At 42.4% G+C, this 122647-nt stretch overlaps 2 protein-coding genes across 7 annotated transcripts; one reads left to right on the top strand and one right to left on the bottom strand.

Annotated features, from left to right (window-relative positions):
* Positions 1–41097: 41097 nt before the first annotated feature.
* SCAF4 (SR-related CTD associated factor 4) lies at positions 41098–114283 on the top strand. Of its 5 annotated transcripts, none has more exons than XM_066259544.1 (20): positions 41098–41473; positions 64050–64133; positions 65632–65676; positions 67185–67346; positions 70816–70951; positions 71265–71404; positions 71991–72143; positions 77613–77767; positions 78322–78430; positions 82313–82477; positions 82983–83068; positions 83870–84060; positions 84797–84897; positions 85712–85825; positions 86529–86685; positions 87997–88154; positions 90710–90875; positions 90961–91047; positions 91196–91387; positions 111004–114283. In XM_066259544.1, exons 1-20 carry the CDS (start codon positions 41444–41446, stop codon positions 111906–111908), a joined length of 3336 nt encoding a protein of 1111 aa, XP_066115641.1. In that variant the 5' UTR covers positions 41098–41443; the 3' UTR covers positions 111909–114283. The 5 variants fall into 5 exon arrangements, with proteins under 5 accessions (XP_066115641.1, XP_066115644.1, XP_066115643.1 ...); XM_066259547.1 differs by having other exon boundaries at positions 91262–91387; XM_066259546.1 differs by having other exon boundaries at positions 82983–83056.
* Positions 114284–114424: 141 nt separating this feature from the next.
* On the bottom strand, positions 114425–121438 carry SOD1 (superoxide dismutase 1). 2 transcript variants are annotated; one of them, XM_066259550.1, is made up of 5 exons: positions 121281–121438; positions 118154–118247; positions 116419–116488; positions 115646–115763; positions 114425–114626 (listed from the first exon to the last, which is right to left on the bottom strand). In XM_066259550.1, exons 1-5 carry the CDS (start codon positions 121350–121352, stop codon positions 114519–114521), a joined length of 462 nt encoding a protein of 153 aa, XP_066115647.1. In that variant the 5' UTR covers positions 121353–121438; the 3' UTR covers positions 114425–114518. The 2 variants fall into 2 exon arrangements, with proteins under 2 accessions (XP_066115647.1, XP_066115648.1); XM_066259551.1 differs by lacking the exon at positions 121281–121438 and adding an exon at positions 119642–119792.
* Positions 121439–122647: the final 1209 nt, after the last annotated feature.

Below are 122647 nucleotides of genomic sequence, written 5' to 3' on the forward strand. Positions count from 1 at the left end.
AACAAATATATTATACGTTGTGGTTAACCAGTGTCCATCCTGATGGTGAGAAGAGATGGTAGGAGGAGAGACAGGAAGTGGCCAAGTGTTTTCCCTTGGTTGACAGGACTCTGAACCAATCCACAAAAAGCCCTTTCCCACCACCTCCCCACCTCTGCCCTGTGAAGGGAGATGAACCTGTTATCACCATCCTGCTGGTTCCCTGCATTCTTCCCAGGGACGTTTCTTGTTGAGACTGAGGGTAAGCAAACACCAGAGGACAAAGTAAAACTTAGAAATACTGTACTTGGAAATGAGGAGCCAAAGACCAAGATAGCAGAAAGAAAATCTGAGGAACCAGCAACAGGTCCAAATCTCAGAGTTCCACTGAGTCTGGCATCTCTTCACCCACCCATCCATCTCTTCATTTATTCACTCAGTCAGTCAGTCTACAAATGGGTCAGGCACTAAATAAACTACGTGCTGTGGACACTATGGAGAACTTAACAGTGCCCTTAGTCCTTGAGGTGCACACAGATCAGTGGAGGTGACAGACATCAAACTGCTCCATTTATGACATAAGGTCAAGCAGTGGTAAGTGTTACAAAAATAATAATAAGTTTGAAAAATGAAAAAGAAATTTGGAAAAAGAGACAGAAGGAAAGCCTGAAGTGGGACTGTCTCCTCCAGATTAAGTAGTCAGGAAAGGCCTCTGAGAAGCTGACACAGCTACAGAGGGTTGGATAAAGAGAGAGGGTGGTCTGGGCAGATAGCACAGCAAGTGCAAAAGCCCCGAGGCAGGACCCTGTAAAGGAATTCTAAGAATTCAGTGTTGCTGGCCCACGGGGAGCAAGGAAAGGAGCAGCAATGTGTTATAAAGTACCCATACCTCAATTCCGCAGGTTTATGTAGAGACACCAAGTCTAGATGAATTTTAAGGAATTTTATTAAAGGAGGAGATTTATTAGATATGCCGGCCACATATGACTAACACGGGCATTCGCAGACCCAAATCGTGTGTCGGGCACAGCCCTTGTGGCAAGTTATATACCTTTGCTCTCACACACACAGGTTGGCGGGAAAAGGAGGAGGGGGATGGGACACAATTCATTAGCAAGCTTACAACATTTGTCTATAGGATTCATAAAAAATATTTCTAGGCCCTGGCGGGTTGGCTCAGCGGTAGAGCGTCGGCCTGGCGTGTGGGGGACCCGGGTTCAATTCCCGGCCAGGGCACATAGGAGAAGCGCCCATTTGCTTCTCCACCCCCACCCCCTCCTTCCTCTCTGTCTCTCTCTTCCCCTCCTGCAGCCAAGGCTCCATTGGAGCAAAGATGGCCCGGGCGCTGGGGATGGCTCCTTGGCCTCTGCCCCAGGCGCTAGAGTGGCTCTGGTCGCGGTAGAGCGAAGCCCCAGAGGGGCAGAGCATCGCCCCCTGGTGGGCGTGCCGGGTGGATCCCGGTCGGGCGCATGTGGGAGTCTGTCTGATTGTCTCTCCCCGTTTCCAGCTTCAGAAAAATACAAAAAAAAAAAAAATTTCTACACATCAAAACCTACAAGATAACACAATAGCAAAAATGTTATTTGACATATTAAAAGATATCCCCAAATTTTCTAGTGTTCATTTGCCATTCCTTTGTTTAGAGATATATATATATATACATTAATTATATGTCTTCAGGAGGGGAGGGGTAGTTTCCATGGCGCTAGGGGATAAATGCCTGCAAATGGCTCATCAAATAAGAAAAGGGTTTTTCAATCTCTCCCTTCCTGCACCTGGCTAGTTATTTGCCTGCTTCCTTACAGCTGTGGGAGAAGGACGGGAATCTAAATCTCCTTCCCCTCTTCATTTATAATACAATGGTATCGGCCATCCTGACTAGGTACAAATCACACAAGCATTAAAACCATATCTATAAAATCTCTCTGCACGCCTAGCCCAAATTAATAAAATGCTCTTTAAGCTTTCTAGTAGAAGGAGCCTCCTACACAGTATGTTTCTGCAAGCCAGGAAATTTTCACATTTTTTTCTCTAAAATATTAATATTAATTTTGTAGTTTTTTGGTACCTTACTACACATGGAACTTCTGTAGGCTCAGGTAAGGACTTTCAGATTCTTCTTCTTTTTTTTTTTTTTTTTTAAAGAAGTATGGCATGAGAAAATGTATTATTTTATTTATTTATTTTATTTTTTGGTGGCAGACAGAGAGTCAGAGAGAGGGACAGATAGGGACAGACAGACAGACAGGAAGGGAGAAAGATGAGAAGCATCAATTCTTCATTGTGGCACCTTAGTTCCTCATTGATTGCTTTCTCGTATGTGCCTTGACCAGAGGGCTACAGCAGACCGAGTGATCCCTTGCTCAAGCAGCGACCTTGGGCTCAAGCTGGTGAGCCTTGCTCAAACCAGATGAGCCCACATTCAAGCTGGCAACCTCGGGGTTTCAAACCTGGGTCCTCCAGGTCCCAGTCCAACGCTCTATCCATTGCGCCATCGCCTGGTCAGGCAGGACTTTCAGATTCTTTTGTGTTTCAGTGACATGGCAACCCTAGCTCTGGCCGGGTAGCTCAGTTGTTTGGAGCATCACCCCCAATAGGTCAAGGTTGAAGGTTTGATCTCTGGTCCGGGCACATTCAAGAATCAACCAAATGAGTGCATAAATAAGACGAACAACAGATTGATATTTCTCTTTTTCCTTCCTTTCTCTCTCTTTAAAATGATTATATATTTCTTTATTTTAATTTAAAAAGAGAGAGAGAGATGGCAACCTTAGGGAGTTGTAAGCAGGCAAATGACATGATCTGATTTTTCTTTTAGACTCTAGTGCCAGCCTGACCATGCCCAAAACTAGCTGTAATGTTGTGATTTATACGTTATTTGGTCCTCATCCATAGTTCCTGGCTCACAGCTGCCCAAACCATGGGAATTTCCTAACTGTCTAGAGCAGTGGTTCTCAAACTTTCTTTTTTTTAACTTTTTTTTACAGAGACAGAGAGAGAGTCAGAGAGAGGGATAGACAGGGACAGATAGACAGGAATGGAGAGATGAGAAGCATCAATCATAGTTTTTCGTTGCGCATTGCGACACCTTAGTTGTCCATTGATTGTTTTCTCATATGTGCCTTGACCGCAGGCGGTCCTTCAGCAGACCAAGTAACCACTTGCTCAAGCCAGCGACCTTAGGTCAAAGCTGGTGAGCTTTTGCTCAAACCAGGTGAGCCCACGCTCAAGCTGGCGACCTCGGGGTCTCAAACCTGGGTCCTTCCACATCCCAGTCCGACACTATCCACTGCGCCACTGCCTGGTCAGGCTGTTCTCAAACTTTTTGAAGTCAGGGTGCATTTAAAATCCTACAAATAATTGTAGGTGCACTATATACAAATTTCTGAGAAATATGTTATGATAACTAAGTCAAATATTAAAGAAAAAATATAAAGTCCAAGTGTGCTTTTATGGTAATTAAGCAAAATAAATACAACAAAATTAAATTTATTCTGACATTAAAAAACATTTTTATGTTACATTTTTTGAGTTATGCTTTTAGAATTCATAAAAAAGAGGGGTTAAAAAATTAAAAAAACAACAAAAAAGTTATCTTTTTTTATACAGTATATAGATACATTCTTAGTAAGATTTAGTAAATTCGGCAGGTCCTGGCACTAATATGTTAAGTTTTTTCATTCTTGTGTTTATAAGAAACATAAGCCTGATGTGTCCTAGCAATTTCTTCAATGTTTGGGCATCTATTTGAAGGCAAACTCTCATTTCCTCGTCAATATATTGAAGAATTCCTCTTTTTTTACTCTTAATTGTGTTGAGTGCAGAAAACCCCCTCCATACACATCATCTTAACTTTACATCTTAACTTTACATCTTTGAAGAAACTTGCCTCCAGTCTTTCTGGGAACATGGGGTGTAGTGTAAACAATCCAGCACCACAGCTTAACAGCCTTTTGCAACCTAATCAGGCAAGTGAGGTGGGGGGTTGGGCAGACTATCAGTTTACAGCCAATTCCCCACACCTCTGTCCCCCAAAAATCTAAACTCCTAAAATTCTGTTGGTTTTTTGGTCCCCAACAGGCACATATTTCTCTGGAATACCATAGGGTGCCCTGGAAATCTTCTAGAGTGCACCAGTGCGCCCTGGCGCACACTTTGAGAACCACTGGTCTAGAGTGAAGGGGTTGTCTTTTGTTATGTTAATGAGGTGAGATCTGGACCCCACCTAAGGTTGGGTATTGGTTGCCGGGGAAACCAACCTTGTAATTGAAGGTTTGGGACTTTCAGTCCCACCCCCACTCTCTCCACCTCTGAAAAGGGGAGGGGTGATGGAGACTGAATTCAATCCCCAGTGGCCAGTGACTTAGTCAATCATGACTAGGTACTGAAGCCTCCATAAAAACCCAGGAGGGCCATTCACTGGCTCTTTTGGGGGAGGCCATCATGCCCCCAAGTAGGGAACAGAGTCTTCTTTGCTCAGGTCCCTGCCCTTTGTATCTCTTCATCCAGCTGCTAATTCATACCCTTTCTTTTCCTTTGTAAGGAATCTAGTGAGTGTTGGTCAAATAAGTTTGTAAATATGATATATAGGTTTTTTCGCTTATAGTTTGCATTAGGTGTGGGGGACAGGCTGTAAGCAGGCAGGGTCATTACCCTAAGGCAGGGGTCGGGAACCTATGGCTCTTTTGATGGCTGCATTTGGCTCACAGACAAATCTTTAATAAAAATAATAATAATGTTAAAAATATAAAACATTCTCATGTATTACAATCCATCCATTTCATATTGCTCATGTACATGGTTGCAGGTAGCTGGAGCCGATCACAGCTGTCCTCCGGGACAACACCAAATTTTTATTGGATAATGAGTAAAGTACATGGGTCGTTGTATGGCTCTCACGGAATTATATTTTAAAATATGTGGCATTCATGGCTCTCTCAGCCCAAAAGTTTCCCAACTCCTGCCCTAAGGCTTAGTGTGTTTTTGTTGTTTTTTTTTGTATTTTTCTGAAGTTGGAAACGGGGAGGCAGTCAGACAGACTTCCGCCTGCGCCCGACCGGGATCCACCCAACATGCCCACCATGGGGGATGCTCTGCCCATCTGGGGCCTTGCTCTGTTGCAACCAGAGCCATTCTAGCGCCTGAGACAGAGGCCATAGAGCCACCCCCAGCGCTCGGGCCAACTTTGCTCCAGTGGAGCCCTGGCTGTGAGAGGGGAAGAGAGAGACAGAGAGGAAGGAGAGGGGGAGGGATGGAGAAGCAGATGGGCGCTTCTCCTGTGTGCCCTGGCTGGGAATCGAACCCGGGACTCCTGCACGCCAGGCCAACGCTCTACCACTGAGCCAACCAGTCAAGGTCCTAAGGCTTAGTTTTAAGACTAAGCCTTTCCCACCCTAAGTGACTTTGTATCAGAAACTTCCTTGTTTGTATATTGGATTTCTGCACTATAAAATGGGGCAGACCGGGAGCTTGCTCTCTCTCAGTTCCTGAGATTAGCATTAGAGAGGAGAGCAGAGATGGGCCACGTGAAGGAGAGGAAAAGCAGCCAAGATGGTGGAGTGCTGAAGGAGAAGCCAATCTGTGCAGAGAGAAGGAGATGGGGAACTGAAGTGAATAAGGCTGGTGAGGTACAAACCTTCAATCCTAGGAAAACTCAGATAAGTCAGTAGCTTTGTGAACACTGAATGAGTGGGTTTTTGAGCCCAGTGTGTGTATTTCAGGCCCACCAGATGCAAGTTAGGATTAAAGCTAATGGTCCACCTGTTCTTGGCTCCATTGTTTCATTAACGTCTGTCCGAATCAAATGTGAACCTGCATGGGCCAGGTGGCTGTGATGGTGGCCGTGACTACTGGCCTTATAGTGAGTAAACAGATTTTCTTGAGTTCTGTGAGCCGTTCCAGCAAATTAATCAAACCCAAGGAATAGGTCATTTGAACCTCTCATCTGTAGCCAGTGGGTCAAAATCACAGATGCAGCTGGCATGGGAAGTAGGATGCAGTCTTGTGGGACTGAGCCCTTTACCTGTGGATTCTTATTTTGTCTCCAGGTACATACACAGTGTCAGCATTAAGGTGAATTCTTGGACACCTTGCTGGTGTCTGAGAATGGGCTGTTGGTGTGAGGAAGCCTCTGCTGGATGGAACTGGGGCCCAGCACCCCTCTTCCACTCACCCATGTGTCGGTCCTCTTCCTAGGCACAAATCTTCCCCCTTTTCCAGCCGGGTGTTCCGTTTTTATCATGAGTGCTTCTCTCATTGAATTTGTTGGGATGATGTTGGTTGCATCATGTGTTGACTCACACTCTGCCCCCAAAGCCCACCCACTCCAAGATGCACTTCTAACTGCCCTGTAGTCTCCTGTCTATCAGTTCTTAACAGTTTCGGGGGCAGGGCCACAGCAGGGGTCCGTTTGCATCTTGTTCACCCACAGGGGTAGAAGAAAAGGGGGGGGGGAGTGTTGTAAAAACTACTTGGAGGTGGGAAAGCTGACACAGAAAGAGAAGGGGCCATTATCCAAAACACAACTAAATACAGACTCCACCGCAGGCCCCGTACTGAGGTGTGACGTTCAGCAGGTGTTTGGTTTTGCTGAAGACTCTGCAATTGTTTTTTGTTTTTCTTCCATTATTTTTAAGCTGTACAGGGAGGGGATCCCTAGGGAAAGCGTACCTGCTCACTGTTCTGCAGAGGGGAGTTCCATCCTAGACCATCCACCAGGACCTCTGTGCACAGCCCCATGCTGTCTCAGCAGAGACCCATGAGAGGCTGGACAATAATAAACCCAGCTCACACAACACTCCCCTCACCCCATGCAAATGAAGAAACTGATCTGAGGAACAGAAACTTGGTTAAGGTTTGCCCACCTACAGGCAACACTACAAAGAAAGTGGAATGCTTAAAATAGAAGAAAACGGTCTCTTGGGTGACTGAGAGAAATATTTTTACTCTGAGAAAGTGAGAGGCTGCCTGTGAAAAGGCAAAAGTTCTATGCCCAAACATAGACTTTGCAGGACCTAATGTAATCCTTCCTAGTATACCTTGCCAGTGTACAAGAACTGGTCACTTGCAGAGTTCTCAGCAGTTCGCCAACACTGCAGCCATACCCGTCCCCTCATTTGGTCTCCACAACAATTATGGGAGGGCCCGAAAATCAGGTTAAGCATTACCCCCGTTCTACAAAGGATGAGACTGAGGCTAGAGAAATTAAATAATTTCATAAAATCACACAGCTGATTTGATTTGCAACTTCCAGCTGCTGAATTCTTTTTCCTTTTTATTTATTTATTTTTTTAGATTTTAACTGATTTTAAAGAGAGAAAGGTCAGCCCTAGTCGGTTGGCTCAATGGTAGAGTGGTGGCCCAGCGTGTGAATACCCTGGATTCAATTCCTCAGTCAGGGCACACAGGAGAGGTGACCATCTGCTTCTCCACCCTTCCCCTTCTGCTTTCTGTCTCTCTCTCTTCTTCTCCCGCAGCCATGCCTCTGTTGGAGCAAGTTGGGCCTGGGTGCTGAGGATGACTCCATGGCCTTGCCACAGGTGCTAAAATAGCTCGGTTGCCAAGCAATGGAGCAATGGCTCCAGATGGGCAGACCATTGCCCCTAGCCGGCGTCCCCAAACTAAGGCCCGCGGGCCTCATGTGGCCCCTGAGGCCATTTATCCAGCCCCCCACCGCACTTCCAGAAGAGGCACCTCTTTCATTGGAAGTCAGTGAGAGGAGCACTGTATGTGGCAGCCCTCCAATGGTCTGAGGGAACAGTGAACTGTCTCCCTGTGTAAAAAGTTTGGGGACCCCTGCCCTAGAGGGATTGCTAGGTGTATCCTGGTTGGGGCACATGCAGGAGTCTGTCTCTCTGCCTCCCTGCTTCTCACTTAAGAAAAAAAAATGTTATTATATATTTTTTAATTTTTCATTTATTTTATTTATTTATTTATTTATTTATTTTTAGAGGGGCGGAGAGAGAGAGAGAGAGAGAGAGAAAGGGGAGGAGCAGGAATCATCAATTCCCATATATGCCTTGACCGGGCAAGCCCAAGGTTTCGAACCGGCAACCTCAGTGTTCCAGGTCGACACTTTATCCCACTGCGCCACCACAGGTCAGGCAAAAAAAATTTTTTTTATTAAAGACAGAGAGGGAGAGACATTGATTTGTTGTTTCACTCATTTATTCATTCATTGCTAAAAGCAATAAATTAAAAAAAAAAAAGGAATCAGTTAGTGAGGTCACCAGAAAGTAAATGTGAGAGACAAGACAGCTGGCACTTCAGTCATCACTAAATAAATATTGATGAAGTGTCTACCATAGCTGAGCTTTAGGGAGACTGTGGAGAACCAGACAGGGACAGACAGCCCTGGGCCTCAGGGAGCTTAGAGTAGTGGAGAAGACAGACATCGACCAAGTCATTTACATCACCAACATGACTCAAGGTATTGTCTGCTCAAGGTACTGTCACAGAATACCATAGACTGGGAGGCTTATAAACAACAGAAATGTATTTCTCACCCTTCTAGAGGCTGGAGGGTCCAAGATCAAGGTGCTGGCAGATGCAGTGTCTGGTGAGAACCCAAATCCTTGTTCACAGATGGCTGTCTTCTCACTGGGTCTTCACATGACAGAAGCGGTGAGGTCTCTTTTTTAAGGACTCTAATCCCATGACCTAACTACCCCCAAAGGCCTCCTTTCTAATACTATCACCTTGAGAGTTAGAATTTACTTTTTTTTTTTTTTTTTTTTTTTTACTACAGAGACAGAGAGAGAGTCAGAGAGAGGGATAGACAGGGACAGACAGACAGACAGGAAAGGAGAGATGAGAAGCATCAATCATTAATTTTTCATTGCGCGTAGCAACACCTTAGTTGTTCATTGGTTGCTTTCTCATAAATGCCTTGACCGCGGGCCTTCAGCAGACCAAGTAACCCCTTGCTTAAGCCAGGGACCTTGGGCTCAAGCCAGTGAGCTTTTGCTCAAACCAGATGAGCCCATGCTCAAGCTGGTGACCTCGGGGTCTCAAACCTGGGTCCTTCCGCATCCCAGTCCGACGCTCTATCCACTGTGCCACCACCTAGTCAGGTGAGAGAGCTAGAATTTTAACAGATGTATTTGGCCTGACCTGTGGTGGCGCAGTGGATAAAAAGCATCAGCCTGGAACACTGAGGTCGCTGGTTCAAAATCCTGGGCTTTGCCTGGTCAACATATGGGAGTTGATGCTTCCTGCTTACCCCCTTCTCTCTCTCTCTCTTTCTCCTCTCTTTCTCTAAAAGTGAAAAAATAAAATCTAAAAAAATAATTATAAAAACTATGTATTTTAGGGGGACACAACCATTCAGACCATAGCATTGACTGGTCCCCTAGCTCTTGAAAATTCAAATCAATAAACAGACACTCCCTTCTGCTTCCTCTGTACACCTGCAAAGTCATCTCCAAGTAAGTGAGTATCAAATGTAAGCAGAAAAAATAATTTAAGCCCTTAGTGATTCCAGTCACTGCTGCTCACATTCCATTGCTAATCACATGACAGTATCTGTATGTGGGAAAGTTTGACTGGACAGTCACTTTTCACACCGGGGGTGTGGTACGAATAATTATAACCCTTAATGATAACAGCACAGAAAAGTCAAATATAAAGATGTGGAAAAATAGAAAAAAGCAAGCCAGGTACATGTTAACTTTTTTTTTTTTTTTAGTGGGAGAGACAGAGACAGAGGGAGAGACAGGGAGAGGGACAGACAGGAACAGACAGACAGGAAGAGAGAGAGATGAGAAGCATCAATTCTTCACTGTGGCACCTTAGTTGTTCATTGATTGCTTTCTCATATGTGCCTTGACTAGGGGGCTTCAGCCGAGCCAGTGACCCCTTGCTCAAGCCCGTGACTTTGAGCTTCAAGCCAGCAACCTCTGAGCTCAAGCCAGGACCATGGGGCCATGTCTATGATCCCACACTCAAGCCAGTGACCCTGCACTCAAGCTGGTGAGCCTGTGCTAAAACCTGTGGGTCCACACTCAAACCTGTGACCTCTGGGTTTCGAACCTGGGTCCTCTGCATCCCAGGTTGATACTCTATGCACTGTGCCACCACCTGCTCAGGCTCAATAATCATTTTGCACAAAATAAAATTCTAAAGGAACAGTAACTGCTCTCTCACTGTCTCTCTGTCTCTCTTTTGTCTCTCTCTGTCTCTCTGTCTGAGTCTCTCTCTGGAGCATGATCCCACACCTTTCCCCTTCTTCCCTCAAGGGATGTACCTTTGTACTCTTTCTCCCTCTCCTAGTTCCAAGGGCCCTTCTGCCTCTGTGACCTGTTTCCTGAGCCCATGTAGCCCAGCTGGCTCACTTCTGCTAATTCTTTCTAAATAAACTTTCACTTATATTTGGGGGGAAAATGAACAGCACTAGAAGGAATATATCATAATTATAAAATTACCACCTATCTAATATGTCCCCCCCCCCCCAACAGAGACTCTGACACTACATACTTGTGAGCCAGAACAGAATAAAATTAAAAAACAATGACAGGAATATAACCAACCAAAATCTATCTTCTTGGATATTTTGTAGCACATTGCTAAGAAATGTCCTAGGTTTGAAAGGAAATAAAACTGGAAATTCCAAGGTATTTGGAACCATAAAAGCGCTACATACATAGCTAAGCCCACAGGCTACGGGCTATACTGAGGCAGCCTTAACTGCACATGGTAGGAATCCAGAAAGGTTGGAAATAATGAATCAACCAAGCTTTCTTTCTTTATTTTTATTTTTTATTATTATTTTTTAAGTGAGAAGCGGGGAGGCAGAGTGACAAGCTGCTGTATACACCCCAACCGGGATCCACCCAGCAAGCCCTCTATGGGGCAATGCTCTGTCCATCTGTGGCCGTTGTTCCATTGCTATTTTAGCACCTGAGGCAGAGGCCATGGAGCCATCCTTAGCACCCATGGCCAACTTGCTCCAATGGGGCCATGGCTGCGGGAGGAGGAGAGAACAAGGGAGAAAGAAGAGGGGGAGGGGTGGGAAAGTAAATGGTTGCTTCTCCTGTGTGCCCTGACTGGGAATTGAACCTGGAACATACACCAGGCCAACACTCTACCACTGAGCCAACTGGCCAGGCCTACTAAGCTTTCAACTCAAGAAGCTGAGTGGGGGGCAGAGACAAAGTTGAGGGGGAGACAAGGTTGGAGGGGAGATTAGGGAGGAGAAAATCAATCCAAAGAAAGTTGAATGAAAGAATTAAAGAAAATAAAGGTAGAAAACAAAGACAATGGAACTGATGAATTAAACTGAATCTTTGAAAGAACTAACGGGAAGACAAACCTGTGGTGTACTGGTCAAAAGAAAGAAAAAAAGACAGAATTATAAGTCAAAAATTGTGAGAATGTTTACCTTTATGGCAAGCATTTTTTAAAATTTATTTACTGATTTTATTTATTTTATTTATTTTTTTTTTAGAGAGAGAGAGAGAGAGACGAAACATCAATCTGTTCCTATATGTAGTCTGCCCAGGGATCAAACCAGCAACCTCTGCACACCAGGAGGATGCACTAACCAACTAAGCCATCTGGCCAGGACTATGGTAAGCATTTTAAAAATTACTAGAGGAAGGCCCTGGCCGGTTGGCTCAGCGGTAGAGCGTCGGCCTAGCGTGCGGAAGACCCGGGTTCGATTCCCGGCCAGGGCACACAGGAGAAGCACCCATTTGCTTCTCCACCCCTCCGCCGCGCTTTCCCTCTCTGTCTCTCTCTTCCCCTCCCGCAGCCAAGGCTCCATTGGAGCAAAGATGGCCCGGGCGCTGGGGATGGCTCTGTGGCCTCTGCCCCAGGCGCTAGAGTGGCTCTGGTCGCAACATGGCGACCCCCAGGATGGGCAGAGCATCTCCCCCTGGTGGGCAGAGCGTCGCCCCTGGTGGGCGTGCCGGGTGGATCCCGGTTGGGCACATGCGGGAGTCTGTCTGACTGTCTCTCTCTGTTTCCAGCTTCAGAAAAATGAAAAAAAAAAAAAAAAAAAAAAATTACTAGAGGAAGTGACTAATTTCCTAAGAAAATATTCATTTTAAACATCCATTCAAAGAAAAGTAAGAAAATTGAATAGACTCTTAGACATAAAAGAAATTGAAGAGATACTCAAAGATCTACCCCTAAAACAGGCACCAAGTTCAGAGGGCTTTTCAGGTAGATTCTACCAAAGCTTTGGAGAAGAGATCATTCTCTATAGACTGTCTCAGAGCCTAGGAAAAATGCAGGAAGCCTCCCCAACCCATTTTATAGGCACCTGTAGTGCTGCAATGAATAAAGCCTCAACCTGGAATGCTGAGGTCGCTGGTTCAAGGTCTTGGGCTTGCCCGGTCAAGATACATACAAGAGCTCTGGCTGGTTGGCTTAGTGTTAGAGCGTTGGCCCAGCATGTGGAAGTCCCAGGTTCGATTCCCAGCCAGGGCACACAGGAGAAGTGTCCATCTGCTTCTCCACCCTTCCTCCTCTTCTTTCTCTCAATTTCTCTCTTCCCCTCCTGCAGCCAAGGCTCCATTGGAACAAAGTTGCTGAGGACGGCTCCATGTCCTCCACCTCAAGTGCTAGAATGGCCCCAGTTGCAATGAAGCAATGCTCTGGATGGGCAGAGCATTACACCCTGGTGGGCATGCTGGGTGGATCCCTGTCAGGCGCATGTGGGAATCTGTCTCTCTGCCTCCCTGCTTCTCACTTCAGAAAAACAAACAAAAGGACACAGATAAGAAGCAACTACAAGTTGCTTCCTGCTTCTTCCCCCCTTTCTCTCTCTCTCTCTCCCTCCCTCTTCTCTCTCTAGAAATCAATAAATAAAATCTTTTAAAAATATCCTTATCTATCTCATATATGTATAGTTATCATTTAAAAACAAAGACATAATATTCCATATCCAGTACATATTTAAAGGAATAACACAAAATGGTCATTCTAGAAATGTAAAAATGCTTCATTATTAAGAATCTATTAAAGAGATGAAGACAAACCATATGATTGTATTAACATATTTTAGAAGCATTTGCTAAAAATTCAACACTTGCTCATGACAGCAAACAGGAAAAGAATGATCAAGAGTATTAGTAACCTAAGGAAGCACCATTTTCTGGGTCAAATACCATAAATCCTTCCCATAAAAGTCATTGCTAAGATGAGATTCCAATTCAACATTATATGTCAGGGATAGATAATACATTCAGACCAGGGAAAATGAACACTATTCATACTATTCATCAAGTCTTTTTGGGGGGGAGGGGTCATTGATGGAAACAATCTTATACATCTTCTTGCATGTTGCATGTTTCAGTTTACACATGCCACAAACACTATCTCCTGTGTCCCTCACAATGACCAGGTAAGATAAAGACAAGCATTGTCACCCCAACTCTGAGGATGAGGAACTCAAAGGTCATAGAATTTTTAGATTTCCCTAAAGACCCCTTGCTGGTAAGCAATAATGGAGGCATAAACCCCAGGTTTTTTATTCATAACCAAGTTTTCTTTCTATGCCAGAGCCTTGCTTAAAACACAGTCCACCACATTGCTACCAGCAACTGACACTGTGGCCAGGCCACTGTCCCTTGCAACAAGTTAAGTCAGAGCCCCAGGAGCTCACTGGGGTGATAGATGGCATGGACACAGTGACTAAGACAGAAGCAAGAAAGAGCACAGAAGACAATGTTCTTGGGGCCACGGCATAGATTCAACAATCAGGCTGCACCTGCGATGGCCCAGGTATGCTCTGAAGCACCCATGTCAACTCATTTAATTCTCATAAAAACTCTTATGAGGTGGGCATTATTAATACTACCCCAGTGCCCAAAGAACAAAGCTGAGTAACACACCCCAATTCATTGATTGAGTGAGGGATGGCACCAGGATTTGAACCCAGGCAGTCTGGCTCCACAGTCTTTGTTCATGATCATTACACTATGGTGCCTTCAAACCAATACCCTAATTCTGGGTGAAGGAGCAGAAACCATCCTGCCACGTGTGTGCTTTAGATAGCAAAACAATATGACTGAAAGAAAAAAGCATCCTTTTTAATATATATATTACATGAAGCTAAGAGAAAGGAAACATTCACACACACACACACACACACACACGATCTGTTTAGGAACATCCGTTTTTATCAAGTGTCTGTTTTGCTGCTTCCTAAAATTAGACCTTACCCACAGAAAGAAAGGAAGCAGTGCTCTTCTTGGCTTCATTTTTTCTGTTTGCAGACATGTATACAACAAGTCTGACTCAATAGAACCATAGAATATAATCAGAAAAAAGTAATGAGTGTCCAGACAGCCAGGAGCCTAATTAAGCACTACAGTTGACCCTGAATAACACAAGTTTGAACTGCATGAGTCCACTTACAGATTTTTTTTTCAATAAATACTCTATATTTTCTCTCCCTTACAATTTATCTAAGGACATTTTTTTTCTCTAACTTACTTTGCTATAAAAATATGGTAGATAATATATGTAACATATGCCTGACCAGGTGGTGGCGCAGTGGATAGAGCGTCGGACTGGGATGCGGAAGGACCCAGGTTCGAGACCCCGAGGTCGCCAGCTTGAGCACCAGCTCATCTGGCTTGAGCAAAAGAGCTCACCAGCTTGGACCCAAGGTCGCTGGCTCCAGCAGGGGGTTACTCGGTCTGCTGAAGGCCCATGGTCAAGGCACATATGAGAAAGCAATCAATGAACAACTAAGAAGTCGCAACGCGCAACGAGAAACTGATGATTGATGCTTCTCATCTCTCTCCGTTCCTGTCTGTCTGTCCCTGTCTATCCCTCTCTCTGACTCACTCTCTGTCTCTGTAAAATAAATAAATAAATAAATAAATAAATAAATAAATAAATAAAACTTATAAAAAAAAATACATGTAACATACAAAATACTTGTTAATCGACTGTGTCATCAGAAGGCTCCTGGTCAATGGAAGGCTCTTAGTAGTTAAGTGTTTGGGGAGTCAAAAGTTACATGTGGATTTTCGATTGCACAAGGGTTAGCACCCCTAACCTCCACACTGCTCAAGGGTCAACTGTATATGAGTCATTTTAAACAGTTACTAACATAATTATAATTCACTATGCCAAACTTCTTAGCAATCTGCTCCTTATACTCATGTCTTGCATCAGAGGTCCTTGATCTCTTTCCCATACTCCCAACCTGCTTCTAGACCTTATTCCATCTCCCAGAGAAAGCCCATTAGCACTTTGGTTTAATCTGGTTTTTCCCTAAGCACAGACATTCATGAGTATGTTCACATGGACCTGATGGAGATTACCCAAACAATTACTTTACTGTGCATATGTTCCTTCATCCTGGAATACCTTTCTCAAATAGGCAACATCCTATGCTTCTTTTAAGACCTAGTTCGCCTCTTCCAGGAAGCCTGCCCCCCATACCATCAGGAGTGTTCCAGTAAAACTCGTAGAACTGACCCAGAACAGAAGCTCCTCAGCACTTTTCACACTGCTTTTTTTTTTTTTTAACTTATCAGACTTTCACCTGAAATTGGAAACTCCATGAGGACAGGGACTCTCTACCCTATTCATAGCTGTACTTCAGATTAAGAAATAAATTAGTATTTCAAGTTTAAGAATTTGTCATGAAAATTGAAGATCGATGTTTTCAAAGGCATTAAAAATATATTATCGCCTGACCTGTGGTGGTGCAGTGGATAAAGTGTTGACTTGGGATGCTGAGGTTGCCGGTTCGAAATCCTGGGCTTGTCTGGTCAAGGCACATATAGGAGCTGATGCTTCCTGGTTCTCCTACCTTCTCTCTCTCCCTCTCTCTCCTTTCTCTCTCTGAAAAATGAATAAAAATATATATATAAAGAAAAAAATATATATATTATCGTCATTTCTTTTTAGATTTTATTTATTGATTCTAGAGAGAGGAGAGAGAGAATGGGTGGAAGAAGTGAGTAGTATCAACCCACAGTTGCCTCTCATATGTGCCTTGACTGGGCAAGCCCGGGATTTCAAACCAGTGACCTCAACACTTCAGGTTGAGGCTTTATCCACTGCATCACCATGGTTCAGGCTATTATAGCTTTTTTATAAATAGGCTTTGAAGTTTTATTTCCATAAATATTAAACTTGAGATAGAGGCACTTTAGAAATAATTTATAATGTTTCTAATAGAGACATAATAAATAATGTTTACAAGGATATATATATAAAACAACAGATCTTTACCATTAGCAATATATTTGAACACTTTCTTAGGAATTTGGTATAACAACAAGCCCAGAAACTACAGTATTTCAGTAAATCAGAATGCAGACAGAGATTGACCCACTACTATCCTTTAGGTAATGATATTTCATTTTTCCATATATTTATTTATCTATCTATTTATTGACTTTGAGAAAGAGAGAGAGAGAAACATTGATTTGTTGTTCCACTTATTTCTGCACTCATTGGTTGATTCTTGTGTGTGCCCTGACTCAGGATGGAACCTGCAACCTTGGTGTATCAGGACAACGCTGGAACCAAACGAACTCTCTGGCCAGGGCCGTACGTGATGATATTTCATTGCCAAAGTTATGATTAGAGAAAAGTAACCAAGAAAAGATGGTTAAAAAGGAAAAGTCTTTGAATTTATGTTTTGAATAGGGGGTGGGGGAAAAAAGGGAGTTATGAATGATTATGATAAATGGATGGAGGAAAGATTAGGAATTAAATCTTGCCCAGGCTGGGATGGCAGTAATATCACTTTGCAAAAGAAGTCAATGAAAATGTCACAGGTAATAAGTACAAAATCTGTCAATGTGAATAGTAACATACATTAAAGATTTAGAAGCTGTGATGTTGCATTACAGAATTACAAGAACTGTGTTGAGGGGAGACAGATCCATAGAGTGGCAGACATTGTAACAGAACGCTAGGATAGTTTTAAGAAGCTTAAAAGACAGATTGCCAAAAACTATCCATCTGTGACAAGCAGTTTTACTGAAAAAACTAGATGTGTGGTAACCTTCACACAACTCCTAATAGACCATGACAAAACATCAAACGTTGAAACATTAAAACTATGTAATGTTAGGGTCACACGCTATTTATTGAAACTGAGTCTGTTTACACAGGTCACAAGTGTCCTGTACCCTGAACCATTTTCCCAGGGAGGGAATCAGAATAGACTTGCCCTGATCCATCCCAATCCGTCTCCTTGCATCTTGTATCAGCACAGATTTAGAAAATGAATATCCAAGATTAAGGGAGTGACTCGCAATCAGGAAAAAGTGGGATGTTGACTGGTATAACCCAGGATCAAACTTGGAAACCACTCCGATCCAGGAAGTATCTGTGGGGTTGGGGGTGGGGACGGCACAAGACCCAGGCCCCCACTCAGACTTTGATTTAATCTGAGGGGAAATGAATCATTCCTTTGATCTTAAGGGAGCGTCTCTGATCATGAGACATGTCTGAGGAGGGAAATGAGAGGAGCTGAATCCACAGCGTTTCGGCAGGCATGGGCTAGGCAGTGACAATCCGCACCTGATGTAATATACTGATAATAACGGACTAATAATAATAATGACAATAACCCCTTATCTGTGATGTAGGAAAGGTGGGTGAACAGTTTGGAAGAAATCGTTTATCTTTTTAATCCAATAAAAACAAGAAGAAAATATTTATCTTTTTAATATAAAAAGTGTGAGATTTTCTCCCTCTTTAAGACCCTAAAGCTCCAAATATGTCTCTAAAGTCATGTAACTATTCAATAGAACATGAATCAGCCACGTTTTGTGTAAAAGGGCAGATAAACAATTTCAGGCCCTGGCTGGGTAGGTCAGTTGGTTAGAGCATTGTCCTAATACACCAAGGTTGTGGGTTCAATCCCTGGTCAGGGTACATGCAAGAGTCAACCAATGAATGCAAAAATAAATGGAACAAATCAATGTTTCTCTCTTTCTCTCTCTCCCTTCCTCTTTCTCTCTAAAATCAAAATTTAAAAGTATTAAATAAATAATTTCAAGCATTGTCTGCGCTGACACCACAACTCGGCTATGGTAGCATGAGAGCAGCCATAAGAGGTATGCAAATGAGTGGGCGTGGCTATGTTCCACTAAAACTTTATTTATGGAAACAGGCAGTGGGCCAGAATTGGCCCATAGTTTGCCAACACCTGATCTAAAACACTGTATGGAAAAGTAACAAATAATGCAATTTCATGTAAAACATTTTTTCATGAATAGTGAGCAAAAAAAGAAAAACTTGAAATTGAGAATTAACTATGGTGGTGGTAGTAACAGGGGAAGAAAAGATGAATATACTTATTTATTATTTAACAAACAATTATATAGTGCTTACTAAGTTCCAGGCTCTAATCCAAACACTTTGTGAATACTAGCTCATTCAATTCCCAAAACAACCCATCATAAAAAACTATTATTATCCCATCTTACAGATAAGGAAAGTTAAGACATAAAGAGACTAAGTCACAAGGCCACAAAGCTAGTAGTCAGGGAGGACAAGGATGTCAAATTAGGAGAGACTCTGATAGAAATATTATTAGGAGACAGGATTAAAATTCTCCTTCCATCACTAACTAGCCAGACAAACTTCTCTAAGTACCAATTTTCTCCTTGGAAAGCTGCAGTTGTAATGTTGCCCTCCCTCCCACTGCACAGAGTTCCTGAGTCTCAAATGTAATTACGTGAATAAAAGTAACAATGTGCTTTGTTACTTCTATTCGCTTTGACAAAAGATTAGTTATATTCAATACTGAGTTATTGAACAAAAGTATATGTATATAGAATACCAATTATGAAGTACTGGGATGCAAAGATACACACCAATAGATATATCATTTTCAAATACAAAAGTCAGCAATCAAAAAGGCAAAGGATATGATGAGGCATAAGGTAGTTTATTATTTCACACGTATAAGTATTTTCTAAAGGCTTACTAGTGCTTCATTTATTCATATTACCTGGACTTGATCTGTCAATACATTTAAAATATTTGGTAACTAAAGTGCATCTCTTTCTTCATAACAACTACATGTTTCAATCTGTTTAGTTCCATCAATATTTATTTCCTTTCATCACACTAGCCACATTTGCCACATTGCCATCTTTGTTCAGACTCCAGCCACCCCCATCTCCCAGACAGCAGAGATTATCATAGAGGACACCAATTCTGAAAGATGCCATTAGAAGTTGTACATCAAGAAGGTTCCAGATTGAATTAATTAGGATATTTTCAGTCACCAACAGAAAACCCAACTCAAACACCCTCCACCATTAAGAAAATGTGTTGGCTTTCATAACCCCAGGAGGGAGAACAGGCTTCTGGGTGGTTTCATCCAGCAGTTCAAAGATTCCCTTGGCTCTGCTCACAGTCATGTGGTTGGTATCATGATAGTTGCAGGCAGCCCCTGTGGAAGATATTACTGTCTTTCTTTCTGTAGCTCTCTGGAACATGAATAACTTTCCCCTAGAATGCCCCAGAACATGTTACTTTGCATCTCATTAGACCAGAATGTTTCAGGTGCCTATTCCTAAACCAGCCTTTGAGGTCAGAGGGATGCCCTATGCTAAGTGGCTTAGGTCTGAGTCTCTGAAGGGATCACTAGCAAGGGATGGAAGGGGGATGGGGAGGATTACATTATTAAACTTGGCTAGGATAAAGCATAGGCTATCTTGGGAGGTGGGACTCATCTGCTAAACCTCATAGTTGTTAGACTAAAGAGGGGTGCAATGGATCAGGGAAAGGGTCTGTTATTGTTTTGCTAAAAAACATCTGAATCTTCTTTTATATTTGGGATAAAATTTTGGATTTATTTCCCCCAAATATCAATCTTGGTAGAAAGTAGACTGTACTTCCTATGATTGAAAATGAAAAAAATGTGCATGACTCCCCAGCTAGGGTGTAGGCAAGTGACCTAGACCTCACCAAATGCAAACCCTCACCCCAAAACCCTTACATCTTTTTTCTTTTTAAATTTATTTCTTTTAGAAAGAAACAGAAACATTGACTTGTTCCTGTACATGTCCTGACCAGGGATTGAACCCTTAACTTTCACGTTTTGGGATAACATTCTAACCCAGTGGTTCTCAAAGTGTGTGCCAGGGTGCACTGGTGCACCCTAGAAGATTTCCAGATGCGCCTATGGTATTCCAGAGAAATATGTGCCTGTTGGGGACCAAAAAACCAACAAGATATTTGGAGTTTAGATTTTTCGGGGACAGAGGTGTGGGGATTTGGCTGTAAACTGACAGTCTGCCCAACCCCCCACCTCACTTGCCTGATTAGGTTGCAAAAGGCTGTTAAGCTGTGGTGCTGGATTGTTTACACTACCCCCATGTTCCCAGAAAGACTGGAGGCAAGTTTCTTCTATCCTTTGTTTGGTATAAAGTTAAGATTATATGTATGGTAGGGGTTTTCTGCACTTGGTAAAATTCTTGGGTAGCCTTAGAAACATAATCAAAGATCTCATTGATTTGCTAATGGCCCACTTTGCCCTATAAATAAAGCAATATGTGGTTTTTGGGCTAGCTTTGTTCTTGCCAGCAGCAATTACAGGGCTCTCTCGATCCCGTATTTTCTTAATTCCACACCATTCCCACTTGGGACCTGGAATTACTAGCTGAACTGGTTTGTGGCATGTGCCCAGATATAAAAATAAATATAGTTACTCTATTATACCATTTCATTATGGAAATACCGCTCTTTTTGTTACTATATCGTTATTCTATTTATTATTAACACATCATTATATTATTTTTAGATAAATACACCCAAATAAAATGGATAGATATCTCAAAAAGAAGCATGATACTGCCTGACCAGGTGGTGGTGCAGTGGATAGAGCGTTGAACTGGGTTGCAGAGGACCCTGGTTCGAGACCCTGAGGTCGCCAGCTTGAGCGCAGGCTCATCTGGTTTGAGCAAAAACCCACCAGCTTGAACCCAAGGTTGCTGGCTCCAGCAAGGGGTTACTCAGTCTGCTGAAGGCCCATGGTCAAGGCATATATGAAAAAGCAATCAATGAACAACTAAGGTGTTGCAACGCACAATGAAAAACTAATAATTGATGCTTCTCATCTCTCTCCATTCCTGTCTATCCTTGTCTATCCCTCTCTCTGACTCACTCTCTGTCTCTGTAAAAAAATAAATAAATAAATAAATAAAAATTTTAAAAAAGCATGATAGTGAATTCGATCTGGAAGTGAGCAAAAGTTAAGTGTAAATAAAATAGGACTTGAAGGCTGACGGGCAGAATTTATAGCATTTTCCATCACTTAACACTGAACAATACCATTGGATTAGAAATCCATTCATGGGAGCTTTAAGTGATTTTGATTTAACATTAACAGAAGAAGAACTGGCAGCTATATCCACTGATCGTGGATTGATGATTAAACATAAGGAATTGTCTCTTGAAGCCTTTTAGGTTTCTACAAAAGAAGAATATGTGGCAATGTCTAAAAAAGCTTTGAACATTTTACTACAATTTTCAACATCCTATTTATGTGAATTAGGATTTTCTATCCTCAACACAATTAAGAGTAAAAAGAGAGGAATTCTTCAATATATTGACGAGAAAATGAGAGTTTGTCTTTCAAATATATGCCCAAACATTGAAGAAATCGCTAAGACATATCAGGCTCATGTTTCTCATAAACACAAGAATGAATAAACTCAACACATTCGTGCTGGGACCTGCTGAATTTACTAAATCTTACTAAGAATGTATCTATATACCGTATATAAAAAGATAATGTTTTTGTCATTTTTTAATTTTTTAACACCTCTTTTTTACAAATTCTAAAAAGCATAACTCAAAAAATGTAACATAAAAATGTTTTTTAATGTCAGAATAAATTTAATTTTGTTGTATTTATTTCGTTTAGTTACCATAAAAGCACGCTTGGACTTTATTTTTTTTTTCTTTAATATTTTACTTAATTATTATAACATATTTCTCAGAAGTTTGTATATAGTGTGCCTACAATTATTTGTAGGATTTTAAATGCACCCCAACTTCAAAAAGTTTGAGAACCACTGCCTTAACCAATTGAGCTATCTGGCCAGGGCTACGCCACTTTCTTTTTTTCTTTTTTTTAAGATTTATTTTTTTGGTTTTACAGGGGTGTGGGGGGCTCGTGAGAAGTATCACCTCATAGCTGCTTCATGTTAGTTGTTCATTGCTTGCTTGTTGTATGTGCCTTGACCAGGGAAGCCCAGGGTTTCAAACCAGCAACCTTGGCATTCCAGGTTGAAGGTTTATCCACTGCGCCACCACAGGCCAGGCTACACCATTTTTTTTTAAATAAAAAAGTTTATTTAGAAAGTCACAGAGGTAGAGAAGCCGCAAAAGAAATAGATTCAGGGCAAAAATTACAGAGGCTAAAGAAGGGCCCTTGGAGCTTAGGAGAAAAGAGAAAGGTAAAGATAACACACCTGGGGGGAAGAATAAGAGGAGAGAAAAGGCATGGGGTGCTCCCGGGAGGGAGAGCACAACACTTAGACCATTTAAATAAAATAAAAAACTAGAAAACTGGAAAATATATAGAAAAAGATTTTCAGACATTGGACAAAAGGCAAATTACTGACAGAGGAACAAACACAGAATCATGAGGATTTCTCATGAGAAACTACACAAGCCAAGAAACAACAACACATTTAGTGCTGGGGAAGCCTGTGAATTTAGTATTCTATACCCACTGAAAATATCTGTCAAGAATAAAGCTGAAATATAGACTTCTTCAGATAAACAAAAACAGGGGTTTTACTGACAGCAGACTTGCACTATAAGAATATTAAAGGGGCACTGGCCAGTTAGCTCAGTGGATAGTGTTGGCCCGGCATGAGGACATCCTAGATTCAACCCCAGTCAGAGCACACAGGAGAAATGACCATCTGCTTCTCTTCCTCTCCCCCTTTTCTCCTTATTCTCCTTTCGTAGACAGTGGCTCAACTGTTTTAAGTGTCAACCCAAGCACTAAGGAGAGCTTGGCTGGTCCAAGTATTGGCCTCCAGGGTTGCCAGGTGGATCCCAGTCAGGGTGCATGCAGGATTCTGTCATCTACTCCCCTCCTCTCACTTAAAAAAAAAAAAAGAATATTAAAGAAACATCCTCAAAGAAAAGGAAATTGACACCACATGGAAAATTGGATCTATACAAAGGAATCAAGAGCTCTGGAAATGTGAACTATGTGGGAAAATATAAAAAGCATCATCTTGGTGTTTTGGGGTTTTTAAAATTCATTTTAGAGAGAAGAGAGAGACAGACAGAGAGGGAAGTGGGGGAGGAGCAGGAAGCATCAACTCCCATCATGTGGCCTTGACCGGGCAAGCCCAGGGTTTCAAACCTGCGACCTCAGCATTTCAGGTTGACACTTTATCCACTGTGCTACTGCAGGCCAGACCATCTTGTTTTATAAAATGTCTTTTTAGGCCCTGGGCGGTTGGCTCAGTGGTAGAGCGTCGGCCTGGTGTGTGGGGGACCCGGGTTCGATTCCTGGCCAGGGCACACAGGAGAAGCGCCCATTTGCTTCTCCACCCCCACCCCCTCCTTCCTCTCTGTCTCTCTCTTCCCCTCCCGCAGCCGAGGCTCCATTGGAGCAAAGATGGCCCGGGCGCTGGGGATGGCTCCTTGGCCTCTGCCCCAGGCGCTAGAGTGGCTCTGGTCGCGGCAGAGCGACGCCCCGGAGGGGCAGAGCATCGCCCCCTGGTGGGCAGAGCGTCGCCCCTGGTGGACGTGCCGGGTGGATCCCAGTCGGGCGCATGCGGGAGTCTGTCTGACTGTCTCTCCCAGTTTCCAGCTTCAGAAAAATACAAATAAATAAATAAAATGTCTTTTTTTAAAAAAAAACACGATTATATAAAGCCAAAACAGTCCTAGCCAGGTAGCTCAGTTCGTTAGAACATTGTCTGGATATGTAAAAGTTGCAGATTCAATCCCTGGTCAGGACACATACAAGAATCAATCAATATTATGTATAAATAAATGGAACAACAAATCAATGTTTTGTGTTCTCTCTCTCTCTCTAAGTCAATAAATAAAAATTTAAAAATAAAATAAAGCAAAAATGATACTAATGAAGTATGGACTTATAAAACATGTAGAAATGAAATACAGGACAACAATAAGCACAAGAATTGGAGAGGACACAGAGAGGTTAAAAGTGAAAGGATGGAAAACTAGATCATGCAAAAACTAAACATAAGAATATCAGACTAGCCTGAGCAGGCGATGGCACAGTGGATAGAGCATCGAACTGGGACGTGGAGGACCCAGGTTCGAGACCCCGAGGTCACCAGCCTGAGTGCAGGCTCATTGGGTTTGAGCAAGGCTCACTAGCTTGAGCCCAAGGTTCCTGGCTCGAGCAAGGGGTTACTCAGTCTGCTGTAGCTCCCCAGTCAAGGCACATATGAGAAATCAATCAATGGACAACTAAGGAACTGCAATGAAGAATTGATGTTTCTCATCTCTCTCTCTTCCTGTCTGTCTGTCCCTATCTGTCCCTCTCTCTGACTCTCTCTGTCTCTGCCATAAAAAAAATATATATCAGACTAAACCAATTTCAGGACAAGGGATAGTAACAGAGGTGAAAAGAAAATTTTCCTCATGGTAATGGTATCAATTCATCAAAGAGAAATAATAATCCTAATTTTTTTAAATAATCCTAATTTTTATGCAACCAATAACAATTCAGAATACAAGAAGCAACTATAGGCCCTTGCCAGGTAGTTCAGTTGGTTAGAGCATCGCCCCTAGTACACTAAGGTTGCAGGTTCCATCTCTGGTCAGGGCACATACAAGAATCAACCAATGGTCTGGCCAATAGTGACACAGTGGCTAGAACTTCAACCCAGAATGCTAAGGTCACAGGTTTGAAACCCAAGGTCTCTGGCTTGAGTGTGGGTCATGGGATCAAAATGATCCTGAGGTCTCTGACTTGAGCCCAAGGTCACCAGCTTGAGCAAGCTGGCTCAGCTTAAGCCCAAGGTCACTGGTCACCCTGGTCAAGGCACATAGGAAAAGCAATCAATGCATAACTAAGTGGAACAATGAGTTGATGCTTCTCTCTCCCTCCCTATCTCTCTCTTCCTGTCTCTCTCTCTCTCTCTTAAAAAAAATCAGCCAATGAATGCATAAATAAATGGAACAACAAATTGATGTTTCTGTTTCTCTCCCTCCCTCCCTCCCTGACTTGAATAAATAGATAAATGATCAAAATATATGAAGTAACTACTGAAGGAACTGAAAGGAGAAACAGATGAGTCCACAATCACAGCAGAAGAAGTCTAATCTCTCTGAGTAATTGACAGAATAAATAGAAAATGAGGAAAGCACGGGAAGGCTTCATACGATCAACCGACCTGACATAGCTGATGTTTACAGAACTTTCCATCGAACAACAGCAAAATAAACAAACATTATCTTCCAGTGCATATGGAGCAATCATTCAGAAAGACGACAGGCTGAGCCATAAAACAAGTCTCAATAAACTTAAAATAACTGAAACCGTACAAAATATAATATCTGACCATGGTGAAATTAAGTTGTGAAATTAAGTTGTGAATAAGGTCGGTGGATAATGGGGGATGGTCACAAGAGGAACCCAGACCCGTGAACTTTGGCTAGAACCGCCCACAACCAAGTGCGCCAAAAGAGGCTTCACAGGAACCCTTTGGAAAAAAGCAACTGTCTGCCAGCCAGTGAGATTTCACCATGTCATATTAGCTCGACTTCCCTAGAAGGACCCTTTAAATATCTCCCACGCGGTTTAATCCTTGCGACTTCTCTGGCCTCCATCTCCTCCATCTTTCTTTTTTTTTTTTTTTTTTTTTTTTTAATAATTTTATTTTTTTAATGGGGTGACATCAATAAATCAGGATACATATATTCAAAGATAACAAGTCCAGGTTATCTTGTCATTCAATTATGTTGCATACCCACCACCCAAAGTCAGATTGTCCTCTGTCACCTTCTATCTTGTTTTCTTTTTTTTTTTTTTTTTTTCATTTTTTTTTTTTTTTTCTGAAGCTGGAAACAGGGAGAGACAGTCAGACAGACTCCCGCATACGCCCGACCGGGATCCACCCGGCACGCCCACCAGGGGCGACGCTCTGCCCACCAGGGGACGATGCTCTGCCCATCCTGGGCGTCGCCATATTGCGACCAGAGCCACTCTAGCGCCTGAGGCAGAGGCCACAGAGCCATCCCCAGCGCCCGGGCCATCTTTTGCTCCAATGGAGCCTCGGCTGCGGGAGGGGAGGAGAGAGACAGAGAGGAAAGCGCGGCGGAGGGGTGGAGAAGCAAATGGGCGCTTCTCCTGTGTGCCCTGGCCAGAATCGAACCCGGGTCCTCCGCACGCTAGGCTGACGCTCTACCGCTGAGCCAACCGGCCAGGGCCGCTATCTTGTTTTCTTTGTGCCCCTCCCCACCCCCTATCCCTCTACCATTCCCCCCTCCCCCCCCCCCCGTAACCACCACACTCTTATCAATGTCTCTTAGTTTCACTATTATGTCCCACCTACGTATGGAATAATACAGTTCCTGGTTTTTTCTGATTTACTTATTTCGCTTCGTATCATGTTATCAAGATCCCACCATTTTGCTGTAAATGTTCCGAAGTCATCATTTCTTATGGCTGAGTAGTATTCCATAGTGTATATGTGCCACATCTTCTTTATCCAGTCATCTATTGATGGGCTTTTTGGTTGTTTCCATGTCCTGGCCACTGTGAACAATGCTACAATAAACATGGGGCTGCATGTGTCTTTACGTATCAATGTTTCTGAGTTTTTGGGATATATACCCAGTAGAGGGATTGCTGGGTCATAAGGTAGTTCTATTTTCAGTTTTTTGAGGAACCACCATACTTTCTTCCATAATGGTTGTACTACTTTACTTTACATTCCCACCAACAGTGTATGAGGGTTCCTTTTTCTCCACAACCTCTCCAACATTTGCTATTACCTGTCTTGCTAATAACAGCTAATCGAACAGGTGTGAGGTGGTATCTCATTGCCGTTTTGATTTGCATTTCTCTAATAGCTAAAGAAGATGAGCATCTTTTCATATATCTGTTGGCCATTTGTATTTCTTCCTGGGAGAAGTGTCTATTCATATCCTCTTCCCATTTTTTTATTGGATTGTTTGTTTGTTGTTGAGTTTTATGAGTTCTTTGTATATTTTGGATATTAGGCCCTTATCTGAGCTGTTGTTTGAAAATATCATTTCCCATTTAGTTGGCTTTCTGTTTATTTTGTTATCAGTTTCTCTTGCTGAGCAAAAACTTCTTAGTCTGATGTAGTCCCATTCATTAATTTTTGCCTTCACTTCTCTTGCCTGTGGAGTCAAATTCATAAAATGCTCTTTAAAACCCAGGTCCATGAGTTGAGTACCTATGTCTTCTTCTATGTACTTAATTGTTTCAGGTCTTATGTTTAGATCTTTGATCCATTTTGAGTTAATTTTTGTACAGGGGGAGAGACTGTAGTCCAGTTTCATTCTTTTGCATGTGGCTTTCCAGTTTTCCCAGCACCATTTATTGAAGAGGCTTTCTTTTCTCCATTGTGTGTTGTTGGCCCCTTTATCAAAAATTATTTGACTATATATATGTGGTTTTATTTCTGGGCTTTCTATTCTGTTCCATTGGTCTGAGTGTCTATTTTTCTGCCAATACCATGCTGTTTTGATTGTCGTGGCCCTATAATATAGTTTGAAGTCAGGCATTGTAATGCCCCCAGCTTCATTCTTTTTCTTTAGGATTGCTTTGGCTATTTGGGGTTTTTTATAGTTCCATATAAATCTGATGATTTTTTGCTCTATTTCTTTAAAAAAGTCATTGGAAGTTTGATGGGAATTGCATTAAATTTGTATATTGCTTTGGGTAATATAGCCATCTTGATTATATTTATTCTTCCTAGCCAAGAACAAGGTATATTCTTCCATTTCATTATATCTTTTTTGATTTCCCTTAACAATGGTTTATAGTTTTCATTATATAAGTCCTTTACATTCTTTGTTATGTTTATTCCTAAGTATTTTATTTTTTTTGGTTGCAATCGTGAAGGGGATTATTCTTTTGAGTTCCTTCTCAGTTGTTTCATTGTTGGCATATGGAAAGGCTATTGACTTCTGTATGTTAATTTTGTATCCTGCAACCTTACTATATTGGCTTATTGTTTCTAGTAGTCTTTTTGTGGATTCTTTGGGGTTTTCGATGTATAGGATATCATCTGCAAAAAGTGATACCTTTACTTCTTCTTTTCCGATATGGATGCCTTTTATTTCTTTGTCTTGTCTGATTGCTCTGGCGAGAACCTCTAGTACCACATTAAATAAGAGTGGAGAGAATGGAAAACCCTGTCTTGTTCCTGATTTAAGGGGGAAAGCCTTCAGTTTAGTGCCATTTAATATGATGTTAGCTGATGGTTTATCATATATGGCCTTTATCATGTTGAGATATTTTCCTTCTATACCCATTTTGTTGAGAGTCTTAAACATAAAATTGTGTTGTATTTTATCGAAAGCCTTTTCTGCGTCTATTGATAAGATCATGTGGTTTTTGTTCTTTGTTTTGTTGATATGGTGTATTACGTTAACCGTTTTACGTATGTTGAACCATCCTTGAGATTCTGGGATGAATCCCACTTGATCATGATGTATTATTTTTTTAATATGTTGTTGTATTCGATTTGCTAGTATTTTGTTTAGTATTTTAGCATCTGTATTCATTAGAGATATTGGTCTGTAGTTTTCTTTTTTTGTGCCATCCTTGCCTGGTTTTGGTATGAGGGTAATGTTGGCCTCATAAAATGTGTTTGGAAGTATTGCTTCTTCTTCAATTTTTTGGAAGACTTTGAGTAGAATAGGAACCAAGTCTTCTTTGAATGTTTATAAAATTCGCTGGTATAGCCGTCAGGGCCTGGACTTTTATTTTTGGGGAGGTTTTTAATGGTTTTTTCTATTTCTTCTCTACTGATAGGTCTGTTTAGGCTTTCTGCTTCTTCTTGACTCAGTCTAGGAAGGTTGTATTTTTCTAGGAATTTATCCATTTCTTCTAGGTTGTTGAATTTAGTGGCATAAAGTTTTTCATAGTATTCTACAATAATTCTTTGTATATCTATGGTGTCCGTGGTGATTTCTCCTCTTTCATTTTGGATTTTGTTTATATGAGTTCTTTCTCTTTTTTCCTTGGTAAGTCTTGCCAAGGGTTTGTCAATTTTGTTGATCTTTTCAAAGAACCAGCTCCTTGTTCTATTAATTTTTTCTATAGTTTTTCTGTTCTCTAATTCATTTATTTCTGCTCTGATTTTTATTATTTCCTTTCTTCGGCTGGTTTTGGGTTGTCTTTGTTCTTCTTTTTCTAGTTCCTTAAGGTGGGAAGTTAAGTGGTTCACTTGGGCTCTCTCTTGTTTGTTCATATATGCCTGAAGTGATATGAACTTCCCTCTTATCACTGCTTTTGCTGCATCCCATAGATTCTGATATGTCGTATTGTCATTTTCATTAGTCTGTATATATCTTTTGATCTCTGCACTTATTTCTTCTTTGACCCATTCATTTTTTAAAAGTATGTTGTTTAGTTTCCACATTTTTGTGGGATTTTTTTCCTCTTTTTTGCAGTTGAATTCTAGTTTCAAGGCTTTATGATCAGAAAATATGCTTGGTACAACTTCAATTTTTCTGAATTTGCTGATGTTGTTTTTGTGGCCCAACATATGGTCAATTCTTGAGAATGATCCATGTACACTGGAGAAAAATGTATACTCAGTCACTTTGGGATGAAATGTCCTGTAGATGTCTATCATATCCAGGTGCTCTAGTGTTTTGTTTAAGGCCACTATGTCTTTGTTGATTCTCTGTTTGGATGACCGATCTAGAGCCGTCAGCGGTGTATTGAGGTCTCCAAGTATGACTGTGTTTTTGTCAGTTTTTGTTTTAAGATCAATAAGTAGCTGTCTTATATATTTTGGTGCTCCTTGGTTTGGTGCATATATATTAAGAATTGTTATGTCTTCTTGATTCAGTGTCCCCTTAGCCATTATGATATGGCCATTTTTGTCTCTGAGTACTTTTCCTGTCTTGTAGTCAGCATTATCCGATATGAGTATTGCTACACCTGATTTTTTTTGGATGTTATTTGCTTGGAGTATTGTTTTCCAGTCTTTCACTTTGAATTTGTTTTTATCCTTGTTACTTAGATGAGTTTCCTGTAGGCAGCATACAGTTGGATTTTCTTTTTTAATCCATTCTGCTACTCTGTGCCTTTTTATTGGTGAGTTTAATCCGTTTACATTTAGTGTAATTATTGATACTTGTGAGTTCCCTATTGCCATTTTATATCTTGCTTTCTGTTAGTTTTGTGTCTTGTTTGATCCTTCTCTTTCATTTTTCTATCTTTTGTTTTTATTTGGTTGTATTCCATACATCTTTCCTCTGTTGCTATCTTTTTTATCTCATGTGCTTCTGTGGTGGTTTTTTCAATGGTGGTTACCTTTGAGTAATGAAAAGGGTCCCTACCCTGTTCATTGTAGCGCACTATTTTGTGAGTACTTTTGCACTCCATCGTCCTTTGCTACTGTTAATCTCCATCTTCTCCCCCTGTTTCTTTTTGTTGTTGTCACAGTTTAAATTTGGTTTTATTGTGTTCTTCTTGGAGCTTTTACTGTGGCTCTGTTTTTTTTTGTTCTTTGTATCTGATTGGAGAACCCCCTTTAGTAATTCCTGGAGTGGGGGTTTTCTGATGATAAATTCCCTCATCTTTTCTGTATCTGTGAATGTTTTTATTTCTCCTTCATATTTGAAAGATAGCTTTGATGGGTATAGTATTCGTGGCTGAAAGTTCCTCTCTTTCAGGACTTTAAATATTGGGGTCCACTCTCTTCTAGCTTGTAGAGTTTCTGCTGAGAAATCTGATGATAATCTAATGGGCCTTCCTTTATATGTTGTATTCTTCTTTTCCCTGGCTGCCTTGAGAATTTTTTCTTTGCTGTTGGTTTGTGTCAATTTCATTATGATATGCCTTGGAGTAGGTTTGTTGGGGTTAAGAAAACTCGGAGTTCTGTTTGCTTCTTGAACTTGAGGCTTTAGTTCTTTCCACAGGCTTGGGAAGTTCTCATCTATTATTTGTTTGAGTATGTTCTCCATTCCATTTTCTCTCTCTTCTCCCTCTGATATACCTATTATTCTTATGTTATTCTTTTTGATGGAGTCAGATAATTCTTGTAGGGCTATCTCATTTTTTTTAATTTTTGAGTCTCTTTCTTCTTCTCTCTGTTGTGCCTCAAGTTGCTTGTCTTCTATTTCACTAATCCTCTCTTCTATCTGACCTGTTCTATTAGCTAAGCTTGTTACTTCGTTTTTCAGCTCGTGAATTGAGTTTTTCATCTCTGTTTGATTTGTTTTTATAGTTTCAATTTCCTTGGACATATATTCTTTGTGTTCATTGAGTTGTTTTCTAAGCTCCCTAAATTGCCTTTCTGTGTTTTCTTGTATATCTCGGAGGATTTTTAGGATTTCTATCTTGAATTCTCTGTCATTTAGCTCCAAGGTTTCCAATATATTAAATTTTTTCTCCATAGATTTTTCCTCATCTAGCTGTGTTACCTCTCTTTCTTTTGTATCCATGATATTCGATTTTCTCTTCCTTAATGGCATCTGAGGGTGGTTTTGTTGATAGTATTAATGAGATTTAAGAAAGAATAAAAAGTTAAAAAAAATAAAAAAATAATAAAAATAAAAAATCGAAAAGAGTTTTTTAAAAAAAATTAATAATGAAATAAAGAAAAATAAAATAAAATAAAAATTTTTAAAAAGGAAATTATTCCCCCCCTCCTTTTTTCCTCTCCTCTCCTCTCCCCTCTTTCTTGAGAAAATCTTGTGGTGAACTCTGAATTATAACAAACAATGCCTGTGATCCTCCATCTTTCTTTCTTCGGGGCCAGGGGATGCGCTGTACTCAATAAAGCCTTTTGTTATTCCACACTTGGTGGCTCTGGCCCCTTCCTTCCTTCTCGGCTGGGAAAAATACCTTACATGAATCAACAGAAAGATATCTGAGAAATTTCCAAGCAGTTGAAATTTAGTAATGCATTTCTATGTAACTTACGAGGAACGGTAGAGATCACAGGAAAGTGATGAAATATCTTAAACTAAATGGAAATGGAAACACAACATATCAACATTTCAAGGGGGAAACAACGTTTGAAATGTTTATATTACAAAAGGAAAAAATCTCAGATCAATGCAATGATAAACTTCCACTTCTAAAAAAACTAGAAATTAAATAGCAAATTAAATATAAAGCAAGCAGAAGAAAGGAAATAATAAAGATAAGAGTGAAAATCAATGAGCCAGAAAGTACACAAACAATAGAGTTCATCAATGAAACCAAAAGCTGTTTCTTTGGAAAGATCAGCAGAGTAGATGAACCTCTAACCATACTGCCGTACAAGAAAATTGTAAAAAGGAATACCAATTACCAACATCAGGAGCAAAATAGGAGATATCACTAACAGGCATTAAAAGAATAATAAGAGAATATTATGAAAAACTTTGTCAATAACTCATTAACCTTTACATAGACAAACTTCTCAAAAATAAAGATGACCAAAGCAGGCTCAGTGAGAAGATGTGATGACTGCGAAAGCAAGAAGTTGGAGTGGTGGGCAAAAGGACAGGCACTCAGAAATGCAGGTGGGCTCCTGAAGCTAGAAATGCCATGGGGCTGACTCCCCCGGAAGACTCCGAGAGTGATGCTGCCCTGCCAACCCCTTGGTTTTGGACATCTGACTGCCAGACCTATGAGAGAATAAATTTGTGTTGTTGAAAAAAAAAAAAACTGACTCAGGAAATAAAATACCAGAAGAGCCTACTATATATTTTTTTGTTTTTTGTTGTTGGTTTTTTGTGTGACAGAGACAGAGAGAGAGTCAGAGAGAGGGACAGATAGGGACAGACAGACAAGAAGGGAGAGAGACGATAAGCATCAATTTTTCGTTGCGGCACCTTAATTGTTCATTGATTGCTTTCCCATATGTGCCTTGAGTGGGGGGGGGCTACAGCAGACCAAGTGATCCCTCGCTCAAGTCAGCAACCTTGGGCTCAAGCTGGTAAGCCTTGCTCAAACCAGGTGAGCCCATGTTCAAGCTGGCAACCTTGGGGTTTTAAACCTGGATCCTCTGTGTCCCAGTCCAACATTCCATCCACTGCGCCACCACCTGGTCAGGCCCTCTATACATTTTTTTAAATTGAATTATTAAAACCTTCCTATAAAGCAAACTTTAGGCCCATGTGGCTCCCCTGGTGAATTCTAACATCTAAAAAAGACATATCAATGCTACATAAACACCTTCAGAAAATGGAGAAGGAAATGTTTCTCAACCCAGTCGATGAGGACAGACGACTCGACTAGGTCATCAAAACCATTTCAAGAAAAGGAAGCAACAACCAATATCACTCGTGAGCAGAGGAGGAAATTGTCTTAACAAAATCTTTTTGCAAATTAATCCAGCAGTCTGTAAAAAGGGTAATAGTCTGTGACCAGCTGGATTTGTTTAGGAAGGCTGGGTTGGTTTAACATTCGAAAAGCAATCAATGTAATTTACCATATTAACAGAACAAAAAGGGAGAATCAGATGAGCAGCTCAATAGACATGGAAACAGAGCTGACCAAGTTCAACACCTGTCCATGATTTACAGAAATAAAAACAAACTCTCAAGAAATGAATGGAAGGAGACTTTTTGATCTTTTATGGGGCATCTATGAAAAACCTGTAGCTAACAACCTGAGCAATGGCGGAGGAATGTCTGCCCCTGTGATAACACACAAGATAAAGGTATCCACTCTCACTACTTTCATTTAACATTGTACTGGAGTACTTGTCCATGCAGATAAGAAAGGCATACACAGTGACTAGCAAAAAGTAAAACTGTCTTTCTTCAAATAAGACATGATCAGCCCTGGCCAGAGAGGTCGGTTGGTTAAGAGCATCATCCCAAAGCACAGAGGTTGCTGGTTCAATCCCATTAGGGCACAAACAAGTACAAATCAACATTCCTCTTTCTCTCTCTCTCCCTTCATCTCTCTTTAAAAATCAATAAAATAAACATAAAAAATAAGACATAATCATGTACCAATGTATGTGAAAAAATGCTCAATGTCAGGGCAGATGTTGGCATCTGAAGGAGTTCCATGAGGAAGTAAGTGTTTTTGCTTACCATGATCTCCTAAATACCTAGCACAGTGTCAGTCCTTAGTAGACACCCATATTTATTTTGTGATCGAACGGATGTTAGATTGGGTTGGTTCAGTCTTGGAAAGTGGCACGTCACTTCAGTCAAGACTTGATTTTTATACTTCCAGTTTTGGGAAAAGAATCTTGGATTCCCTAAGATGGGGAAAGGCTGAGAGAAACTGTTTTCCTTTATTAGCAACCTGCAATAATTAATTTTACAGCCAGCTTGAATGGGCCATAGAATGCACAGAGTAAACATTCCTCCTGGGTGTGTCTGTGAGGGTGTTTCTGGATGAGCTCAGTATTTGAATTGGCAGATTCAGTAGATGGCCATCTCCAGTGCCGTGGGCTTCACCTAGTCCACTGAGGGCTTGAATAGGACAGGTGGAAAAGCAGGAGATTAGCTCCCTTTTTCCTGCCTCACTGGTTATGGGACATTGCATCTCATCTTCTGCTGTTCTATGATGGGCTTTCCACCATCAGCTTCCCTGGTCCTCAGGCCTTCTGCTTGGGACTGGCCACCAGAATTCCTGATTCTCCAACTTGCAGGTGGCAGGTCTTAGGTATATACAGGGGGTCCTTGAGTTATGACAGTCTCGATATACATCATTTCAAGTTTACAACATTCACTCCCATTAAAACTTAAAAAAAAATTGAGACATGTGTTTCGGCTTACGCAGTTAACGTTGTACATACGGACTACATGGGTGAACTAGTTTGGTTGTGCATGGCAGAGAATATGCAATAACATGGAATAAGAGTGAGGGAGTTGGCATCCCCCAGTACGTTTACCTGGCGCCATTTTGGACTGTTAAAAGCACAAGTGTTCCCTTTATGTTAGGCTAGGGTGTGTTTTGACTTAACAAAATTTGGGTTATGTCACTGCCACGGAAACGGAACTGTGTCATAACCTGAGGACCCCTTTATAAATTTCCATACATATAACTATGTACAAGGATAATATATATATTATATATATATAAATATATATATACATATGAATAATATGTATAAAATGAGAATATATGTATGTATATATTCTAATGGTTCTGTTTCTCTGGAGAGCCCTAAAACAGTTTTCACACACGTGCTCATATACATACTGTTTTCATAGCTAAGATATCTATCCAAAGCATCTGAAGTTTGTCCCCCATTTATCTGTATGATTTCTTTCTTTCTTTTTTCAGGAGCTTACTCTTTCTGATTACAAAAGTAACACATACCTTATTTGGGGAGTCTAGAAAATGCTGAAAAATTAAGAAGAAAATGAAAACTCCCTAAAATCCCATCACTGCCATTACCACGTTGCTCCATCCAGTTCCTGTTTCCCTCAGAGGCTGTGCCACTATTTCGACCCCAGCAGCATAAAGGGCAGAAAGATAGAGGCTGCACAAGAAGGAACCAGGGGGGTCCTACAGGGACAGAGGGAGACATCCACGTGGAATTTTCCACAGGGCAGTTGAAAATGCACTTGTACCCCAGGAGAGATTTCAGAGGCCTAAGTGGGCAGGCAGAGGATCACACAGGTGTCAGGTGACCTCTCAGAGAAGGTGGAGCCTAGATAGGAAAGGAAAGCAGACCAAGAAGAAAAGAGGAGTTTTGTACAATATAATGAGTTTATACTTGCCCCAGGAAGTATACAGGATAAAGCAAAAGAAGGCACCTATCTTTGCCCTGGCCAGATAGGTCTGTTAGTGTGTCATCCCTATATGCCTAGCCCATAGCTAAGATAATGCTGAATCCCGGGTGAAGGCACATAGAAGAATCAACCAATGAATGCATAAATAAGTGGAACATCAGATTGAGGTTTCTCTCTCTCCCCCTTCCTCTCTCTCTAAAATCAATAAATAAAATTTTTTTTAAAAAAAACAACTATCGCCCTGGCCGGTTGGCTCAGCGGTAGAGCGTCGGCCTAGCGTGCGGAGGACCCGGGTTCGATTCCCGGCCAGGGCACACAGGAGAAGCGCCCATTTGCTTCTCCACCCCTCCGCCGCGCTTTCCTCTCTGTCTCTCTCTTCCCCTCCCGCAGCCAAGGCTCCATTGGAGCAGAGATGGCCCGGGCGCTGGGGATGGCTCTGTGGCCTCTGCCTCAGGCGCTAGAGTGGCTCTGGTCGCAATATGGCGACGCCCAGGATGGGCAGAGCATCGCCCCTGGTGGGCGTGCCGGGTGGATCCCGGTCGGGCGCATGCGGGAGTCTGTCTGACTGTCTCTCCCCGTTTCCAGCTTCAGAAAAATGAAAAAATGAAAAGAAAAAAAAAACAAAAAAACAAAAAACAACTATCTTCTCTTTACTTCTCTATAATGTTTTTTTGGGCTCTTCAGGACTGAAATGTCGTCTCTCTGTAATTCTCTACATCTGTTGATTGTAGCCAGCATTCCTTTCAAGAGAATGAGTTGACGTGTGAAAAGAACAGAATTAACAAGAATATTACTTCCTGAATGCTAAATTTTCTTCCATCTGAAAATTGATTTCATCTACTCTTTTTAAAAACCTGAGTTTGTTTGGAATGGCTTTTCAAAACTATTTTCACACCCATATTATGAACGCACGAGTCGGTTTAAATCTATGCTCTTTGAGAGAAGGCAAGTTTGCAACTGGTGAGAATGCCTTGCCGATTTTTATCAGTCATATGCATTTATGACCCTCTAGCCATCTTTTTTAATAGGGTGCATTCCTACAGCTCCCAGGTCTGCTCACAAAGCACAGCCCTCATGAGTTTTTGTCATTTGTCCCAAATTTCCTTTTGGGGGATGTGACTTGTCTGCCTGCAGAGACAAAGACTTAGTCTAGTAGTAACTATGCAGGTGACCACCAGATGTCCCAAAGCAGATAGAGGTGCTGCCATTTCCTGAATGGAAAAATGGTAGAAAACATTGCCAAGGTACCCAAAGTCCAGCTCCTAGCACATATTCTCCAATTTGTTTTTTTATTTTATTTATTTATTTTTACAGGGACAGAGAGAGAGAGTCAGAGAGAGGGATAGATAGGGACAGACAGACAGGAATGGAGAGAGATGAGAAGCATCAATCATCAGTTTTTCGTTGTGACACCTCAGTTGTTCATTGATTGCTTTCTCTTATGTGCCTTGACCGCGGGCCTTCAGCAGACCGAGAAACCCCTTGCTCGAGCCAGCGACCTTAGGTCCAAGCTGGTGAGCCTTGCTCAAGCCAGGTGAGCCCACGGTCAAGCTGGCGACCTCAGAGTCTCGAACCTGGGTCCTTGGCATCCCAGTACGGCACTCTATCCACTGCGCCGCCTGGTCAGGCTCCCCAATTTGTTTTTAAAACCTCCAAAGCACTATCAATATAAAAACCAAACAACCCTATCCAGAAAAGGACCTCCAAAATGATTTACTGCAAAGGGTCTTAGAAGTTAAATCTTGTTCCTTGTATGTTCAAATCTCAATAGGATGGTACACAATGTTTTCCTTCTGGCCACCACTCACTGAATGGCTGATACAGAGCCCAACAGCTATAATGCATTGAGTCCCAAATGCAAACTGTCTGAAGGTGAACTCACCACCTTCCCCACAAGCCTCCCTCCCTCCCTCCCTCGGCTCAAGATTTCAACCTTCCTAGCCAAATCCATTTCCCTGGCTGAAGGGAGGGACGGAAGAAGACTGCTTATGACTTAAAGGAGAAGAATCCCCTTAGGCGTTGAACACCCATTTTTAAATTTTACTACTGCTCACAGAAATAAGTAGGTCAGGGGGCAGAGCATGTTAGAGTCAGGCAGAATTTATTTCAGATAACTGCAACACAAGATAAGGTGTACTAGGGTAGGGCTGAGGAAGCACATAGCAGATGTTGAGTCTGGCTGGGAGCAGAGAGGGCAGCTTTGCAGCACTGTGCCTGACACAGAGCAAGTGCTGGACAAGTGACAAATTATTGAAAGGAGGTGATATCTGAACATCAAAATGGGCTTGCCTATACGGAAGAGCAGAAAGGGACTGTCCATGAAAGTAAAGCTGGATCTCTGCCAGTTCCCAGACACGTCTAGGAATGACAAGACTTGGATGGTGTCCTGGCAAGAGGCTGGAAACATGGTGCAGAATCTCGGACTGCATTTGGTAGACAATAAATAATCCAGAAAGCCAAGGCCCACTAACTATTGCATTTTCAAATGCAATGTGGGTGGTCCAATAGATGACAACTTTTTTTAATGAAAGTTGTTTTTAATTTTTATTGATTTTTTTTTTAAGATAAAGGGGAGAGTTAATGGGGGGACAAGCGGGAAGTATCAACTTGTAGTAGTTGCTTCCTATAAGTGCCTTGACCGTGCAAGCCTAGGTTTTCAAACTTGCAACCTCAGCATTCCAGGTCGACACTTTATCCACTGTGCCACCACAGGTCAGGCAGATGACAACTCTTAACAGAAGCAAAATGGGTTTTAGGAACATGAGCCTTGGCTGGGTAGTTCAGTTGGTTAGAGGCTAGTTCGGATACACTAAAGTTGCAGGTTTGATCCCCGGTCAGGGCATATACAAGAATGAATATATAAATAAGTAAAACAACAAACTGATGTATCTCTGTGTCTCTCTCTTCCTCTTTAAAATCAATAATTAAAAAAAATTAAAACAATGATGGCTGAGAGATAAAAAGGTAGTGATATGAAATAGATGATGAGTGGGTCTGGAAAGAGTATCTGGGATCTACTTTGCTTCTTCAACAAGTAGGTTTGGGGCCCTCGGTTGGTAATATTGACACACCAAGGTTGCAGGTTCAATCCCTTCTCAGGGCGCATACAAGGAGCAACCAATGAATGCATAAATAAGTGGAACAACATATCGGTTTCTTTCTCTCCTTTCCTCTCTCTAAAATCAATCAGTAACAAAAATTTAATGAAAGAGTGTTTGTGTCTTCTTAAAAGAAACAAACACGCCCTTTATCCTGTTTACTGTGCCTTTACACGTTGCCTTCACAGCCAAGTTTCTGTAACATACCTCCTGCTGCCTCTCCCTTTTTTTTCTTTTTAAAGATTTTACACAGAGAGGCGGTGGGGGAGTAACAGGAAGTATCAACTCATAGTTGCTTCATTTTAGTTGTTCATTGACTGCTTTGACCAGGCAAGGCCAGGGTTTCCAACCTGTGACCTCAGCGTTCCAGGTCCACACGCCACCACAGGTCAGGCTTGCCTTTCTCTCTTGAGAGCACATCAGTTTGGCTTCTGCCCTCATCACTCCAGACAGCTGAGGTCCTAGATGCTATCAGGTACCTTCCTTCCAGTCCTTACCTTGCTAACTTCTACCTTGAGGCTGGGAGGCGCTGACTGCTTCTCGTTTTTCTGCCTCCTTACTTCAACTTTTTACCCTTCACATAGTTCAGTTCTCGGTCTATTTCCGCTCCCAAACCAGCTGTGCATTAATCACTCCCAGATCTCTACCTCCTGTCAGCCTTTTCTCCGCCTCCACCTGTGTTTATCCAACTGCCTCCTAGACATCTCTTATTTGCCCCAGGGGCAGCTCAAACTCCATAGGTCCCAGAAGGAAGTAATTTAATTCACTTTAGTTAACCGAATGGGGCCTCACTTCCTCAAATGTAACTCAGGGGTATTACTATTAGCCACTTCACACAGAAGCCTGTTATGGAGATTAAATAACACAGAATAGCATGTCAGACAGACCTGGCACTTGTGAATAATCTACAAGTGTTAACTATTATCCTGCCTTCACTCAAACCCATTCCTTCCTCCCCATATATTCCCTACACTGACTTATAAACCCAGCCACTCACATGGTTCAAGCCAGAACCTTGACTATCTCTCTTGACACCTCCCTCTCCCATAACCACACAGCCTCTCAATTCCACTTCTTAAATATGACTGTCTCTCCTTCTTGACTCAGTGTCCCCTGGGAGTAGGGCTACTCTTTCCCGCTACTCCAGGCCTTTCTTCTGAAAGAGCACATTGCATAGCACCACCCCGTTATCATCTTTGTGGCTCCCCACTACTTTGGAGACAAACTCCAAACTGCTTGGAATGGCACACTCCTCAGGACCTGGTTTCAACCACTCCTCCTGGGTCCACCTCACTGCCCCAGTTCCAACTCTGGGTCCTCCTTGGGGGTAAGTTGATGCCACAGTACAACAAACTCAGGCTGGAATGTCTCTTCCAAATGCTGCTGCTTCTTCCAGATGCAGCTCAGGTGCCACTTCCTCCGAGAAACCTTACTGGACTTCCAGTCGGGTATCTTTCTTCTTTGTTGCCCAGGATCTCTGCCCTAACACCTATCATACTTTAGTTATTATCTGCTCATTTGCCTGTCCGCCCCACTAACCTGAGTGGTCTGAAGGCAGAAAAATGTTTTCTTCCCATATGCCCAGAACCCAGCCCGGTGCCTGTAAGACAATAGGTACTCAGGGAAAGTGAATCAGGGCACAGTCTTTCCCCCAAAACAGAAACGAGGTGGCCTGGGGAGTCGATGTCAGGATTTGGCGAGTCCACCACTCCCGCGGGGCCAAGGCTGTCGCCGGGACTCCTTTAGGCACGCGTATCCTCCTCGGCGACTCTTCTCGCACAGACCCGCCCGCGCCATTGCAGCAGACACGGGGCCGCACGACAGAGGCCGCAAGGGAGCTCCCAAATGTCCGCCCGGCGGCCTGGGGTTGTCTCGAGCCCTTTGTTCTGGGCTGCGCGCCCGCACAACCGGCCGGCAAAGGGCCTCCTCCGGCCCCACGGCTCTCAGCACCGCCCCGGGGGCGCCGCGGCCAGCAGCCGCTCGCCTCCCGCGCGGCGAACTCGCTCCCACCAGCCCTGCCCCAAAGCAGTCCTCCCCTGCCCGCGGCCGCCGCGGGCGGGAAAGTGCCCTGCGTCCTAGCGTCACGCGCAGCAGCCGGCGCGCGGGGGGCGGGACCGGCGCGGGGGAGGAGCCAGCGCGGCGCCGGAAGCGCCGGGAGACCCGAGCCGTCCCAGGGTGCCTCGCGCGGCGTGGACTCGGGCCGCTGCCGCCATCCCGCTGGCGAGAGGCTGAGGGAGGCCGCCCGCTTGCCGGCCGGGCCCGTGTGGGCCTGAGCGTGAGGGCGCGAGGCCGTGTCAGCGAGACGCAGAGCGCAGCCGCCGCCGCGAACGGACATGTTGGGGCCCAGCGCCGCCGCCGCTGCCCGCTCCTCAGCCTCCGCACGGCGCTGAGAGGGGCCCGCCGCCCGCCCGCCGCCCCGCTTCCTGCCCGGCCCCCGGCCCCGCCGCCGCCCGCTCCGCCTCCGCCCAGCGCGAGGTCTATGTGACCGGCGGGCTCGGAGCAGCCGCCGCAGCGCGAACATGGACGCCGTCAACGCCTTCAACCAGGAGGTGAGGGGGCGCGGGCCGGGCGCCGGCTCTCCCGCCGCGGCGGATTCGGAGCTGCGCTCGGGCGGGGACGCTTCCTGCTCCGGCAGTGGGCCGCGCGCACGGCCCGCGGCCCCGACCTGCCCCTAGCCCGGCGCGACCTCGCTCGGCCCCGGCGCGCGGCGCTCGCTGCCCGCGGCGGCCCGGTCGCTTGCGCGTGGGGGCGGGGCGGGGCACGCCGGTGCCGGCTCCCGGGCTCGGGAGCTGGACTCTGATCCCGGGCGGGAGGAGCTGCGGCGGCGCTCAGCCTTCCCCGGGGCGCACGCACGTGGGGGACGGGCGCTCCTTTTGCCCGCACTCTCGGGGGCTTGCGGCGACACCTGAGAACCGTGCGGCCACACGAGCCCGGAGACAGCCGCCCGCGGCGGCCGAACCTTGGCTCTTTTTCGTTCTCCGGTGGCATTCACGTGCGGAAACCTCCCAAAGCGGCCACCTTGGCGCTGCGCTCGTGGCTCGGGTCTCCCGGCAGGGCCGCTCAGCCCAGTGCCGCGCAGGAGCGCAGACTGGCCGTGCGTCTCCTCGGATCGGCGTCCTTTCGCTGCCGAGAGCAGACCCGGTGTAGCGGTTATTTAAGGGTGCCCCGCGGCTCAGTTAAATACTCGCCGCTTTCCGCGGAACGCTGCAGGGTCCCCAGGTTTACACGCACGTTATGCTAACTTTCCGCGGGGAGGTCGTCCATTGGCCTGCAGGGGCGTCCCAGCAATGGTTGGTCTTCAGCTCACAGGTGCACGGGATGCAACTGGTGTGGGACGTGTCTTGCAAAGTTCAGTGGTGATGGTTTTCAAAATGACGAAATAGTTCCCCCTTTAAGACTTTATTATTATTATTATTTTTAACAAGAGTTGACATCTAGTATTACCCCAGTTGTGGGTATGTAGCACAGTGACTAGACCTGTGTCTGACTTAGGGGGAGTCCCGTGCAGCGTTGTTGGCCCGAACGGTTTTCTGATACCGTGGCTGGCGGTCCGGTCCGTAGCGGGTGCTCGTCGATGGCTCGGACTCTCACCCTGGCGGGAATTTGTCCTTCCCGCCGCGCACTGTGGCAGGTGCGGGCGAGTGTTTGCTGTTGAGTGATCAGAATTTATACCCTTGGCACAGCAGTTCCTTAAAGTTTGTGGCTACATACATTTCTTTCCCGAGATGATAACTTACTGAATATTTTTAATCGAAATTTTTTAGTGTATTTCGATCAGAAACATTTAATTGTGATTTAGGCATTATGGTAGTTGTTATAAAGCACATTATTAAGTAAAGGATTTCACGTTAATTCTGGAGAAGTTGTGATGAGTAGTTTTTACTTTGAAAAATCAAAATTAGGAATGGTGGTAACTACTTGAAAAGGGGGAATGATATTGTAACCTTTATAATTGTACAAAATGATCATTTGATTTATTGCTCATTTTCCTCAATAACTTTCATTCCTCCCTAATCTTACTTTATGAACTTCAAACTACTCTGAAGTTCCATTCCAACTCTGCTCTGAAGGGAACAATTCCACCTCTTGCATGCTTCTCACTTCTCCCCCTAACGAAGTGATCCTGGTTAGTTCTCTGTAACCTCAGCTCTCCCAAATCTCACCTTCACTTGGCAAACCTTAGCCAGCGAAGGTAGCTGCAGGGCTGCCCTGACCACAGCGGCACCAAGGGGCATCCGAGGAGTGCAGTCTGATAGAAGACCTGTGGTAGCGCTTCCATTGGGGCCTTTGGAAAGCACTGACTACTTGGGAAGGAAGAAGCTGTAGGAAATAGCGATTAAAGGGTTGTGTGCTGAGAAATAAGCCATGTACGTTTGACTAGAGCCTCCTGGACAGTAGGATATTAGGTAGTGTCTAATGTGTGTGAATTCCATTTGTAGGCTATGGATAAACTGGAGACTATAAGTTGAGGAGTGATATAATCGAGGTGCTTGATTTGTAGTGTGTATTGTGGAAGGCAGGGAGATTTGGGGATTGAGGTAAGAGAAGCAAGTAGTCTCAATTTAGCATGTCCGTAGGGGCAATAGAGAGAAAGGGAAAGACATTGGCCAGAGGAACCTATGCACCTTGGCATATGACAGGCTTATTAAGCACCTTTTGCCCCCACATTCATAGCAGGGAGATTGGTGATGCTGTAAACATAGTCAAGCAGTCATCAAAAGCATGTTAAGTGGAGGGGGATTTGTTTGGTTTTTGAGCAGTTTGAGTTTGAGTGAAAGCCATGTGGAAATTTTCGGCATCCAGTTGGATGGGTAGGACTCAAACTTGAAAGCAACCAAAATACAGTGTGTCCATAAAGTCATGGTGCACTTTTGACCAGTCACAGGAAAGCAACAAAAGATGATAGAAATGTGAAATCTGCACCAAATAAAAGGAAGATCCTCCCAGTTTCTGTAGAATGATGTGGCAGCATGTGTGCATGCGCAGATGATGACATAACACCATGTATACAGCGGAGCAGGCCACGGCCATGCCAGTTGAGATGTGGATGGTACAGAGGAAAGTTCAGCGTGTTCTTTGGCTTGCTAAATTCGAATCCGTGACCAAAGTGCAACGTGAATATTGGTGTGTTTATAACGAAGCACCACCACATAGGAATAACATTACTTGGTGGGATAAGCAGTTGAAGGAAACCGGCAGTTTGGTGGAGAAACCCTGTTCTGGTAGGCCATCAGTCAGTGACGAGTCTGTAGAGGCTATACGGGATAGCCACCTAAGGAGCCCTAAAAAATCTGTGCGTGAGCCCACATCGAACTACACTGAATAGGTATGAAACTGGGAGAGTTTTCCTTTTATTTGGTGCAGATTTCACATTTCTGTCGTCTTTTGTTGCTTTACTATGACTGGTCAAAAGTGCACCATGACTTTACAGACACACTGTATATAGAGGGACACATCTAGGAGTCACTCTCACATGTGATTGGGGTGGGGTAGGGTTAGAAAAGGAATTATTATTTAATAAATGTCCATGGCATGTCAGGCACTTTATGTGTACATATCTAATTTAACATTTCTACTGCAGTACCTAGACATCCATTTACAGATGAGGAAACAGGTTTTTAAAGAGATAGTGGCCTGACCTGTGGTGGCTCAGTGGATAAAGCGTCGACCTGGAAATGCTGAGGTCGCCGGTTCGAAACCCTGTGCTTGCCTGGTCAAGGCACATATGGGGTTTGATGCTTCCAGCTCCTCCCCCACTTCTTTCTCTCTCTCTCTCTCTCTCTCTCTCTCTCTCTCTCTCTCTCTCTTCCCCCTCCTCTCTAAAATGAATAAATTAAAAAAATTAAAAAAAAAGAGGTAGTGATTTGCCCAACTGCTTACTGCTAATTAATACTAATGGCAAAATGGGATTTGAATGCAGATCTTCCTCCTTAATTGTTGCCTGAAGATATTTTGTGTAGTATCATAATGGTCAAAGGTTAAGACTTAAAAAGCTGTCTAGAAGTTTTGAGGGTGATGGGATTTTTTCAACCAATGAATGCATCTCTCTATCCAATTTTAAAAAGGGAAAAGTTGCTTCAAGAGAAGGAAGAGCAATTAAGCATTGCTAGGCACTGGTGTGTGGTATAAATCAGGTTTGTGTTTAGTGACTGGTGTTCCAGCCCTAGTCTGTATTACATGGGTGCAGAAGCTTGAGCATGTCAGAGGAGGGGAAGTATAGAAAAGCATAGTTTAAAGCAGGCGTCCCCAAACTAAGGCCCGCGGGCCGCATGCGACCCCCTGAGGCCATTTATTCAGCCCCCCCCCCTGCACTTCTTGAAGGGGCACCTCTTTCATTGGTGGTCAGTGAGAGGAGCATTGTATGTGGTGGCCCTCCAACAGTCTGAGGGACAGTGAACTGGCCCCCTGTGTAAAAAGTTTGGGGACCCCTGGACTTTAAAGCAACAAAAGGGGGTGGGTAACTTAGAGCAAAGTTATGCCTAAGGAAGGAGATGGGAAGCACAGGTAAAACAGGTCAGTTTCTCTGATACAGAAAGGAAGAAGAAAAAGACATTATAGACACCCATTTAATAGCACTTTTTGGCAGACACTGTGTTGAGTATTGTAAAAGATGAAATGATGAGTGGGAAAAAAAATCAGTGATGAATTGTGGCCAATTCCTAGTTGCTATATTTATACACTCCTTATATGAAGAGTGACGTTTGGTAACTTTGTTGAATAAAGTTGAGCCTGACCAGGTGGTAGCGGTAGCACAGTGGATAGATCTCTGGACTGGGACACAGAGGACTCAGGGTCAAAACCCTGAGGTTGCGAGCTTGAGCACAGGCTCACCAGTGGGATCGCTGGCTTGAGCAAGGGGTCACTTGCTCTGTTTAACACCCCCCCCCCCCCCCGTCAAGGCACATATGATAAAGCAATCAGTGAACAACTAAGGTGCCACAATGAAGAATTGATGCTTCTCATCTCCCTTCCTATGTGTCCCTATCTGTCCCTCTCTGACACACACTCTCTCTCTCTCTCTCTCAAAAAAAAAAAGCTAAACCCATTACATGGTAACATAAATTAGATTTAAATTTTTAATTAAAAATATAGTTTGCTTCCTTCACTTATGTTTTAACTTTTTTTAATTGATATTTTAGAGAGAAGGGGGGGCAGAGAGAGAAACATTGATTTGTTACTCCACTTACTTATGCATTCATTGGTTGATTGCTGTGTGTACCCTGACGGGATTGAACCTGTCACCTTGGTGTATCAGGACGATGTTCTAAACCAACTCAGCTATCCAGTCAGGGCCGATAACATTTTTAATGAAAAATGTTTTCAAAACAAAAAAATTAGAGTGGGTGACATTGTTTTACATTTTGCAAACCTCATTTAATCTTTGGTTTAATAAAAGCTGGATTCTTATCTGCATCTTCACTTTCTTGCATTACACACCTCACATAGCTTCTGGAAAACTGCTGTGCACTTGTGCAAAAATGAATGAAAAGGGCAAGGTCTTAGTATTAATGTGAAAAGAGTTTTTACTTCACAAATCAATGAAAGGAACTCAGACCTCAGTTTTTCAAACCTGCAGCACTGAGGAGGTTTGTGCATCATGCTGCTGCTTTGAAGTGCAGGAGGAAAACAGGCACTTTCATTCCATCCATTATATCTTTGAAGTCAGAGAGAGGAAGCTTTATGAATACTTAATGTATGAATTGATGTTGGTGCATTTACCTACACAGGCCGTCTTTCTTGAGCCGCTGTGTTGTCCTAAAGGAAGACTTGAGTCCCAGTTTATTCCCACTGGAAATTTTTCTGTGTGGCCTATTGTACCAACTGATTTACTGGGCGTAATTGTTTTTATACAATTTAGATTATGTGATGAGGACACCTTATTAAGTTTTCTTTTAACCTGTACTGTTACTCTTTGGTTGTTTTGAATGTCTTTTCTCTGAGGTCTATTTAAAGAAACGTGAAGATGTGGAACAGGTTTACTGTGCACAGGAAGAGAGGGAGAAGATCAGGGCAAGTGTAGGGACACGGAGTGTTCCTCTTGCCTCACTTGGTCATGTTATGCTGTCATCACAAGGAATTCGGGTTACTAACAGTTGTGTTTTAGTCCTCTGCTCTGACTACAGTAGAGGTCTGGCTTTGTGTAGAGTGGAATAGAGCTGGCGCTTTACAGATTTCAGGAGCAGGATTTATCTCTCATCTATCATTTCATAAAGTACTTTGTTTCAGAAAAAATTACCTGGGCATGTGATAAGGAACTGATTCAGAGAAAAAATGGGATGCTAGGAAAAGTTGGCTTATAAAATGTTGTGAAACAGTTCAGGAGATAAAACTACCTGATAGTTGACGGAATGGTAGTTGGTTTTGTGTGTGCGTGTGTGTATGTGTATGTGTGTGTTTACCAGATATACCATATTTCCCCATGTATAAGATGCTCCCATGTATAAGACACACCTTAATTTGGGGGCCTGAAATTTGGGGGGAAATGTATTACATAAAGTTATTGAACTCAAGTTTTATCATGAAATTCATACAATTCTTCAAGTGGAAAATGCACGTAAAAATTCTACAACCACTGTTAAGACACACCCAATTTTAGACGCCGAATTTTTCAAAATAGGGTGCGTCTTATACATGGGGAAACACGTCGCTTTGTAGGTTGTTCTCTGCCATGCAGCACAGGTGAATACAATTTACTTTAGAATTCCAGGTAACTGCCCTGGCCGGTTGGCTCAGTGGTAGAGCGTCGGCTTGGCGTGCAGAAGTCCTGGGTTTGATTTCTGGCCAGGGCACACAGAAGCGCCCATCTGCTTCTCCACCCTTCCCCCTCTCCTTCCTCTCTGTCTCTCTCTTCCCCTCCCGCAGCCGAGGCTCCACTGGAGCAAAGATGGCCCAGGCACTGGGGATGGCTCCTTGGCCTCTGCCCCAGGCGCTAGAGTGGCTCTGGTTGCAACAGAGCTACGCCTCCTGGTGGGCAGAGCTTCACCCTCTGGTGGGCGTGCCGGGTGGATCCCGGTCGGGTGCATGCAGGAGTCTGTCTGACCGTCTCTCCCCGTTTCCGGCTTCAGAAAAATACAGGGGAAAAAAAAAAAAGAATTCCAGGTAACTTTTCTATAAGTAACTGCATACATTCAAGTCTCATTTTAAATACACCCTAATAATGTGGTACAAAGAGAACATTGTTACATAAAAGGTGAAGCTTTAGTGTTATAACATTTGTTGAGATGGTATGCTGAATTTTTTTTTTTTATATACACTTTAAAGTAGTAGCATACAACTTTAGTGATGAGCTACAAACAAGCTATGTTATTAGGTATATAGAATAAGCAGCTTGCTTGTTAACAGTTCAAATTTTGGTAACATTGGTTGGTTAATAATATTCTGTTCCTATGGAACCACAGAAAAGGTAGAGAATGGATAATTAAATTTGCATTGAGATTTGACCTGACAAAGATCTGTTGAGAGCTTAGACTAAAAGAGACAGCTCTACATTTCTGTTATTATTAAGTGTAATTAAGTGTACTGTTAATGGTTTTTTGTTTTTTTTGAGAACTAGAGGATTTCACAAACAGTATTATAATTTATTATACCCTGTTCACATTCGTGTTCAATATTTGCATGGCTTACTGACTATTCATTGCATTCTATAGGTGCAGGTCTTTATTGATGTGTGAAAGCAAAAATATATAGAAGCCTTGATATTTCAGGAAAGTGTTGGACAGAAATTGTGGATAATTCAGCAAGATATCCCAGTATAACTCTGGAGTAAGGTTAAGAATTAGAAGCCACAGGTTGTTTTTTGTTGTTTTTAGTGAAAGAAGGGGAGGCAGAGACAGACACCTACCTGCATGCGCCCCAACCAGGATCCACCCGGCAAAGCCCACTAGGGTGCAGTGCTCTGCCCATCTGGGGCCCTTGCTCCGTTGCAACCAGAACCATTTTAGCACCTGACGCGGAGGCCGTGATGCCATCCTCAGAACCCGGGGCCAACTTGGTCTAATTGAGCTTTGTAGAAGCCATAGTTATGATGGGGGAAAAAATAAAACAGGGCCACTAGGGCTCCCCCCACTGACCTTGAGGAGGACCATCCAAGTACGTTTTGAAAGTTAAAATTTGGCCCTGGGTTGTTGGCTCAGTGGATAGAGCGTCAGCCCGTGTGCGGATGTTCGAGTTCAATATCCGGTCAGGGCACACAGAAGAAGTGACCATCTGCTTACTTTCCCTCACTCTCTCCCTTCTCTCCCTCTTCCATTCTCGTAGCCAGTGGCTAGGTTGATTCCAGCATCAGCCCCAGATGGGAGTGGCCAGGTGGATTCCAGATGGGGCGCATGCAGGAGTCTGTCTCAGTATCTCCCCTCCTCTCATTTAAAAAAAGTTATAGTTTGTGTTTGAATGATTGGTGATATTTGATATAAATCCATGTGGGTCAGTAAAGCAGAGTAGGAAGAGACCATGTAAAGCAGTGATGTACCTACCATGTTTGACATCTGGAGCAGAACTTTTTTTCTTTTTTAAAAAACCTCTTTTACAGCAAACTTATTTTCAGACATGGTCATGGACTCAGCGAGGAATTAACTTAAGCGTCACACTAATTACACTAATTACAAATAACTATTACAGTGAAAAAGAGCTGATTAATATTTCTTAATTAAATTGCATTAATACTTTTTTGGAAAAAGTAGAACTTATCTACATATTGGTCTGAAGTTGGGGTTCACATGTTTGTGTTCAGTAGATAGTTACAGCTAAATTTTCTATTTTCACCCATAATTGAAGAACACTCATTGTTAATTTTAATTACAAAAAGTTGCACATGAAGCAGCAGATACACAAATAGTTGGGAAGTCAGCCCTGGTGCAGTAGCTCAGTTGGTTAGAGTAGAGCGTTGTCCCTAGATACCAAGGTTGTGGGTTCAGTTGGTACACATAACAGAATCAACCAATGAATGCATACATGAGTGAGTGAAACAACAAATTGAGGCTTCTCTCCCATTCTCTCTCTCTCTCTCTCTCTCTCTCTCTCTCTCTCTCAAAAACAAACACCATTACCAGAAATAAATGCAATAATGCAGTAAATATGTATTTTTAAATTGTTGGGAAGTCTTAAACATAAGGTTTCTTTGGCAGGAATTTTTGTAAATCCTAGAAATCACAATACTATCCACGTGTTTTTTTTTGGCATTGATGCTGGTGACTTTCAAATGTCTCAAAAATTTCACTGAGCCCTGGCTATTTGGCTCAGTGGTAGAATGTCAGCCCAGCATGTAGATGTCCCAGGTTCAATTCCCAGTCAGAGCATACAGGAGAAGCAACCACCTGCTTCTCCACCCCTTCCCCCCCCCCCTTTCCCAGCCATGGCTCAATTGGTTCGAGGGCATCTGGACTCGGATCCTAAGGATGGCTCCATGGAGGGCCCCCCTCCCCTGTAAGCACTAAAAATAGCTCATTTGCGAGCATGGCCCCAGATGAGCAGAGCATGAGCGCCAGACTGGGGTTGCCAGGTCAATCTTGATCCCAGTCAGGTTGCATGTGGGAGTCTGTCTATTTCCCTTCCTCTCACTTGGAAAAGAAGAAAAAAATTTCACTGAAATATTTTCACCCCCAAAAATCAGTATAAATTACTGTTACATTTGGTAAGCATTTTTGAAATTATGTGTACATGTTCACTTCCTTACATTTTTTTTCATAGTAATGCATTTTCTATAATTTTGTGTTCATGGATCTTTATGCTTTGTGTTCCCTGTACCTTTGTTCCAAGCTGATTCTGCCAATTTGTGAACATTTATACCAGAAGAAAAGATATTTCCAGAATGAATCACATGCAGTTATATTTTGGATGTACTGTTTAAACACAGGAATGTATGTATGTATGTCCATCCGCCCACAGAATTGGAGACACAAACTGAGCTTGAGAACACTGTGGACTGTCCTGAACCTCTTTGTAGTGACTCCAAATGAACAGGTGTAGTGATAGTGAATCTGCATGTTTTGGGCACTGACCATGTGATGAGAGGATTTCCTAATTGAACTTGCACTGAGAATAGACTGTTTCTTAAAGTATATGTAATAAAAATGTACATATTTGGTGCTTATGTATTGTTAAAACTTAACATTAACTACAGCAATGTAGTTTAAAACTACAGTCAGCAATATTTCAGAGGAAGGAATATTTTATCTTTGGTATTACTTAGAATTGCTGTGCTTGGTATTAATAAAACGATTTTCAGTCCGTCTTATTGTTTTTAGAGTCTTTATAGAGACAGTTCACCCACTTATTACCTGACCCTCTGTGGACTTCTCCCATTGCCCCACTCTAGGTGTGCTATTACCTATGAGAGCAATAGTTGACCAGACCTCTAGTCTGAATCTCCCTTTGCAGTATCCCCAATATATCTATGCACTGTATCCTGAGTATTTCACTTTATTCCTCCTTTTAAGTTCGTCAGAGCTGAATTTTAGCAGAGGTAGAATTATAATATCCTGCTTAAAGGAAACCTCTAATATGGAAATTTACGGTAATATACCTTTTAAGCCTTTAGGAAACAGATAAGAATATTCTTTAAACTTTAATAGTCATGTATCATCTAGTTCACCTTAAGATCCTGAATGATAAATCACTTTAGAAAGGATAGCCAAATTTGGGGTTCAGTTGGAGGTATGTTCAAATCTTTATAAAGGTCTTTACCATTGTTTAATAAATGGAAATAAATACATATTTACAAAGTTAGGTTTTAAAGTTGTATGAAATATCCAAATTAGACAAATACATAGAGTCAGAAAGTATGTAGATTATTGGTTGGGGGCAAGGAAAAATGAGTGACTGCAGTTGGGTATTGAATATCTTTCGGGGATGATGATAATATTCTAAAATTAAGTAGTGTTGATGGTTGCAGAACTCTTAACAGTAAAAACCACTGAATTGCACTTCTTTTGAGAGAGAGAGAGAGAAAGTGAGACAGGAAGGGAAAGAGATGAGAAGCATCAACTCCTTGTAGTTGCATTATTTTAGTTGTTTATTGATTGCTCCTCATATGTACCTTGATGGTGGGTGGGGAGTTGCTCAAGCCGAGCCAGTGACCCCTACTCAAGCCAGCAACTTTGGGACTCAAACCAGTGTCCTCGGAACTCGAGCTGCTGAGCCTGCACTCAAGGCAGATAAGCCAGCACTCAAGCTGGAGACCCTAGGGGCTTTGAACCTGGAACTCAGCATCCAGGTCAGTGCTCTATCCATTGCACCAGCACCAGTCAGGCTGAATTGTACATTTTAAAGGGGTGAGTTTTACAGCATATGAAGCATATCTCAAAGGTATTTAAAGAGAAGTACAGTACAAAACAATTACTATATTTCCCCATGTATGATATAAGACAATCCCATTAGTAAGACAATCCCATGAATAAGACGCACCTTAATTTTGGGGCCCGAAATTTGAAGAAAAAAAGAACTGTATTACATAAAGTTATTGAACTCAAGTTTTATTCATCATAAAATTCATACAACTCCTCATCCCTGTCAAAACTCCCATCCATCAGCTTGTCTTTGTCTGTGATGACAAATCACTGTCTTCAACAATGAGTGCAAAAACAAGCGTGAAAAAGCTGGAAATGCAAGTAAAAAAATCTACAGCTACTGTATAAGATGCACCCAGTTTTTAGACCCCAAATTTTTTGAAAAAAGTATGTCTTATACTGTATATGGGAAAATACGGTAGGTTTTAACACATTTTAATTGTTTTGTTGCTTCATCCAATTTTGTATCAGGTTAAAACAATACATACTAGCTACTACTGCTTGGCTCTGTAAATTATTTTGTTGATCATAAATCGTAAGTTTGTTCAAAGGATATTGTTAGATTTTTTAAATTTAATTTAATTATATTTTTTATTGATTGATTTGAGGGAGAGAGAGAAAGGAAGGAAAGGAGAGAGAGTGAGAGAAACACCGGGCATAGTTTTTATTTTCTTCTAATCAAATGAGTATATATCCTGGAACCAATTTTCATTTCTTCTGTTGAGGTGTTAGTGGGGGAAATAATTCACAAAAATGTTTTGTAGTCAACTTTGGGGGTATACAAAATTCACTGGTGAAGCACAGCAAAAGTGATTTTGAAATCTGGCATTTGTGCTAGTAAAATAGAGTGATCATATGAATGAAACATTTGACATTTTCTAAAATCACCTCCTAGCATTTTTCTTGAGTGAGTGAAATGGAAGGATTTGACAGTTGACTGCAGTTCAGTGAACCAGTGGGGAGGTCGGTACTGGAAAACCACCTATTCCCGGAACTGAACAGGTTTAAAGCAGGGGTCGGGAACCTTTTTGGCTGAGAGAGCCATGAACGCCACATATTTTTAAATGTAGTACCGTGAGAGCCATACAACGACCCGTGTATGTTACACATTATCCAATAAATATTTGGTGGTGTCCCAGAGGACAGCTGTGATCAGCTCCAGCCACCTGCAACCATGAACATGAGCGTAGGAAATGAATGAATTGTAACATGTTGGGAGCCATAGGTTCCCAACCCCTGGGTTAAAGCCTTGCCAAGGGAGGGGGGGGGGGGAGGGAGGTATGACAAGATGAAGGGAGGGAAGATGGCAGCTGGGGTTCTCCAATGAAAGATTTGAGTGATGGACCCATGGAAACAATAGAGAAATTGTCTTACAGGAAAAATAAATTAGAGTATACTTTATAGAGTGAGTCATCAGAAATTAACTATTCAGAAAATTAGTTCTGCCTGACCAGGCGTTGGCACAGTGGATTGAGCATCTGCCTAGGACACTGAGGACCCAGAATCAAAACACCAAAGTTGCCAGCTTGAGCCCAGAGGTCACTGGCTTGACTGGAGTCCCCCTGGTCAAGGCGTTTATGAGAAAGCAATCAGTGAACAGCTAAGGTGTCACAACTATGAGTTGATGCTTCTCATCTCTCTCCCTTCCTGTTTGATTGTCCCTGTGTGCCCCCCCCCAAAAAATGTGGTTCTAAAAAGAATTGTTTGAGGGATTTAAAAGTTTTTTAAAAATTACTTATACTAAGTATAATACATAGTCTTTTAATTCTTTTCATTGCTCTGCCAGTTCTAAGTTTCTTATGAATTTTTAGAAATTTCTAGTCACTAGAAACCAGAACAGGTTCACTCACTCACAATTTATAGTAGACCAAATTAAATGTCTTTGTTTATGCAGTGTGTCTAATGAGGATTATAAACCAAATATTTCAGAATGATACTTGTCGGGATTTCATCATGAGTAATTTTTTTTTTTAAATGTCAGGAGGAGAGTGTGTTAAGTGAATTTTAGCTAATGACAGTGTCCAAAGAATACCAGATAAGGTCATCCTTCAAGTAGGTCCTTATCCTTTAAATTTTTAAAAAACCACCCTGACCAGGTAGCTCAGTTGGTTAGAGTGTCATCCTGATACACTAAGGTTGCAGGTTCTATTGTCAGCCAGGGCACATACAAGAGTCAACCAGTGAGTTCATAAATAAATGGAACAAAACATGTTTCTCATTTTCTCTCTCAGTCCATTCCTTTCCCCCTTTCCTGCCTCTCCCCTCTTCCCCTTTCTTCCTCTTCTTCTTCCCTCCCTTTCTCTTTTCCTTCATCTCAAATCAATAAATGAAAAAACTAAAAATCATTGAGATGGAGGAAGGCCTATAAAGCAGGTTTGTAAAATATACAGGCGGATTGGAAGAGCTGCTACATCAAGTAGCAAAAATGACACAGGCGAATTGGAAGAGCTGCTACATCAAATAGCAAAAATGCCTTTCAAACTGTCAGAAATCAACGTAAAGCCATTATGAATATCTAGGTATGGTAGAGATTCTATTGAAAACAGCCTGAGGGTTTCAGCTGATTATAGATGTAAATTAACAGTGAATTAAGCACTGTTTTTAAAAATAGTAATAATAAATAATGCTTCACGCTCCCCTAGATGTCCATATTCTGCCTGTGAATATGTTTGTTACCTGACATGGCAGAAGACAATTTGCAGATTTGATTAAGTTAATGATCCTACATTATCCAGATGAGCCCAGTGTAATCCCAAGGGTCCTTCTATGAGAGAGGCAGGAGAGTCAGAGTGATGTGACACTAGAAGCAGAGGTCAGGGAGCAGAGAAGACTACACTACTGGCTTTGAAGATGGATGAAGAGGCCATGAACCAAAGGAGTGTAGTTGCCCCTAGAAGCTGAAAAACACAAAAAATAGATTTTGTTCCTGAGTCTCCAGGAGTGCAGCCCTGCCAGCAACACCTTGGTTTTAGACTGGCCTCCAAAACTAACATCATACATTTCTGTTGTTTTCTGTTTGTTTTAAGCTGCAGAGTTTGTTGTAACCTGTTACTGAAGAAATGGGAAACTCATACAAAGACAATTGATTACATGGTGTGAACATAGGAATGCATCTGGAGGGAAGGTGTCAGAGGGGAGATTTGGGGTCAGTAGTGAGAAGACTGCTATAAGCATCGAAGCTGATGAAGTTATTAAACTGAGGTCACTAGCTGGAATCTGCCAGGGATATTTATTGTAAAAGTGGTAACGAATTTGGCGAGTACTCGAGGTGCTGAACAGCTTTAAAAGTCTTTGATACTGCGATGTATTCACTATAGAGGATTTCTCTAAATGTGCCATTTGGATAGTAGGTGTAACACAGAAAAGATATGGTAAGCCATAACAAAGATCCCACCCAGGGCAGTGTATATATAGCTCACTTTACTGGGCCAGTGATTTGTCAGATACACTAGGTTTGGATTTATATATGTTATCTCATTCAGTCCTAACAACATTCTGATGTGAAGTGAGTGCTGTTACCCTTTTCAGATTTAAAAAATCCTTGACGTTTAGAAAGGTTAACTAAACTTGTCAAAGTTCATACCATTAGTAAATAGAGTATCATGTTACTTTGACTGCAGGTGTCACAGGCCAAACATTCTCATTCCTTATCATCTCTTGAAACTAATGGTATAAGGGATTATGATGGATGATTCTTCATAATTTTTAGAATACTTTGCGTGTCAGGCTTCTGTGTGTTGTGCAGGACAGTAGATTTTCTCGTAGTCATTCAGCTGGTGACAAAGCAAAAGTCAAACTTGTGTGCTGCTGGCAAGTATGTCTTTACTGCTATACTTAGGCTGTCTAAGTGGTTTTTGTACCTTTTGGGTCTCCTGCAATTACTATTCTGTATAAGAGAATTGCATGGCTTTCTTTGATTGCTTTGACACGTTTGTTTTTGTTGACAAGTGGCATTCATTGTGAGTGCAGGCTGTAGAGAGAGTGCTGCCCCAGTGACATTTATTGAGCATGCGCCCTCTTGCAGGTGATATACTGGCCATTCCTTCCATATGCAAAAACTATTTTAGTTCTCATGATTCCTGTGAAGTAGAAAACGGCATGTCCTTTTGATATGTGAAAACACTGGGGCTTAAAGAGGTTAGGTAGTTTGCCAAGTTTCAAACGGGGTCTGTCTGACTTGCTCTTAATACCACAGTGTCTGTTTTGTTTGTTTACTTGTTTGTTTTTTTGTTTTTCATTAGTAGAGCTTGTTGGAATATTAAGTTTTATCATTTTTAAGCTTTATATATAAAACTGATGGGTCTTTTTCTTACAGTTTGTTGGCTGAGATTGGAGATTGATCAGAACAAACTAGAGCCTGAATTATCTTGACCCCTGTTTGTATTTTGTATGTACTACTATGTGTAGTTTAAATGTCACTGAAAAATAGAAAAATTGTTTTCTAATTTGGCAATGCTGCTTTTCCTCTCAGTTTGTCTGTAGGAAATGGATTAATGGTTTAAGGCCTCTACACTTTATTGAAGGGTGACTTGTCATTTTGGGCTTTGTTTTTCCTCATTTCTGAAACAAAAGAATTTTTCTGAATAATTAATTGCCTTTGTACTTTTTACCATGACCACACAGTAAGAGCTCTGTTTTACTTTGAGACTTGGGTGCAGTGCTATTATAACTTTCTTTATTATGCTGAAAGTTCTGTCACACCCACTAAAGTCATTTTTATAATTTAGTGTGTGTCTGCACTAACACGTGTTCATGCAGTTTGAAAACACTGCTCTGGATTATCTCCGGGATTCTTCCCCTTTTTTTGAAAGATGCAGGGAGAGAGACAGGAGCATCAGGCACTTCCTCTATGTGCCCTGAGCAGCCTCCATGCTCCAGGATGATGCTCTAGCCAACCGAGCTACCTGGCCAAGGTTCAATTTTTGGGTAGGTGGTAGGGGGAAGGGAAGCATTCATTTGTTTTTCCACTTAGTTGTGCATTTATTGGTTGTTTCCTCATGTGTGCTCTGACGGGGAATCAGGACAATGCTCTTAACCAACTGAGCTAATTTAATTTGCCAGGGCTGATTCTTCCTTTTTCAAAAAAAAAAAATGATGTGTGTTAATAGTAATAATAGCTGACGTCTATTGTGTACTTACTCTGTGCCAGGTGCTACATTGAGTGCTTTTATATACATTGTTTGAATTCTTAAACTTCTCTAAATAAGTCAGGGATGTTATCCTCATTTTACAGATGAAGAAACAACTTTTCATCAGCTAGCAAGTGGTAGAGCTAAGATTTCCTAGGCAATTGATTATAGAGCCTGTATTCTGATTGTTACTCTTAACAGAAACTTATTTTCAGAAATTCAGTAACCATAATCTAAATCTTAGGTCACCACAAGGTTGTATGCTTCTGAGAGATTTCTTAGCCTACATAGGTAGCCATGACAATTAACACTTTTTATTAAAATTATTAAACTGCAGCCTTGCTCTAGATTCAAGTAAGGACTCAGTACATCTTCTCTAAATTGTTGCTGGATTGGAGACGTCATTTTATCTCTGTGCCACTTATTTTTTGTTATTAAAAAAAATCTTTGGATCCACCCCCTTATAAAATAATTATACAGTATTTTAGTACTTATTGCCTTTTCATTGGGTCTAAATGCATATATTTTTTCTTACTTTGCTTTATAATTTTTATCATCTTTAATATCGACTATTCACCTGTGCTACTGTATTAGAATATTAAATAATTTCCTTACCAGATATTTATTAGGAGGAATTTGAGCTTTGGGAAATGATAGGCTACAGTTTGAATTTACTATTAATTTTAGCTTTATGGCTTTGAGCAGATTATAATACCTACCTCACCATAAAGGCTGTTAGTTTGTCTTTTTCTTTTTTAAATATTTTTTCTTTTGATTTTAGAGAAGGGAGAGAAACATCATTTTGTTGCTGCACCCATCCATGCACTCATTGGTTGATTCTTATGTTTGTCCTGACCAGGGGTAGAACCTACAACCTTGGCATTTTGGGAGAACACTAACCAACTGAGCTACCCAGCCAGGGCTATTAATTTTTCCAACCAAATAAGTAGTGTCACTAGGTATATAGTTACTGTAGAGTATATCAGTTTCAGCATCACTGTATCTAATGAAGACATTGATCTAAATATGGGGGGATCCGTGTGATGAATTGATGAATTTGTGTCTCGAAAAAATCAATGAAAATATTAGTAACATTTACTGAGCTTTAAAAGGTAGTTTTTTAAATCTGATTCTGAAACCTCTGCTTGTTGGTGTTTTTCTTCATAAATTATATCAAATACAGGTTTAAGATTTAAGAAAGACATTGGTATAGGAAAGTAAATAGCACCTAAAAAGAAACTTAACTGTCATGGAAGCCTTATAATGCTAACAAGCAAGAGCAATTTTAAGGATGGTCATCTGTAAAGAATCAAAAGATGACTGTTCTGCGTTATTGGCCACACATTAAGCTTACAAATATCAAGCCACTTACTAAGCTCTCGAATACTTGTTGAATGAAAAATGATCTAATATTGCATTTCTGCTTTCTCACCTGCTGCTTACTCTTAAACCAATTGGACTTTGAATTCACTTTAAAAAACTGGTATCACTTCAGCCACCTAATTGTCAAAGTGAATGAATGGGGTTTCCTTTGCATCCTAATTAATCTCATGGTATTTGACCATGCAAATGCCTTTAATTTCTGACATTGCTCTTGGTGTTCATTCAGGCAGTCCTTCTGCATACCACATTGGCATTTTTCAGGTGCATCCTGGCTGGGCATATGTCCTGGCTCCCGTCTCAATATGTTTTCCCTTACCCTCCTTGCAGCTTTGATTCTGTGCCCTTTCAGTTTTTAGCCTGGATCTCTTCTCTGTGTTCAAGGTCCACATTCCAGTCCTGCCTGAAGTCTCTGCCTGGGTATTCAGTGGGCATCTCAAATTAAATTCAGTATGTTTTATAATGTTATCTCTGAATCAGTGCAACATATAGACAGGCATGGATGTTTGCCTAATTGTTTGTCTTTAATTCCCCATTATAATTTAAGTCTCTATGCATTTAGTCAGTAAGCAACATTGTATAAGGGGTATGAGTGTGCTATTAGGGATTGTGAGCCTTCAACAAATTGTAATTGAGACCATTTTCTGGGCATCACTCAAAAACAGATGTAACCCTTTTGATTATCATCTCAAAACAGTTGTTAACAGCTATGTTAGTTGTAAATATTGTTAAATAAAATAATGTACCAACGAAGTTAATTCTTCCTTATACATAGCAGGTACTCAAATACTGGCTCCCTCCTTTCTTCCCAAGTTGTCTTTTCTTTATGGAATGTAGTAACACCCTTCCTTTGTGTCCTAGATGACAGCACTTGAAGATTCTCTTGCTGATCTTTTGGCTGACTGATGGTTATACTACTACATGGTGTAGTCTGTATTTTAATTTTTTAAATAAATTACAATAGTTTGAATATGTGTAGTACCACATTTCCCCATGTATAAAACGCACCTTAATTTTGGGGCCTGAAATTGGGGGGGGCATTATATAAAGTTATTGAACTCAAGTTTTATTCATCATAAAATTCATACAACTCCTCATCACTGTCAAAGCTCCCATCCATTAGCTTGTCCTCATCTGTGTTTGATGACGAATCACTGTCTTCAACAATGAGAGGAAAATGCAAGTAAAAAAACTACAACCACTGTATAAGACACACCCAGTATTTAGACCTCAAAATTTTCCGGGGGTGCGTCTCAAACATGGGGAAATATGGTATTTCATCAGAAGATACACTAATCTGGTCTGTTTTGTAAGCTCAGTTAGCTCTTTTTTAAATTTGCTGCTGAAATAATCAAGAGGTCCTGTTTGAGGCATTAAATGAATAGTAGCTTTGGCTTAGGCTTCATTAAAATGATTCTCTAAGCTTTTATTTATTTATTTTTTGCAAGAGAGACAGGAACAGAGAGAGGGACAGGCAGGAAGGAAGAGAGATGAGAAGCATCAGTTCTTCCTTGCGACTCCTTAGATCAGGGGTCCCCAAACTTTTTACATAGGGGGCCAGTTCTCTGTCCCTCAGACCGTTGGAGGTCCGGAGTATAAAAAAAACTATGAACAAATCCCTATGCACACTGCACATATCTTATTTTAAAGTAAAAAAACAAAACGGGAACAAATACAATATTTAAAATAAAGAACAAGTAAATTTAAATCAACAAACTGACCAGTATTTCAATGGGAACTATGCTCCTCTCACTGACCACCAATGAAACAGGTGCCCCTTCCGGAAGTGCGGTGGGGGCCGGATAAATGGCCTCAGGGGGCCGCAGTTTGGGGACCCCTGCCTTAGATGTTCATTGATTGCTTTCTCATATGTGCCTTGATCCCGGGGACTACAGTAAGCAGAGCAAGTGACTCCGTGCTCAAGCCATCGACCTCTGGGATTAGAACCTGGGTCATCTGCATCCCAGTCCAGTGCTCTATCCACTGTGCCAATACTTGGTCAGGCTGATTCTCTAAGCTTTTATTGGCCAGAGAAGTAGTTCTCACTGTTGCTTATTCTTAAGATCCATCAGTTTTGCATCCTCTTTCTCTGCTTTTAGGTACTAAAGAAGGCAGTAGATCAGTAATAAACAACTGTCGTAATAAATTTTATAACTTATAAATGGTCACAGTAGACTCTTTAAAATGTATGTTGTGTATTTCATGCAGTTTTTTTTCTTATTTTCAGTTTTTCTCTCTTAGAACTGTGTTTAGCCTGACCAGGCAGAGGCGCAGTGGATAGATAGAGCAGGGGTCCCCAAACTACGGCCTGCGGGCCGCATGTGGCCCCCTGAGGCCATTTATCCGGCCCCCGCCGCACTTTCGGAAGAGGCACCTGTTTCATTGGTGGTCAGTGAGAGGAGCATAGTTCCCATTGAAATACTGGTCAGTTTGTTGATTTAAATTTACTTGTTCTTTATTTTAAATATTGTATTTGTTCCCGTTTTGTTTTTTTACTTTAAAATAAGATATGTGCAGTGTGCATAGGGATTTGTTCATAGTTTTTTTTATAGTCCAGCCCTCCCAACTGTCTGAGGAACAGTGAACTGGCCCCCTATATAAAAAGTTTAGGGACTCCTGGGATAGAGCGTCAGACTGGGATGTGGAGGACCCAGGTTCGAGATCCTGAGGTCACCAGCTTGGACCCAAGGTTGCTGGCTCGGGCAAGGGGTCACTCGGTCTGCTGTGAGCGCCCCCCCCCCCCAATCAAGGCACATATGAGAAATCAATCAGTGAATAACTAACTAAGGAGCCACAACAAAGAACTGATGTTTCTCATCTCTCTCTCCTTTCCTGTCTATCTGTCCCTATCTGTCCCTCTCTCTGACTCTCTGTTTCTGCCACACACACACACACACACACACACACAAATTTGTGTTTAAATTGAAATGTTTTAAATTTTTCTTGTTTTTTCATTGGTTTCTATAATCTCAGATTACTGTCTCCTTTCTAATTTTCAGTTTTCATTCTCAAGAATTTTTATTACATTGCTAAATAAAATAATAAAGACTCATGACCTTATTTATTTAGATACTCCTTTTTGAAATATGAATTTCTGTGTTAGTATCTTTGTTTCTCCTATTTTCTATATCTTATTATTTATGAAAAAATTCTATGTTTTAGGATGTTGCCAGGTAGGGCTATTCTGGCAAATGAGACTTGATTCTTTAGCCTAGCCTCTCAGTGATGGTCTGGTAAAGGTTTGTGTCTTAGGTATTCCATATTTGAAATATTAACATTACTTGAGAAGAAAGAGAAATATGATTTATACAGATTGTTAGTACTTATTTCAAAATATCCTTTTAGGAATCCGAGGTATTCAGTATGTCCCTATGATTAAACAAAATAGATACAACAATTTAAGAAGCTAGATATAACCTGACTGGGCGGTGGCACAGTAGATAGAGCGTTGAACTGGGATGTGGAAGACCTAGGTTCGAGACCCCAAGGTCGCCAGCTTGAGCCCAAGATCACTGACTCGAGCAAGGAATCACTCAGTCTGCTGTTGGTCCTCTCTCAAGGCTCATGTGAGAAAGCAATCAGTGAACAAACTAAGGTGCTGCAATGATGAATTGATGCTTCTCAATCTCTCTCCCTTCCTGTCTGTCCCTCTATTGATGTCTCTGTTACAAAATAAATAAATTAATTAATTAAAATGCTTTAAAAAAAGAAGCTAGATATAAACATTTTTTCCCTGAAAATTATTTTATTTTCTTTATATTTATATATAAGCATCTTTATCTCGTTTATTTTTATTATTACTATTTTTTAACAGAGACAGAGTCAGAGAGAGGGATAGATAGGGACAAATAGGAACAGAGAGAGTTGAGAAGCATCAGTCAGTTTTTTGTTGCAACACCTTAGTTCATTGATTTCTTTCTCATATGTGCCTTGACCGTGGGGCTACAGCAGACCAAGTAACTCCTTGCTTGAGCCAGCGACCTTGGGTCCGAGCTGATGAGCTTTGCTCAAACCAGATGAGCCTGCACTCAAGCTGGTGACCTCAGGGTCTCAAACCTGGGTCCTCCGCTAGGTCCTCCACATCCCAGTCCCAGTCCGATGCTCTATCCACTGCGCCACCGCCTGGTCAGGCTATATATAAGCATCTTAATGTCAAATTATAATTTGTGGACTCTCATTGTATCTCGGTTGGATTTAAACTCTCAGAAGCTTCTGATTGTTGGATTTACCGTTGTGTGATTTGTTAAATAGGGTTGTTTTTCCTCACTAAATCAGGAAATTGTGAAATCTAGCTTTATTATGGCATTTAAAATTTCTTGCTTGATTTTAATACATGTGTTTCTCTCCAAGTGAATCTTAGCATTATTTGAATTCTCCAAAATCTCAGGAAGCTTTGGGTTGAAATTACATTAAATAATGACTTATGCTATTACCACTTTCAGCTCAGGGAGATGGTTTGTTTGTTTTCATGTAAATCACTTTTTAGTTTTTCAGTAAAGTTTTATAATATTTTCTATTATAGATTCATTAAGTTTCTTAATGTTTTTATCTTTTCTCTCTCTTTTTTTTTGCCCTTTTTATTTACTTATTTATTTTAAAAGATTTTATTTATTGATATTTGAGAGGACAGAGGAAGGTGGTGGTGGTGCCGGGGCGCAGGAAGCATCAACTCACGGTTGCTTCTTGTATGTGCCTTGACCGGGCACGCCCAAAGCTTCGAACGAGTGACCTCAGGTCCCCAAACTTTTTTGGGCCACGGACCGGTTTAATGTCAGAAAATATTTTCACAGACCAGCCTTTAGGGTGGGACGGATAAATGCACAAAATAAAATTATGCAACTGGCGTAAAAACTGTGGTATTTTAAAATATAATTGTCGAACTTACGATACAAGCGCCAAGAGTGAGTCTTAGACGGATGTAACAGAGGGAATCTGGTCATTTTTTAAAAACTAAAACATCGTTCAGACTTAAATATAAATAAAACCGAAATAATACAAGTTATTTATTCTTTCTCTGCAGACCGGTACCAAATGGCCCATGGACCCGTACCGGTCTGCGGCCCCGGGGGTTGGGGACCACTGCACTACGCCACCACAGGTCAGGCTTTTTTTTGCCATTTTTAATGTGGTCTTTTTCTCCTGTACTTTCTGAGTGACAATACAGGTATAGAGGAAAGCTCTTGATTGTTTCTTACTAGCCACGCTGTTTAATTTAGTTCCAAGAGTCTGTTACTCTTTTAAGGAAACAGATTGCAAACATCTTTCTTGAACTGGTGAATTGACCTCTAATTTACCTTCAATTAAAATTTTTTTTGCTTGTTTGTATTTTTAAGCTCTTTTCACTTATGGATATGAAACCTCCCATCTCTCGAGCCAAGATGATTCTCATCACAAAAGCTGCTATTAAAGCCATTAAGGTAAGAGTAAAATAAGTATATTTAGCTTGAAGAATGTTTTTGAAATTTTTAAATTGTTACTAAACATGAGAATTCATCTTGCGCATTCGTTCAGCCCTGAAACGACACTAACCAGCTTTTGTGAAGGTGCATGATACAGTGTGGTGTGATTGCACTGTAATATTACTATTAACTGTAATTTTTAGTACTATTATTTTTCAAAATGGTATTTCCCCCTTTTTGTTGTTATTATATTTGTATATTTTTCCAGCTTTATTGAGGTATAAGTAACACATAAAAATTGTACATATTTAAAGCTGTGTATTAAAAATGATCTGATTCATGTACATTATTTAATGATCATCACAGTCGAGCTCAGTAACATCCATTGCCTCACAGTTGGAGTGTGTGTGTGTGTGTGTGTGTGTGTGTGTGTGTGTGTGTGTGTAGCTAAAAATTTGGACTCCCAGAAGTAGTAGAATAGCAGAGTTTTTTCTTTATTTCATTTAATTCTTGTCATTAATCAGCTATTAGTTTAATTTTTATTTACTTTTTTATTTTTAATTCAGTGAGGGGAGGGGAGGCAGATAGACAGACTCTGGCATGCTCCTGGACGGGATCCACCCGGCAAGCTCACTAGGGGCAATGCTCTGCCCATCGGGGGCCATGACTCACAACTGGGCTTTTCTTAGCCCCTGAGGAAGAGGCCATGGAGCCATCCTCAGCCCCAGAGGCAGCTTGCTCCAATCAAGCCGTGGATGCAGGAGGAGAAGAAAGAGAAAGAAAAGCAAGAGGGGGGGAGGGGTAGAGAAGCAGATGGGTGCTTCTCCTGTGTGCCCTGACTGGGAATTGAACCTGGACATCTATGTGCTGAGCCAGTGCTCTACCACTGAGCAAACCAGTCAGGGCCTTCATTTTTATTTTTTTTTAAAGAAAAAACTTAAAATTTCTTATCCAAGGTCACACCTAAATGGCTCATTTTAGAAACTACATGATTTCATTTCTTTATCTTTCTCCTAAAGTTGCCTGGTATAGTGCTTTGTGAAGGTTTATTGATTAAAAATCTAAGATAAAGGCCTTTTGTTTAGGGGGAAGTTTTTGTAGTTTTGTGTTTTAGTTAATTTCTGCTTTTTTTTTCAATTGTTGACTAGATTATTTTTGATGGTTTGTTTGGCATTATCTTGGGAATTATTTAAAGTATTCAAGTTTCAATGTTTTAAGTACACTTTTCATATAGATTAGGGGATATTTCTAAATTAATGTGAAGCAATAAAGCATTTGATTTTTTTTATTAAACATCAGAAAAGCAAACAACAAGTCAAAGAAAGTTGTTCGATTATGCAAATGAGATTCAAAACCAACCTTTATTTCATTGGTGAAAATGCACTAACACAAAAGTACTGGAATATGCACATTCCTTGATCCCTTAATTTTTATGAGCAGTGTATTTTCTAATTACATTGCAGGAAATGTAGAAATATATAAAACTGGACAATAATTTTCTTTTAATTCTTTTCAGCTTTATAAGCATGTAGTTCAAATAGTAGAAAAGTTCATCAAAAAGGTAACTATCCCTTTATTACCTCGTTTTAGTTATGTTCAGTGTTTATAATTTACTTTGTAAATTGTAATTGGGATTCTTGCTTAAAAAACCATTAACAATGTTGTTACTAGCGGTTCTTTTTCATCTCAAGTTATTTATTTATTTGCTGATGAGAGAGGGGGGAAGGGAGAAACATCGATTTGTTTCTCTACCCACCCTTGCACTCATTGGTTGATTTTTTTAATTAATTGATTTTAGAAAGGACGGGAGAGAGTATCATTAATTTGTTATTCCTGCTATGGAGTGCAGAGGAGTAACTGTGTGGAGTTGTCTCTGATCGGAGACATACAGTAGCCAATCAAAGTATAAATAAGTAAAATGGGAAAAAGTTACACTCCCTGCATGGCACCACCCTACCTTCCTACAGATATTTACATTCGGATCTAATCGTTTTATCATGCCCATATACACTGATGAAAGGAAAAATGGAGACATACTGTTTGATAACCTGCTTTTCTCACCACACTTATCCTAAATCTCTGCAGAGTGTTCTGTTGCATGATTGATCCAACCATTGACTTGGCCAGGTCCCTGTGTTGAACATTCACTCAGTGGTTGACCTGTGGAAATAGGTAGATGCATCGTAATTGTATTTCTTAGAAAAAAATTCTAGATGTAGAATTATTGAATTAGATGAGGCTTTTTTTCTTTTTTTAACAAAACAGAGAGAGGGATAGGTAGGGACAGACAGGAACAAAGAGAGATGAGAAACATCAATCATCAGTTTTTCGTTGTGACACCTTAGTTGTTCATTGATTGATTTCTCATATGTGCCTTGACCGTGGGCCTTCAGCAGACCGAGTGACCCCTTGCTCGAGCCAGAGATCTTGGATCCAAGATGAGCCCACGCTCAAGCTGGTGACCTCGGGGTCTCGAACCTGGGTCCTCTGCATCCCAGTCCGACACTCTATCCACTATGCCACCGCCTGGTCAGGCGAGGCTTTGCTTTTATTACTAAACCATCTTCTATTAAGGTTATACCACTAGACTATATGTAGGTATCTGTTTCTCTTTATTCTTTTTATCTTACAATTTCATAGGTCAAAAATACCCTTTCCTTTTAGTTTCTCTTTCTCTGGTACTATATTTGAACAAAATTACAATTAACATGTTAAAATTACCTTCATAATTTTAAAAGGAAAATATTTTTACTTATTTTTTGAGCAGGATAGATTGGATTTCTATGGAAGTGGCTTAGGGATTGGTAAGGTAATGTTGATTCTGGAAAGTTGTGGGAGGGAGAGGGATAGGAGCAATGTAAGATACTGGAGGGTCTGAAGTATCAAGAGAATGGTATTCCTGTGTACCTGTGAACATTTGACAGGCTAGCAAACAAGACAGCTAAACATACTAGTAGTCTCTAAATAGAAATAATCATTGGTATACAGAGTTTTATTAAAGTGAGATTAATGGGTGTCAGACTGTGATTGTGCTTTTCTTATATTGACTTTGCATCTTTATCTTTGTAGTGTAAACCAGAATATAAGGTTCCAGGATTATATGTGATCGACTCAATTGTACGCCAGTCTCGTCATCAGTTTGGAACTGATAAAGATGTTTTTGGGCCAAGATTCTCTAAAAACATAATTGCGACATTCCAATATTTATATCTTTGTCCATCTGAAGATAAGGTATAGTTAATAATTTTTAATTAAAACTTTTGTTTATATTTATTTGAGTCTATTTAAATACTTTTGTAAATATGACATCTTTTTTGTTTTCTGAAGGTTTTATTTATTGATTTTACAGAGAGAGGAGAAAGGGGAGAAGGAGTGAGAAGTATCAACTCATAATTGCTTCACTTTAGTTCTTTGTTTGCTTGTCATACGTGCCTTGACCAGGCAAGCCCCTGGTTTTGAACCAGCAACCTCAGCGTTCCAGGTTGACACTTTTTCCAGGTTGATGCTTTATCCACCACCCCACCATAGGCCAGACTTTTTTTGAGAGAGAAAGGAACGTTTAGCTGTTTCTCTATGTGCCCCTGACCAGGGAATTGAACCAGCAATCTCCTTGCTCTGGGATGTGACACTCCAACCAACCAAGCTATCCAGCCAGGGCTTAATTTTTATTGATGTTTAGAAAGATGGGGGGGCGGGGATTGGGGAAAACATTCATTTATTGTTCCACTCAGTTGTACATTTTTTGGTTGCTTCCTATGTGTGCCCTGACTGGGGATTGAACCTGCAACCTTGTTATTTTGGGACAACGCTCTTAACTGACTGAGCTAACTGACCAGGGCCAGACCAGGCATATTTAAATATATTTTAGATACATGAAGCCTACTCTAGTATTAGAAAGATAATTATATGGTAATCTCTAAACTTGAAACAAAATCCAATGTTGTCTATAGTGGTCATCTCATATTTATCTTATTTTCTTTTGAAGTCCTTTAGGAATGTCATACTCTTGAATTATGAAAGGAGCACCACCTGTCCTGGTTTAAGGAAGACATTGTTAAAAAGATGTAGTTGTATTTGAGTGATATATTCTGTACTAGATAAAGGCAGGGCTCATCTCAGATGGCTGCTCATTTCAGAAAAAAGGGACAGTCATGGATGGCTTTACCTAGCACGTAGAGGTGCATGAGCATAAGTGGTGATTATTAGTACTCATACTGCATGTCTGGTTCCTCGTTGTGTAGCTGGTTTACCATATATGGGCTCCTCCAGGAGGTGGAGGTGGGGGAAATACACTGGTGACCCTGCTCAGGATAGTGGAGACTGGAGACATTTATAATAAATAGCATATACATTCAAGTGTTGGGGTTTCTGTATTTGTAGTGGAGGAGTGCTCTTGTGGGAAAAGTACACAAGAAAAAAAGAAGAGCATCATTCCTTGAGTAGGAGAGAAGAATTATACCCTAAATAACATGTTTCTGCATCTCCTGCATGTTTTGCAGACCAGTAGGTCTGCAAAAGAGCTTACCTGTCAATTACTGGCAAGCTTAAAAAAAAAATTTTTTTTTTTTTGTGACAGAGACAGAGTGAGGACAGACTTGGAAGGGAGAGATGAGAAGCACCAATTCTTTGTTGCGGCAACTTAGTTTCTCAGTGATTGCTTTCTCATGTGTGCCCTGACCAGGGGGCCATAGCAGACTGAGTGACCCTCTGCTCAAGCCAGCGACCTTGGGTTCAAGCTGGTGAGCCTTGCTTAAACCAGATGAGCCCATGCTCAAACTAGCGACCTCGGGGTTTTGAACCTGGGTCCTCCACGTCCCAGTCCGACGCTCTATTCACTGCGCCACCGCCTGGTCAGGCAAAAAATATTTTAATTGTTAAATTTATCCTAAAGAAATTGTTTTCGCCTGACCAGGCGGTGACACAGTGGATAGAGCAGCAGACTGGGATGTAGAGGACTCAGGTTCGAAATCCCGAGGTCACCAGCTTAAGCACAGGGTCTCTGGCTTAGCAAGGGATCACTCACTCTGCTGTAGCCACCTAGTCAAAGCATATATGAGAAAGCAATCAATGAACAGCTAAGGTGCTGCAATGAAGAATTGATGCTTCTCATCTCTCTCCCTTCCTGTCTGTTCTTGTCATTCTCTGTCTCTCACTGAAAAAAAGAAATTCTTTTTCAATAAAGTTTCTTTGTCAGTGATGTGATTTCTTTGTAACCATAAATAAAATATGAAAACTTCAAGTACATTTATTATTAAATAACCCATGTCTTTTGATTCTCTGGGTTATAATTTCTGTTCTTTTTTCCCCTTCTTTGTTTCTTATTGTAGATTACACTATTGAAAAAAGGCTGATTAGAATAGTTTAAACAGGCTGTGATTCTTTTTCTCTTTTGGAGGCGACTCCATACTGTTTTCCACAGTGGCTGCACCCGTCTGCATTCTTACCAACAGTGCACAAGGGTTCACTTTTCTCCACACCCTCTTCAACCCTTGTTGTTTATTAATTTGATGATAGCTATTCTGTTAGTTGAGAGGTGATACCTCATTGTGGGTCTTTATTTCCTCTATTGATTTGAAAAAGCAAGAGTTGAAGAAGGAGGGAAGAGATAGAGAAGCATCACCTCATTGTTCCACTTAGTTGTGCACTCACTCATTGCTTCTCATACGTGCCCTGACCACAAATGGAACCTGCAATCTCTGCACCAAGACAATGCTCTATCCACTGAGCAACCCAGCCAGGGCACTAGGCTGTGAGTCTGATGATAGATTTTCTTTTTCTGTTTACAAAACAGGCTTATGGCCCTGGCCGGTTGGCTCAGCGGTAGAGCATCGGCCTGGCGTGCGGAGGACCCGGGTTCGATTCCCGGCCAGGGCACACAGGAGAGGCGCCCATTTGCCTCTCCACCCCTCCGCCGCGCTTTCCTCTCTGTCTCTCTCTTCCCCTCCCGCAGCCAAGGCTCCATTGGAGCAAAGATGGCCCGGGCGCTGGGGATGGCTCTGTGGCCTCTGCCTCAGGCGCTGGAGTGGCTCTGGTCGCAACATGGCGACGCCCAGGATGGGCAGAGCATCGCCCCCTGGTGGGCAGAGCTTCGCCCCTGGTGGGCGTGCCGGGTGGATCCCGGTCGGGCGCATGCAGGAGTCTGTCTGACTGTCTCTCCCTGTTTCCAGCTTCAGAAAAATGAAAAAAAAAAAAAAGAAAAAACAAAACAGGCTTAGTGGCCCTGGCTGGTTGGCTCAGTGGTAGAGCATTGGCCTGGCGTGCAGGAGTCCCGGGTTCGATTCCTGGCCAGGGCACACAGGAGAAGCGCCCATCTGCTTCTCCACCCTCCCCCTCTCCTTCCTCTCTGTCTCTCTTCCCCTCCCACAGCTGAGGCTCCATTGGAGCAAAGTTGGCCTGGGTGCTGAGGATGGCTCTGTGGCCTCTGCCTCAGGCGCTAGAATGGCTCTGGATGCAACAGAGCAACACCCCAGATGGGCAGAGCATCGCCCCCTAGTGGGCGTGCCGGGTGGATCCCCGTCGGGTGTATGCGGGAGTCAGTCTAACTGCCTCCCCATTTCCAGCTTCAGAAAAACACACACACAAAAAACACACACAAAAAACCAGGCTTAGTATAGAAAAATTGGCCTACATTTTTGGTAAGGTATAATAAATCACTTATGTAAATATTTATTGTGTTTTCCTGTTTTCTTACACATAACAGAGTAAAATAGTTCGTGTGCTGAACCTTTGGCAGAAAAATGGAGTATTCAAAATCGAGATTATCCAGCCTCTTCTGGATATGGCAGCAGGGAGCAGTGCCGCCGCCCCAGGAACGGAAAGTGTCACCAACAATGAGGGTAAGGCTAGGTGTGTCTGTGAGCTGAGCTGATATGACTTTCTGTGTGTAAAACATTTGGGGTCTTTATATTGGTGGAATTTTTTCATAAGAAGGAACTTGAGTTTCATCCTAGAAGGTATGGTTTTCTTTTTATAATTATTTATAATGAAAATACTGCTCTTGTAGTATAGACTCTAGTATCACAGTCTATATTTTTACTATATGTTAAACTGAATGGAGTGTTATTTTAGTAAAGAAGCCTAATGGAATGTGAAAAGGAAAATTAGTAGGTTAAAGTTTTCTCAGACCTTAATGACCTTTTTCTTTTTTAGGTTCACCTCCACCTCCAGCTAAAGTGTCTTCTGAACCCCCACTAGCCACTACAAACTCGGTACCATCAGTACCGCAGCTGCCCAGCTCTGATGCTTTTGCTGCTGTAGCCCAGCTCTTTCAGACAACTCAAGGTCAACAGGTAAACTGCCAATCCAAAGAGTAAGGTATTTGCAGTTTGGTACTGTTGTCGATTCTTACTTTTTCTTCCTAATGATGAGTTCATGCAGTGGAGGATAGTTTTGCTTTCCAACCAGAAAAGCTGTGGCTGGAGTAATGGCACAGTAGTAACAGGGCAAGTGTGGAAAGGGGAAAAGGGGGTGGTGGTACCCAGCAAGGACAGGGCCCCTTAAGGAGAACTTCAGCACTGTTTGACCAGGCTGTTGCTCATAATTCTAGCTTTTCAGACTGGTGTTGAATTGGGAATGATTTTTACATTTTACTAAAAAACATACTTTACCTTGCTTAAAATTCAGTGTATTTTCTCTTCTTTGAGACTGTTATTTTCTACCATTGGGTGTGTCAGCATACATTTTTAACTTCAAGGAGCACACATTTTATCCATGATCTGTTTATTCACAACAGACAGCCATTACTAAAATGTTGATTCTTTTTTCTACTTTATACCTGTGCTGTTTTAAGTCACCTTTAAATGTATTTAGTCAAATATCTTTTGATACAGTGATTATACTTGGTTGTGTGGTTTATCAGTTTCCCCATTCTCTAAGCTTCAGCAGATCCTTCAGACTTTTCAGCAACCTTCAAAACCACAGTCTCCTGCTATTGACAATACTGTGATGGCACAGGTTCAGGCCATCACAGCCCAGCTGAAGACAGCTCCCACGCCACCGCCTGAGCAAAAGACAACTGCGTTTGACAAGGTGCGCTCCCCTCACCTGCTGCCTGTGCTTACCTCACTCACTGGGGATGTTGGGTTAGCCCTTCACTGGTGTCTCTGGGGATTGTTCATTTTGTTCTTTGGTGGTTTCAAGGAATCCCTGTGACATAAAAAGATTATTTTTTTCTGGTTATAAGTTTAATATGCAGTATACTCATAGCAAATACTTTTCAGTAAAAAAATATAAAGGAAAAATAAACAGGAGTCATTTACCATTAAACTCCACACTTAGCATGTTGTGCATCTTTTCAGAATTTATTTTCTGTGGTGGATATATGCCTTTCTTAATTTAGCCATAATATATATACATGTATACCACTATTTCTGTCTTGCTTACTTTGATTTTAATTTACTTGTCTCATTTTCGTCGTCGTAAGGTTAATAGATTTAAATCTACATTTTACTGTTAAGTGTGTTCCATTACATGGACACATCACTATTTAGCCATCCCTCCCCTCCCTTTTTTTTAGTGAGAGATGAGAAGCATCAACTTGTCGTAGTTTGGCACTTTAGATGTTGATTACTTTCTCATATGTGCCTTGATGGGAGGAGTGGGGGGGGACTTTAGCTGAGCCAATGAACCCTTGCTCAAGCCAGCAACCTTGGGTTCGTGTCAGTGATCCCGTGATCACCTGACCAGGCCGTGGCACAGTGGATAGAGCGTTAGACTGGGATTCAGAAGACCCAGGTTCGAAACCCCCAGGTCACTGGCTTGAGCACGGAACTCATCTGCTTTAAGCACTGCTCACCATCTTGAACCCAGGGTCACTGGCTTGAGCAAGGGGTGACTCGCTTTGCCCCCAGTCAAGGCACGTATGAGAAAGCAAATAATGAACAACTAAGGTGCTACAATGAAGAATTGATGCTTCACATCTCTCTCCCTTCCTGTCTGTTTCTCTTTCTGTCTCTGACACACACACACACACACACACAAAATGATCCCGTGATCAAGCTGGCAACCTCAGCGTTTCAAATCTGGGACCTTAGCATCCCAGGTCAACCCTTGATCCACTGCACCAGCACTGTTTAGGTGCCATTCCCCTTTTGATAGGCACTTTTTTGCTGTTAAATAGCTTAGTTCCCATGTCTGTATATGCGGGTTTGGGTTGTCTGATGTCTTCACTGGTCTGCTGAGCCTCAGCGAGTTAAAGAGGCAGCCCCTGAGGCAGTAGCTGTGCTTAAGAAGCACAGCTTGGAGCTTCTGGTTGAAATGTCAGTCCAAACTACTCCACTTATGTCTGTTCTTTGTCTTTTCTCTTTATTAGACTTATGGATATGTAAAATATTATTTCATTTTACAGGTTTTACTGCAGGAAAAGAACAAAAATGAAGGTTCTAGAACAAAATGATATCTTTTAGTTTAATCATCTCTGAGATTTCTGATATTTTCTTTTTTCTTTTTTTCCCCCTGATTTCTTTCTAGCATTTTGATCATAAGATACGTAATGCTGATAGTCCAAATTAAGACTCCATTAAACATTGGTTGTTATTATATCTTGGTGATTTATGAATGACTTCTGATGAGAAGAAGGTTGGATAAAATTTTTGAGTGCAAAAGGCTTATATGCACAAGGGAAAAACATGAATAATACTAAACACTCTAGAAGGGGAGCAGTTTCACTCTGAACAAATTTCAGGGATATTCATGAACATGTGAACATAAATTCTTGCATACTTGTGGAGTTATTTTTTGGGGTTTTTTTTCTTTCTGAAGTTGGAAATGGGGAGGCAGTCAGACTCCCGTATGCGCCCAACCGGGATCCACCCGGCATGCCCACCAGGGGGTGATGCTCTGCCCATCTGGGGCCATTCTAGTGCCTGAGGCGGAGGCCACAGAGCCATCCTCAGCATCCGGGCCAACTTTGCTCCAATGGAGCCTCGGCTGTGGGAGGGGAAGAGAGAGACAGAGAGGAAGGAGAGGGGAAGGGGTGGAGAAGCAGATGGGCGCTTCTCCTGTGTGCCCTGGCTGGGAATCGAACCTGGGACTCCTGCACGCCAGGCTGACACTCTACCACTGAGCCAACCAGCCAGTGGCTCATACTTGTGGTTTTATCAGATTTCTATTTTGTATGGGGTTTTTTGTTGTTTTAATAAGAGAAAGTTTATTCAGACGGTTACAGAAGTAGGAAAAGTGAGCCAGCTGTACATGGGGTCAGTAAACAAGTTACAGAAGCAAAGGAGGGCTCTTGGAGCCTAGGAGAGAGAGAGAGAGAGAGAGAGAGAGAGAGAGAGAGAGAGAAGGAGAGAGAGGTGAAGGTGACACAACTGCGGGAAGAGGAGGAGCCAGGAAAGGTGGGCTGCTCTTGAGGGGAGAGCCACCTCTATTTCATGTTTGGATGAGGAAATGTCTTCCTACATTTTTTAAAAAATACATGAGTCTTTAGTTCCTCTGGAACCCACTTTGGAATGTGTTTCATGGCAGTTAAATCTTTATATTTTTAGAAATACTCAATTCTCCCTCACTATTTTTGTCATGCTGTAAATTCTCATTTGTCTCTATGCCTATCTCTAGACACTTTTCTGTCCCACTGATATGTTTGTTTCTGCATCATAATTTACATACTTGTGACTTGTATACCATGTTTCCTTACATACCATGTCCTGCCCCTTCACCTCCCATAGTTCTCTGGCTATTTGTGTGTGTCAGTCAGGGTGCTCCAGAGGAGGAGCCAATCCCATACACACAGATATACATAGAGAGCAGGGAAAAGAAAGAGGGACAGAGGGAGAGGTGAGTTGATGTTTAAGGCATTGGCTCATGGAGTCATAGAGGCTGCAAATAGAAAATCTGTGGGGCAGACTAGATCCTGAAAATCTGTGTAAGAGTTAATGGTACAGGTTTGAGGTTGAGTTCTGAAGGGCAGGGTTATGTTGCTGTCTTGAGGGTCTTTTTCAGGAAACTTCAGTTCTTGCTCTTAAAACCTTCAACTGATTTATTAGGAGCCATTTAGGTTACAGAGGGTATTTCTTTTCTCCACCACCCCCCTTTTTAAAGATTTTATTTATTGATTTTAGAGAGAGGATGGGCAGGAAGCATCAACTCATAGTAGTTATTTCTCATAAATGCCTTGACCTGGCCGGGGTTCCCAACTGGTGACCTCAGCATCCCAGGTTGACGCTTTATCCACTGCACCACCACAGGAGGGTATTTCTTTATTCAAAATGTACTACTATAAATGTTAGTCTCATTTTTAAAAGCCTTTATAGCAGCATCGAAATTAATATTTGACCAATCAGTTCGGCATCATAACCTACTCAAATTGACACATAAAACTAACCATCACAACACACTTTTCCAGATGAACTTGAGCATAAAAATTTAGAATTTATGAATTTGTAGGTTAATTTAAGAAGTATTGATAGTTTTTTATATAGTTTCCAGATGTTACAATGTCTTTCTTTTTGTCTTGTACATTTGTTTCATTTGTTTTTAGATATTTAATCATTCTTTATGTTTAATATTTGATAACACTTCATTTTGGTTAATGATGACAGAAAAATTTCTGATCTTTTTGGGTTTTTTTGGTCATGGTATCATACGCTTAATTTTCTAGTTAGTGTTCAGATTTTCTAAGTAGCTACTCTTTTTGACTTTTCCTCTTCAACATCTATGCCTGTTTCTTTTTCTTGTACTATACTGGTGGCTAGGACTTTGGGGAAAATGCTGAATAATAACAATGCTAGTAGCATGCCTATCTTGTTCATTTGAATTGTAATTCCTCTTGTGTTATATACCAGTGGTCCCCAACCCCCAGGCTGCAGACTGGTACCGGTCCACAGAGAAAGAATAAATAACTTACATTGTTTCTGTTTTATTTATATTTAAGTCTGAATGATGTTTTATTTTTAAAAAACGACCAGATTCCCTCTGATACATTCGTCTAAAACTCATCCGTCCCACCCTAAAGGCCGGTCCATGAAAATAGTTTCTGACATAAACTGGTCCGTGGCCCAAAAAAGGTTGGGAACCACTGTTATATACCTTAAGTGGGTTGGTCAATGTTTGTTTTTATATCAAGTTTAGAAAAAGGAATTCTATGCTTTTCCTGTTACTAAAAATGTCTATTTTAAGCTAGTCAAACAGGTTGACTGGGAACATACTGTTTACTTCACCTGAATATGTAGATCTTCAGTTTCCTAAAAAACAACAAATATGTGTTTTTGCATAGATTTCAGTTTATTTATTTAATTGCTCCAGATCTCCAAATCAGCATAAATCTTGAAACTTAAAAGAGCCTATTTATATGTGGTCAGGTGCAGAGATCTTAGATTCTGTAACTCAGTCTTGACACTGAGTTACTCAGAGTCCAATGTGTACCCCTGTACAATACTGGCAGCAGCACCTGTGTTTTATTGATGTGAGAGCTAAACAAGCTCACATGGGTAACGTAGCTTGGTGCCTGAGCCATGTTGTATCGCTCAGATACAATAACTTGTGATCAAATGGCCTAGAATTATATAGAAACGTGTTGTCTCTTCGTAATTTAGAAATCTGTTGTTCAGTAAAGTTCTAGCAGAACTATCACAGAACACCGCCTTCAGGAATTTGAGGGTAGAAATTCATGAGCAGAATAGACACAGCTTGAGAGAGAAGATTGCTTGTTGGATTCCAGGGATGGGGGCTTTGACGCTAGAAAGGCTGGTGTCCACATCCTGATTCTACCACTGACTGACAGCCCCATCTTGATTGTATTTCTGAACAACCCGAGTTTTAGTTTTCTCGTTCGTGAAAAGAAGACAATCCCCCCAAGTTATAGCTGCAGGTGACGAAGAAATATGGTGTATGGTCTGCCAGCACAGGCATGGGTATAGGACACTGCTTCCTTCCTTCCCTCCTTGCTCAGTAACTGGTTCCTCTACACATGTAATCTTCGGGAGGGCCCTGGTTCATTGCTTCTTATATGTGCCTTGACTGGGGAAGCCTGGGGTTTGAACTGGCAACCTCAGCATTCCAGGTCAACAACACCTTATCCACTGCGCCGTGTATTAGTATATTCTTGAGCGGGAAGTGGTTTATATTTTTCTTTGGGCACTTACAGTGATTGGACAAGACAGTCTTGCTTTTTGTACATTTTATAGCCAACTGAAAATGTACACCATTGTCATTTGTGCAGAGTTCCAAAAGTTTTTAGTGTGGGAACATGACAATGTTGGTAAAATATCTATATTGCTAAATTAACAATAAAATAACATAGAAAACAATCAGAAAGAAAACGGTGCACTTATAATTGGAGAAGAAAACCAGAACAAACACTGACTTTTTCAAATGGCATTTGTATAAAAATGGTTTGTTTGTGAACTAAAGTCGTCCTAGGGGCATGTGGGAAAATGAGGTTGTACATGATAGTGTGGTGGGATTAGAGCTGGTAAGAACGTCTGTTGGTTTTATGAAGTTTTTGCACGCTGAATACAACAGAAATTTTACACTGGAATACCGACATGCCTGTTGCAGAAGCTACTTGATCGATTTGATTATGATGACGAGCCCGAAGTTGTGGAAGAATCAAAGAAAGACGATGTTGCTGCTGCCGCCGCTGCTGCACCTGCTGCCGCTGCCCCGCCTGCTGCTGCTGCTACGCCCACCGCATCTCCGCCACAGGCACCCTTGTACGTGTGCGTTTCTCAGTGTGTGTGGTCAGTAGTCTGCAGAAGGCACAGTGTAAGGAACATTGAGTAGCAAGATTGTCTTTCATATACAGTCATTGTCTTTTTAAATAATGATATTTTGGGTTTTCTCTGGGGAAGGGGTCCTATAAGAAAATGGTTTTCAAACCTTTTACACTTGGGGACCAATGAAAACAATTATTTCAGGGACTGCTAAGGCAGAAATCACCCTGAGCATAAGCAAATACAGCTAAGATCATTGGCTCTATAATCTTCCTACAACATTCTGGGGGTTTACTCTTTTGCAGGCCAGCATGAAGTTTCTGGTGGACCCTGCCAAGGACTGGCAGTAGAAAAATACTGCTATAAGATTTACAATAAAAATTAGCTGTTATGTTGGCACTAATGCTGAGTATATTAGTTCATGTATAGGCAAATAGATGATTCGGTAAACTGATTATTAGTGACTGCTGGACAACATTCTTTATGCTTCTGTGTACGTGTGATGAAGACTCTCGTGTGTCGAATGGGTGAAAGCATGACTTGTGTGTTTTTAGTGGGTTTCCTGGAGATGGCATGCAGCAGCCAGCGTATCCCCAGCATCAGAATATGGATCAGTTTCAGCCTCCGATGATGGCAATGCAGCAGGACCCAGTGCACCATCAGGTATAGGCTGCTTCCATAACTGAAGATACTTGCTGAAGCACGTGGGCTGCACTTCACAGACCACAGTTACTCGGTGGTGGGGGTGGACAAGTAGTACTACAGCTGCAGCAACACTGCTGAGCACAGAACTGATTTGAGTTGCTTTTTTTTTAACATAAGGATGCTAAATATTACATGCTTATAATTTAATAACAGGCTTTTTTGTTAAGGAAGTTTAGAGAGAGACTATGGCTCTATTTTAGGGACTGGGCCTGTGTAGTTACAGAGCTCTTTCCTTCACCAGGAGCCTCTGGTGAACGTGTGATGAGATGCTTTAGAGCAGTGGCCCCAACCTTTTTTGGGCCACAGACCGCTTTAATGTCAGAAAATATTTTCACGGACCGGCCTTTAGGGTGGGACGGATAAATTTATCACATGACCAAGACAAGCATCAAGAGTGAATCTTAGACCAGGGGTCCCCAAACTTTTTACACAGGGGGACAATTCACTGTCCCTTAGACCGTTGGAGGGCCAGACTATAAAAAAAACTATGAACAAATCCCTATACACACTGCACATATCTTATTTTAAAGTAAAAAAACAAAACGGGAACAAATACAATATTTAAAATAAAGAACAAGTAAATTTAAATCAACAAACTGACCAGTATTTCAATGGGAACTATGCTCCTCTCACTGACCACCAATGAAAGAGGTGCCCCTTCCGGAAGTGTGGCGGGGGCCGGATAAATGGCCTCAGGGGGCCACATGAGGCCCGAGGGCCATAGTTTGGGGACCCCTGTCTTAGACGGATGTAACAGAGGGAATCTGGTCATTTTTTAAAAATAAAACATCATTCAGACTTAAATATAAATAAAACAGAAATAATGTAAGTTATTTATTCTTTCTCTGCGGACCGGTATGGTCCGTGGCCCAAGGGTTGGGGACCACTGCTTTAGAGGGCTGTCTATTCTCAGCACACAGGCATGTAGCTTCAGTTTGCAGGGAGAGGGGCCTAGCACACAGGAGGAGTGTAGGGAAGTACTGAGATTTATTCATTGAGTTTATTTCAGTCCTTTCATTCAGAGCTTTCTAATAAGCTTGACTAAGTGTCTAAGTTAATGGGCGCAGGGAGGGCTTTTTAAAAAAAATACAAATCATGACCCTTTGGGGTGCTACAGTCAATCTAGAGAATCTATTTTTTTTTAAATGTGCAGTGATTCTGTTGTTCATCTAATCTTGGGAAATAATACTTGAATGCCTTAGTTTAGATCGGGTTTTAAGAAATCTGTTTAGACCAGGGGTCTCAAACTCGCGGCCCGCAGACTAATCCACGGGCTTACTTAATTTTATCCAAAATATTTTGAACTTCGTGGATTAGTCTGCGGGCCGCACAAAATTGTTCGGCGGGCCGCGAGTTTGAGACCCCTGGTTTAGACTATACATTTTCTTAATATCATTTTCAGTCCATTTTATATTTTTGGTAATATGAAATTGATCTTGTTTTTTTTTTTTTTCTTTTTCTTTAGTGAGAGACAGAGAGGGACAGACAGGAAGGGAGAGAGATGAGAAGCATCAGTTCTTCATAGCGGCACCTTAGTAGTTTATTGATTACTTTCTCATATATTCCTTGAACGGGGGGCTCCAGCCAAACCAGTGACACCTTGCTCAAGCTGTTGACCTTGGGCTCAAGCCAGCAACCTTGGGCTTCACACCAGCAACCATGCAGTCATGTCTGTGATCCCACACTTAAGTCAGCGACCTCGCTCTCAGGCTGGTGCCCTCGGGGTTTTAAATCTGGGCCCTCAGCATCCCAGGCCAGTGTTTTTCCTACTGCACCACTGCCTGGTCAGGCGGTCTTGTGATTTTAGTGACTAGTTGATGAATGAAGTTTGAAAAGTATTTTATAAGCCTGTTTAAAATATGAAGAAAATTAACTGTTTTCATATATTTAACAATTACTGAGAGCTTATAAGTAACTTAGGAAGAATACTTCTTTTAGCCTGACCTGTGGTGGCACAGTGGATCAAGCTTTGACCTGAACACTGAAGTTTTCAGTTCGAAACCCTGGGCTTGGGCTTGCCTGGTCAAGGGCACATATGGGAGTTGATGCTTCCTATTCCTCTCCCCCTTCTCTTTCCTCCCTCTCTCTCTCCTTCCCTCCCTCCTCTACTCTCCATCTTTCCCCCCAAAAAAGAATAAATAAAATCTTATAAAAAAGACTACTTTTGTGACATTATAATTATATTTATTTATTTTTAAATTGAAAGGTAGGGAGGCAGTGAGACAGTTCTGCATGCACCCCGACCCGGATCCACCTGGAAAGCCTCTACTAGGTGATGCTCTGCCCATCTGGGGTTGCTCCATTGCTCGGCAAATGCGCTATTTTAGCGTCTGAGGCAAGGCCATGGAGCCATCCTCACTACCTGGGGCAACTCACTGGAACCATTCAAACCATGTCTGTGGGATGGGAAGAGAGAGAAGGGGGAGAGGTGGAGAAGTAGATGGTTACTTCTCCTGTGTGCCCCGACCGGAAATCAAGCCTGGGACTTCCACACTCTGGGCTGACACTTTACTGCTGAGCCAACTGGCCAGGGCCATACTTAAACTGTTTAAGCCATTTTTTATTTTCAGTTACTGTTGACATACAACATTATATTTGTTCAGGTGTATATACCCCAGTGATAGACATTATATTAACTTACTAGGTGATCATCTTGATAAATCTTGCACCCATCTGACACCATACAAAGTTATTAGAACATTATTGACGACATTCTCTATGCTGTACTTACATCTCTAATCTGTAACAACCAATTTGTACTTCTTTATTTCTTCACTTTTTTTACCCATTCCCCTAATCCTGGTTCCATCTGGCAGCTGTCAAAATGTTTTCTGTATCTATGCATCTCTTTCTGTTCTGCTTGCTCATTTATTTTGTTGAGATCCAGTTGTTCATGGATATGTGTTTTTTGCCATTTTCTTGTTCATATTTTTACACCCCCCCCCCCTTTTCTTAAAGAAGATCCTTTAACATTTTACATAATACTGGTTTGGTGGTAATGAACTTCTTTAGCTCTTTCTTGTCTGGGAAGCTCTTTATATGTCCTTCGATTCTAAATGACAAGATTACTGGGTAGAGTAATCTTGGTTTCTTTTGATTGCACTGACATTAGAATGGCACATGCAGAAATAGGTTGTGTTTTACTCTTGTTGTTATATTTGAAATCCTAAAAGTAAACGTGTTAGTTGAAACTCCTTAGAGTAAACTTTTTTTTCTAAAGAATGAACCTAAAGCCTGACCAGGTAGTGACTCAGTGGATAGAGCGTTGGCCTGGGATGCTGAGGACCCAGGTTTGAGACCCCAAGGTCGCCAGCTTGAGCAAGGGATCACTGGCTCAGTTAGAGCCCTCCAGTCAAGGCACGTATGAGAAAGCAATTAATGAACAACTAAGGTGCCGCAACGAAGAATTGGTCCTTCTCATCTCTCTCTCTCGTCTGTCTGTCCCTGTCTGTCTTGTTTCTCCCCCCACCCCCCTAAAAAAAATAAAAGAGTGAACCTAGAGGTCAGTCCTTCTAGCCACTTTCTCCCAGAAGTTAGAGTACTCTGAATTTAAGTTCAGTCTACTACATGGATTCCTCACACAAATTAAATTATGTGTTTACATATATGAAACCCAAACCTGTGTTCATCATTTTAAAATGAGTCATAGGATTCTTAGGTAACAGGTTCTTGGGTAATGATCATCTGTGGAAAGTATTAATAACGGTTTCACGTCATTGCAGTTCTTCCATGATCAAAATATATTGAAGGTATGTTTGTTTTATATTAATGTAGGGTTTTTTTTTTAATTATTTTTGTTAGCTATTACTTACTGCTCATACCCTTTCTTTAAAAACATAGGTTCCCCTTCCTCCTAATGGACAGATGCCAGGATTTGGCCTTCTTCCCACCCCAGCATTTTCACCCATGGCTCAGCCCATGATTCCTCCGGCTGCCCCTGTGCAGCAGCCGTTTCAGGCCCCTTTCCAGGCCCCAAGTGAGCCAGTTACGCAGAAGGCACATCAGGTAAGACTTGTTCTCGGTTGTTGATCAACTTTACCTGTCTGGACTTACATGCAGGTCCCCGTCTATTAGCTTGTCATCTGCATTTTTTAGTATGAAGAAAGCCTTACCTTGGGCACATATTAACCCTCTCTATGCCCAAGTTTTTCATCTGGAAAATGGATATAATACTACCAATTTTCATGAGGTTTTTGATCATTGAGATTGAGTATAGCATGTATAACCAGTGCCTACTGATATTTATAAAGCAGTATGTAACCTACACAAAGTAACTCCAAAAGTAGAGTATTTCTTCTCATCTTGTAAACTGTATACATTTTTTTCTTCCCCCACTGAAAACCTGTGATTATTAAACTAGTAATTTGGTCTCAAGTAAACAAAAGAAAACTACTTCAGGACAAGAGGTGTATAATTTAGCATTTTTTAGATGTCCTGTTGCCTTATTTATAATTTCCACTTTTCTCATTTAATGATGGCTGCTTGTTTGTTTGTTTATATGTTTTTAAAGGAAATGAAAGTGGAACAGCCTTGTATTCAAGAGGTTAAGCGGCACATGTCTGATAACAGAAAGTCAAGATCTAGGTCAGCATCCAGGTAATTTATAGAAAATGTTTTCCCAATCCTATGTCTTAGAAGACATAGAGTTAAAATCCAGTTGGATTGGTTTCAAGTTGGATGAATAAAACAATACTTGGGGTATTTGTGTGTCTATGTGGAGTGGGGGCAGGAGTTCTTTAAAAATTCTAAGGTCAGGCCTGATCTGTGGTGGGGCAGTAGATAAAGCACTGACCTGGAACTCTGAGGTTGTTGGTTCAAAACCCTGGGCTTGCTTGGTCAAGGCACATAAGGGAGTTGATGCTTCCTGCTTCTCCCCCTTATCTCTTTCTCTCTCTAAAAATGAATAAATATATAAAATAAATCTAAGGTCAATCATCTTAATTCAGTTTCTTCCCTCTGAGTTGCTGTAATGCTTGCATACACAGTTAGTATACATGGAATTATCATCATTACATAGTAATAATTCTTACAATAATAGTCTTGATTCCTGTACAAGTTTATTCACCAGCAAAATGGAAATATAGTAGTACTATAATCAGATTACATTTTAATGGCTGAGGAGAAGACTTTCCTGAGAAGACAGGTAACAGCTGCAGCAGTGTGTCTTAGTGATGACAGTTCTCACATGGCAGGCTGTAATTTAGAGTAGGACCGCAGGTGTTGGAGACGAGAGGTACTTCCATAATCTCATTTAAAACAAAGTATTGCCCTGCTGCGGATTTCTTACATATTAATTAAATTACCCACTTGTGTTTTTTTCTTTTTCAAATTAATACATGCTTTCATTTTAAAAAGTTTTCTTCATGTGCTAATCATTCTCCCTCATGAAAATACTAGGTCACCAAAAAGGAGGCGATCTCGATCTGGTTCTAGATCTCGAAGGTCTCGTCACCGACGTTCTAGATCTCGGTCCAGAGATAGACGCCGACATTCTCCTAGGTCTCGATCCCAAGAAAGACGGGATAGAGAAAAAGAAAGAGAACGCCGACAAAAAGGCCTTCCTTCCATCAAATCAGAAACTGCAAGTGGTAAATTAACCTTTATATTCAAACTTCCTGAATTATTTTTTTATGTTATGGGTTACAATGTTTTCTAACCATTAGCAGAGTACTGGGCTGTTGTGTCTTGTTTAGTGTGTACCCTTGGGCTTGCTTCTGTATGTTAGGTCAGCTGTAAAGCAAGCAAGCAGTACAGAGTGAGTGTGGGGAATATAGTCTAGTTAGCTCCTATACACAATGGAAACGTTTTTTTTCCCCCAGAATAACATTCTTTTATAAAGATTTTTAATTTACAGACTGTATTAACTTGCATTGTTTTCTGAATCTCATTATATGTTGAATAAGATTTGTTCTATGTTCATAGCTATTATTGAAATCTTAATTTGCATGACTAGGGCATATGTAAATCTGATGCTGTAAAGCTCATTACCTAGAACACAGTGTAAGAGACACAGCATGTGCACTCACAGGTAGGGAGGGACAAGTGTGGCAGAAGTTCTGAATTATTGCTAATCAGGGTCAGGGTCGAGGCTTAGATCTCTGCACAAGGCCAGTTCTTTCCCACTCGTGTGCTTGCTATGCTGGTTTCAGTTCTGGAAGTAGATCCACAATTTTCCACAGTTGTCAGGTGTATATGGGATTCACCACTCAGACTTGAGGTATTGGTGATGTAACTTACCCATATTTCTGTAACGACTTGTTCATGCAAGGTACAGTGCTGTTCATTATCAAGTGTTCATGTTTATGATGATGATTTTATTCTCAGTTTGTAGCACCACACTCTGGGTGGGACAGCTGGACAAAAGGACGACTCAGCAGGATGTTGCCAGTCTCTTAGAAGAGTTTGGGCCAATTGAATCAATTAATGTGAGTTTATTAAATTATTTAATGACTGATAGATATGATCATAATTTTATAAAATTAAGGATTGGGACCTAGGTTAAAATTAGCCCAGGTTTGTAGACAGTGTTCTGATTCTGTGTTTAGCATTCTCTGCATTAACAACATGTCTTTGGTAATTAAGTTTAATATAAAACCTTTTTCTAGGCCCTGGCTTGTTGGCTCAGTGGTAGAGCGTCGGCCTGGCGTGCAGAGGTCCCGGGTTTGATTCCCGGCCAGGGCACACAGGAGAGGCGCCCATCTGCTTCTCCACCCCTCCCCCTCTCCTTCCTCTCTGTCTCTCTCTTCCCCTCCCGCAGCGAGGCTCCATTGGAGCAAAGATGGCCTGGGCGCTGGGGATGGCTCCTTGGCCTCTGCCCCAGGCGCTAGAGTGGCTCTGGTCGCGACAGAGCGACGCCCCGGAGGGGCAGAGCATCGCCCCCTGGTGGGCATGCCAGGTGGATCCCGGTCGGGCGTATGCGGGAGTCTGTCTGTCTCTCCCCGTTTCTAGCTTCAGAAAAATACCAAAAAAAACACACACACACACACACACAAAAAAAAACCTTTTTCTAGAAAAGTCTTTATGTAATAAACTTTAGAGGACTGTAGACTCTTTAATAATTGGCCTTTGAGAAGAGACTTAAATTGCCAGTTTACAAGTGATTTAAACTCATGATAGAACACTGGTTTAATTGGGCAGTAGGTTGTGGTGGGGGTTATTAGAACTGATTATTTAGTATTATATCTTGTTGCTCTTTAATTTTGTTAACATATTTTATACTGTTGGAATGTTTTGGAGCAGATGATTCCTCCCAGAGGTTGTGCCTATATTGTTATGGTTCATAGGCAAGATGCTTACCGTGCTCTGCAGAAACTGAGCCGAGGAAACTATAAAGTGAACCAGAAATCCATAAAGGTATAGTTGTACAGCTTGTTGTTCATTTTTTTAAACTAATTTTGGCACAGGCATTTTATATGTATCTTTTAAAAAAGAGATTATCTGCTAAAAGCTAACAACACTTAGAAATTTTTCTAATGTAAATGTAGTCATCAAAGTAATTAATTGATGCTTTAAATGTAATGTCATTTAGTAAAATATTTTATCTTGTCATTTAAAAAATTTTGGATTTAAAGTCTGTCATCTTATTTTAGAATTAACTATGAGAATTTTCAACAAAGAATAGAGAAGGAGATACAGATACATGAGTATTCTTCTCCCTTGGATTATGCCACAAAAAGATTGTGTCTAATGCTGAATAATTCGAGGTTCCTCAGACTTTCGAAAGTGGTCCTTTGTATGCTGGGAATCGAAGGAAGCCTGCACTTCCCCTGTTAAACCTTTTCTTTTCCTCTAAACCTTATGCTGGCTGAGTTGGGATGGATGGTTGGAGGAGTGGGTAAGGAGGTGATGACAGTTCCATTCTAGGACAAAGTGAAATGAGTGGGTAACCAAGTTCCTGGTGCCAAATAATGTCCAGGGATAGCTAGGCCAGACTGCTCCCTTGCTGCCCACTTACTTGGTGCCTGAGTGGTTAGAATGGTAGGGGGCAGTGAACTTTGAACATTTATGACACTCTCTTCCTTTCTTTTCTCTTACATTTTGATGAATGGTGAGATAGATTGCCTGGGCCTTAAACAAAGGAATAAAGGCAGATTATAAGCAGTATTGGGATGTAGAACTCGGTGTTACTTATATTCCATGGGACAAAGTCAAGCCTGAAGAACTGGAGAGTTTCTGTGAAGGAGGAATGTTGGACAGTGATACACTTAATCCAGGTAAAACAGTACTTAAGTGGGGAGATACAGATCTAATCAAGTAATTACTGAGCATGCAACTAAACAGACCAAATGAGTTTTACACTGATTATCATTGATCCTCTGTTTTAATCAGTGCTTCATAATAGTTTCTTTGAAGAATGTTTAAATGTCCAGCGAAAGCAGTGGAAAGTAGATATGTAAGGTGAGCAGGTATAGTTATTTGTGGTCAGGAATATGAGCAATGCCAGGCTGATGGACAGTGGGGTAGCAGAGCTGAAGTAGCAGCATGTGTGGGTGTGACCTGGAGGTGGGCAGGTAGCCTGGCACGGGAGGAACATAGGAGAGCATGGCACACAGAGGGAGCTTCCAGCAGGAGCAATGTCTGTTTAAAATGCTGGACGGACTGCTCCCATAGCCCTCCTTCCTCCGCGGTGCACGATGTCTTCACTTACACTGAGAGCTAGGGGTCTGTGCAGGCAGGCAGGCAGGCAGGGATCAGGGTCTGCTCTGTGCTGAGCATTCTGGGAGCTCTCTCCAGGGGAGTTCCTGCTCCTCCCTCCGTGGATCCTTTGTTCAACAAGAACATAGACTAGAGCAGGGGTCTCAAACTCAACTCAGCATGTGGGCCGCAGAGCAAGATCACAGCCCTTCGGCTAGGCCTACAAAAGGCAACTGTTACGCAACACTTTTCTCACTGCAGTTGAAAACAAAAAAAAAAAATCAGTACAACAAGCACAATCGTACATGCAGTTTACTCAGTGTCACAAAACGACCAGAAACTGTAGTTCGCATCACAACTGCTGTTAACTAAGCTAATATCTAGCTAGGATGCTAGAGAAATGAAAAATACAAGTAGGCCCTAGGCTTACTTAATTTTATCCAAAATATTTTGAACTTCGTGGATTAGTCTGCGGGCCGCACAAAATTGTTCCGCGGGCCGCAAGTTTGAGACCCCTGGACTAGAGCCAGGTGTGTCTGGGTTGAATCACATCTCTGCCACTCATGAAGAATGTGATCTTGGACAAATTGTCTTTGTTTTCCTCAGTTATAACATATAAATGCTGATGATAATAATAATAGGAACTACTTGGAGATGGTTAGAATTAAATAGTATATATAAAATACAGCTGTGCCTGGCACACAGTAAGCCCTTTATTATAATTTTTTTGCATGTCTGCTAATTTAAATAATGTAAGATTAGCATAGGCATTTCTTTCATAATCAGACTGCTATTCTTTAATGTAATCAACATTTAAAAGATTCTTTCTGGACCTAAAATTTTAAGTTCAACACGGCAAGCTTGTATTATTAAATTTTTTTAACTCATAGAGTGGAAAGGAATTCCCAAGAAGCATGAAAATGAAGTTGCTCAAAATGGAGGGGCAGAAAGTTCACACACAGAACCAGTGTCGCCCATACCTAAACCTTTACCTGTGCCCGTCCCACCTATTCCTGTGCCCGCACCTATCACCGTACCTCCTCCACAGGTGAGACCATTTGGGGCATTATTTCAACTTTCAAGTGTCTGAAAGATACCTTTCTAAATCTTACTATAACTGTATGTCTAGATTCACAAAGATGTGTACAAAAATGTGCATTACTACTTTGTCATGTTTTGGTATGTCCAACCTATTGTTTATAAGCTCTTTAACAAACATCTTTAAATGTTAATAAAACCAGAACGTACTCATACTGCCTTACATCTGTCCAGATGACTATCTTACAGTATGGTAGTTCAGGCTTGAGGTGCAAACCTGTTAGAATTTCTTCTACCCTTTATACTCTTACCTTGTTTTCTTACCGGGTCTTTATGCTTCATGTTCTGAGGGAGCTTGGATTTATACCCAACAAGCAGCTGTTTGCAGAGAAAGATTGCTATCATGGATTTTTTTAGTAAACTGAGTGCCATTTAACATGAAGTTATATATGTTTTTTCTTTTCCAAGTAAGAGGAGGAGAGACTGAGAGACTCCCATATGTGACATAACTAGGATCCACCCAGCAGCCCCCGTTGGGGCCGATGCTCTGCCCATCTTGGGCCATGCTTGCAACTGAGCTATTTTCAGTGCCTAGGGTGGAGGCTCCAGGGAGCCATCCTCAGTGCCCAGGGCTGATGCACTGAAACCAATTGAGCCATGGCCGTGGGAGGGGAAGAGATAGTGAGAGAGAGAAGGGAGAGGGAGAAGCAGATGGTTGCTTCTCTTTTGTGCCCTGACTGGGAATCAAACTGGGGACATCTACACACTGGGCTGACGCTCTACCAGTGAGCCAACTGGCCAGGGCCTGAAGGGGGATAGTCTTAGGGAGTCTTGGCTCTCCTGTTACTTCAGAAGGAAGGATCTGGGTTCTGCCAGAAGGGATTTGAATCCCAACTCCGTTGTTCATTCAGCAGTGTGACCTTGGGCACATCAATGTCTAAGCTTTGTTTTTTTGTCTGTTAATATGTAAATTTTCTTTAGTTTCGGTGTTCTTATGTCAGAGTTGTTTGAGATTGAATGAGGTAACTGATGTTACATACTCAGCAGGTTTCCTGTTACAGAATGAGCTAACAACCTTTTGTTAAAACTTTAAATAGTTGACCCATAGTTTACATATGATCTAGATTTTTCTTGTCTTTTCATTATTGAGATTTTTTTTTTGTCTTTCAATACCTCCCTTTCTCACTTGCTTACATTAAATCTGACCAGGTAAATCTGTGCTAACACAAAAGTGGGTTGCCTAGTCTCTTAATTTAGCTGACTGGTGGTAGTGCCGTGGATAGATCTTTGACTTGGGATGCTGAGGACCCTCGTTTGGAGCCCCAAGTTGCAGGTTTGAGTGCAGGATCCTCAACATGATCCCAAGGTTGCTGGCTTGAGCAAAGGGGTCAGTGGCTCAGCTTGAGACCCCTAATCAAGGCATGTGTGAAAATCAGTGAACAACTCAAGTGGCAACTACAAATTGATACTTCTCATCTTCTCCCTTCCTAATCTCTTCCTCTCTCAAATAAACTGAAATATAATACAATAATAAAAATAAAAGGACTTCTCTTAATTTGTCAATCCTTAATAGTTGACCTTTTGAATTTGCCCTTCAGCGTAGACTTTAAATAAGATACAAGTGCCTGACCAGGCGGTGGCGCAGTGGATAGAGCGTCGGACTGGGATGTGGAGGACCCAGGTTCAAGACCTCAGTTGCCAGCTTGGGTGCCAGCTCATCTGGTTTGAGCAGGGGTTCACCAGCTTGGACCCAAGGTCGCTGGCTCGAGCAAGGGGTTGCTCGGTCTGCTGAAGGCCCACGGTCAAGGCACATATGAGAAAGCAATCAATGAACAACTAAGGCGTTGCAATGCACAACGAAAAACTAATGATGGGTGCTTCTCATCTCTCCGTTCCTGTCTGTCTGTCCCTGTCTATCCCTCTCTGACTCTCTCTGTCTCTGAAAAAAAAAGATACAAGTATATCAGCACTCAAGAGAAACCTGACTAATCTGTTTAAATTGATTATGCTTTTTTAAAACAATAGCTAATATTTATTTGTAGGGTGTTAAGTGCTAGGCATAGGCACTTAACTCTTTAATCCCCATAATTATATGAGGGTGGCACTTTTCCATTTTACAGATGAAGGAACTGAGGTCGAGAGAGTATAACTTTGTTCAAGGTCACACAGAGCTAGGCAAAAGAGTTGCCTGGTTGGGCAGTTTGACCCTAGGGCCTGTGATCTTAATCATTGTGAAGTTTGTCAAGTAGCTTTTCTTAGCGTTCTATTTCTCAAACTTATACCTGATTATGGAACATTCTGTTATCGTGTCATGTTGTATCAGGTCACCAACAGATGCTGGTGAGATACAGTATGGACTTGCTGTCATAAAGGAGAGAGCAAAGCTCTGATTTCTGTCATTTGGTGTGGGTGCGGATTACCACCTGTTTTCTCATTTATTTACATACTGAGAACAAATTTAGAAATACTTATGTTTTCTTTCAACAAGATACTTTCTGTGTCTCTACTCACTGTTGGTGGGAGGGGTCTGGGTGTGTGGTTTCATTTTTGTTCCTTTCTTCCTAGGTCCCACCACATCAGCCAGGCCCTCCTGTTGTTGGTGCTCTCCAGCCACCTGCTTTCACACCTCCTCTGGGAATTCCTCCCCCTGGCTTCGGTCCTGGTGTTCCTCCCCCTCCTCCTCCTCCACCATTTCTACGCCCAGGATTCAACCCCATGCATTTACCACCAGGTATACCAACTTGTTGGAGAGGACGTTGCTTTCAGGTCTGAGATAAAGGGATGCCGCGCAAGTGACATCATTTCTCTCGTTCTAGGTTTTCTTCCTCCTGGACCCCCACCTCCTATCACTCCACCAGTGTCCATTCCTCCTCCTCACACTCCACCAATAAGCATCCCAAACTGTAAGCACAGCTTCCTTATGTTTATTCTCCTGGTGGAGTTGGGAGTGGAGGGAGAGAGGGTTAGTAATAGGGTCTAGAATGTCGCAGAGTGTTGGCCGGGGGCTAGTTAATTATTCAGCTTCACATGTTGATGTGATTATATTCCTAGCCACTATCGCTGGTATAAATGAAGACACCACAAAAGACTTATCTATTGGAAATCCCATTCCAACAGTGGTGTCTGGGGCTAGAGGAAGCGCTGAGTCTGGTGACAGTGTGAAAATGTATGGCTCCGCCGTGCCGCCTGCTGCGCCCACAAGTCTGCCTACCCCTCCTGTCACCCAGCCGGTTTCACTTCTGGGTAAGTGCATTTTCTGTCATTGGTTTTCTTTCCTTTGCCCAAGTTAGGTTTTTTGTTTTCTTGTTTTTTTTTAAACTGGTCATTTTGGTAAAATGTTCTCTGAGGCTTATGTTTTTCTTTAAGGAAGATCTTTCTCTTAAATATGTGCTCTTGGTCATTACTAAAAGTTGCTCTAGAGACCGCTTCCATGATGAAATTGTCTTAAATAAAAGTTTGGATTTGCACATCTTATTTTGATATAGAAAAGTGTTTAAACTCTGTGAAAAGGAATTGGTACAAAGTTCAAGATTGACATAATCCCAAATGGCCCAGCTTTAAAAGTGATAACATTTGACAACATAGTTTTCTGTTGTTTTTGTTTTTGTCTGGACCAGATTTTATGTATCTGAAACCCCCAGACTTTGGTAGCATTCTCTGTGGGCTAGCAAAGAAAATGACCTCTGATACGTACGTAGCTTTGTTACCTGAGTGATAGACCCTCAGTTTCCCTGCTAGAGGTTGTTTGTACTCGACCTAAAGTTTGACCACCGTGATTAAGGGAAGTGTGATTTACAGTGTTTACAACTTGAGAGGCCTTACCTTGCTTGCTTGAGTTATAAACCATTATATCAAATCCTTTTAATTAATAAATTAATTAAATTGCCGTACTGGAAGTAGAATTGCCAAGTATAATTAACACTTGATTTTTCTAGTGGGTTCCTAATTCATACTTCCTGTCACGGTGCTGTGGCCATGTGCTTTCAGAGGTGTACATGTGTGCACATGTTTGCTTTCATGACTGTAGTTTGTTTTTTTTTAAAGATCACATTGGTTACCTCTGAGATGTAGGACTGTGGGACATAGGGTTGTGACACAGGACTTTTACTTTGCACCTAAACCTTTCAGGACTGTTGTAATTTTTACTTTGTGCCTGTACTACATTTGTAATAATAAATGAATTTGTTTTTAAATGGTATGCTGTCTTCTGGCCTCGCCAAGATTGAGTTTAGGCTGATAATAAACATTTTTATTTCCCTTAGTACACAGACAATAGTAAAAGAGGATTTGGGATTAAAAGTTGTCACAAATAATATAGTAGTAGCCATTCATAATGATGGCAAACGATTTCTTTAATGAGGAGGTTCTTAAGATGCCTACACCCTGGAAATCATATAGTAAAGAGGAACGTTGGACTAGCACCTGGGACACTAACATCTTTGTATCTCAGTTTTGTTGTGTTTTATTAACTTACTTATTTTTGTAATAAGATGGTTTCACAAGAATCACACAACCTGAGTTGGATAGAATTTTCTTCCACCTCATCCCCCGATCATGAATTCTGTTGGAGATGAAATTTTTCTGGTCTAGTGTCCCTGGATGTTGGGTCACCTGATGAGATCATTCACAAAATTGTGTGCATTTGTGCTTTTTCTGGGCTTAATAAATCCATTGAATAAGTGAGAAGCTTTCATTTTCTCCAAGAGTTTAATACTCAACACTTTCAAACAACCTTGAAGAATAGCCTGCCTCTGATTTAATATTCAGGTCTTGAAGATTCTGCCCATTATATCTGGTCACTGCTGAAATATACAATTTAAACTGCTTCCAACATGTGAAACAAAATAAAACAGATCAAAAGTTGGTGAGCTTGAAAAATAAACTTGGTAAGCTACGCACTGCTAGGAAAATTAATTTCTTAGCATTTAATGTAACCTGATACACCTGTTTGGATGTTCATCCATTCGTCCTCCCCTTCCCCCACCCCCCCCAAGCAGCATTTCCCACAAGAACATCAGCTCGGTGAGCAAGGGACGCTTGCTACGTTGAATAAATGAATGGATGGCTGGTTTTCAGTGCTGGGTCATTGTACTTCACTTCTTCCTAACTTTTAAAACACAATTTAGAAATTGAAGGCTGTTACAAATATGGAAAGGTTAAAACTTGACATAACATAAAAAATGAAAGCTTGTTAGCCTGATCTCTGGTGGTAAAGTGGATAGAGCATTGACCTGGAACGCTGAAATCACCAGTTGGAAACCACAGGCTTGCCTGGTCAAGGCACATACGAATGCTTTTCGCTCCCCCTACCCCCAAATCAATAAATAAAATCTTTTTTAAAAAATGAAAATTTGTTAAAATAAGCAATTTTAACTAAAATGCAGCTTTAATCAGAAGGAAAGCCTTCTATGTTTCTTCAATTAGAAATCTTAAAAAGACCATCTCAGAAATTTTGACCTTTCATAGAAATGGGACTTTTTAATGTGTATGCAAAGGAGGGATGATTTATTTAAAAGATGAACCCCAGTTCCATTGTTTTGATAAAGGAACGTGGTGATCACTATGTGTTGAAGGACATTGGTCAGGTTGGGACGCTGTTGCTCTTGACCACGTAATGGAATGCTGTGCTGAGGTGCTTTCAGGGTTCCTCTGGGCACGCTAATGTTCTCTTTTCTGGTAATAAAAGAAACGGCATGCTATACCATGGAACTTTAAGCCTAGAAGTAAGTAAAGTATGATGCTAAACTTTAGTTTCTTCACCTAAAAAAGGGGGGGGGGAGAACAACATGCAGGGTGTGGTGATGATTCAGTGGGTGAACACATGTGGAGTAGCTGACACCGGCCTGCACAGGAGGCCCTCAGCAAATGGTGCGGAGGGTCAAACAGCGTATAGGCTACCTCAGCAAGAGTGCCTATACTCTGCAGTTCTACAAGGTATTTTTTAGCTATGATTTGTTTTCAAATGTTAGATTTTTTGGCAGACAAAGGAAGCAAACATTTTGGGGAAGGGCAGGGGAATGTATCTTGACATAGCTCAGATGTTTTCATGAAAATTAGATGAGATCACAAGTTCACACATATTAAAATTCTGTCAAGTGATTTACTAAGAAAATGGGTGTTGGTCATAGTGGTATTTTATTTAAATAGCACAACCTAATATCTACATTCTTCTCATTGATGATGCTCAGATAGTTTACAGTGGAAGGTGAATGTATCTCTGAGAGATTTAACTAGTTTGTATCTTAATTTCTGAAAGATAGCAGTGATATTTTTAAGTAGCAGGGCCAAACAGATGTTCAGCAGATCTCCCAAAAGTCTGTAGTGAGGCCTGATTGTACTGGCAGGAGGTAGTTGGGGTGCTTGAAGGATGGTTCAGTTTAAAGAATTTTCTAATCATCAGATTTAAGTGTGGGTATTAGTTTGGGAATCATGACTACCTGTTTCTGGAATTGGGCTCAGAGGTAGCCCACGCTACCTAATTTGTAGTGAATGGAACCCTCCCATCTTTTAGAGATAATTGAAAACATAAAATTGTTTGCTACATAGTAATAATTATTACTGATTTTAAAGAAACTCATTCTTAATACTTCATACTCCATAATAGCTCATACAATAGCACTGGCTTAATAAAAGCTGATGGTTAGTCTGCCAGAGTTGGTTGTGTAGGAGAGAGGAGTGTTAAAGAGGATAGCAGTTCACTCTCTTCACTGTATACTGTAATGTTTACTTTTGTATGACATGTATCTATCATATTTTGTACAGCATATTTTTATTAAAAGTTCGTTGTAATGTGAAGTTTGGGTTACTTTGGTATTCTAAACAATAAAAAAATATGCAAAAAATGGTTTGGTTGTGTTACATGTCTCTACTCCCGTTACCAGATTATCCAAAATGTATTTTCAAGGAAAAATTATTCTTAGTTGGACTCACTTCTTTTGTGGAAAATTAAAGCCTCTTTTCTTGCCAAATATATTTATCGTAATTATTAATATGAAGAAAATTTGTCCAGTTTTATTACACTGCTGTAGATGATGGTGGAATTTATAAATAAGAATCGAGTGTTTGTAAGACTGCTTCCTACTTATTATAATTTTTATTACCAAAGATTTAAAGCAAACTTTCCAGATAGACCCTCCACCTGAATTGCTAGAAGCACTTCAGGTTGGTTTTCGTATATCCTTGCCGGCCTCAATCACCATGTGAATTGATGCTGCCTAATTTGGACATTTTAAGATATTATGTGGACAGACTTGGTTTGTGAATCATTGTGCTTAAATAACTATGTTTGCTTTTATGTAATATTTTATAATCCTTAAAACTACCTAGAAGATAATTTTACCATTGATTTTTATAATTACTTTAAAATTGGTTTTGATTTGTGGTGATTTTACTTAGATTTATGTGCCCAGAATTTTTTTTTTTAAAGTGAGGGGAAGGAAGATAGACTCCCACATGCACTGCGACCGGGATCCAATTAGCAACCCCTGTCTAGGGCCATGCATGAATCATCCAGGCTACACTCAGTGCATGGGGCTGGTACTTGAACCAATTGAGCCACTGACTGCGGGAAAGAAAGAGAGAAGTGGGAGAGGGAGGGGAAGAGAAGCAGGTGGTTGCTTCTCCTGTGTGCCCTGACCTAGGCCGTGCACATGCCAGGCTGACGCTCTTATCCACTGAGCCAACTGATTAGGGCCAGAATTTCTTTTTATTGTTAGTAATTTTTAACAACATTTAAATTACAACATTAGAGCACCAGTGTACTAGTATGAATAACATTCAAAGGAAACCTGAAGAAAATCCTAGAAAGTAGCTTTTAAAATGATGCCTAATTTTTTAAATATAATTTTTGTATTTTAATTCTTTGTCTTGTAAACTTTGCTATGATGTTTCATCCTGTTAAATTATAAGCTAGAGGCTATACCGGGGTTCAATTTGGTACAAAAATAAGTCCATTGACTATATTTATCCTGTAAAAGTATTTTCCTTTGGAAAGCTTTAACATATGCATTATGCCGTTCCGTTAGTGTTTCCAAATACCACAGTGCCTTCAACTAAGTATATAACATTGTTCAGTAGATAATGAATAGCAATTAATCCACACAGATGTTTGCCTTGGTTGTAAATTTATGCACGAATGCACTATATTTTCTCAGAGGGTGAAGCACTTCAGACAAAGCACGAGGAAGATTTTGGGCAGAATCTTGAAAACTGCTCATCATGTTGTCTCCATTTCACTGTGCTTCCTAGGCTGCAGGGCTCCAGCCCAGAGTCTCTTATCTAAATCTCTGGAACAGATGCCTTTGGGGGTTTGAGGAAGGTGGGGGGCAGGAACTCTGGGCGATTCTGTAGACAGATATTGCGGTGAAGAATTTCAGGTAAGGTTTTTTTGCCCACTAAGAATGAAAACAAAATTCTCTATGGATAATCTCATTCCATGATAGGTTACCTGTGTATTTTAAACTTCTTGATTATAATAGCTCAGCATTTGAACCTAAGTCATAGTTGTTATACTTTGCCATTTATAGTAGAATAGCTAATAGTGTACAAACTGGAATCCTAAAAAGCAGCTATAAGTGACTTGGGAAATGATCAGACAAAGCCTATTGTATGTTATTTTGTTTAAAAAACAAGGAATTATTTCAAAGTAATAACTATCAGTCTATGATTTCTCTTTATCTGAAGTTCTGGTTCTCATGTATTAGATTTTATCAAAAGTATGCCTTATGCTAAAAACAGATCTCAGTATACCTGCATTAATAATTATTGAAACTCAGATTTCTCTTAAAAATCTGTTGTTTCTAACCATGATTTAAAAAATAATCTTAATGTATAATGTAATCTAGAATGTGCTACAATTCTTTGAAAATCAGCTCATTATTTCATTCTCTCCAGCTTCCAACTCCTGTAAGAATCACCTGAGAGTCAAAATAATTATACCTTAAATGCCATTAAGTGGTGAATCTAGGAAAAAAAAAAAATACATATGTGGGTGGTACTGTTTCCACTTTCTGAAGGTCTGGAGTAACAAAGAGCACTTGATGAATACATTGACACACCTAGGGATGTTGGGATCTTGGTGAGAAGGAGAGTGGTTTTTTTTCTTGGGAGGGATATTTTGTGTTAGGTTTATGCAAAATGCTACAGTGACATTCTGTCGGGGTCGAACTAGAACTGCAGCTCGCACAGCAGATGGTCTTCCAAGGTTACAGTGGAAAAGCCCTCGCCGCCCACTCAGAGGTCTGGGTCTTCTAGCCTCTGTTCCTGCCGCCAAGAGGTGTCTTCTCCTGATGCGTCTGGTCATCGCCTGTACCACGGTTCACTTACACACCTGACATGTATTTGTTCAGTACCTGTTGGGTACCAGGCACTCATTCTGCTGGGAACTAGAGATAACCTGGATACACAAGACAAGGCCTGTCTTCTTGGAACGCATGTTCTGGTAGGGACTTGAATAATAAGTGAGTTAATAATTTCATGTAGAGATACTTTTATGAAGAATATAAAACAGAAAACAGTTTGGGGTTGGAGTGTCATGTGGGGTGGCCAAGCGGAGTGAGAGGGAAATGTGCAGAGAAATGATCAAGAGCCCCATGAACACAGCAAAGACATTGTAGGTAGAGGGGCCTGGATGGAGAATGAACTTGGCTTGTTTGAGGGACCACAGTGGGCTGGGTGGCTGGACAGGGGACATGAAGGGGGAAGAGTGGGAGGCGACAGTTTAGAGAAGTTGCCAGAGACCCAGTGGAGGGTGCGGCAGGAAGTGTGGGGTTTGAACAGAGGGTTAAAATCTGATACATGCTATGGCTGTTCCATAGAGGACAGACTAAGGAAGTGGTTCGAATGGGAAGAGAAGACTAATTTGAATGCTGCAGTAATAGATGAGATGAAGCATACATTGGGCCAGTACCGTGCAGGTGGTGAGTGTTGGGTTCTGAATTTATTTTGAAGACAGAGTCTTCAGAATTGCCTTATAATTTAAATATGGGGTGTGAGAGAAAAGGGTCAAGGTGACTTTTTGACCTGAGCAAGTTGGTAGAATGTAATTGCCATTCTTGAGATGGGCAGATACCAAGGATTGGGTTTATGAGGAGGAGATACAGCATTGGGTGTTTCAGCCTTATTAAGTAAGTACCTGGTAAATAAAGTCTGGTAGTATAAATTCTGATGTCCTTAAGTATAGCCCTTGGGACCGGTGAGGTGACCTAAGGAGGAACTGTGAGTGAGGACATAGAGAGGGGGATGAGCGCCAGAGTTCTTCAACATTGAGAGTTGTGAACACTGAACTAATGTGTGCGTGGTTTTATGTCCTGGGAGTCCCATGTCCAAACCTTACAGCCCTGTGCGTTAGAACAGTTATCCCCATTTTATATATGGGGAAGCGAAATCATAGAGTAACCTGCCTGAGGTCACAGCTGCAAGTGGCAGAGCTAGAATTTGAGGTAGCATTTACTCCAGTACCTGTGCATTTGAACTACCCTGTAATGTTCTGTCCAGCAGAGAATACTGAGAAGACTCAGAAGTGGGCTAGTAGGCCAAGTATGGGTATTTTGGAACCAAACAGTTTCTAGGTTGGAGGGAGAAATCAGCTATTAGATGCCATTCATCAGTCAAGGAAGGGATTTGACAATGCATTTAGTAAAATGAAGCCTTCTAGATGACCTTAAGGAGTGTGGTTTCATCTGACCAGGCGGGGGCACAGTGGATAGAGCATTAGACTGGGATGTGGAAGACCCACATTCAAAACTCCAAGGTTGCCAGCTTGAGGCAGGCTCATCTGATTTGAACACAGACCAGCTTGAGTGTAGGGTCATGTCTATGATGGCTTGGTCACTGGCTTGAGCAAGGGGTCACTCGCTTTGCTGTAGCCCCCCATTCAAGGCACATATTAGAAAGTAATCAAAGGTGCCACAACAAAGGATTTGATGTTTCTCATCCTTCTCCCTGTCCCTATCTGTTTCTCTCTCTGGCTCAGTCTCTCTGTCACAAAAATAAAAAGAATGGTTTCATTGAAATGGTGGGTCCAAAAGCCCAATTATATGGATGGGCTCAGGAGAGGATGAGAGATGAATGCATACAATTTTGAACATCTCAGATTTTCTCTGCAGGGGAATAGTAAATGGGGCTGTCGCTGAAAGGAGATGCAAAGTGAGGGAGTTTATTGTCTTTATTTCTAAAAGATGGGTGAAATATCCCCAGTATAGGGGATATTTTTAGTGCAAGAAAGAAATTTTTGCCAGGTTGATGGCCTTACATAGGTGAAAGGGCTTGACTTCAGGGTTTGAATAAAGATTAAAACATGTTCTCAGACGGCATAATAACAGACTGTGCAGGTGAATTGGTAGATTTGGGAGTCAGTGGGTGGATGAAAGTGTTTTTCTACAGGCATTTATTTATTTGTTATAAACCAACTAGGGTTAATAAAATGTTATACATCCATAGATTGGAATATTACTAGGTAATGAAAAGTGCTGGAATACCTCAGAGATATTATGGGTTTGGTTTCAGATCACTGCAATAAAGTCAATACCACTGTAAAGTGAGTCAAATTGTTTGGATATCCATTGCATATAAAAATTATTACAGTATCTATACTGCAGTCTATTAAATATGCAGTGTTGTTAACATCTAAAAAATGTACATTCCTTAACTTAAGATTCACTTTGTTACTGAGAAAATGCTAACCTTTGTCTGAGGCTTCAGGGAGTCGTAATCCTTTTTGTTGGTGGATGGTCTTGTCCTCAGTGTTGATGGCTGCTGGCAGTTCAGGGTGGCGATTTCTGTAGGTAAGACAGCAGTGAAGTTTGTCTCATCAGCTGAAACGCTTTTCAAAGTTGGAATCAGTTCTTTCAAGCACTGCCACTGTTTTGTCAACTGAATTGATATTCTAAATCCTTTGTTGTCATTCTAACAGTCTTAATAGCATCTCCACCAGAGCCAATTCCATCTCAGGAAAGCACTTCCCTTGCTCCTATATAGAATAGCACCTTGTCCTCCTCCATGCTACCATGAGACTGCAGCAATTCAGTCACACCTTCAGGCTCTACTTCTAATCCTGTTTCTCTTGCTGTTGCCACATCTGCAGTTTCTTCCTTACTGAGGTCTTAGGTTATCCATGAGGGATAGAATCAACTTCCAGGCACCCCTAATGTTGGTATTTTGAACTCTGCACGGATTATGAATGTTCTTAATGGCATCTAGAATGATGGATTGTTTTCTGGTTTTCAGTTGACTTTGTGCAGATCTCATCAGAGAAGTCACTAGCTGTGGCAGCTTTAGCTTTATGAAATGTATTTTTTAAATAAGAGTCGTAGGCCCTGGCTGGTTGGCTCAGTGGTAGAACGTTGGCCTGGTATGTGGATGTCCCCTCGTGCTTGTCTCTCTCTCTCTCTCTCTCTCTCTCTCTCTCTCTTTCTTTCTTTCTCTCTCTCTTTTCTCCTCTTCTGCAGCCATGGCTCGATTGGAGTGAGTTGGTCTCAGATGCTGAGGATGACTCCATGGCCTCTGCTTCAGGCGCTAAAAAGTGGCTCCGGTTGCAATGGAGCAAGGGCCCCAGATGGTAAGAGCATTGCCTCCCTACTGGTCTTGCCAGGTGGTGGATCCCAGTCGGGGCACATGTAGGAGTCTGTCTCTGCCTCCCTTCCTCTCGCTAAATAAAAAAAATAAGAGTCCTGAAATTACTCCTTGATCCATGGCTCACAGAATGGGTGTTGTGTTGGCAGAGTGAAAACAACATTGATCTCATCGTACATCCCCGTCAGAGCTCATGGGTGGTTAGGTGCACTGTCAATGAACAGCAATATTTTGAAAGGAAACTTTTTCTGAGCAGTTGTCTCAACAGTGGGCTTAAAATACTCAGTAAACCAGCTAATAAACAGACGTGCTGTCCTAGCTTTGTTCCATTTATAGAGCACAGGCAGAGGGTATTGAGCATGATGATTCTTAAGGGCCTTAGGATTTTCAGGATGGTGCAGGAGCACTGGCTTAAGTCACAGCTGCCTTAGCCCCTAACAGGAGAGTCAGCTGTCCTTTGAAACTTTGAAGCCAGGCATTGCCTTCTCTCCAGCTATGAAAGTCCTAGATGGCGTCTTCTTCCAATAGAAGGCCGTTTTGTCTACAGTGAAAATGTGTTGTGTAGTGTAGCCACCGTCATTGTCTTAGCCTGATCTTCTGGGTAACCTGCTGCAGCTCCTCCATAAGCACTTGCACTAATGTTATAGGGTCGGCTTTTTTTTTTTTTTTTTAATATTTTATTTATTGATTTTTTAGAGAGAGAGACAGAGAAGGGGGAGGAGCAGGAAGCATCAATTCCCATATGTGCCTTGACCAGGCAAGCCCAAGGTTTCGAACCGGCGACCTCAGTGTTCCAGGTCGACGCTTTATCCCACTGCACCACCACAGGTCAGGCTGGCTTCTTTCCTCAAACGTCACGAACCTGCCTCAGCCAGCGTCAGACTTCTCTTCTGCGGTGTCCTCACCTCTGTCAGCCTTCATAGTACCAAAGGGAGTTAGGGCCTTGCTTTTTTGGCTTGAGGAAACATAGCTGCTTTTATCTTCTATCCAGACCACTCAAGCTCTCTTTGTAGCAGCAATGAGGCTATTTTTGCTTCCTCATCACTTGTATTCACTGGAGGAGCACTTTTAATTTCCTTAAAAAATGTTTCCTTTGAATTCACAGCTCTGCTGTTTGGTATAAGAGGCCTAGCTTTTCGCCTGCCTAAGCTTTCAACACACTTTCTCTCTGTGTAACCACTTCTAGCTTTCGATGTATATTGAGATGTGTGACTTCCCTTTCATTTGATCACTTAGAGGCCATTGTAGGGTTATGTGTTGGCGTTCTTCCAATATTGCATCTCAGGGAATAGGGAAACCTGAAGGCACGGAGAACAGCTGGTCAATGGGGCAGTCAGAACACTCAACATTTAGGTTTATGTTCATCATCTGAATAGGCACAGTTTTGGACAATAGCAACATCAAAGGTCACAGAAGGTTTGAGCCTTACCAGTGCTGGCACAGTGAATAGAGCATTGACCTGGAACGCAGAGTGAGGTTCCCAGGTTTGAAACCCCCAAGGTCGCTGCTTGAGCAAAGGAGCACTGGCTTGGCTGGAGCCCCCCAGTCTAGGCACATATGAGAAGCAATCAATGAACAACTAAAGTGAAACAACTATAAGTTGATGCTTCGCTCTCTCACCCCCTTCCTGTCTCTCTCTTTCTAAATCAATAAAATAATAAAAATGTTTGAAGTATTGCAAGAATTGCCAAAATGTGACAGACACAAAGCAAATGCTGTTAAGAAAATGGTGCCAATAGACTTGGATCAACGCAGGTTAGCCATAAACCTTCAATTTGTGAGAAAAACAATGCAGTCTCTGTGAAGTGTGTTAAAGCAAGGTGGGCTGTCCTGACAGGCACTACAGCAACATGGATGAACCCAGGGAAGCTGTGCTGGGTGAAGAAGCCAGTCACAAGGATGACGTTCTGTGTGATTGCATTCATGCCAAGTGCCCAGAACAGGCAAGTCCGTTGAGACCAGAAAAGAAGCTGGTTGCTTCAGGGTGGGGGAGTGTCTGTGAATGGGACGTGATGGTTCATGGATACAGGGTTTCTGTGGAGGTGAGGAAAATGTTCTGAAGTTGATGGTTGCCCAACCTTGAGGAGACTAGAAACCATTGAACTATATATATACACTACATGGTGAGTTGGCTCTGACTTGCATCTCACTGAGGTTGTAAAACAGTACATACCAGTTGAGAATAGATAGAATTAAGGAGAAATATGCACATATGAAGTAGATTTATGGGGACATGAGAATGGGAATGAGTAGGACAATTAGGATTGCTGGCCAGAATTAAGGGGACACTTGTGGCTGTGGTTATAAATTTACAGCCAAACCAGTCAGCACACTGGGGTTGGGACAGCCCCAGTCATGTTAAAGTGCAGTTTGGACAAGAGTTGCACATGAAACCAACATGGAGGCATCTTTGCTGAGGGAGACTAGGGACTCCGGCAGGTAAGAGACAGTAAAGGCCTAGCGTGCGGAGGACCCGGGTTCGATTCCCGGCCAGGACACACAGGAGAAGCGCACATTTGCTTCTCCACCCCTCCGCCGCGCCTTCCTCTGTCTCTCCCCCTCCCGCAGCCAAGGCTCCATTGGAGCAAAGATGGCCCGGGCGCTGGGGATGGCTCTGTGGCCTCTGCCCCAGGCGCTAGAGTGGCTCTGGTCGCAACATGGCGACGCCCAGGATGGGCAGAGCATCGTCCCCTGGTGGGCATGCCGGGTGAATCCCGGTAGGGCGCATGCAGGAGTCTGACTGTCTCCCTGTTTCCAGCTTCAGAAAAATGCAAAAAAAAAAAGACAATAAAGGCATTGGGGTGACTCTTGTGGCACTGGAGATTGCTTGGGTAAGGGGTAAGAGAGTGGGGTACTTGAGGGTGAGGATTTGGAAATTATCAATTCATTTGTAATGAAAGAGCTAGAACAGCTAGAGGCCGCCAAGCAGTACTGCCTTGCACTTTCAACTTCCCAGTTTAGATAGATGTTCCCTCTGCCCTTTTTTCTACTCCCCTCCCCCTTTCCACGCAGCCAAGCCTTGTTTATCTTTTTTCTTTTTTTTTTTAAACAGGGACAGAGAGTCAGACAGAGGGATGTATAGGATCAGACAGACAGGAATGGAGAGAGATGACAAGCATCAATCATCAGTTTTTTGTTGTGACACCTTAGCAGTTCATTGATTGCCCTCTCATATGTGCCTTGACCATGGGGCTATAGCAGACTGAGTAACCCCTTGCTCGAGACAGTGACCTTGGGTCCAAGCTGGTGAGCTTTGCTCAAACCAGATGAGCCTGCGCTCAAGCTGGCGAACTCGGGGTCTTGAACCTGGGTCCTCACATCCCAGTCCAATGTTCTATCCACTGTGCCACCGCCTGGGCAGGCAAGCCTTATCTATATATTTTTTTTTTTTAATAAATTTTTATTTTAATGGGGTGACATCAATAAATCAAGGTACATATATTCAAAGAAAACATTTCCAGGTTATCTTGTCATTTAGTTCTGTTGCATACCCATCCCCCAAAGAGATCGTCCTCCGTCACCCTCTATATCCAGTTTTCTTTGTACCCCTCCCCCTTCCTTCCCTCCCCCCACTCCCCGTAACCACCACACTTCTGTCCATGTCTCTTAGTCTTGCTTTTATGTCTCACCAATGTATGGAATCCTGCAGTTCTTGTTTTTTTCTGATTCTCTTATTTCACTCCGCATAATGTTATCAAGATTCCACCATTCTGCTGTAAGTGATCCGATGTCATTTCTTCTAGCTGAATAGTATACCATGGTGTATATGTGCCCCATCTTCTTTATCCAGTCTTCTATTTTTTTTTTTTTTACAGTGATTTAAAGCCTTTAAGCAAACTTTTGGCCAATACAGCAAGAATCCATAAAAGAGTAAGCCTTGTTTATCTTTAAAGACCCCTTACATTTACATCCTCCCTGAAAGTGGCTTACTGGTGCCATTGGTCACTCCCATGGTGTTGAGTGAAGTCAAGCCTGGAGCACCTGTACCTGCTTCCCCAGCGCACACTCTGGCTCAGTCATGTATCCCTTATTTACATGTTCCTGAGATTTCAAGATCTACACTGGCTGCCAACTATGACACCCACCTTCCTCTCCCTGAGCACCTTTTTAGCCCTTTAACATACTTGTTACTTATTTCATGTTATTCTGAACATCTTTGCCATAGATGATAACCTCCCCTTTAATGTTGACTTTCATTTTTAGTTTTGAAACAGGTGTTTTCTGACTCATCAGTATATATCCAGTTAAGTCTTGGTAAATTTGAGTTAAACTCCCATGTATTTTTTAAACTTCTTAAATTTGAATACAGACATTTTGGGCTGTTGCATTCTTACTCTGCCTTAATATCTTGCTATATTAGAAGTTTTAGTCTTCTACTGAATGTATCTTCCTCAGGTCTGAACTTCCTTTTTTTGTTTTATCTGTATTCTGGGTAACAGTGACTTCTCTTCTGAGCTCTAGGTGTACATATAGTAATCAGTTTCTCCAGCACGTTACCCCCAGATGTAACCCATGCCCTCCATCTCTCATTATCTTCATATGAATTTTGTCATCTGTCTCCAAAGAGCATGGCTTCTCTTCCTAAATTCCTGCATTGCATCAATGCCTCCTTATACTCAGCCATTCGAAGCAGAGCTCTGTTCCTCCATCTCTTTCGTGTGTGTGTGTGTGTGTGTGTGTGTGTGTGTGTGTGTGATGGACAGAGAGAGAGGGACGGATAGGGACAGACAGACAGGAAGGGAGAGAGATGAGAAGCATCAATTTTTCGTTGCGGCACCTTAGTTGCTCATCAATTTCCCTCCCATATGTGCCTTGACCTGAGGGCTACAGCAGACAGAGTGACCCCTTGCTCAAACTAGATGAGCCCACGCTCAAGCCGGCGATCTCAGGGTTTCGAACCTGGGTGTTCTACATTCCAGTCTGATGCTTGATCCACTGGGCCACCGCCTGGTCAAGCTGTTCCTCCATCTCTTAAATCCTATCTGTTCCCTGTATTCCTAGCCCACCTGTTCAGCTTCATCAACCTCATCGTTTTTAAAATATAGTAATTTGTATTCACACACTCTTTCTTGCTGTCTCAGCAATCTCATCTTCCGTAGGTTCTGCTCTTGGTTCTCATCAAGACCCTGTATTGTAGTTCTCAGAACAACACTTAGCTGCCTCACCTCCCTGAACCTCTTCAGAGGCTGCTGCTGCTCCTGACCAGTCATGTTTGTCCTTATCTTGTCTGCCTCATATGTGTCTGTCCTTTGAGACCCGGTCAGACATTCCCTGGGGCTCCCATGCAGATGCGTGGAACTATACCTGTTCTGTTTTGCTACCATGCTAGCTGTGCATCTCCTGCAGCTGTCGACATTTGTTTCTGCTAGGCTGTGTCATTTGATGAGAAAGTACCATGTTTTATATCCCCAGCACATTAAACAAGTTCCTGATGTAAGCTCAGATATTGGATGTATGTGTGAATGAATGAATTTGTAACTCCAGAAAACTTGGCACTGGTATTACACATGCTTCCAGATAAAATGAATAATTGCTTTGAATGCCTTTAAGAAGTGGGTAACTCATGCCTGATCAGGCGGTGGCGCAGGGGATAGAGCGTCAGACTGGGATACGGAAGGCCCAGGTTCGAGACCCCAAGGTTGCCAGCTTGAGCGTGGGCTCATCTGGTTTGAGCAAAAGCTCACCAGCTTGAGCAACCAAGGTCGCTGGCTCGAGCAAGGGGTTACTTGGTCTGCTGAAGACCCGCGGTCAAGGCACATATGAGAAAGCAATCAATGAACAACTAAGGTGTTGCAACGCGCAACAAAAAACTAATGATTGATGCTTCTCATCTCTCTATTCCTGTCCCTGTCTATCCCTCTCTCTGTCTCAAAAAAAAAAAAAAAGTGGGTAACTCAGTATATATTCCATTGGTATCTACGTACTGTTGGCTTTCTTAATAAAAATAAAAGTGAAATTCAGATAGAATCCCTACCAAAGGCTTATGCCACCTGAGGGAGGGAGGGAGGGAGGGGCAGAGATAGATAGATATTTTAGTGAGAGAGCGACAGTGAGAGCATAGTTGTGGCACTTAAGTTGTTCACTTTTTTCGTCTCATATGTGCCTTGATCGGGGGACTGCAGCTGAGCCTGTGCTTCAAGCCAGCAACCTCGAGGTTTCAAAACTCAATCCCAGCATCCCAGGTCGACTCTGAATCCACTGCACCACCACCGGTCAGGCCCACCTGATACATTTTAAATTAAATACAACTTTATTATGAAAGCAATACATGTTCACTGCAAAATAATAATAATTTTACAGATGAGCCAAAAAAATTATCCACAGTTTCTCCATGTCTGTGGTCTGAAGACCGGTATTTGGGATCATGGGAGTATTCTGTTGGTAATCTAAATTTTGTTGGTCCAGGAAGGGTTAAAGGAAAATCCACTTATTTACATATACCTACATGTGTAGAATAAATGAATTAGGCATTTTTTTTTGTAAAAATACTGTGCTTTCTGGTGGTTTTAAATATATGATGAATATGTTAACCCTCTTAAATGCGTCTGTGCATCCTAAAGCCATGTTAAAGAAGACTGAAGAGATGTGTTTCAAGAGATGGGTTTATATTTTACCAAAAAAAATCACTGCTCAAATCTCTCTTCTGTAACAGGGGGAGGTGGCATCCCTTTGCCATTGTCAGACTGGTGGTTGAGGACGCCAGTCATGGGGAAATCAGAAATCAGGCCTTCCCATTTCCCTACAGGAGTCTTCATTTCCTCTTAAAAACTCATCTGAACTAACTTACTTCCCCCCTACCCTACCCCTCCCCTCCCTTCCCAAAGGGAAAGAGATGGGGAGGAGAGAGATAAGCATCAACTCTTTAGTTGCATCACTAGTTCATTGCTTCTTATACGTGCATTGACCAGGGGGCACGGGGTGCTAAATATGGACCAGTGATCCCTTGCTCAAGCCAGCGTCTTGGGCTTCAAGCCAGCAATGATGGGATCATGTTGATGAGCTACACTCTAGCCAGGTGACCTCAGAGTTTCAGACTGGGGCCCTCAGTGTCCCAGGCTGACTCTCAATTCACTGCACCACTACCATTCAGGCTGAACTTATTTTATTATAAATGCTTTGACCTCCTCCATTTTTCTATTATTATTTTAAATTTTGCCATTGGACCCGACCAGATGTTGGCACAGTGATAGAGTGTCGATCCTGGACACTGAGGTCCAGGTTCAAGTGCTGAGGTCACCAGCTTGAGGGTGGGATCATAGACATGATCTCATGTTCGCTGGTTGGAGTCCCCCAGTCAAGGCATGTATGAGAAGCAGTCAGTGAACTGAAGTGCCACAATGAGCTGATGCTTCTCATCTCTTTCTCCCTTCTGTTTCTCTGTCTCTCCTCTCTCTCTCACTAAAAAAAAAATAAGTAATTTGCCATTGGCCCCTGAGCCTATAGATACTTGAATGTGCCACACTGGCCTTCCTAACAGTAAAAAATGGGAAGTAAAGTTCAATTTAAGTGATTTTTTTAAAAGAGTTTATTTATTGATGTTTAGAAAGAGAAGAAAAAGAGGGAAAGGCAGGGTGGAGGAGTGTAGGAGTGGGAAATAATCAACTTAGTTGCTTCTCACATGTGCCCTGTCAGGGCATACTGGGGGCTTCAAACCAGGGACCTCAGCACTTCTGGTTGACACTTTATCCACTGCGCCACCACAGGTTAGGCTCATTTCTTTTATGAGTTTTTTTTTGTTGTTGTTGTTTATGTACTTTTCTGAAGCTGGAAACAGGGAGAGACAGTCAGACAGACTCCCGCATGCGCCCGACCGGGATCCACCCAGCACGCCCACCAGGGGGGCGATGCTCTGCCCACCAGGGGGAGATGCTCTGCCCCTCCGGGGCGTTGCTCTGCCGCTACCAGAGCCACTCTAGCGCCTGGGGCAGAGGCCAAGGAGCCATCCCCAGCGCCCGGGCCATCTTTGCTCCAATGGAGCCTCGGCTGCGGGAGGGGAAGAGAGAGAGAGGAAGGAGAGGGGAAGGGGTGGAGAAGCAGATGGGCGCTTCTCCTGTGTGCCCTGGCCGGGAATCGAACCCGGGACTTCTGCACGCCAGGCCGACGCTCTACCACTGAGCCAAACGGCCAGGGCTTGGTTTTGTTTTTTAACAGAGAGATAGAACCTTCAGTTTGTTGTTTTACCTATCCATGCATTCATTCATTGGTTGATTCTTGTGTCTGCCCTGTCCAGGGATCAAACCCACAACCTTAGCATATCAAGACAACGCTCTAACCAACTGAGCTATCCAGCTAGGACTTAAGTGATCTTAATCATCAGAAATTAAAACTGGTTTTTTTGCATCAGATATTTAGCGTTAGGTTATCACTGTCAGAAAAGATGTGTGGAATAGCGAGTTTAGCACTTAACTCTGGGCCAGCACTTAGCTGTGCATTCTGTGTCAGTTGAGGCCAGTATAATTGTCCCCATTTCCAAGGCACATGTCCAGGGTCACTCCAGTGTAAGCTTATATTTCACCAAATGTATTTCTCCTTAATCATTTAAAAGAAGGTATTTTGTTTAAGTAACCACCAGAGTTTGTGAGTGTGAGTTATAGACTGGTATCTATGTATTTTCAGGTTCACTCTATGAGTGCTTAAGTCCCACAGAACAGTGCTGGACTACTTGTGGGGGCAAAAACTGAAGCAGAAATTCCTGTGTGTTTATTGATATTAATCATTTATTTATACAGAAAACCTGGGAGGAGGCAGAACTTGTTCAATGATTGAATGTTTGTTAAAGCTAGTGAAGTGATTCGAGATATAAACAAAAGAACATGATGTTGGGCGGTGTGCAGAGACTGAGTGTGAAAGTACTGGGTTTGCTTTCAGGTTGTTGGCTATCAGTGTCACACAGGAAGAGTCACCACCCGTATTTGTTCATAGACCTTTCTGCAGCACACGGGTAAATAGCACTTTCTGACAGTCACTAGAACGTTGTCCATGAGAGGAACTATTGGGCATAGTATTTTCCTCTGATGTTTATGTTTGTGGAGAAATAAATTGAAAGAGTGACAACAGTGCCTTTATGTTACTCAAGTGGTGAACCACAACATTTTTTTGGTGTCATAAATGATGGGTTGTTACATTGGTACAATTTTTTTTTCTCCAAAGTTAGAAGTGGGGAGGTAGTCAGACAGACTCCCACATGCACTCGACCGGGATCCACCCGGCATGCCCACCAAGGGGCAATGCTCTGCCCGTCTGGAGCGTTGCTCCATTGTGGCTGGAGCCGTCCTCAGCACCCGGGCCAACTTTGCTTCAATGGAGCCTTGGCTGCGGGAGGGGAAGAGAGAGAGAGAAAGGAGAGGAGGAAGGGTGGAGAAGCAGATGGGCGCTTCACCTGTTCCCTGACAGGGAATCAAACCCGGGACTTCCACACACTGGGCCAATGTTCTACCGCTGAGTCAACTGGCCAGGGCTGCAATGGTACAGTTTTTATGCTAAGACACAGTCAGTTCTCGTGCAAGTGGAAAGTTAACCAGCCAGGCTTTGTCATTTTCAACACACCAACATGATCAGTCTCACCACCTTTGAAGGACAGGCAGAAGGTGAAAAGCTGAACGTCAGCATTGCTCAGCGGTCATCTCAGCCCAGCAAGTCACACGTATGCTTTGCTTTGGAGGGGGGTCCGTAAAAATGAACTCTGAGTTTGTGTATGCATCTTTATTTCGTGAGCGCTAGTGTTTGAGTGATGCTCACTGCACCCATAACTGCATGAGGCAGTATGGTGACACGCAGTCGGAGACCTCTCCACTGGGTTTTCTGGTCCGTGGCACCTTTTTTTTTATAGTAGCAAGTCAAATGAAGACTTGGAGTATAAACTGTTCTAAGGGTGCACCTGATATAACCTCCACTTGGCTTTGCTCTGCTGTCTCTTTCGGCTTTGCACATTATATTCCTTACATGTGTTTTGTATCCTGAGGCTGCAAGAGATTCTTATGTCCTCTTTCCAGAAATGGGTATATTAGTTTCCTTCTCCAGCTTGTTCTGACCTCTACTCAGATGCTGGCTGATACAGTGGTCTGATGATCTATATCCTAGTATAACATGTTGAGTATCTTGAATACCACTCTTGCATGGTTGTTATTGGGCCTGCACATTGAGTTCATGACGAGTAGACCAGCAAAAAGTACAGAATTTGAAGATTGGGCATTAAATTTCATTTTACTTGAAGCTCCACAGGAGATGATTGAAAATACCATATCATCATCTGTTATTTTATTCACATTTTTGCTTTTATTGCCTTTTAGGTACTCAAGGCGTTGCACCTGGCCCTGTGATTGGGCTCCAGGCACCGTCCACCGGTCTCCTCGGGGCCCGACCAGGCCTGATCCCATTGCAGCGGCCTCCGGGGATGCCTCCGCCCCACCTGCAGCGCTTCCCTTTGATGCCACCCAGGCCCATGCCACCGCACATGATGCACAGGGGCCCACCACCGGGGCCTGGGGGCTTCGCCATGCCGCCGCCTCATGGAATGAAAGGTCCCTTCCCACCACATGGCCCTTTTGTGAGGCCTGGTGGGATGCCAGGGCTTGGGGGCCCGGGACCAGGCCCAGGGGGTCCTGAAGACAGAGACACGAGGCAGCAGCAGCAGCAGCCACCACCACAGGCACAGCCGCAGCCACAGCAGCCTCCACCAACGCAGCAGCAGCCACCACCAACACAGCAGCAGCCACAGCCGTTTAGAAATGATAACAGGCAGCAGTTCAATTCAGGTAGAGACCAAGAAAGGTTTGGAAGAAGATCTTTTGGAAATAGGGTGGAAAACGACCGGGACCGGTATGGGAGCCGGAATGATGAGAGAGAGAATAGTGGCCGTGAAAGGAGAGAGTGGGGAAGGAGGAGCCCTGACCGGGACAGACACAGAGACTTGGAGGACAGAAGCCGACGGTCTGGTGGGCACCGAGACAGAGAGAGAGATTCTAGGGATAGAGAGTCTCGCAGAGAGAAGGAGGAAAACCGAGGGAAGGAGAAGCCTGAGGTGACAGACAGGGCCGTCGACCCTCCCCTTAGCCAAGCGGGGAATGCAGACACAGTCTCCGAACTTGCCAAGGGGGAGCCCGAGTCTGTGAAGCCTGCTGACGAGCCGCCTGCTGAGGCTACCTCATCCGTGGAACCCGACCAGGACTCTGGCTCAGCGGCAGAGGCTCGCTAGGGACCGGGAGTGTCGGGACTGACAGTGACCTTGGCGCGGGGAGAGCTTGAGGTGTACAGATGCTGTATTATATTTGCTCCCGCTCTGTCCCCCATGGTAGTTGTGGGGCGTTGTAAGCAATTTGATTGCTTCCCTTCTATTTAAAAATAGCCACAAAATAACAAAAAATACTGAACATATGAATAAATATTACCCTTTTTGCTGTAACTTTTTAAAAGTTTTGACTTTAAAAAGTTTACAAATCATAATTAGAAGTGCTCTCTATTTTTTTTTTTTAATTTAAGACAAGGTAACAGTGAAAGCTCCTCAAACAATAGGGATGTTTTTAATAAACTCTATTTTCGTAACAAACTTTAATGTGTGCTATTCTTCGTACACTGCAATAAGGTGGAAAAGGATTGTTCACCATCAAAGTTTGAGCTGTTAAATACTGGAGTCTAAATTAGACTTCTTTAATGGAAATAGACATCTTTATGTAGTTCATGTAAAACTTGGTTTGTAATACTTTTGATTTTTAGCATTTTAATTGTAAGGTAAAAGTTAGTGATTTTAATGTTTGTTTTGCAGTTCATTCAAGGTTTTTGGTTTTTTCTTTTGCCATTGGCTTTGTGGTAAATGTTGCCCTAATTAATTTGTAAAGAGAAATTTTGCTGGAAGGAAAATTATCTTGATTGCCTGGATATTACTTATTTATAGAGTTGGGTGTTTTGCTTATGCTCCCATTAAGTTTTTCACAAGGGTAGGAGAAATCAAGATTAACATTTGCATCCTAAACGTTTTTGTCTTACTTTAAGGACTTCAGTGCAACCTGTTTCCTATAAGCCTTGCCTGTAGCCTCTTCTGGTTTTGTAAACTCCCCTGCTGGGCAGAGGTAGACTGAACTTGTTGCCACCTATAGAGTATTTTGTCTTTGTTTAATATTGTTAACTAGGGGAAATAGTTGTAAGGTATCCAAGAACTAGTACATGAAGACATCCAAAGCCAAATCAAACTGTACCTTAAGTGGTTCAGAAAAGCATCCATGTACCGCTGATTGCCCAGAGCCGAGGCAAGGACCTGCCGTGACAAACTCAAGTACCTGTGGCCTCGTTGAAGTTTTTACTGTCACATCTGTCCTGGTTCAGTGTGCTGAGTGCTTTTTCTTTGCCCTCATCCCCAGGCACCACTGTGGTCCTGGGTTTTGACAGGGAGAAGCAGGTACCCAGGGCAGAGCTCTTGTGTTCCTGCCTTTAGAAAACCCCATTTCCTAGGTTCAGGCTCAAATTATAAAACTTTTCCTTAGTTTTATGCTGGCCCACTGTGACATTTACAAGTGCTAAAAAACTGCTTCTGGAAAGAACCATGGTTATTTAGTATTCAGATTCAGGACTTACAGCCAGGTGAAAAGTATTGAGACCACCTTATTCACACCTGACAAAACCGCCCAAAGCAATGAAAGTGGTAGTGAGTACACCACAAAGGTAGCAGAGGGTTTACCTACTTAGGTAAAATTGTGTTAGTGAAATCTTGTCAACTGCTGTTTCTTTTTAATTCTGTACCTGACAGTGATTTTAACCGCTTATGAACCTACTGTGCTTTATCACTTACTTTTAACTTTGAAAACACGACAAAGTGTCTTTTTCTAAATTAGCTTTTCCTCCTAAATGAGCTACATTTGATAAAGTACTTCATATATTTATGGTCAGTCAGAATTGTAACTTATTTCTGATTTTGCTACCAGAAATATTTTTAAAATTTTCCATTAGTAGACAACTAATTCACATAGTCAAACCCAAGTTGGATTAACATTTCATTTAAAAGCATCCTCTTATAGGCACATATTCACATGAAGAGAAACAGACTTGAATTCACTGACACTCGGACATTGCCTTGGCCCCTTCTCTGAAAGCAGATCATGGCGAACTGTACTTTTATGATGAACCAGATGTCCATAGGTGTGCAATGTTCCCTTTTCTGGCAGGTAGGTGAACTCATCTTACTAGCCTTACTTAACCTTCAGTGTCACTAAGTTATCCAAGGGTTCTCAAACCACCACATCCCCCTTTAAAGTAAACATGCTTTTTGAATCAAATGGTGTTAACTAGGGACACCTCCATAACTTCCCTAACGCTGACCCAGGACAGCCTGTCTAAAGTTCATCAGTCTTAAGAGACCAGCTGTGGTGAATGTAAACATGGTGATCATCTCACTGAAAACAGTCAACATACTACTAAGTCTGTTCCATTCTAGCTCTAAGTATGGTCCTTGGAGCTAATTTAGAATTTCAGTTTGGCTGTGTGAAACAGGCTCAAGATACAGTGTCACACTGTGTGTCTGTTTATCAAAGGCTTGAGTGAGAACTGAGGAAGTTTGAAGAGTTTAGTTTAATGCCCCTATGTGAATAAGTCTGGCAAAACAGAGACCATTGAAACACATTTTAATTGAATGAGATGATACAATTACACAAATCTTCCAAGTGATCTAAATCAGCTCTTGATACAGGTACTTAAAGCAAATTTTAAAAAAAAAGACACATATTACACTTTTAAGATGACAGTATTTAATGTTTACCAAGTTAAATTCCTACAACTAGCAAAACGAGTACTAGGACGCAGGCGGTCCTGGGGAATGTCACTGGGCGATCCCAATCACCCCGCAGGCCAGGCGGCCCCCAGCGTTGCCCGTCTTCTTGCTTTCATCATTCCCACCTCTGCCCAGGTCATCTCGTTTCTCATGGACCTTGAAAAAATGTCAAGAACATGTAAGTTAGGGCTGCCAAGTAATTACCACCTCTTCCTAATACCCAAAAGACTTCTAAAAGAACCACTTAATGTTAGGAAATCATGTTAATTTTAGTAGAAAAATAGACTAATAGTTAACCTAGTAACTAAAGGTAGAAACCACTACTCAGCTTTTTCTTGATGCAAAGACATCAACTACCTTTCAACACTGGGTAAGTGCTGCTACCTCAAAATGAAATACTAAACCTGAACATCCTGTCAGAGCACCACGTGCTGGTCTGGATCTCCCATGAGAATTCTAGGGACCTGTTAGAGTGGCCGTTCTTTTAGAGCATCAACTGCTTCAAAAAAGGGAACATGAAGCCCCTCCGAAACAAATTACCAAAATTGTGCCGAATGGCCCTAGTCTATAAGAGTAATCCTTAAACTACCTTGAACGATTTAAAATAATAGTTTAAATTTTTCTTATCAACCACGAATAAATTTCTCTGCTTCTCAACTGTGGCTGAAGATAACCCTCAGGATAAGCATCCACTAACAGAAGGGACTCCTGCAGGTCTGCTGCCCTCACTGCTTGTACTTGGTGTTTTGTGTGAACCAGGCGCAGCTCCAGGCAAAGGGCCAACCACTTCCCACTGTTACACAGGCTAACTGATAGCCTGCAAACATGAATGAATGAATGAATGTTCTTCCTGAGGCCATCCAAGACTTCAGATTTAACAAAACATTCTGTTTAAGTATAAAGGGATAACCCAGTTGTGGCAAGAAAATCTATCCATCTTAAAACTAGACAAGGACTCCTGTTTCTGCCACACAGACCTAATATAGTCCAATGTATTTATGGCTGCGTCTTAGCAGAACAGTGTTCTTAATTGACCTAGATAATTAATTCATCTTCACTGTATCACCCAATAAAATAATCTAAGGTACAGCTTACCGGGATCCTTAGAAACCCGGACTAACCATCATGAAAAGACACATGACTGTGCTAGAAGAAATTTTATGCACATCACTTACCACCATGGTGCGCCCAATGATGGAATGGTCTCCTGAGAGCGAGATCATAGAATCCTCAATAGCCACTTTGGCCACACCATCTTCGCCCGCAGTCACATTGCCCAGGTCTCCAACATGCCTGACATTGGGAAAGCAGCAGAACGGTTCACGAACTAAATAAACTCACCGAGTCAGGCATAGGGCTGGCTGAGATGTAGGCACAGCCTATATCAAACAGGAACCACTTGTCCAGACTGCGAAGTAAGTAGACAGTCTGGACACAGTTCTTTAAGGCTTCTGGTCTACAAAGCGATGCCCTGGGAGGAGTCACGGCATGGGCACAGCTCTCGGTTACCGGGTTCTGCCTGTCACTCTTGGCACGGCTAAGAAAGCTATGCCTTCGGCCTCTGTTACAAAATAAACTTAATATTTTCCTGAAAGGCTCTCAGAAAACAAATACACAAAGGTGGTCTCATTGAATTTTCAGTATCAGGTTTTTGTCTGCAAAGTTTCCAATGTTTCACAATGATGGTTTACTTTGTTCGTGGCTGACAGCACTGTTATTCATTTTCTGTATTAGTTCCTGTTGACGCTTGTATTAGTTGTGTTCAATAAATGCTACAAAACTAAATCGCTCTACGTATCCCCAGTCGTCAATTCCTTAGCCCAGGCAAAGGGCCAGCAGGGGAGACCACGCCTTCAGCATGCACTCTGTGAGCAGCACACCCACACGGCCCCCAGCAAGCCACTGCCATTGGGCCACCCCAGTAAGATTTGAGCATTTCATCACTTACCTCTCTTGATCCTGTGGCCCACCGTGGGTTTTGTTCAGAGGATTAAAGTGAGGGCCTGCACTGGTACAGCCTATTTACCAAAAAAGAAAGTAACTAAATTATAAATCAAATTTCCAAAACAATTCTAAGAAACTGGTCACTACTAAAACCTCAAAGAGAAAGTGCTGACCTATGCCATGACTCCTAGGCCACTAAGAACAGGACACAAGGCCTGAGTACACAGAATGGGCAGGAAGTACAGACAAGGTCTAAGGGATTGGGTTTCTCCACTGCCCTGTAAAATAAGAGGGCTAGGAATTGATCTTCAACACTGCTTCTACTATTAAAATCCCATAACAATCCTGGTTTGCATGAAGGTAGAAAACCCTAACTTCAGAAAACTCAGTTCCCCAGCAACACACCACACACAGCTCTCCTGTCCATGGCTCGACCTGTGCGTGCAGAATACAAAGCAGCATCTTGGGTCCAGGGGCAAGGCTGTGGCCTCACAACTCCGGTGGCAGCATTTGGGCTGCATTTGAAAACGGCTCCTGTGCTACAAGGACCGCCATTCATAGAACACAACCACAACAATGCAGCTCTATCATGACCAGGCCCCCTCCATTCAGCTGCCCAAGGGAAGTTTCCACTGTTTACAAACTCTTCCCAGCCCCCACCCCAACCAGGGAGAGGACCAGATTACAGGAAGCAGCCGGGCCAAAGACACAGCGCAGTAGCCCCTGAGAGCAGATGCAGTGAACCCAAGAAGCAACTTGAGAAAAAATTTTCTAACTGTGGAAATAGATCAGATCTGGCCATTAATTTACTTTATAGGAATCAAATTATGGAACATTAAAACAAGTTCCAGCAAAATGAATCAAATTCTCACAGTCTAAACACCAAAGGTCAGATAACTCAAAAATGGGGAAAGATTGCTAAATGCATTCATTTCCCACCTGTAAACTTCTGTTAACTTGCTTCTAATCCCAATAGTTCACATACTGTCTTCAGTCTGTACCTTACTCCTGTCTCACTGTGCATCTTGTGCTGGGGGTGTGGACCTGTTCTTACAGGTGATGCAAATGAATGCCGACCCAGTGCTTAAAGCACCCACTCTCAACCACACCCCCCTACAGATACCTGGGATCATGAAGATGGTAAGAAAGTCACTGACTTGTTTTTTTCCTTAAAAATACCCTAGGTTCTTACATAATCAAGCCATAATCACGATTTAAAAAAATAAACTCTGCCCTGGCCGGTTGGCTCAGTGGTAGAGCGTCGGCCTGGTGTGCAGGAGTCCCGGGTTCGATTTCCAACCAGGGCACACAGGAGAGGCACCCATCTGCTTCTCCACCCCTCCCCGTCTCCTTCCTCTCTGTCTCTCTCTTCCCCTCCCACAGCCAAGGCTCCATTGGAACAAAGTTTGCCCGGGTGCTGAGGATGGCTCTGTGGCCTCTGCCTCAGGAGCTAGAATGGCTCTGGTTGCAACAGAGCGATGCCCCAGATGGGCAGAGCATCGCCCCCTGGTGGGCGTGCCAGGTGGATCCCGGTCAGGCGCATGCGGGAGTCTGTCTGCCTCCCCGTTTCCAACTTCAGAAAAATACAAAAAAAACCCTCCTTTCCCTTCCTTTCCACACACTTCAGAATTAAAAACTAGTTTTGTGGCTAACCTCCCTAAGGTTGACCTTAGTGGTCACATTATTTTGTTGAAGGTAACTGCTTGGTACTGTCTTGCTAGGGTAAACAGGTCACCCACCTTGCGTATTGTCTCCAAACTGATGCACATGGAATCCATGCTCGCCTTTGGTCAGTCCTGAGATGGAGCCCGAGACCATGACAGACCCACTTCCCTTTATTCAGAGAAAAGCACAAGAAGTATGAGAAGTGTTCTGGATGAAGGAAACTGCTGAGTCACCTCTACCTCTCACAAGAAGTGGAAAGAACATGGACTTGGGAGTCAAACAACTCGTGCCCAGCGCCTGCTAGCAGGGAACGCCCAATCGGAAGGAGGTGCTGCCCTGGGTCTGATACCCGGCCAGGAGCCCGTGGGCAGCTGGCCATCAGTATGAAACAACACAGCAGGAACAGCACACTGCAAAGTGGCAGGATGGGTGTGCAAGTGTGGACTGTGGACTCTGTGGAATTTGACCCCCTCATGAAGAATATGTGTAAGTTCTTGTTTATTTTGTAAATACTTCTGAATCAGTTATATATACACAAGGTGAAAACATGTGTACATGTCAAATGTTGTAGCCCAGATGGGAGCACATCACCCTTCTACCACCTTGCTTTCTTTGTGTATTTTTTCATATAGCAAACATACAGGTTTGCTTTTTTTTTTAAAAAAAGAGAAAGGCGCCCAGCAAATGTCCAGCTGGTTACGCTGGGAGCCCTGTTCCCCACTGTCCACTGTGGGGTCCAACATGGACTCGTGGTAATACGACTACACAAGATTAGGTACATTGGAGGAACACATTATGATTCCAGCACAGTTAGTTTTGATTCGTTCCAGAAAACATCCTATCCTCCAGTGCCTGGGGGACTGATTCCACTCTAACCAGACGTACTGTTTTATGAGTCTTTTGGTACTGAAGCCTCAATAACCACTGAGGCCAAAAAGAAAGCACAATAAGAACAGAGGGCAGGTGAAGACGACACAGTAGCCTTGCTCAGGCAGGGGTGAAGGGACATGGTCGGAGTACAGGCAGAAACCAAGGGCCTCACCAGTACAGCCAGGAAGAAATCTTAACTAAAAATGCACACAGGCTTCCACACCACAGAGGAACACATGTGGGTCTTTGCTCTGAGGAGCCAGCCTTCGGCTCTGACTTCCTACTGGATGGTATGAAGCTCAAATCAAGAGGCGTGGTAACTGCTGCCCTTCTCTGCTTTTTCTTTTTTAAATAGATATAATAGGATTCTTCTAAAGACAACCTTTAATTTTGGAAAATTTCAAATGTGAATGTTTTTCCCAAAAACACCCTTTATCAAAAACACAGAAAGACAAACAGGGCAGGTTCTCCCAAGCCCGAATCTGCTGGGTAGTGAAGGAGGGGCACAGTAGCCCAGCAGGGGCCACAGTCTTGTTGGGAAGCAGAGGGGGTGCCAGCAGGTGCCGCCCCATGTCGCCCGCCCTGAGCTAATGAAGACTTACTGTGTGCTGATATCCAAATGTCTCCAGAGAAGCTAGGAATTTGGACTTACAGGTGAAATTTTCTGATTTAAAAAAAAAAAGGAGCCTGACCTGTGGTGGCGCAGTGGATAAAGCGTCGACCTGGAAATGCTGAGGTCGCCGGTTCGAAACCCTGAGCTTGCCTGGTCAAGGCACATATGGGAGTTGATGCTTTCAGCTCCTCCCCCCTGTCTCTCTCTCCTCTCTCTCTCTCCCTCTCTCTCTCCTCTCTAAAATGAATAAATAAAATAAATAAATCAATTTTAAAAAAAAGGAAAATAATCCAAAGTTTCAAGCACTCAACAGGCCAAGCAAATACAGTGTATGGCCAATTTAACACCCTCGCCTATCTGTAGCACACTGTACCGCTGAAGTGTCCAAGGGTCTTTATCCGGTACAAACAGCAGCACCCAAATGGAAGTTTGGGCCTTGAAACACGTGGCTGGTCAAGCCTATCAGGAGGGCAGAGCCTAGGGAGTGTGCGCACTCACACCCTGGTTTATGGAGGGAGGACAGCAGTGAGTTCTGTGCCAGGAGGGAGGAGGGACAAAACAAAGTCTGGCAAGTGAAAACTGCCAAATGTAGTCAAATGCCAATGAACCTTTTCCAGAAACTTTTGGAAACCACCGCAAGGAACAAAATTCAGCTCCCCATGTAAATGTCATAGATGGGCCACTTACCTAGTACACTTCTGCCCACTCCCGTTTCTGTAAACCTCTTTAAAGACTGACTCTTGCTTAAAAATTAATTATTCTCTCTCATGAGTAATAAGCCAAGTACCAGGTGAACAACTCACACCAGCTGAAAACCTCAGTAAGTCTTAGGGACACCCTTATCACAAGCACCTTCCTTACAAAGCGAGCTGTACAATATTATCTATAATGAGTATTTCTGTATACTTCACGTTACAAGATTTGTTCAAAAGTTTTTTTCTACCATGACAGTAACAGGCCTTTTGGTAGAGCAATTTAAAGTCACAGCACGGAGGACAGAGTGACAATTGCATGCACGGACACCACGGCCTCCAACACCAACTGTCCACTTGTGCGCACCTAGCCGCCACGGGGACCTTGGACACATACCCGACAGCACCGGTCTGCAGCTGGGCCAGTGTATGGGCGACCGAGGGCCTGTGCCCCGGAGGCAGAACGGCCGCCCCGTAAAGCCCCGGGGTTCCGGGCTTCGGGGAAAAGCTCGTGCAGGGTGCTTTCTTGCCCTTGCACCTGGCCGTGACCTGGGGTAGTGTGAACAAGCTTTCCTGTGAGGCCACGCAGACCGTCGTAGGTTTCTGCTTTTCACGACCCTTTGAATATAAACGCGTCCTAGCGCCCTCGCCCCGAGGGCTGTGCCAACAGCGGTCCAGGGTGGACCAGCCGGCCCGCGGTCTGCACACGTCGACCCAGACAGCCCAGGTCGAAAACGAGCCCCAAGGGGATAACGGAGGCGACGAATTCCCGCGGCTGGAACTGCTGCGCCACTGCGTGTCCTGGCCCCGCAGGACGCAGAGGCGACCCCGCAGGGAGCGTCGGAACCGTTCCGAGCGGCCAGGCCCCGGCCCGCCGGCGCCCGCGGGCAGCCGCCCTGCCCTCCCGCGCTCGCTCGCTTGCTCCCAGGCCTGCGGTCCCGCCCAGGCCCAGCCCGCGGTCCCGCCACGCTCGTCCGTGACTCAGCACTGACGCCGGGTGGGCGGACAGCGACGCCACGGCCTTGCCTTCTCCTCGAAGTGGATGATGCCGTGCACCGGGCCGTCGCCCTTCATCACGCACACAGCCTTGGTCGCCATGATCGCGGGCCGCGCTCGGTATAACTCCGAATACCTACGAGACGCCGCGAAATACGCCTACGCAGAAGCGACCGCACCGGCGCTCCCTTATAGGCCGGACTTCCTAGCCCCGCCCCCCCCGGCCCGGGACCAATCGCTGTTCTCACTCCAGAGGAGCCCTATAAACGCAAATGACCAGGACGGACGGGGGTGGGGCCAGCGGGGAGAAACGCGTGAGAGCCCCGCCCCCCGCGCTCATTCCCGCGCCTGCGGGCCCGGGAACCTGCGCGTGCCGCAGGAACCAGTTTTTCTCTAGCAAAAGGTGTAGCCAGCGGGTCGCAGTGCTTGGAGTGGCTCTCCTTCGGGATCCGAAGTCACCAGGTCTGGAAGTATCATCAGTGATAACTGACTTGAGTCATAAATTTGTTGTTTAGAAATGAAGCCACGTGGAGCTGGGCGGTTTTGGAATCTCTGTCTTTTCATGGCCTCGTTCTTGGGTTTCCCACCCCGGGCCTCACCTGTATTCTTGCTGTGTCTGTTCTGAGCACACGGAGTGACTGACTTGGATGTCAGGACTATGTATTCTCACATCCTTTTTTCTATCCGAGAAGGAAGGCCACAACCATAAAAATTCCCAAACATGGAATGATTGAGCTCTGCACATCTGCCCTGTGTGGTCTGACTCTCCGGCCAGCGCAGGACAGAGCAGGGTGACCTAGCTCAGGACAACCCCGAGAAACAGAGCGAAGAAATAAAATGGGGCCACTGTAGTCAAGTAAAGAGCAAGTAGGTGGAGGCATGAGAAGTGGGTTCTGCTCTTCTGTTAACCATCACCGGCACTTACACTGCTGGACTTCCCGGTCCTGCTCAGTGCCTAGACTTACTTTAGACCTCCAGGTAACCCTTGGTTACCCGGAAGGACTAAGGAAAGGTGCTCATGCATCCAGACCACTGGTCATCTGCAGCAGCAATTTTCAACCTTGTTCATCTTGTGGCACACATAAACTGATTACTAAAATTCTACAGCACACCAAAAAATATATTTTTTGACGATCTAACAACAACAAAAAGTAAAATCTTGATTCATTCACACAGAACCGCTTTTGTGTTGACTGTTGTCATTTTTTAAAATCATTTTTTGTTCAATTACAAATAATGTACAATATTATGTCAGTTTCAGGTATACACCCCAGTTATTAGACAAGTGATCATCCCAATACATCCCATACCCGCCTGACACCATACATAGTTATTAGAATATTATTATTGGCTATATTCCTTAAGCTATACTTCACATCCCCATAACTATTCTGTAA

Source organism: Saccopteryx bilineata, chromosome 2 (assembly GCF_036850765.1).
Source record: "Saccopteryx bilineata isolate mSacBil1 chromosome 2, mSacBil1_pri_phased_curated, whole genome shotgun sequence".
Classification (NCBI taxonomy): domain Eukaryota; kingdom Metazoa; phylum Chordata; class Mammalia; order Chiroptera; family Emballonuridae; genus Saccopteryx; species Saccopteryx bilineata.

Coding starts and splice junctions, on each gene's coding strand:
- SCAF4 (XM_066259544.1), top strand. CDS start 41,444: ATGGACGCCGTCAACGCCTTCAACCAGGAG. Junction 41,474..64,049: donor TCAACGCCTTCAACCAGGAG/GTGAGGGGGCGC, acceptor TGTATTTTTAAG/CTCTTTTCACTTATGGATAT. Junction 71,405..71,990: donor AGACAACTCAAGGTCAACAG/GTAAACTGCCAA, acceptor CCATTCTCTAAG/CTTCAGCAGATCCTTCAGAC.
- SOD1 (XM_066259550.1), bottom strand. CDS start 121,352: ATGGCGACCAAGGCTGTGTGCGTGATGAAGGGCGACGGCCCGGTGCAC. Junction 118,248..121,280: donor TCATCCACTTCGAGGAGAAG/GCAAGGCCGTGG, acceptor CTCTGAATAAAG/GGAAGTGGGTCTGTCATGGT. Junction 114,627..115,645: donor TCATTGGGCGCACCATGGTG/GTAAGTGATGTG, acceptor CATTTTTTCAAG/GTCCATGAGAAACGAGATGA.